Here is a 144179-nt window from a genome sequence, read left to right as displayed (position 1 = left end):
CAGAATGGACATCAGCATTGGCAGAGCTACATGTCAAACATGGCAGTCGTCCCAGCACCATTGTGGCTGTAGTGGGCCCTCTGACGACTAAGCTACAGTACACTGTTTATAAAACAAAACCAATGACATGTCTAGATGCTAGCAGATGTTTCCGAGCAGACAACGCAGGCATTAGGATATCTTGTTCTGTACTTAGATTTGAACGAAGTGTACTTAGTATGTCATAGGAAAGGCTTTCTAAAAACAAAAAGAATATACAGCATTACTTAGAATCATATTGTGAAAATAAAATATGTAAAAAGTAACAGGGCTAAGATGAAGTCTGCTAAAATGTGTAAAATGTAAAACTAAAAGGAAAACCAAAAGGGTCCATGAGGGCCTAGAAAAGCTCTGGTATCGGATTAAAATACACCTGTTTTAATACATATGTTCATGTAGGTTTGCAATGCAAATGTATAAAATATGCAGGAGAATGTTGCGGAATGTTGTATTCAATGGTATAGTAAGCTGCAGACAGGTCAAGGTGTGTTAAGATCCATAACAAGTCATTTTTTGATTGTGACATGGAGGTTTCTAAGCTGTGACCAACTAAAAAAAAAAGACTTTTAATAGAGGGTGAGCATGGCACACTTTTAGCACATCTGAAAAAGCGCTTTGCACAAGAGTGGAATTTCTTATTTTCCTTTGCAAGGAAATGTGGCAGTTAGTGAGTGAAGTAGTACCATAGAGTAGAGCGTGCAATGACTATGACACTCAGGGCCCTTTTCTGGTGAGAGGAATTTGTTCAGCTTCTGGGTGGAGTGTGCAGCTGTCACCGTCATCTCCGATCTTCTGAATTTTATGTATCAAGTATTTGGGTAGGTCATTGGTCTAGGTACTTCAGGTGGGGGAATTGTAGCTGCATGCATCTTAACATACATGGGGCCATATGTATCAAAAAAAGAGTTTTGCGATTCTCAAATTGCGATTTTTAGTGAATTGCAATTAGAGAATCGCAAAATGCAAGGTATGTAGGATTTGCAAAAAAAATTGCGAATCCTACATATTCCTTATTTGCGATTCACAAATTGAGATTCGCAAATAAGGAATACCTTCCCATTCATTCCTATGGGCTAGGAGGCCCATAGGAATGAATAGGAAGACATTCTCAATTTGCGATTACCAATTAGAGAATCGCAAAGTGAGAATGCAATTTCAAGGTCACAAGGGTGCCAAAAGGACACCCTGTTGCACCCCTGAATATGCATGTGTGCACATTTTGTGCACATACATGGCCTAAAGGAATGTATGTGCGACATATGGCACTTTAAAAAAATCCAAAAAGTGCTTTTTTAAAGAAAATCACAAATTACCACCAACTTGAAGTTGGTGGTAATTTGCAATTCCTTAAAGCCAAATAGCAAATGTCTGGTTCTTTCAGAATTGCATTTAAGGAATCGCAATTTGCAATTCCTTAATTGCATTTTCAAAACAGAGAATGTCAAATTTTGCGATTCTCTATTTTGCGATGGCCTTTTGGGATGATACATCCCAAAATGCTTTTTCCCATTCGCAAACGGGAAAAAGGCTTGATACATATGGCCCATGATTTTTAAAAGCTCCTTGGGCCATTTATAGCATTCTTAAGTTTGAGGCTGAAAAAGTTGCATATTGTATATTTTTCTTACTTTATGGTGGAATGTGAGTTCGGAGGGAGTGGGTTTTTTCTCCATCTTCGCTCTTGCAAGGGCCGTTGGTGCCACAAAAATATGATAGGGCGCTGATGCTACATAAATTAAAGCACACACTCATACATTAAAGAACTAAACACAAAAACATAATAAACTAAACATCCAAGAAACAAAAAGTAAAAGTTACTTACCTTAACCTGCAGCATGTCCTCGATGCTCTCCAGTCCCTGACTCCAGACTCCTCCGAGCGCGAGGAGACGTTACAGCCAACAACCTTATCCAATCACGGCCGGACTGACCGTAGCGCTGCAAAATCGGCCCTGTAACAAAATCAGCTGAAAACCGGCCCTGGCAAAGAGCTCGGCGGCACCCACAACCCCCCGGGGGGGTGGCGGCGGAGCACTTTGCCAGGGCCGGTTTTGGTTCCGAGTCCGGCCCTGTATCCAATACAGACCCTGCTCTAATACTGTGAAGATTGGCTGGAGCAGGCTGCCTTACCACTCCAAAAGGCACTGGAGCCTTGTGTCTGCTCTCTAACCCAGCTGTCTAAGACAACTGGGTTGGAGAGTTTGAAATGCGCATGTCCGTTTGTCCGTGGAGAAGTGTGGCTCAAATGGTTAGAGTGGCAGACCTTGATGCAGAGCTCAGGCCCGGGACCAGGGTTCGATTCCTGCCTCGGCGGGTCTCGGGCTCATAAATTCCTCTGACCTGATATTCTCGCCTCAGTGCCTATTCTAATCATGGGCCCCACGCTGCAACTCTGGGCAATAGCTTGCTTAATCTCCACAACGGCCCCCAACAGCGCTGGGGATGCCTGGTTTCACCATGGGGGTGTCCAGGAGTGGACACTTCACAAGGAAAGCCAGGAAGGGTTCCTCAGCGGTATGAGTACAAGCGCCGGGAGACCCTTGTTGGGTAGCTGTGCGCTATACAAGTACAAAAACATTTACATTTACATAGCACGGTAGCCGGCCAAACCGACATGTGCAATATATACTTAAGCAACCACTAATCATTACTGCCAATCAGCAGCATTGATGCCCTGGCCCCTCCTGCACTCTCCATTCGGCAGAAAGCTGGAAAAATAAAATCCTTCTAATGCCATTTTATTTTTCCAGCTTTCTGTGCCGCAGTGTGGGGAGGGGGGCGGTCCTCCGCTCCCTTGGAGGAAGCGCTGCTGCTCTCGTGCATGTCGGATCTTTCTCTGACTGTTAATGTCATTGCTGAACAACAAAGCTAACAATTTTGGGATAGCTGAGATATTTCTACTTACTTGGATGGTTCAAGATTATTTAATGTGGTAGATATTTTATCATTATATCGCTTGATGTGTTCAGTGGGCTCATTAGGGGGAGGTCTAGCCTGTGACAGAAAGTGGACCGTAGAGACTAATTTGTTCTGATCAATGCCCTTTACATCTCTGTCTGCTAATACCTTTTCTATCTCAACTCCACTGGGGTAAATCAAGTATTCAAGGTTGTGAAACAGGATGATGGAATGGTCTGACCAGTTGTTAAGTAAGGGAACAAGCATACTGATGCAGCCTGGTCTAGACATCACTAAGCAGAGGGTAGCACTCTTTTTTGTGGGTAGGGAAATTGCATTTTTATGTACGGTTGTTTTCTTTGAGGGCAAAGCGGAGTTGTTTAACTCCTTCCGTGCTCATGACGGCTCCCAGCCGTCATGAGTCACGGTATGCGTGTGCTCATGACGACTGGGAGTTGTCAGAACGTTGCCGCTCCGCCCACGCGGGGTTAATTCCCCACCTGTGCGGGCGAATTAATCAGTGGGTGGAGTTCTAACGTCTCTCGGCCATCATGAGCACACGCCCACTGTGATTTATGATGGCCGGGAGCCGTCATGAGCACCGCGGCACCATGCAGGACTACCCCCCACACCACAGCAGAATTAGCGCCGCGGCGAAGGGGTTAATGTGAGTCTCTGTCAATTTGTTCCAAGGGAGGGTGAAATCTCTGAGATAGATGTGCATTCAGTTTTATAGCAGCTGAGTTGCCATGAAGTCTGTAAACTGTTCTAAAGATGGGTTAATAGTTCCCCTCTGAACCTGTTTTATGAGTTCTTTCTAGGTGGATTATCTTGCATCTGGGTGACAGAAGGAGGTCAAGTAGAAGCATGGATGAGGGTGTGAACTATGTTTTTGTGAGTTCAAGCAAGTTAAAAGATTGTTGTCCAAAATCAAAGGGGAGATAGCTGCTCACTTGGCTATTGCAGACTTACAGTGTGTCAAGGCAGCTCAGATAGGCAATGTGCATTATGTTGTAATAGATATTAGGGAGTGGATACTAATCAAGTTATTAGTGCATTTTGATCTATGATTCAGTCTGTGATTTCTAGTTCTAGTAGTGGTGGGAATGGGGAGGGAGCTGGTGTGGTTTTGTTTCATGAGGATTAAAAATGAGGAAGGAGGAGAGATAATTGGAAGACTGGTGTGTGTGTGGTGCTTTCTTCATTGAAGTAACAGAGATTTCAACATGGATTTGATCACAGGGTGAGGTGCCCGCACTTGGGCGTGGAGGGTGAGCTGTAGCGGAGCAATAGATGTGTGATTTTTTGCATTAGATTAATAAGGAGAAATGTCCTTCAAACCAGAGGTTATGTTTCATATATGGTAAGTCTTTCTCATGCAGTCCAGGTGTGCTGCGCTCGGTGGTTGCAGAGTTTGCCTACATGTGATCCTGCAGCAGCAGTGGCCAGGTGGTTCTTGTGGCTCCTCCAAGCTGGGTAAGTTCTTTGGTTCTTCCCACTGGTAGTGGGGGGGCTGCGACGATCCTGATGCTGCTTCACAACTAGAGCCCGCCAAGGTCTCCCTGATGGGCTCGCTCCGATGACGATCCTGACCAATCTACTGTTGTGTTTGGTCCCGGGAACCTCATCTGACATATGGGGTCACTGTCCCTTCACTACACCTTGGTTATGTCCCATTCAGCACGACAGCACTTTTCACAGCATTCCCACATGACATCATGGGTCATGGACCTAATCCTGCAAGCGGGCATGACCCGTTTGGTGCAGGAATGATCGAGGCTCACTTCACAGTGGCCCTCCTCTGGCATACAGGAGTTGCCAACTTTCCCTACTCATTGTCAACGACCCAATTGATGCAGCAGTCGTCTCCTCTCACCTTGTTAAGGAAATCCACTCAGCAGGATTCTCCATTGGACCGCTCTTCCACCGACACTCTCACAGGGCACACTGGTATTGGGAAGCTGGGGGCGCTGGTGCTCCAGGCTCAAGGGCAGGTGGTCTTGGAATCTCTGAATGATGTCTCCTCACCCAGCTGAGAGATTAGAAGGCCTTGGCCCCAGTCCTAGTCACAGGCAGGAGTCTTTTAGAGCTTACCCTCCTCGCAAAGCCCGACTGGCTGCTTTACAGTTGACAATGTTTTGGGTCTCAATCTCCCGCACTGATAGTCAATTTACAGACACCAAATGTGATATTGGGCCCGATTCACAGAACTAACTTCAGACAAAATCCTAAATTTACTATCATTTTGGTATTCGCAGAAGGCACTTAGAGTCTGGGTCTTTGAAAGTTATGTTGGTGATCTGCTTTTCTTTGAAGTGTCCACTCCTCTGTGCCCTCTTCCTATAGAAAGCTGTCTGCCACAGCAGGAGTGACTCTAAATCTGATGGAGTCCTAACACAGGCCATGGGAGTTACTAGAGGTTCACACCTGGATATCAGCCACAGTGGTAATTGTATCAAAGGATGACCCTAGGGCCCCGGCCCTACTCTTTATGATTCTCTCTTCAGCCCCATCTCCTTCCTGAGATGTGAACCTCTCTCCAAATCAAAGAGCACCCTTTAAAGTGTACTGTATAGCCCGGCTCTCTCTTCCTCTAGTGTGTCCCACCCAGCTCACAGGAATGCAGCAATCTACAGTCTGTCTTGGGGTTCCTCTATCTCCCCTCCCCATATACCTCGATTCAGCCCTCGGTCTTCCAAAGTAGAAACCAGAGTCTTTCATGTATTGTATCCTTCACAGGCATACATACACCCGGGAAAATACATATAGCATGCACGCACTGCTCGGCACTACATTCTTCATGTATTTTACCTGTCACAGGCCCAAATACACCTAGCACATGCATATTTCATTTAATTTAATTCATTTAATGAATGAATGAATGATGTAAGTCTTATCATGCGCATACTTAGCCCAATGGGCGTCAAGGCGCCTAAAACAAATGACACAGCTAGCAGATCAACGAACAGTCCATCATTGATAAGCTTTGGTAAAGTACCAGGTCTTCAGGGCTTTTTTAAAAAGATCAATTGAGGGAAGTACTTTAACCTCAGTTGGAAGAGAGTTCCAAAGCTTAGGGGCCACTACAGAAAAGGCTCTTGCTCCCCATGTGGCTAGCCGTATACGCGGCACTACCAGTTGGGACAGCCCGGCAGATCGTAAGGATCTAGTTGGGGTATAATGTGAAAGCAGAGACCCAAGAGAGTCCTCCGGACCTGCTCTGAGCGCTCTGTATGTGAGACATAGAATCTTAAAAGAGACTCTATACTGGACAGGAAGCCAGTGAAGGTCTCTCCTGGCAGTCGTAGCAGAGGATGCTAAGGGAAGGGCCAGCACAAAACGTGCTGCCGCGTTCTGCACTATTTGCAGTTGATGAATAAGACCTTTGTTAGTCTCCGCATACAAAGAGTTGCAGTAATCAAGCCTTGATCCTACAAGAGCCACTACAATCTGCTTGCGGGCCTGAAGAGAGAGATAGTGACGGATCCTATTCAGGATCCTGATCACACCCCAACATGTGGCCACCGTCCTATTTACTTGGAGCTTCATGGAGAGTGAGGTGTCAAAAACCACACCGAGATTTCTGGCTGATTGGGAGGGAGTGGAGTGGAGTACATTTGTAGAGCGCTAATCACCAAAGGTCTCTAAGCGCTGTGTCATAGAGCGGGTGTCAGCATTCCGTAGTGCCACTGAAGCCTAACAAAGAACCTAATAGACCTAATCAAATGCCTCTAAAACATCATTGTCTTGAGCCTTTTCCTAAATGGAAACAGTCTATCTTCCTTGCGCATGTCGTCAGGTAGCTTATTCCACATCTGGGGGATGCAAACTGAAAAGGCTCTGCCACCAAAAGTTGCCATGCTGACACGAGGACAGGCTAGGAGACTAGCCTGTGGTGAGCGGAGCTGGCGGGCCGGTACATAAGGCTTCAAACGGTCCTTGATGTATTTAGGGGCTGCACCAAACAAGGATTTGTGTGCGATACACAAACCCTTGAAACTAATCCTTTGTTTAATAGGCAACCAATGCAGCTGCCGCAGCAAGGGAGTGGCATGTGCTCTGCGAGGCAGTTTGAAAATCAACCTGGCAGCGTCATTCATCACCACCTGCAGCTTCCTCAGGAGAGTGCCAGGCAGAACGATGTAAACTGCATTGCTGTAATCCAAACTAGATAGTATTAGAGCAGTCACCACCGACTGCATAGTGGTGGAGGACAACAAAATTGATAGTTTCTGGAGTTGGCGCAACAGCCCGATGCAGCTTCCCACAACAGCTGACACCTGAGTCTTCATAGTCAAGCCGGAGTCCAGTTTGATGCCCAGGCTTTTTACCACTGGCACTGGTGTTGGAGTAGTGCCAATCCCTTGGGGCCAGAAAAGACTGGACCAGGGAGAGGAGGCTGGGGAAAATACCAGAACTTCTGTCTTATCAGGGTTCACCTTTAAGGAATTGGAGGTCATCCAATTCAAGGTGAACCGAAGAATATTCTGGATGTTCCTCTGTGAGTCACCGGAGTTGTCGACACAGACAATTAGCTGGGTGTCATCGGCGTAGTTAAACACCTGGCAGTCTGCTTTTGCCAGGGCTTCAATCAAGGGTTGGAGATAAATGTTAATGAGCAGAGGTGACGGTGCCTAACCCTGCGGAACCCTGCAGCGAAGGCTGCTCTGCTTAGACATAAGATCTCATAATTGGACCTTCTGCCGGCGATCCTCCAAGAAAGAGGTAAACCACTGAAGGGCCATCCCAGTGACTCCCAGCCACCGCAGGCGAGCTAATAGCTGCCCGTTATTCACCGTATCAAAGGCGGCTGAGAGATCAAGTAGGATTAAGGCTGGGTGGGTCTTCTTGTCTGCTGCCAGTCGAAGATCATCCAGGACTGAGAGCATGACTAGCTCTGTACTGTTGTGTGCCCTGAACCAGCAGGTTATGTTGTTCAGTATATAGTGCAAGGGCTCTCAGGACATGCTGTTCAAGTACCCTATCCAGAAACGGTAGTTGAGAGATGGGGGCAATAGTTTTTCACGTTCCCTGTATCTGCCCCCACTTTTTTCAACAGTGGGAGGACTATCGCTTCCTTAAATTTCTGGGGCACAGTTCCTGAAATCAGAGATGAATTCAGGACAGACAACACTTCAGCCTCAACCAGGGAAATAATCATCTTGAACACCTTTGGAGGACACAAGTCCTCAGGTGACCCAGATTTCACTTTAGCTACTAAGCTGGCCAGGTCATGTGATTCAAGCATAGGAAGTTGAGATAAAGAGAAACCCAAGCAGTCAGGCGGCTCCTCTTCCGCCGAGAATGGACAGGGCGGGGATAGGCAAGGGGAAATGTGCGTATTATTGATAGCCGTGACGATGTCTTCGACTTTGGTTAGGCAGAAGCTCTGTATATTGTCACAGTCAGCTTGTTTAAAGGCATATTAATATACATGCAATGCACAGCACAGCACTGCATGATACCTGTATTGTACCAGTCACATAACACATACGCCCAGCACATGGATACTGCACATGCACTTTGCAGCACTTCACACCAACCGATGTAGGCCAGGGCTGAGTTAAGCTCCCAGCAGCGAAACCTAAAATGAGTGAGCCTGTAGGCCTCACTCCGGTGACACAAGGTAAAAAAGGACCTGTTCACTCCTATAGTGCAAACGCAGGACCCATGTTTGCCTACGATAACAAAAATCCATTAGGAATCCGGACATCATTACAGGTGCGTCATTTAGGGCAGGGGTACTCGTCCATCACCATGCGAGGGAATTGTCTGTCCCAACAGTGGCAGGGGTGGGATTGGGGGGAGATAGTTGCAAAACATAACTACAGTGTCGTAGGAATCTACCAGAAAAAAGATTAGGGAATCCTTTTCAGCAGCCACTGAAGACAGCAATCAACACCTGATGCATTTGTTCCCTCTGGTGCAACCTGAGACCTTCATCTGGTTCTCACCAGGCTGATGTGCAAGACGTTCATGACAGCAGCATCCTGCATATTGAAACTACTCTCACAGGTGATAGCATTTTCAGTGCCCATACCAGTGGCCATGCGCATAAGCGAGCTTCAAGCTTTTGCATCTCTGAGCCCTCCACAGCATTTCACAAGGACTTGGTGATTTTGAGGACTCATCATTCCTAATATCGTCAACTACACCTGCATGAACAAATCTATCATCTGACCTTCTCTCGGTTCCCCACACCTTCTCCTAAGGGTATAACTTTAAAGTAATCTATTCATTGCTCTTCTTTCTGGCGGGTACTAAGAACTACAGACAAACCGCCACGGGCAGTGATGCTGTCCAAGCAGCAGATAAGGCTGGATCCCATCCTACATTGCCAATTGCTACACTCAGCATGGGGCCCAATGTCCATCCAGTGCTAGGACAGACCCCACCAGGGAACGGGCAGTGTTGGTGGCATTCACTGGACATGTGCCGGACAGAGGCATGCACCGGGATGTTGCAGGAAGTGAACCATTTGCATTTTGCCCAACCCTTTTCGAAGGGTTTCCTCCTGGAGCAATACTAAATTTGACCAAGAAATTCTGCAAAACAACTTTACCTAGCCGTAAGTGGCCCAATGTTGCATTCTTTTTCCTCCTCCCTTTCTTCTTCTTCTTCTTCTTCTTCTTATTATTATTATTATCATATTATTATTATTATTATTGTTATATGATGATGATGATGATTATTATTATTATATTATTATTATTTTATATTATTATTATTATTCATATCAATATTATTATTGTGGTTGTTGATAACTAACATAATTATACTTTGTATATTTTATTATATAACATAAAAAATATTAGTAATAAACAATAATATTACCAACAGCAATAATAATTATAAATGCTTAAGAAAGGTAACGGGATATCTTTTGGCCCTGATGCTGACCCTTGCTGTTTTTACCTTTTGGACAGAAACGTTTCACTCTCTGTTGCTAGCTTCCATCCCATGTCTCTGCATTTGACTAATACAAATGCCAATGTTACTATATTGAAAAAGGTGGGAAAAAATACATTTTCAATGCACTAATAATAATAATAACATAATATATCCTGCTCCACCCCCAATGATTGTCCATCGTGGTTTGAAGTCACTCTCCATCACTCCTCCTCTGCTCCCCAAGAGGATGCTCCTTCCTTCTTTAAACATTTGTTTTCTCCCCTGTGCCAGGTCCCTTTGCTGGTCCTTTCTTTACGGACCGCTTCAGACCCCAGAGCCAGGGGAGTCCCAGAATAAGGGAAAAGGAAATACTCGACCGCTGGACCAGGGCATCACGACTACTTGTCTCCTAAGTCAGCTCCTTCGCCCATGGAGATGAGCGGCAGGTTTTATAACTAGTCGATGCGAATGTTCTGAGACGGTAAGACTATGATTATATTGTCAACACCATGAAAAAACACCAATTGGTCCCTGTCAAGATGAAAGGACCACCCACGGTTTGTGCTGCGTCTTTATGAAACGCTGCGCAGAGACTTCAATCATATAAAGATGTTACTTTTCATCTTCTAGCTGCTTGAACAGCATCGGCCTCAGAAGGATGAATGAATGAATGAATAAAAATGACACCAATACATTACTGATTGGAGAGAAAGCTGAAGTCTTAAAACGACTAGGAAACAGACACATGTTTATTTTTTTACTGAGCATGGTCAGGCTGCCCTATAGGTCAATCTGGCAGTGCCCGGATGTCTGGTCTCCAGGACCAGTGTATGAGCTATTTTTTATTCAAGTCATGTCAAATAGTTTATTGTATATGATTACTTAAAATTGTTACAATTTACACTTTAAAATATCTTAAATCTAATCTCCAACTAAGTGCCACTTATTGGCAACGCAATCGGCAATGTTTAAAATCTGAATAACTTTAGTAAAGCGAATACAATGTTGGCTAACAGTTTAAAACATCTGCGAAAGTTCTATTATTCAAGCTTTCCAAAGAGCTCAAGTGACAGAAATTGTCCCAAAAAATAAATTGGCTAAATCCTGTTTGAGATAACATGTCCCTATAAAATGCAAAACCTTACAATAAGCTTTGGTCAACTACCATTGTTTCTATATTATTTCAGCTATCTGGTGGATTAGGCTTTTAGTCCACTTGCCACTTGGCTAGTGAAGGGGTGCCTTACTTGAAAAGCCCCTGCCGTCCCTGTTCATACTTTTTTGGTGTCCTCTAGATCGGCTTGCCTTAAAAGTTTCCTTACTTTTGCCAGATATTTTACACCCCGGCAAGCCAGGATTATAGAGTAACCTTCCAACCAACGTGTCACGGCTTGCCTGCATGTATGAATGTTCAATTAGTTAAAAATTGGTTTTAAAAACCCCTTCCTTAAATCCTTGATTGCAGGGCAAGCACACAGTAAGTGAGTTAACGTTTCTTTACAAAAAACGCATAGTCGACAGTGCGCTGCTTGTTGGTTGCTTTTCCAGGACGGTGGTAGGTCTTTCGAGTCATGCATGCCCAAACGGTAATTGGTAAAACGCTTTTCTAACTCAACGCTAAAATTAGTTACTAAGTAGGCCTGAGGCTTTGTTGATATGTAATCACAGTCCACCCATGCCTGCGTTTGAGGTTGTTATTTTATCTTCTAAGAAAGACTTCTTCTTTGCTATCCTATTTACTAATTTGCCAAAAACTGCCCGGTCTACCAGGCTGTCCCATGTTGATTGTATGTCAAGTTCCGCCAATGATTTTCTCAGATGGGCTCCCCATGAATGTGGAATGTCTTTGTCCATCTGGGTTTTAATTTCTTTCCAACATAGATTGTCCAATGACCCCTGCTCAGTTACACTAAATTTGTAACATAGTTTCACGAAGCCGCTCATGCTCCAAAATTTCTGATTCTGAAGGCCGAATTCCAGCCTAACCTGAGCTGGGATGGCAGACCTTGGTAAATTAAAAACAGCTTTATAAACCTTTATTTGAAGGGCCTATGACAATGTTGGAAGAATTTGTGCTGCCGTCACTTTTAAAAGATGTGCATAGTTTGGGCAACCTAATTTTTTATTCAGCAATCTATATGCAAAAATTAACGAGTGAGATTTTGCTTTTAAATCCATTGTGTGTTGAGCCTCGCCCCAGTTTTAAGCCGAGATATTTGTAGGCCGCTTGTTTTTCTATTATTGCCTCTTTTACAAACCATTTGAACTTGTTTTTTTTAGCGTCCAAAAGACATACAACCTTTGTTTTATCCATATTTATTTCCGAGCTGTCTTGGTCCAGATAGGTTACTAAGTTGTTAATCGCTCTTTGTAGCCCATTTGGGGCTTTGGCTCAGCACCACAATATCGTCTGCATACTGTAAGAAGGGTATTGGGTCTTTGGATAAGTTTGGCGGGTGGCAATCGGCTGCTTGCATGTATTTAATAATGTCTGCCATAAATAAATTGAATACGCTAGGGCTAGGACGCAGCCTTGTTTTAGGCCTTGCTGTGTGTAAATATTGGCGGAGTCCTTCGCCTAATTCCACTCTTGCCCAGGTTTCACTGTGCAGGGCTATTATTGCATCCAGTAATTTACTCGGCAACCCCCATGCTCTTAATTTTTCCCAGAGGTGATTTCTGCTTACTTTGTCGAATGCTGCTTTCAAGTCGACAAAACATACAAACAACCGTGTTTTCTTTTTTGTTGCTTCATCAATCAAAAGTGCCAGCATAGCCAGGTTTGTTAAGGTGCCCATCCCTGGTCTACAACCTGTTTGAAACATGTGAATTATACTTATTTCGTTCATTCAGTCTTGGAGGTGGAGTAGTAGGCATGGTCCGTATAGTTTGGCCTCAACATCAATCAATGATATTAATCTGTAGTGTTCAGGTTTATTGTGGTCTCCCTGTTTAAATATTGGATGGATGATGTTCCGTTTCCAAGATTTGGGAACGTTATTCTGTCTATAGATCTGATTAAAAAATGGCGCAGGGTAATCAGCCCAAAAGTCCGGAGCATGTTTAAATAGTGCATTGGGCAGTCCATTCGGGCCTGCTGCCCCTCCATTTTTAATCCTTTTTTTTTTTTTTAAACAGATTTTATTTGTCAGTGGTCACATATAATGCAGGGCTCCGAAGCCTGGAGAGTCTGCAGACATCAATATCTCAACAGTACAATCCCAGACTTTTTGTTTATCAAAACAACCAACACCCCCCACCCCCACCCCACCCTCCATATATGCCAATGCTGCCACCCAGTTACATATATTCTGTACGTTGCATGCCAAGCCTATCAAAACATTCCCTGCTCTCCATCTAGGAGCCACTTTGTCAAACATCTGGTAGGTCAGTCCGCTCAGGCGGCGGGTCCAGGTCTAGACCGCGATAGTCCGCCCATCGCTTCCATATCTTAATATGCTTACAGGGGCATCCCCTGGCCACACATACAGGCTGCTCAAGTCCCATACAGAAGTCCATCCCACTCTTCCAAGCAGACAACGGCGGGGCCTGGGGCGCCTTTCACGCCTTAACAATGTCTCTCTTCGCCAGCGTTAGGCCAAGTACCAGCAAGTGTCGCTTATATTTATTACCCCCTATCCCCTCCATCATGTTTGAAAGGGCCAATTTCGGCGTGCGCGGGAGCACCCCTGCCAGAACCTCGGACAAACAAATGAACACTCCACTCCAGAATCTTTGCAGAGCCGAACACTCCCATACAGTATGGAGAAGCGTGCCCTCCCCCACGCCACATCGGAGGCACTTGGGAGAACTAATCATGCCCGCCCACCAGAGGCGCATCCGGGTAAAGTATGTGCGGTGCGAGTATTTGAATTGAATAAGTCGCAAGCGCGTGGATATGGCCGCTCACCTCGGGCTAGCCAGGGCCTCAGCCCAGTCCTCCTACTCCAGGTCCCCCACTTCCCCGCCCCCTGCTGCCCTGAGTCTGTGTAGGTCAGTGGAACAGTGGTGTACCAACGTCTGATATATACGTGAGATTTTTTTGTCCGGGAGATCACCCATGAACACCTTGGCCTCTATCGGGCTGAATTCGGTAAGGGTCTCTACGTCCGTCAGGTAAGGCTGCAGCGCGTGACTGAACTGGAGATATTTAAAAAATTGGGATCGTGGCATCCCGTACTCATCCTGCATATTCTGAAAGAACTTCAGGGTACAGCCCCTCATGACATTGCCCAGCGAGGAGATCCCTATCGCATCCCAACCTCCAAAGCCCCGCAGGGCCTCCAGATCGGGAAACCGACCATTGCGCCACAAGGGAGTCTCCCGGGTCAGCACATTCCACCACCCCATCCTACTCAGAGCACGCCTCCAGTCATAGAAAACCGCCTGTGTGGCGGACGGGTGGCCTCGCCGAAGCGGTGCAGAGTATAACAGGGTGTGGACGGACACGGTGCCCATCAGATGTCGCTCTACGGCGTAAGCCGGGTCACCCCGGTCACCATACCACCATTCGTTGAGTACCAACAAATGTGCTGCCTGATAATACGAAAGGATGTCGGACGTAGCAAGCCCCCCCGAGTAAGTAGACAGAAAACATGTACGTAGAGCCACCCGTGCAATCCCCCCCTCCCAGAGGAACCCACCCAGTGCAGAGTTGACCTGCCGGAACCAATGGGGCGGAATCTGAAAGGGATGGTTCTGTAGCTGGTACAGTAGGCGGGGAAGCGCCACCCTTTTGAAGATCGCCGATCTGCCATAGATCGTCAAGGGCATGCGGGACCAGATCTTCAGGTCTTCACGCGTGCGATCCCACACTGCAGTGAGGTTGCGCTCTCGGGAGGCAGCCGCCTCCTCCGACAGGCAGACCCCCAGATACTTAAACCCTCCGGTCACCAACTGCAGCCCGGAGGCCCATGTGCCCACCCCTTTCTGTCCACCCAGCACCCACAGCGTCGACTTGGCCGGATTCATGTACAAACCGGAGGTTACACCGAAGATCTCAAGGATACGAAGCAAGCGTGGCCCGAGCGATCTAGATCAGTAATAAAGAATAAGACATCGTCCGCATATAACGCGATTTTGTCAGTGAGACCCGGTGCCCACCGGAAACCCTTGAGCTGGGCATCTATAGGAACCCACGCTGCCAAGGGCTCCATGGCCAGCGCAAAGAGATATGGGGAAAGGGGGCATCCCTGCCGAGTGCCCCTCCGGACCGGGAAGGAGCGCGATATTGCTCCCCCCACTCGTACCGACGCCGTGAGGTCCGTGTACAATATCCGTAGGAGGGACATGAATTGTGGACCAAAGTTCAGGCGCTGCAGGAAGGCGAATAGATATACCCAACTCAGGGAATCAAACGCCCTGTCCATATCAGCTAAAAACAGCGCCGCCTGCTCCCCAAGTCTCCCGCAGGCCGAGATCGCAACGTATGCGCGTCTTATATTGTGACGAGTCGCCCTCCGCGGCATAAATCCCGCCTGATCAGGGTGGACTAAACTGGTAATGTGGGGCTTCAACCTGTTGGCTAGGGCCTTGGCAAAAACATATTAAGTAGGGATAAGTAGGGATATAGGGTGGTAGGATGCATGCTGTTCGGGGGGTCGACCTGGCTTCAAAAGGACCACCACCTCTGCATGTCTCTTGAAAAACTCGGGCGGAAAGCCGTTAGGACCGGGAGCCTTACCGCAGCTCAATTTCCCCAAGGCTGATCCCAGCTCATCATCAGACAGCAGCCTGTCCAGCAGCTCTCTCACGTCGTCTGTAACCGACCGTGGGGGTAAGTCGTCGACAAACCGTTGCAATACATCCTTCGCCAGACACTCTCTAGACGCATACAACTCCCCATAGTATGCGGCGAAGCTTTCGGCAATAACCAAGGGCTCAGTAACAGGAAACCCCTCTGAATCAACCAACTGGGGCAATGGTTGGGCATGCAGCGTGCCCTGGCACAGACGGTGTAGCAGCTGCATTTTACTTGATCTATCTCCCCACTGGTACACCCGGCTATGAGTGGCCAGCCAAGCCTGCCTAGCCTCTTCCATCAGAACCGCAGTGTACTGCTGCTGCACCAGAGCCAGCTGCCGTCTGGCCGGTCCGCCGCCTACCTCCCGACCCCTCCGCTCCAGCGCCTCTATGGCCGCCTCCCGCAGCACTAGATCACTTCGCCGCTCCCTACGCACCGCTGCACACCAAGAAATGTCGACACCCCGTATCGTGGGCTTCATCGCTTCCCAAAGGGCGGCCGCAGAATCCACGGAGCCTACATTGAAGGCAAAGTAATCATTTATTTCTTTAGATAAATGCTCCCTGTACTCCTCTTTCAGGAAGTGCCACCCCGACATCCGCCACCTGAAGGGCTGTCCGCCGGGACCTATGTGAAATGTGAGGGCAATCGGTGAGTGGTCAGAGAGGACTCTTGGCAGAACTGCAGCCGACACTATCCTATGTGTCAGTCCCCTGGGCATGAAGAGATAGTCAAGTCTGGAGAGCGAGTCATGCACCGTCGAGTAATACATGTATTCCCTACGCAGGCCGTGCATGTGTTTCCATGTGTCGGTCCAGTCCAGTCCTGTCGCCATGGTGTGCAGTTTCGTGGGAGGGCCCCCCGCCCCATAAGTCGTATCACCCGCAACCTATCGCAGCTCAGGTCCATCACATCATTCCAGTCCCCCCAATCACAGCTAAGGCATCGGGTATGTCCCCCCAAAGAGCGATGAGCCGCTCCACAAGAGACCACTGCAGGGGCGGCGGAGCGTAAACGCTGCCCAGGTTTACCCTGTTGACCCCTATTCTACACTGGACAATCACATATCTCCCCTGAGTGTCGGCCCACAGTCTGTCGTGTGTGTAGGAGACCCTACGGTAAATGAGTATTGCTACCCCTCTTGACCCCCTGGTGAACCCGGAGTGGTATACCTGGTGGAACCCATACCGTTGCCGACATAGCGCCTTTGTGCCTAGCATGTGGGTCTCCTGGAGTAGAAGAACATCCGCCCCGGCCCTCTTGGCATACTGAAGCACTGCTCCCCATTTCACCTTGTCTAGCACCCCACGCACATTCCAGCTAACGATGCGTAAGGAGCCAGGGTCTACCCGTCCCGTTCCTCCAGTATCAGACATGGCGAACCAACTCTAAATATTCGAACAGTGTTTCTACGACTCAGCACACAGAAAATAAGGCATATAGGCAGCATCAAGATAACCACAAAAAGACCCCAGAACCCCACCCTGCTGTGCAACCCCCTCCCACTACCCCCCACCCTGCACCTCCCGAACATGGGAGCACCTGTAGCGGCCAGAGTGTAGTCAGGACCCCAACGAACGGGGTAACAAAGACCACCCCTTCCAATCGATCCCCAAACAGTACCCCATAACCCTAGGGCATCACTCCCTCCCGCCCAGTCCTGCAAGGCAAGGCCCCCAGCCCGAAGGAACTGGCCCACCTAGACATCTACCCAAAACAGAATGCAAGTCAAACCAAGAGTCTCCAGCTTCACTTCACTGCTGTTTGCTGCGGGACTGGAAGATGACTCTCAGCCGGGCCGGGTACAGCAGGGTGTACTGGAGCTTGAGGCCTCGGAGACGCGCCTTAGCAGCCAGGAAGGATTGTGGCTGCTGTTGCACTAGGCATGTATAGTCCAGAAAGATAAGAATGTTCGCGTTGTCGCACGTTAGGGAGGCCTTAATCCGCGCCTGGTGTAGGATAGTGTCCCGGTCTGAGTAATTGAGGAATTTGGCGATGAAGGGCCTCGGGCGCGCCCCTGGGGGGGCTTCTGGGTCAGGGCCCTGTGGGCCCGCTCCACCACAAAGCAGCGAGACAACACCTGTGGGGGAAGGCAGCCCTCCAGCCACTGGGTCAGGAAACGTTACATACTGTCTCCCTCGCAGTCCGCTGGAAAACCCAAGAAGCGGAGGTTGTTCCGCCGGGCCCACCCTTCAGCATCCTCGACACGCAGGGCCAGGCCCTTCTACACGCGTTCCATGTCCGCCATCTTCTTCTTCAGGCTAGACACATCGTCTTCCACCTCCGAAATGCGAGTCTCTGCAACCGTGATGCGTTCAACTGCGTTCCTCAAGTCCTGGCGGAGCAACATCACGTCCGAGCCCACCGCGCCGATTTTAGCATCGAGCATGTTCCTGGACTGGGTGATGGCCGCCAGGAGGGCAGCATTATCAGGCGACTGGCCCTGCGACCCCGCGGCCTGTCCAGCTTCAGTAAACATGTCCATAGGCCCTTGCTTATTCTGACCTCCACCGGTGCGGTCCCGCGTCATCTCAGCAGTCCTGAGCACAGTCTCCGATGAGTGAAATCAGCGGCCGCCCCCCACGCCGTGAACAGCAGGACGATGTGGCAGCAAAAGGCCCCAGTACGCCGCCGCCACTTTCTTTCCGCAGGCGCCCCTGCACACCAGACGAGGGCCCCTCAGATCTCTGCCGCCCCCTGTGACCCGATCCGGCCACCGGCCCTCCCGATTGTCCTGTATTGCGGCCGCCCAGAGATCTCAGTCAGAGAGGGGGGAAGGAGATGAGGGAGGTGGGGGGGCCCCCTGCCGCACTCTCCACCCCACGCAGGACTTCACCGGGTCACCATGCTCCCAAGGCCAGCGTCGACAGCCTCAGCAGCTTCAGATCACTCCCGCGCAGCCGAGCCAGCCGCAGCGCCACATCCAGGGCCGCGACGAAGAATGAAGGGGGGTAGGGGGAGAAGAGGGGGTCTCCCGTGCAGTTCCCGGCTGTCACCATCCCCGAGGCAGTCAATGCCGGGCCCAGAAGCGGCGCCGTCCGTCCCTTCAGGGTGTCAGGCGTGTAACACAAAATGGCGGCCGCACTCCCAATGGCAGATCCTGCGGCCCGGTCGCGGAGGGGGGGGGGTGTTACATCCACTCGTCAAGGCGCCGACTCCGTTTGCGTTGCGTAGGTGCCGGCCGCACCACCATGGCAGCGCAGGTCTATGGGCGTCTCGGCCCGTCCGCTCACCAGAGGCCCGGGCTCGCTCTCTGTTCGCGTCGCGGCAGGCCCCTCTCAGCCGCAGGTTGTGTTCGCATCGTACAAGCACCGGAGCAAAGCCTCTGCCGGCACCGGAGGATCGCCAGAAGACAGGTGACCTCAACATTGCCCAGCTTTGCCACGTAGATGTCCGAGGGCAGGATAATACGGCAGGATTTCTGCTGGGCTGGTCGGAGCTCTCACCTCACACGACCGCCATGCTCGGTGGCCAAGCCACCCACCCGTTTTTAATCTTTTTAATATTCCTCTCTATTGCTTTATATCGATGAGATCATTTGAATCATTGTAGCTTACTGCTTGTCCCAAGTCTTTATATTCTGGTGTATGCAGTCTGGTGCATTCTTCTACTTCGGGTCTTAGATCTTGTAGGGATTCTGAGGGGACTGTTGCCATAGCGTACTTGTCGTTCCTCGCACTGCTGTACCTATTATGTACGTGCTTTATCCAAATTTGTTCGCCGATTCCTGCCTCTTGTTGTAATTTTCTACCCTTTGTCATGTTATTTATGATGACCCAGAATTCCCTACTGTTTGGCAATGTACTTGCCCACAATAGTTTTGTCCAGATTTTTTCTTTATATTCTGTCTTAGCTTCCTTCAGCATCTTCTTGTATTTCTTCTGTAATTCCTTTAGTTTGTCCTTGTCTGTTTTTTAACCCATTTTGACCGCCATGGCTTGATTTTGCGCCACTCTTACCATCCTTCTCTTTTTATCTCGTAGAGAAAGGTTAAACCATGGATCCTTTCTGATGTCTATTCTTTTTGTGTTTCTGTTAATGGCTGGAAAGTTCCGTGTAAGGAATAGGCTCAGATCTTCCCAATTTTTTATTCGATTTTCTTCTGTTGGGGTCCCTGTTTGAGTCATGTGTCCTTTGAGAGTGCCTATTGTGGTCATCATGTTTAATCCTCGCCGTCTTAATTTCCACAGGTTAAACTTTTCTACGCGTTGTCCCAGCGTGTTTATTTTTTGCACCCGGGCAAAGTTTATATTAAGGTTTGTGAAATGCGGGAAGTGGTCACTTTCTATGCATGGGCTGACTTGGAATGAGTCTATTCTTGGGACAAGATTACTGCTAATGATGGTAAAATCTATTGTAGATTGTCTTTTTCCCTTTGAATATGTTGTGGCTGCTTGCCTGTCCTCTATAGTGTTACCATTCAGATTGACAGGCCGTAGCTTTCTAACTCTCGCGTTATTATTTGGTATCCCCAGTCCTCCTGCCTCTTTCTTTTATTCTGTTTTATTAGTTTACTATTAAAGTCTCCTGAGATGATCAAGGGGCAGAATTTGGTGATTTTTGCAGAGCAATGATCAGATTCATTAGAATTGTGAATTGTTCCTTCTGTTTTTTTTTTGCAGGGTGAACATATACGTTGACTAGGATTAGTTGATAGTCTAATTGGTTCAAATGTCACTTTTCTGTAAATTTTATAACTTGCAACCAGTTTGCCCCAGCATCTAATTCTTCTGTTTGCCAAACATGTTTTTGTAATATGTATGTTGATAAGCCTCCCCTCGGGTGACCAAATCTTGCAAATCTTTCTGCTAGAATGTGATGTTCTATGTAACCTGCTATTTGTACCGGGTTGATGTTCCACGTTTCTCGAAGTAGTATTATATCTTGTTGTTCGAAGAAGGACAGGGTTTTATGGTCAGAGGACAGAACTAGTTTTGACTGAGCACAGAACCTCTCTGCCACTAGAGAACAAAGAGAACTGGAATATAAATAATGAGGGCCAGACCCTAGAACTTTAGAATACTTCTAGACTCCAGAAGAATCCCAGCCAAGAGCTGGGAAAACTGAAGGAGAAGTACTGCCCATTTACTGTGTGCTGTCAGACTGCAGTGGCGGTTTCTGCAGAGGATAAAGACTTCGTTGTGTATCCTGCTGGAAGAAGATCTCTTAGGGCTTGAAGCAGAGCTTGCCTCCTATACTGAAGTCCCAGGGATACAAAGACTTCACCACCAGCTCCCCTGAATTGTTCCTGCTGTTGGGAGCTCAAAAAGAGACTCAACTAAGAGAAGTGAGATGCATCCGCCCCCATTTCCGACGCATCGCCGAATCACGTGCACCGATCTCCGATGTCTAAGAACACCTCACCGATTCCTTCTGTGCGGCTGGTGCAGAGACAGATTATGAAATCAAAAATATTGAGTTGCACAAATATCGAGTTGCAAATATCGTGGGTCAGAAATATCGACAGCAAGAATATTGTGATCGAGAATATAGAATTAAGGTAAGTATCCCTGTGAATAAGGGGGTTGTAATACCAAGAAAATTAATAAAATATGTTAAAAAAAAGTAAGTAATATCGATTTTAAAAATATTGAAGTGTTAATACCCTTTGCAAAAACATAGTTGTTGAAAATATTGTTTGTTTATTAATGTTATGTATTTTAGTATATATTTTATATGTATGTGTTGTATATTTTTTGTATAGGAATTGTTTGTATTTTTAATATGTGTTAAATTTGTAGTAGTTATTAATTAATTTTTTTAATTTGACTTTTGCGATATTACTTCCGTATCGGGTTGTGGGTTTATAGGGGAATAGGGTGGAAAGCATTTAAAAATTTTTTACATTTATTAATTTTTTTTATTTGGAATTGGCTCTTTTAGTTCCGGGTGGGTAGTAATTTTATTATATTACATATTATATTACATTTACTGATTATTTTTTATTTATTAATATTTGTTTATTTGAGATGTTATAATGTTAAATGTGTAAAGAAATGTATTATTAATTAATTAATAATTGCTTATTAATGTAAATTATTAATTGATCATTAATTATGGTAATTATGTAATTGACTTTAGGTGCGTGTTGTGGTGTTTATAGGTGTTGAGGGTGGGAAGTAATTATTTTTAATTGATAGTTTAATAATTTGCTGTTAATTAATTTAAATTAATTAATTGCTAATTAATTATGCTAACTGTGTATTCATTTTAGGTGTGTGTTTTGGTGTGTGTAGAAGTAAAGGGTCAGAAGTAATTTGTATTTAATGAATTAATTAATATATAGTTGTTAATTGATGTTAATTATTTGTATTGTATTTTGGGTAATTCTTTTTTTCTGTTTGTTGTTTTTACTTTTAACCGGTTGACCGCGGCACAAATTCGGCCGCGGTGCGGGTGATCTATGACTGGGCGTGGTTAGGATTGACCCCGGCCGTCCGATGCAAGCAAAGGGTTAAAGGGGTAAAGGGTGGGTATTAAATGCATTTTAATTACTTTATTATTAGTTGTTTATAGTAATAGTTTTCAATTTATAAATACGTTTGAATTGTGTTTTATTATTTTAGAGTTTAATTTAGGTGTATTGTGCGGATATCATAGTGTTAAAGTGTGTGTAGTCATTTAATGTTTATTCGATTATTTGATGAATTATATTTTTTGAATTGAATATCAATTGTGTTAATTTTGTTAAAAAAAAATTATTCAAAATGTTGAAGTTTTTTGTTATTGGTGTGGTGTTAAAGGTTAGGAAATACAATAAATATATTTATGTATTAATTAATGTATTTGTTTGTAAATATATTCATGTTTAAAAGATTGTTTTAAATACATCTATTTATTATTTTATATTATATATTATTTGTAGTTTTTTTATATGTAATTAATATTATAATTCTTTTTATATATTCAATATATTTGATTTTTCATTTCCAAATAATGTTTCTTTATTTTGTTGATTTTTTCTAATCTTGAATCTTTTTTATTTTTGTTTTAACTGTTTGAGTGTGAATAATGTTTGTCTCTTCGCTATCCAACACTTTCCCTAATGTTGCACTCACTGGAGTTGGATTAGTTATTTTGACCTCTTCTCTATCCAGCACTTTCCCTACTGTTGCACTCACTGGAGTGGGAAAAGTAAATTTTACCCCTCCGCTATCCAACACTTTCCATACTGATGCACTCACTGGATTGAGAATAGTAATTTTTACCCCTCAGCTATCCAACACTTTCCCTACTGTTGCACTCACTGAGTGGGAATAATAATTTTTTCCCCTCCACTATCAAACACTTTTCCTACTGTTGCACTCTTTGGAGTGGGAATAGTAATTTTAACCCCTGCACTATGCAACACTTTCATTACTTTTGCCCTCTTTGGAGTGGGAATAGTAATTTTTACCCCTCCGCTATCCAACACTTTCCCTACTGTTGCATTCTTTGAAGTGGGAATAGTCATTTTTCCCCCTCCGCTATCCAACACTTTTCCTGCTGTTGCACTCTTTGGAGTGGGAATAGTAATTTTGACCCCTGCACTATGCAACACTTTCATTACTTTTGCCCTCTTTGGAGTGGGAATAGTAATTTTTACCCCTCCGCTATCCAACACTTTCCCTACTGTTGCATTCTTTGAAGTGGGAATAGTCATTTTTCCCCCTCCGCTATCCAACACTTTTCCTACTGTTGCACTAGTTGGAGTGGGAATAGTAATTTTTACTCCTCTGCTATCCAACACTTTCCCTACTGTTGCATTCTTTGGACTGGGAATAGTAATTTTTCCCCTCCGTTATCTAACACTTTGCCTACTGTTGCTCTCACTGGAGTTGAAATAGTAAATTTAATTATTTTGCTATCCAACACTTTCCCTACTGTTGCACTGATTGTATTGGGAAATGAAAGTTTAAATATTTTTTAATAGTTTAAGGTTTTAATTTATTATGGAATGTTTTTTTATATTTTAAATATTGATATATTTATATTTTATTTGTATATAGTTTTAAAGATTTAAAATAAATTAAAGATAATACTTTATTAATTATTTTAAATTAAATATATATATATGTACAAATTATGTTTGTGTGTCTATCTATTTTTATTACATTTATTTGTAACATTTTGTTAAAATGTATATTCAATTTAATTTATTTTGTTAAAATTAATATTCATATTTAAAATATTTAATATATATTATTTTATTTTATATATATATATATATATATAAATCGATATTTTTTACATCTCTGTTTTTACATCGATATTTGTGATTTAACATTTCTGTACGTCCCTGTGTAGGTATGGGAGTACATATTTCTGTAGTTTATATATTTTTTCTGATATTTTTAACATCGATATTTCTTTCATCAATATTATCATCGATATTCTATCAGTGAACCGCACCGGGGCACCAAGTCTGCAAGGTCACTGGGGCCGCAGTAAGAAACTAATGCATCACCTCCCTGCACAGTAAGGAACCTCGCTTCACCTCCCATACAGGGTAAGAAAGAACCGACGCATCACCTCCCTTGGAGTAAGGAACCGATGCATCACCTTCCCTGGGCGTAAGGAACCAACACATCACCTTGCCTGGATGTAAAGAACTGACACATCAACTTCCCTGCAGCTGTTTTTGTTTATGATTTTGACGCATCCAAGGTATTTTGTTTTGAAAGTGGTGCATCTATAGTTTGTTATGGACAGAACCGTATTTTCCATCTAAAAGTCATATTTGGATTATTGTATGTTGGATGTTTGTCATTTTGGTCTTGTTTCGTTTAGATAAAGATTACTTATTTTGCTAAACTGGTGTGGTGTCCATTTGTAGTGTTTTCACTGTATTACTGTATGTGTGCACACATGTTTTACACACTGCCTCTGAGATGATCCTGTCTTACAAGACAATTTATGATAATTAGGGGGTGTTGAAAGGTACAGACCCCTTAGTCCTCTACCCTCCATTCCGGGTTATTGGTATGGGGCGAATTTGACTCACTAAGAAACACAGGGCAGTAGTGGGGGGTGGTAACCCCAGAGAGACACTTGTACCTCCAGATATTTTAGCAATGCCATTATAGCTAACAATAAATCTACAAAGCTGCTGATACAGACAAAATTGAATGATTCAGAAAGAACAGTCTCAAACAACTGCTTCAACAGACATTATCCTGTCGGCTGTCAAGCCATCCCATTCCTCACTTGAATCTAAGTGGAAATTGCTACAGATGTCACCTCCCTACGTCAGCGCCTGAAGACCCTCACGGGTGAAGCAGCCGTGCTCTACAAATCCTGATTGATTGATGTAAAGTTGTGGATTGAGTCAACACAGTAGAAGGCCATATTTCAGAAACATAATTTCCTGGGAACCACGGAAAAATGCCTGGTAAACACGACCTGACCATTTGATGAGAGAGTGAGAGACATGCAAGGATGTGCGCATCACAACAATCTTTGAATCATTGGGACCCATAAGGGAGTGGAGGGCTCAAACCTGGAAGAATTCAGGCAACAGTGGATGCAATCCTGGATGCTTGAAAAGGCACTAACAATACATTATACAATCGATAAAGCTCACCCAGACCTGTCTTCAAGGCCCCTCCCCTGGTGCACCCCCACGAACCTTCACGATGAAACTTCTCAACTGCATGGATTGACACAACATCCTGAATGCATCCAGGACTTAAAAAATATGTGTTCTATGAAACAATAAAATGAATGGGCTTCTTTGACTATACCAGGTGAATTCAGAAATTGTGGACATTTTTTACTGGTTTGAAAAAATATCTTAGAATAATAAACTTAGATTACATATTGCTGCACCCACCAACATCAAAATCACTCTTTCAGGGTAAGACTCAATTTTTCATAATCCCGGATCAATGAGGAAATGGGCAGAGGAGTAAAAAGAATTATGTATATGAAACTCACACTTGGAACATGCAGAGTAGAAAACTACACAGAGAGGGCTCCCTAAATGGGAGGCAAGGAGAAATAGGATGAGAAAGAAATATCAAACTGTGGATAAAACAGAATGACATGCGACCACCCTAAAAATGAATGATCGGCAAGCGAGCAAGAAGAACGAACAAACAATTTCAGTCAATCACTAATAACCAGAACAACCAAAGATCATGGCTCATAAGAATCCTTGACATAGACCAGTTAGGGAGGAGGAAGAAATTGAATATGCATTACAGTAACTCTTTAGATCTAATTAAGATGTGAGTACCATGGAGATATTTTGGTTACAGATCTTTCTGGGGTAGAAATGCAGGAAGGGGTTGTGGGGAGGGATGTTTGTATTTCTAATTGGTTTGTGAAAACATGTTTAGAGCTGTTGGAACTGACAGAGTATGTCTGCCTAAGAGATCTCATAACACACAACACTGTGTATAGTCCTGGAATGTGATTGGGCTTTTGGAAAAGTTCTGGAGGATGGCAGTACTTCAATGTGCCACATCCCAGACATGTTGATATCAATCATTAAAAGAAGTGTACTGCAAACAATATAGGTGAAGTGGGTGCTAAGGAAATGATACGTCCTACAGGATCAAATGGTATAATACTCATTAAAGAAAAATTAAGGCCTAAGAAAGTTCACCAGTCACCAAAAAAAAGCACACATGAACTGACAAGAAGAGTCCCTTTTTGAAACACAGGATTGCTGTAAAGGTTTCATCAAAACATATCACAATCATTGGATAGAGATAAGGGCACAACTTACATGTTAAAAACGAGATGTGTAAAGAAGGTCAGAGGTAACAATATTCACTGAGGGCAGGTGACACAGAGTAACCACCTGCAGTGAGACAAAAAAGAAATGAGTGAGGGTCCACAGATGCTCATTAAACACATGAGAGAGTACAATGCACCAAATATTGTGGGTGCAGTTTAACAGTGTGTCTAAAATAAGAAAATGTTTGAAAAACTATGTGCCTTATTTATGGGGCCCATACGCCGGCGTTCTGTCACTTTTTGTGACACTGCGGTGGCGTGAAAAATCAGCCAGACTGCGCCATATTTACAAAGTGATGCATCTAGGTAGATGCCTCTCTTTGTAAGCCCCAGCGCTACATTATACATGTCAGGTATAATGTATGCAGGGTGGGTGTTCCGGCACAGAAAAGGCTTTCTGAAGTGTTGCCGTGACATCTATGATATTTTACTGCAACACTTCTATGGCCTCACTGTGTCAAATCCTTACGCCTACCTGAAGAAGGCATAACGGGTGATGCAGACCATTTCACATGGAGCTTACCCCATGTGAAATGACACATTGCTGGAGTTGTGCTGTTTCCAGACACACTCCAGCAATGCACCATTTTTGCACTGACAGATACATTAGGATTCCTGATGTGTCTGTCCATCCTTGCGACATGGAGCACCATACAGTAAACACAACTCACCCATGACGTCGCAAGAAGGGCGCACTGAAAAGTGTTGCATCCCTGTTTTACCGTAGCGATGCAACACTTTTCATAAATGAGGCCCAATATTGGTCACAAAAATTAATTAATCAGCCAAGAGTACATTTACTGGTAAAAGCAATTACAAACTAAAATGTAGTAGTTAAAAACGGTCTTAATACTTGATTTAGACAATATAGAACAAAGAATATACTGTCAAAAAAACTGCAAGCTCCCCTAGAACCATTTAGAGGAAGGTGTGCTAGTTCAAATAGAAAATTACAATGGGGCTAATATGCAAAGGTAAATTCAGTTCTAAATGTAAGTCTATAACTGAATTCACCTTTCTTACATCTTCCATAAATTCTCAAAGAAATTCCTGGCAGGTGTAAACCCATTTAGGGGTGCAGAGATTTACACCCAGCCATAGACTTAAATTTCTTCACCCACTCAAATGACTCCTCCTACGACTGAATTTACGAGTGTAAAGTTAGTCTTAGTAACTTTCCATCTGTTGGTAGAGATGTCCACCACTAGGAAATAGCTCTCCCCATAGGAAAGCATAGAGAAAAAAAAATTGTCATAAATATTTTTACATAAACTATAAATATAATATGTCTAAAATAATGAAAGTAAACCTTGAATGAATAAAATAAAAAGTAACAACACATTACTTTCTTAAATCAAATTTGTATTAAATAATATTAAAACATAATTCCAATATTCTAATGTATAAATATATTAATGTATAAACAATAATTTAAACATGATATTACCTACCCTCACTAAAACTTTTTTAAATAAATGAAAAATGTATTTTCTTAAATAAATGTACTATTAAATAAACACATTATGAATAATTCTCTATTTACATTAAATACATATTTAGTCTAAATGTATAATAAATTAAATGAATTTATCAATAATTCCTTTGTGGTGTTATTCTCATTCCCTGCCTACACTGATTTATATGGGAGTGTGCTGCAGTATCAGTAGTTGCCCATGGATGGTGCTTGACTTACTTCAGGGCTGGGCTAGAATATAATTAAGGCTGTATTGACACTATTAGGGCTTAGTAAATTTAGAAGTCTTTTTTTGTTAGTTGCAGTGATCTTACGGTTTTGTGGGTAGGTGTTTTGTAATAGGTTGTCCCTACCTAAACCCCTCCTTAGTTTTCCGTTAACTTCGTCAATTTGGTAGAAATTATTCACCATTTTCGTACCACTAACCTTGTTCCTCCCACATTTACTGCAAAATGTTATTGATTCTTTTTATGTATTAATATATGTAATAAAAAAAGAGCATTTTAAACTTATTTTGTACAATATAAAAAATAGTAGTAAACATGGGAGGAACCATAGTAGTGGTGCAAAAATGGAGAATAAATGGGAACGGTTAAAGGAAAATTAGGGACAGGATTAGGGAGGAACAAGCTCCACCACTGTGGCCGAAATATCCATGCAGAAGAGATAGGAGAGGCAGAGGTGGAGATTTTCACCTGTAGGTTTGTGAATTGCATTATGTAGCAAGTAAATAGTACTATTAGAGTAATACTTTACAAACTCCAAAATGCAATTTGTAAATCATGCCATACAAGTTTGGATTTGCTATATAGATTTACTACTTGAAAGAAAGTACTATTGACAGCAAAAATATTGCTACTGGGTGGACCCACACATATGTTATGTCTTTTTTAAAATCAACGACTGCCAATAAAATGACACATTAAGACTTGATTCGTCGTTTTGAGATTGTAAATGTGATGTTCCCTCATTAGCAATAGTGCAGCTATCTCCCCATCTCATTGGCAGCTTTCCTTCTTCCACGATGGTCCGATGTAGGTCCTGAGCTGTTCTGATTCTGAAATGGCTTAACAGTGGTGCATTTTCAAATTGTTATTGTTTGTGTTGAATAATCCTGGCTATCGTCGTAATTGTTGTGTGGCCTATGTAAAGTGGGTTACAAGGCAATTTGACTGAGTAGATGATTTTTGTGGTACTGCAATTGGTGGAAGTGGTCAGCTCATTACTATAATTGCCAAAATTAAAGGTTTTAGTGTTGGTGACTGGTTCACACATAATGGGGTCGATTCCGATCCGGTAAAATGCGCTCCGAATCGTCGTACGGAGCGTTTTTTCCCCGTACGAATCGTACCCGTAAACGTCCCGTACGTACGACGAAGTACCAGGAGCCGAACTCCGTACGAGTCGTACAGGACTCCGTACGACTCAAATCTCCGTACGAGTCTCACTCGGAACCCGCTGTACACGACATCACTACTGTTCGTGGCTGGTTTTTACGACCCAGCAAGTACGATTCGTGTCGGGTACGCACCGTACGACCCTTTTCCTACGGGAGCCGAAAACAGTCGTAAACGCAGAGTTCACGCCGAAACAGGTACGGAACGCCCCCCCCCGGGTACGGCACGTACCCCGCATGATCACAGGGGTACGCGCCGTACCCCTGTGATCATGCGGGGTACGTGCCGTACACCCAGCGTACATGGGGTACGCACCGTACCCCATGTACGGTGGGTGTACGGCACGTACCCCATGTACGCTGGGTGTACGGCACGTACCCCGCATGATCACAGGGGTACGGCGCGTACCCCTGCGATCATGGGGGGTACGCGCCGTACGGTGTGTAGGTGATCGTGCGCTTTTCCGTACGAATCGACGTGTACCGTACGAATCGCGACCGGGTCGGACGATCGGGATAGGAATCGTCCGGTCGTACGGCGTCCGTACGAGTCGTACGGAAACGGCTCCGGATACGAATCGTACGGACGGGGATTTTACCGGATCGGAATCGACACCAATATGTGAACTGCATATGTTAAGTCCCTCCAGGATAGGTAAACCCTGTAGACCTATTAAACTCTTGTATGAATGCTTGCAGAACATGATTTCTGATATTTTTATTTCATTTGACTGAGAAAAGAATTGTCTCAAAATTGATCTTGGGAACTGATACTGCGTGCCGATTCCATCGAATATTTGTTCAATTATGCCACCTAGGGGATTGTAGGTTGTCACACGTACAAGTTGTGTATCATAGGTTTTGTGAATTCCGTGTGTCAGCAAATTTTCTCAGGGGTAGAACCATGTAAGTATGGGCGTAAAATTCGCGATACGCGATCCGCGCAAATTTGCCCAAAAATCCGCAATTCGCGAGTTGGCGGATTTTTCTTTCTTGGTCGTGCTTCAAAAATACAATCTCACGCGCACGGCATTGACTTACCATGATTCTGCGATGATTTGTCGTTCCTGTTCGCGTGCGCTGCGAGATTTTGGTAGCTGGCCGATCGCGAACACGTCATTGCGACCCGAAACAGGAAATTGCGAATGCGAACACGTCATTGCAACCCAAAACAGGACAAAGGCATCGCAAGAAGGCTGGTTAAGTGGAAACAACATGTTCGCACCATTGCGACCGCATGCGCAAGTTCTCGTTCCCTAACTAGTAAAAAAATCTTGCGAACTCGCAAAAAAAAAAATGTGCAAGCTCGCGGAATTTGGCAGATTTTTACGAATCGCGATTACGAATTCACGCAAATTCACGTATCGCAAATTCGCAAATTCCGCCCATGCTTAGAACCATGTCCGTTTACAACCCCTTTTCATAGACTCCATGGGTACCCTCATTCATGGATTTCCATAGGTTATCAGTTTTGAGAAAGTAGTCTCCTTTTATCCTGCAATCATGGCATAGCCTTAAAATTGCCCTCAAAGATAATTGTCACAGAGGTGAACAGAGATAATAGATATTGCATTGTAACAGGGAACTATGTTCTGGAGATGTTTGGAATTGAATTGTGCATAATTGTGTACCACTTGTTCTGATTTCTGTGTTGGGATAATGGCTTTTTTAGAGTAATGTAGTCTGAAGTAAATTAAAAGGTTAGATTCAGGCTATTGAAGACATTCAGCAAGACTCTTCTATTAGAAATTAACTAACTGCTTCAAATACTACACAGTAGACACAAGAGATAAGATTGGACATTTCTTCTCTGATATCACTTATGTGCCATGTAGTGTTCTGTGAGGATTCATTCTTTACCTGTGGTTCTCATCCTATACATTGAACCTCTAGGAGATTTAATATCAGAACTGAACATTGCTTTTGTATCTCACACTTACCTTCCTGAATCTCTCTCCAGTCTAAAATCACAACTGACGTGCATACAGCAATGGATCACACAAAGACTTCTGAAATTCAACCTCGGAGAGAGAACATTTCCCCTTATAACTTCCTGTCGAAATGCAACCACTGCTCATAGATGAACTCAACCATTAAACCATGCAATGCCACCCCAAACCTTATCAAACCCCCAGGCTTCTTAGTCCATTAAAAAAGTAGTCTCAAAAACTACAAAAAAACAATGTCAATGCCATTTAGATCCCACCAACACAAAATAAAAAAACTCAAACACATTCTCTTGTCAAGAACTAAAAACAACAGGCAAAACGTATGTGCTCTCCTTACTGATCCCTAAAAGCTAATCAAAATAACTTAACTTTGATGTATTTTGTAATATAAAAGGTGACCAGCTTGCGGAAAAGCAATGAAAGGATTAATCTGTAATTAATAACCTGTAATGTCAATGAAAAACATAATGCTTCCTACTGTCCCTTTAAAAATATCCCCATCCTGCTTTTAGTTTGGAACTTTAGGAAAATATTTCACCTCAACGGCTTGACAGAGAGGGAAAGGAGAAGCTACATGAGACTGGAGAAAAGACTTGTGTACTGAAACTTTTTTCACATACTCCATTATAAAAAATATTAACCGCCTTAACCATATAAAATATTTATTGTTATAAATATTAGAGGTGGGCGGAATTTGCGTAGTCGCACTATGCAAAACTCCGTGAAACGGTACAAAAATCTCTGCGAGCACGCAAAAGTTCAGTGAACATGCGGAATTGCTTTTTTCGCCCGCTCGCGATGCTCTTTTCCTGTTCGCGAACGCTGTTTGCGTGCTCGGGGAGAAATATCTTGCAAACGCGCATTTTGAAACCGCAAACAAGAAAAAACATCTGCGAAGCCGCGGATCGCAGAATTTTTGCCAATTCCGCGTTCTCCGAGGGAACGTGAAATTAGCCGAATTTCGCAAAATCCACGAGCGGAACGGAATTTACCGCCCAGGCCTAATAAATATTCTTCAAACAATTTTTTGTGTCCTACTACTAAAATTGGAAAGATCTCAGGTGTGAAAATGTGAAAAAGATACGGTCAAGATAAGGGTGTAAGAAGAAAAGGGTCTTCCAAGTTGGCCGTGGAACAGAAAGCTGTATTCTACCACAAACTGCCTTGGTGTATTTATTTTCATCTGGCATATGCAGAGATTAAATATAGTGATATGTATGGCTCTCAAAGAGTGCCTCTATCATTTATTTCAGAGTCTGAAAGTCATAGCGCCTTGCTATGACATCACAAAACTGGTTACCCACTGTTGTGATGTTATAAAGCCCATCCAGGCCAGGTGACAGCGCTCTCAGAGCCTGTCAGTGCAGCGCTGCCGGTCTGTGTTGCCTGAAAGCAGAACGCACAGCTGCAGGAGGAGGAAGTAAAGCAAGGAAGGTAGTGGGTTTTGGTTAAGGATAGCAGGTTAGATATTTATTTTCTAAATTTGCGTCAGGGAGAAGAGGGTATGCTGTGTATGGATGTATGATGGTACAACGCGGTACATAACACCGCAGTAACATCACAGCGCAGCTTTTACAACGCAAGTCGTTACCACGACTTGCGCTGTAGGGTGCTGGACTTAGGAATAGTATAATTTACTATTCCAACTCCAGCCTACGTACAGTAGGGAAGGTGTTGGAATAGTAAATCACACTATTCCTTAGTCTAGAGCGCCCTCCAGCGCAAGTCGTGGTAACGACTTGCGTTCTAAAATCCGCGTTGTAATGGTACTGCGGTGTTATGACCGCGTCGTAATGGTTGTTTACCATTGTATAGTTCTCCCATTATCCTCTGCTCATGCACAATATCTGAAGACAGGGGCATTTGATTTTGGGGGCATACGTAATGTAAAATTATAGAGGAGTAAAAAGTGAATTACGGGGATGTTTTCACCTCGGAGTTCGGAGTGACATCATAAGCAACTCGAGCTTCGCTCTTGTTGTCTATTTAACATCACTCAGAAACCCTCACTAAAAAACATTCTCATAATTCACTGTTACACAGCTATAGCTCTATATATTTTCAAGTTTTCTGTTTGCTCTTCAACCTGTTCAGATACTTTTTGCAATCCGCTGTAAATCGAGCAGCGTATTGATCTGCCTGAAGTTCCTTCCAGGCATAACCTTGCTCAGGCGTTAGATGCTGATTATCTCAAAATCATATTCAACGTCTTATCTTTCTTGGGACTCCATTACAGACAGGACAGCCTTCTCTGAAATATTTAAAGCAAATACAATCTGCCCGGAGCATAAATTCGATTTATGGAGCAGCCCTGAAATGTGGTTCTTTTACTTCTTTTAACTTTTTATTTTGAACATACTATATTACTTGATGTGTTTAACTGTTTTCTCTGGATGTATGACATTACAACGCATGCTTTTACATCGCATGCTTTTACAACGCGGTTTTTACAACGCATGCCATTACAACGCATAGTGCTTTGGGGCGCTGGATAGTGAATAGTTTAATTTACTATTCCAACTCCAGTCCCCGTGGATAGTAGGGAAGGTGTTGGACAGTAAATTAAACCTATTCCCTATCCTAGAGTGCCCCCCAGCGCAATGCGTTGTAATGGTTTGCGTTGTAAAAGTTGCGTCGTAAAGGCACTGCGTGGTAAAAGTGGCGTTGTAAAGGATGTTTCCTGTTTTCTCTGTAGGACTATACACAAACACACACACACACATACACAAACACATACACACATCCCCCTTTAAATGATGACACTGTTTGCAGGCAATGTGCATCGACACTCATGTTTAGGGACCAGGACACATTTTTCATCATCAGACTTGAACTCAGGAAGAGAAAAGCAGAAGAGGGTGAAAGGAGGAATAGAAAGATGGGAAACAGTGACAAAGGGAGAACGCAGGGATGAAAAGAACTGAACTATTATGCTGGACGCCGTGAATTCGGAGCACCCTCCTCGAGTGAATCGCTACTTTTAGGTGACCTGATATGGGACTCTGAACTTGGGATTATTTCTGATAGCCCATTGCAACTTTCATGGTTTGGGGGTCTCCTGCAAAAACCATATTTGTTCTGGCTTTGACGCGTTTGGATGAAATACTTATATTGGCCCTACTTTTCACATTTCACACCGATATCGACCTACTACATAATTTGCCCTGAAGAAGTCTGTGTTTGACTACACACTAAGACGAAACGTGTTGGCTAGGACCTGTGTTGAAGTGTTTTAAAGAAATAAAGAACATAAAGACTACTATTGATGTGAACTGTGCTTATTACTTTGGGCAATTATTGCTCAGGATATTACTCTTTTGTTTGTGCTTATATGTGTGGACTTTGTCTGCATATTTGGTAAAGGTGGATGGCCATTATCTATATCCTTGGAGCATCTTGATATAGCCAGTATTACTATACACAACACAGCGCAACGGTTACCCAGCCATCCTTGCTTTGTTGTGTTTATTATTTTATCTTATTTTGCATTCATAGAAAGTGAACTGTCAACCCAGTGGGGGTGTCCCAGCACTAAACAACTATCCAAATTTGGGGCATCAAAAATAATTCCCTGTTCAAAGGTAGTTTTCAGCAGTTTCCTCTACTGATCATGGTCAGTGACCCTTTTAGGCGCAAGAGGTAGCATGTTGAATACTTGGCAGCAAAGATGCACAAGGTAGGACCACCACACCTATCATCCTTTCTTAATAGAGGGTACAGCCATGTTGGCTCCCGCTGGCGAACTAAGGGGCCCATTACGATGTCGGGCGGATTGCCCCCGCCAGGCTGGTGGTAGCCACCGCCAGCCTGGCGGGGGCAATCCACCCGACATCGTTGCACTAAAGACCCCCACCATATTAGGATGGCGGGGGGACCTCGGCGGACGGAAAGACCGTCCGCCGCTTTTCTGCCCCGGTCGCCGTGCGGCCGGGGGGCGGAAAAGGAATAATATGGTGGCGGTGTCTATCAGACACCGCCAGCTATATTAGGATGCCCTTCCTGACATGCTTTTCCGTGGCAGCAATGCCGCCACGGAAAGGCATGCGGAGACTCCCTGCAGGGGCCCGTTGCGGGCGCCCTGGGAGTCCGGGGGTGAGGGGTGCACATGGGGGGTACCTATGGTACCCCCCCGCATTTCAAAGTGCAACATGGCAGGCACCGCGCGGTGCCTGTCATGTTGTGCTTTGAAATGCACAACGTGCATTTTTACCATTGCGGTGGGTGGCGCTTTCCGCACCGCCCGCCGCAATGGTAAAAATACAGGATGCGCCCGCCTGTGTGGCGGGCGCATCCTAATGCTCAAGGCGGGACCAACGCTCCTATGGCGGGCGGTCCCGTTTTGCACAAGGATGCCGGGCGGCCAAAGTCCGCCCGCCATCCTAATGACCCCCTAAGTCATCTGGTTGGTCTGTGCCTTATACATTTTTTCTTGCATATTAGATGGTCGTGGATTAAAAAAGCCCTCTGAGCTACTGCTCAAAGGTTTAAAGATATGTTTTTTTCTCCCCAGGCAGCCAGTGGGGTTGCTGTCTAAGAAATCATGCTCTGCCAAGATTGAAAATCAGGCGAACAGCCACATTCTGGACAATATTCAATTTAGATATAAAATATTTGGCACCACCCAAGTAGAGACTATTACAGAGATTTAATTAAGCATTGATCAGGGCATGGAGAAGAGGAGATGTGGCCTGATGGCCAGAGCTGCCGACTTTGGAAAAGGGGAACCGAGATTCAAGTCCTGGAGTCAGCACAACGTCCTTCCTGTGATCCTGGGCAAATCCCTTCATCTCCCACTGCCTACGACAAAAAATAAGTCTTACCTTGTGTAATGTAATCTGGCATTCATATTAAGCACTCTAATACACCTGGGACAGATTGTGATACATAAAGCTATAAAATATTAAATAAGGGACTGCAGGTTTCCTATTGTGCACCATAAGAAAAGGGATTATTTTCTTACATTTTTTTTTAATAGAGGAAACAGTTTGTGAAGGTCTTGTTGACTTGAGTAGAAAACAACAGTCCCTCTTTAAGAAGAGCTCCAAGTTCTCTAGCAAACTTTTTGGATTCAGTGGGTCCAATGTCAGCTGGCCACCAATTATTAGTCCAGATGGAACTATAATACCCCAGAATAAATCCTTCAGTCTTATCCGTGTTAAGCTTTAGGGCATTCTTACCCATCAAGGTTGCTACTGCTAAAAGACATTTTTTAACAGCAATTTTATTAGATTGAGCTGAGCTATCAAAAGCGAGATAAAAATACAATAAAGGGTAGAATGTTGGAAGAAAAAGGCATAAGGTGGAATCAAAAGTAAGGAGCCTTTGTGTTCATCCACCCTGGAATTGCACCCCGTTCCTGCACGGTGTGGCATGCAAGAGGACAGCATGTTGGCTGCACCACTGGAGGACCGCCAAAGTCGTAATAAGGCCCTACAAGTTTTATATACACAATCAGCTATACATACTCACATATAATTTTAGATGTATAAAATAAAATAAAATCACTTAAAAGACACAATAATCCAAACTAAAAACCTATTTATTCATAATTAATCATCAACATACAAAATATGTTGAACACTATCTCTAAATAATATATTTTGATTAATATTTAATAATATTCCTAAACTGTGAAACATAATAACTTCATAATCCAAAATTGAATAACTATTTATAGATAATGTATTTGTATTAATATTTATTGATATTTCTAAATGTTGAAGCATAACATAATAAAAGCATAATCCAACAATGAAAATCATTGAATAATTAAACACATTTTCAAATAATATATTAGAAATATTGTATATTTCATTCAAATTAATACATATGTAAATATATATTCCCCACAAGTTAACTTATTCTAATAAGAGAAATAATAAAAATGCCATTATTAAAATGTTGTTTCATAAATAAAAAAATGATAACACATAAATATACAAATGCATTTTAATTTATACATAATAAATTATACATATTTATTTGAATTTCCTAATTTGATTCTACATATTTTCAAATATTTTTTAAATAGATCACAAAATAAAATTAAACACATTTTCTAATAATTTGTTCAAATCAAAGATACTTTATTCGGTTTTTAGAGTACGAAACCATAACAGTGCATTTTTAAAAATACAATTTAAAACAACATGATGATATTTACACTCCTTAAAAGAAATAACTGTTGAAATAAAAACGATTAGTATCTTATCTATAAAATAGTTGGACAGGATTACATAGTTATACAATACGAAGTTGGATCATTACATACAAAACAGATTTAAGCAATTTGGACAAAAATTCATTTCATAGTGTTTGGTTCATGAGTACTGTTCCAAATTTGACCTGTGCTTAATACAACATTTTACAAATTTGACAATGTTCTTTGCAATACACTCCACCTCTAGATATTGGATCACGAGGAACGCCGGGTGGCATTGCCGCAAACCCAAGATTTTCATTATTGGTTTTACCCACTGCTTCCTCGGTTCATGGTAGAATTTGCAAAACAGAACCACATGCATCGTGGACTGACTAGACATTTCATCACAAGGACACCGTGGTAACAGGTGGGACCAATCGTTAATTGTGGGAAAGGTTAACAATCAGTGAAATGTATTCAATCCCAGTCGGGTAAGCATCAATCTATCATAGCTACTCAGACTAAATGTGAGGTATGGCTGAATGGTCAGGGAGATTTGTACTTGGAGTATCTGTTGGACTGAACTTTTTGTTGCCTCTATTGACAGACGCAATTCCTCCATATGTGACATACACAGTTTCTTTAGCTTTTTCCTTGGGATCTCCTGGATCAAAAGGGGCATGTTTTAATATCTTGCCAAGCCCATATCACACAGAATTTTTTTGACGTATGCGATCCAGCCTTTCCTGTCCACATATTCAAGTGAAAGGCAATCGTTCAGGAGGTCTCTGTTAAAAGCCAAATTTGGTGAGGACCATATTCGGTGCCACAAAAGGATTGGTTGAATTTTTACCAGGTCAGTGATGTATGGAAGACCCAGTTCCATGTGACAACTGAAAGTCGATGTGCCTCTTGGGACCGCTAAAAGGAACTTAAGAAAACTGTTTCCCACCTTTTGAAGGGAGTCAACGTTTCAATAGCCCCACACCCCTGCACCATACATCACAGTGCTTACACATTTAGCTTGGTATATTTGTATCATCTCTGTGGGCGGTCTTTTGCCAAGCCTGTGTGCAAAGTTAACTAGCGCAGTTGTAGCCCTTATAAACAGTAGTTATTTGGCTTCTATTGCCTGCCTCCACGAGCATTTATTATCAATTAAAATTCCGAGGTATGGGTAGGTGCCAGTATTTTCTAGCTTGCGTTGTTCTATGAAGACACTCCTCTTTTTGTTATGTCTTGTCTCAGATGACATAACAAAAGTTTTTTTGATGTTAATCCTTAGGTCAAGATTTGCCATATAGCTATGATACCTGACTAGAGCACGCTGAAGTTCTAGGGGGGTGCGTGCTATAATCACAGCATCATCGGCGTATAATAGAGCGGGGACCGGGCGATTTTTCACACGGGGTAAGTCCTGGCTCCCTTTCAACATGGCTTGTTCCAGACCGTTGGTGTAAAGTGAAAAGAGGAAGGGAGCCAGGACACAGCCCTGTCTGACCCCTCTCCTCACTCCAAAGGATGTCGTGAGTTCTCCACTTATGCCAAAACAGACTCTAGCCGTGGCGTTCGTGTACATTTCTCGCAGGAAATTTAGCACTAGAAGCTCAATTCCCAACTCTCCTAGAATGGCCCATAGTTTTGCATGGTCCACGCAGTCAAAGGCTGCTGTTAGGTCAACGTAGGCCATGAAAAAGTTTCCCCCTTCGCATTCTTATACTTCCCCATCAATAAAATCAAGTTCAGAGCTTATTCAGTAGTGCCCAAACCCTCCCTGAACCCGAATTGAAGATCAGACAGGATGTTATTGTCCTCTGACCATTGATGTAAACGTTCAAGAATGATGCGTCCCGCTATCTTTCCTAATGAATCTAACAAAGAGATAGAACGATAACAGGACGGGCTTTGGTGGTCTTCTTTTTTAAATAGCGGAACCAGGATTGATTTGGACCATGAATCGATAAGGCCTACTGAACATGAAGCTTCCAGCACCCTTGTTAGAATCGGGATCCAGAGTTCCATGTTAAATTTAAATAAGTCTACTGGGACCACGTCGGGGCCTGATGCCTTGCCCCCTTTACTAGCTTTCAGGGCGCGCTCGACCTCGAGCGGTTGGATGTTCAAGACAATAGGGAAGGTTGGGGGGTTTACACGTGGGCTTAGTCCATCCCCTAGAGTTAAGGAGCCTGCCTCCTTGTCATTTGTCCCAAATATCTGCGAGAAATGTTCTACCCATAGGTGTTCATCTATGGCTATTTCTACCCTTGGGAAATCACTGCTCTCCGATTGAAAAGGAGTTCTTATGATTTTCCGAAAAGCTGCACTATCTTTCTCTTTGCAACTTTTATGTAATTCTTCCCATGCCTCCTTTTTTAATTCTGCTTTCCTTAATTTTATGGCCTTATTATATTCTTTTCTGAGGAGTGCTACTTCTTTTTGATCCCTAACTGATTTTGTCAGGGATGATTTTAAATCAGAATAGGCTTTAGTGCATGCCCTATTAAACCATCCTTTAAGTTTTCCTTTCTTTCTCTGTTGGACGGTAAGAGCACCTTTTACCTCTCGTGTGATGGCCTCAAAGCTGGCTAGGATTTCCTGGTTCGAGGAGGAAGCATCTAAACAGGCCTCTATTGATTTGAGGGACTTTTTTATCACTTCTGTAGTAATCTGGAGGGGATTAACTTTTTCCCATTTTAGCGTGCATCCGTTCAGCCTGTCTAATGTCAGGTCTTTTTGTCCTAGTGTCCTAGCCCTCATGGTCCCGCTAAATTTGTTGGAGAGTAGTAATTCTACACTGTTTGGGTAGTGGTCACTCATGGCGTTAATATGAGTTTTAAAATACAAGATCCAACGTTCCGTGATATAAATATAAAATCAATAATTGTACTTGCTCCTCTGTCAATAAAGGTCTGGTTCAGTGGTGCCGGTGGGGTCACTAGCTCATTTGCAAGAACAAGTTCCAGGACAGTAGTGTATCATTTAAACAACTTCCACTTACTGTATGTGGGAAGTGAGTTATAGTATTCCCAGCCTCGTCTATTAGACCACAAGTAAGATTCTCATTGTTCCCACAAGGTGTTAGATTAAAGTCTCCGCCCCAAATTATGGTTACCTTTTTAGAGTTCTTATAACTAAGGTCCATTAGGATGGAGCACATCTCCTTTAGGATGGTAATCAACTGGGCTCCTTGGATATTATTGTAAAAGTTAACCAGTACTTAAGTCTCAGATTTATTGATGCCGAAGGTGATTACTTGGAAATTCGGTTCCAGTTTAAGAGGGACTATGTCTTTAAATTCTATAAGATTTGAAATGAAAGTGGTCAAGCCCCCTTTAGCTCTCCGTGCTGTCGATGGAATTGCAGGCGAAAAGTATGTCTTATAGCCCTGCAGGTGCATGGCGGTAACGGCCCAGGTCTTCTGTAGGCAAAGAACATTAAACCTTCCAGTAAATCTGAGCCATTAATCGTTATCTAGTTTGGAGCGCAGCCCCGCTTCATTCCAAAATAGAATGTCTACCCTGGAACCCCCACCGAGCTGGGGTGGGCCTTTTTTCAGAGGGCCCCCTTTATCAACATAGTTGGTTACATCACCCACGGTATTATTTTCTATAGGAACCTTATTGTTAAGTAAAGGGACATTGCACGTCCTTAAAAAATCGTGATTAGGCGAGGGTAGGTATTCGCTATCGGTTATCGCGATGTGGGAACAAATCTCAGCATTAGGACGGAGTTCCCTAGTGTAGTGTATTTTTCGGTAAGTTATGCCGCTCGTGAGTTAGAGATTTAGATTTAGCCAGTCAATCTATTTCTTCCAGTCCCGACAGCACATCAAATCTATTGTAGGTCTGGATGGTATTCCAATGGCCTTGATAGGAATCTACTTTATTAGTATTAAAGTTATTCACTGCTCTATTGCTGGGTGGATAAAAAAAACAAGTGGTAGAACATTGATCCCACTTTCTGACAGTGACCTGTTACTTCCTTCCCAGAGCAAACTCCTAACAAGTACCGGTGATTTGAATGTCAGAACAATACAGTCTCTGGAAGTGTTTTCCTGTGTGTTCCCACCCATTGTACCCTTCTGACCATTTTAAAATCGGCAACCCAGTTCCCAACCAGTGTAGTGTTTTATTCCTTAGCATATCCCATGTTTCTTTTTCTAGAGGGGCCTTTTTGGGCACATTTGCCAGGATAAATACGTAGGGAGTTGCGTCATGTGGCAGGTCGAGGTGTTCGTCTATTGGATATTTTTGCTGTAAGTGGAATATATCATGGGGTGGGAGTGGTTGGTTAGCCTGTGGGTAGTGGGGTAGGGTGTTAATCCTGGTTATACTTCTCCTGCCTATGGCCTCTCTATACCCTGTCCTTAGCTCAGTTTTACTTTGAGAGTTTCTCGTCCCTATTTGTGGGTGGGATGTTTTACCGGTTTCCATTGGTCTGTGTGAATTATTGGGGAGGTTCGGTGAATCAGTCTCTCTTGGTCTAATGTCAGCTCAGCAAAATTGCCCTGTTTGTATCCTATTGCCTCTGTTCTCGGAGCACACCTCATTTGATGGCAGGGGTTTATCTAGATTAGAATTACTTGCTAGGAGTTTTTCAATGTTAGTTAGTCTAGCACTTAGTTGGTCTAGCGTTATTCTTTACATGGAGATCCATTCTCTCAACAAGGGTTGTTAGATTTTTCAAATCGGTTTTATGGAATTCAGTTCTTTTATTAGTATCTTCTTTCCCCTTATGTGAGCCTTTTCTTGTGCCTGTTCTTTTCTTCCCTTGATGATCTTGTCTCGTCCCTACAGGGTTGAGAGGCTTAGGGTGCTTATTCCCCACATCACTAATGGGCTGTTCACCGCCTTCCTTTCCCGGGTTCTTTTGCTTTTTCTGAGGGGGTTGTAAGACTGATTCAGAGTCACTTGATAGAATCTCCCCGGAGAAATTCTGAATACAGCCATTTACAAGTGGATTTAACTTTGTGCTACAGCCCGATAGTTCTAAGATTTCGGGATGTTCAAGTACAGGCCCTGGGGATGGAGTCCCTGCCTCGAGTGATTCAACTACGGACGATATCTGCTTGTCTAATGCCCCCATAGCACCTGTGATGTAACTCAATAGGGTTTGGTGTGTGTTACTTGCCCGTGTTTTCCCTCCCGTTTTGGGGCTTGTCAGCTTTCTTTCACCCATGTTCAACTTGAGTGTCAAATCAATCAGTTACTTTAAGGGGTCAAGGGGGGATAGGGAGAAAGAAACAGACTGTTACAATTAGGTCTTATACTTCTGGAAACCCTAATACTGTTTGTTCGTTGCTTATTAATTTGGAAAATGTACAATTTAATTAACAATAGCAATGTGAATGGATTAAAGTCTTACTGTCATTATGTCCAATGTTCCAGTGCAAAACCAAGAGAAAGAGCCCAGCCCAGCCTCATCCAGGCACAGACGGGCAAGGACGGGCCCGCCCTTGGCCCAGGCGAGCCCGAGCGCGTCCCGCGCCACATGGTTCCCAGCTGATTATATAGGCTGGCGTTAGGTCTCTCGCGAGACCGCACTGCCTCCTGGGGGATGTAGTGCCCCGGCAGTCGGCGGTCCGTGGGATCTGCGAGGTGTCTGGTGGAAGGTGAAAGGCATGCCCCGGTCTCTCGGGCAGGATAACAGCAGCAAAGGTGGTGGTAAGAGTGTCCAAGAATCACGGACAGCGCGTCCCGCGCCGCGGGGGCTCCCAGCTGATTATGTAGGCTGGATCTAGGTCTCACGGCCCCTCCCGCGAGACCGCACTGCCTCCTGGGGGATGTAGTGCCCCGGCAGTCGGCAGTCCGCGGGAGCTACGAGGCGTCTGGCGGAAGGTGAAAGGCTTGCCCCGGTCTCTCAGGCAGGATAACAGCAGCAAAGGTGGCGGTAAGAGTGTCCCAGAATCACGAACAGCACGTCCCGCGCCGCGGGGCTCCCTGCTGATTATGTAGGCTGGTGCTAGGTCTCGCGGCCCCTCTCGTGAGACCGCACTGCCTCCTGGGGGATGTAGTGCCCCGGCAGTCGGCAGTCCGTGGGAGCTGCGAGGCGTCTGGCGGAAGGTGAAAGGCTTGCCCCGGTCTCTCAGGCAGGATAACAGCCGCAAAGGTGGCTGTAAGAGTGTCGCAGAATCACGAACAGCACGTCCCCAATAATTTGTTAACTTCTGCATTATATTTTTCAAAGAAAATAATTCCATAAAAATATTTTCAACTTTCCCAAAAATGTCATAAAAACATTAACTTAAAAAATATTTCATAAAACTAAATTAACATAATATTGGCATTATGAAATTTAAATTGCCAAATTTGTAATATTTCTGAGAGTTCTATATTTAAAATATTTATTTAAAAATTTACTAAAAAACAATGTTTCTAAATTTAATATGATTTACCAATTTACAAAAAGTAATTATGAAATATTACTTATGCAAATTAATAATGTAACAACATTAATGTATACATTTGTAAATATTACCTTGCATCCCATTAAAATAATTAACATTACATTCAAATAAAAATAATAACTTTTTAGCAATCTCCCTACCCTAAAAACCCAACAACCCACCTAAAGCAAAAAAAATATATATACACATTATATTTACACATTAATACAACTAAGGTCCTGATTAGGATGTTGTGCGGAAAGGCTCCCACCGACAGTCGTATTCTCCTAGACCGTGTCAGAACCCATCTTCCAGATTTCATCGGAAACAATACTGACTGACCGATAACAATGGTTGCGGTCAGACGGGTAACCGTTCGGTCAATCCGAATCAGTTCTGGCTGGCAATCAGAGAATCCGAGTCTGGCGGAGGCTATTCATACAGCTCTTCTTCCTGAGGCCTCCGGTTGGGGGCCAGAGGGGTACCTAAGGGAACACCCTGTTAGACCATGCACTGTGTGGCAGGCACCATGGGGTACCTGTTACTGGGTGCATACTTTTCTGCAGACATCCCTTTTCCCCATAGGAGCCTGTGTTGTCGGTGGAACACAGGCTCCCAGAATTCAATGAGAGTCCTTCCGAACGGTGTTCGGAAGCATCGTAATCGGGTGGTCAGAACCACTGATCGCGGCTCCGTTGGAACCGAATCAGACAAGGAGTCGGGCGGAAAGTTTCCAGCCGACATCGTAATGAGTCCATATACATACAACTTTCGAAAATTTCACAATTAATAAATTATCTTACTGAACACACAAATGAAAATGGTAGTAAACACATAAATTCAAAGACAATACAATAAAATACATCTAAAAAGAACAATATTAGATACAACAAAATTTTTTACAAAAATATTTTTTACAACAATATTAAAAACAACGTTTAACCCCTTGCATGCTTGTGACGGAACCGTTCCGTCACAAGCCTCGGGTGAGCTGTGCTTGTGACGGAACGGTTCCGTCGCGGCCCGCTCGCCGCGCCTGCGTGGCACGAATTCCGCGCCTGCGCTGAGCGTTCTATTGGGCGGGCGGGGCCGTGACGGAACCGTTCCGTCACAAGCACAGCTCACCCGAGGCTCGTGATGGAGCGGTTCCGTAACGAGCACGGGAGCGCTGCGCGGCCGCCCCGCCCCCTTAGCACTGCGGTGGAATAGCCGCCGCAGTGAAGGGGTTAAAACAATATTCTTGCCTTCGAGATTCCTGTCCACGATATTTTTGACATCCCAATATTCATGACACAATATTTTTGTATCACAAAATGTTTTATTTGATATTTTCTCGAAACACCAGCCATTTGGTGCCTGCTGCTAGTGTCTTGGGTCAAACAACTCTGAATTGGTCTGCTGTTGGGATTTGAGTTTTCCTCCCAGACAATGAGACAAAAGGGTACTAGGTGTTGGCAGGATGGGCAATTCCGTCAGGATGGCTGGGGTGGAGCAGTTCCCTGCCCCACTTACATTTCAAAGTTTCTTGCCTCCAACACATGGAAAGGAACCTGACAATAGCCTTTTGTCACCTCAGAGGTCTTGGAGCCCTGGCAGAAAAATTAAAGACCTTTCCAGAACCAGATGTGGAGGAAGTATAGGGAATTCTCCCACTTCAAAGGCTGGCACCAGGTATACATAGTGGACCCACAAAACCTCTTTGAGTACACTCCTGGACCTGTGGACACAACTGATGGACTGCCTTGTTCCCCAGAGTACTCTCCTGCTGCTTGAAGCCTGCCTTGTTCTCCAGAGGTCTGCCCTGCTGTTACCAGAAGAGTGCCTGTTGATTGACGCCTGCCTTGTTCCCCAGCGGACTACCCTGCTGCTTGAGACCTGCCTTGATCTCTGAAAAGGAAATCTGGGGCTGCTCCCTTTGTCCCAAGCTAACCTGAGTGACTCCAAGGGTCAGTTGTATGGCTTCTTGTTCTGAGCTACAGGGACACAACATACTTCAGGCACCTGCCTGCAACTGCCCAGCAGACCTGCTGCAACTGGACATGCAACTGGACCTGTTTGAGCCCTGCTGACCTCTGCTAAAGTGACTCCCTGTTACCCAAGAGGTGCCTACCGAGGTCTTGAACCCTTGGCTAACATCAGACTGCACTCCTCGTGAAGAAAAGTAGAAATTTTGAAGTTTTGGGTCTTTGCGATAGTCAACAGCTGCATTTGTGCCAAGATTCTGCCGCCTGAGATGACCACCAATGGAACCTGACTCTTTACGCTACAGCAACTGTCAGCGCCAAACAGCAATGTGAGATCTGCCCTTTACGCTATATCAATGACAACCCGCTGTGACCGCCAATGTGAAGCTCCATCAACAACCGTCCATGACACCAGGACTACAGGGATGACAATCATCAATGCTCTCCCTGCTCCTCGTGGCCTCCTCCCCCACAACCTGGACTGTTTGTGCCGGACTTTGAGAAGGTAACTGTTTTCAGTGGGACTAACCTGTCCCCTGTATTTGGCCCAAGCCCCATCACAGTCCATCTGATTTGAGACTTTCACCTAGTCTAGCACAACCAGATGACCGCGAATGGTGCTTTGTGCTTTTAGGCACTATACTTACCTGAACCATTAAAAATACATATCTCTGGTTCTACTCCCCGGGTGTCTAGTTTTCAGAAATGTCTGGGTTTAGTAGGTTTCCTTACACGGCCGCCGAGCCCAGGACCAAAAATGCAGGTGGCCCCCTTACAAAACTAGGTCATTTTAAGATTGATAATTTTTGATGCCTCCATTTTTTTTTTTTTTACTTTATTTTTATTGCAAAGTTAGACATTGTACATCCTTCTGTTCTGGGTTACCCGCTAGTGCAAACAGAGAAAGACTTCGCTTTCAATACAACACCATCATATCACAGCCATTTAGCTCACAACCCGGAGGTCGGGCGGCGTTAGTAACCAATGTTGCAATTAGCGTTCGTGCGGGGAACCCTAATCTCTGCCTTTCGGAACGTCTAGCATCTGCTTTTTATAATTCCCTGTCCTCCAACTCTTCTAGGCAACCCAACCCATGCACTAAGTGGTATGTATGTTCAGGTACTGTCATTATGGTGCCCCGGCCTAGCGTCATACCCCTATCCCTCTTCTGTGAGCCTCATGTAGTGCCCGGCTTTTCAGCCACACCTCATAGGGAGTCGCCAGCCTAAGTTCTCCAACGTATTAACCACCCATGGGGTTCTAATAAGTCAATTCTTTCTGCAATAACAAAAGGTACCTTCAATGTCCCAACTAAACCCACCCCCCTCGAACTGCAGTTAGTGTGGGCATTCTCTCCGTCTCTTAACATCTCAAAGGGAGAAACCTGTAGGATCGCAATTATTCTTCTGTATCTCACATGGAACAACGCACATTACTCTCTCGGTTTAGTCTCCCGCTGGGGATAGGTTGTCACTTAACACTCTCACTAGTTCTGCCCATGCTCGCGCTGCTTCTAGACTCCTCTCATTAGCTGTACGGGCTGCCTGGCGCAATCTGATCGTGCTCTCACTATGGGCCCACTTATGGAGTTCGTTCGCCCACCGCTTACTAGAAGGACCTTCCTTCGACTTCCAGTGCCAGGTGATTTTCCTCTGGGCCAAAATGAGGCCCAGGTCGATGAATTTACTGGTTATCTTGGTCGTCTTGGTGTGAGGAAACCAAAGCAACAAACAAGTCGCCATAGTATATTCCACTTGCCTCTCCGTAACTTCATTAAGAAGCGTCCCTACCTCGGTCCAATAGGACCCCAGTTTCGGACATTCCCACATCATGTGGTCTAGTTCTACATCAGGCGCTAGGCATCTAGGACACGCTGCTTCCTGCACGTGGTAATATATCCTGACCTTTCCCGGAGTTAGGTAAGCTCTATGTATTAAAAAGAAGTGTACCTGCTGAAACCGTGCATTCCTGCATCCTTTCCAGGTCCTCGTCATGATGCGACCCCAGGTTATGTCCGGAATGGGCTTCCCTATGCTCGCTTCCCACTTCTGTTTGAGAATTGTCAGGGGTTCGAGCCCTTCATTCAGCATTCGTGTGTACAGGCAGGTGACCGCCTTAACCGTTCCCTCCGCCATTACCACATATTGGCAAGCCATCGTGGTCTGCAGTTCTGATTGCCCCGTCCTCCTGATGAAGCAAAGCTTTGCATATTTTGCGGCTTGCCGAAATCAAGAACCTTGTTTATGTGTAATAAGGTAACAAATGTATGTTTTACTAACCTTTATTTTGTTTAGGCAAAGTTCCCGAAGCTTGCCTATGTGTATTTCTAATGAATTAATCCGTGTCCCTAAAAAAAATGGCCGCCGCTTGTATTTTAGTTACTGCGCATGCGTCAGCCACACTCACGTGTCCTGACGCGTCTGCAGAAGTGGAGGGAAAGTTATGCGCATGCGTAATTCATAGCTGTGCTTATCATGTGGTACTGCTCGTGCCACTGCTCTTGTGTCCGTGTCAATGTAGCTAACATTTTATGCAATAAGTTTATTTCTTGATGATGATTTAAAAGTACAAACCCTGTGATGTGTTTTCGTAATGACATTATTATGTATTAATTTGTTTTCGCTTACTTTTCATGTACTGCGGGAAATGGGGGTCTGAGTGAGAGGAGAGCCATATTGGAGGTCCCTTCTGCGCCTGTGCGACATTCGGCAGCACGAGGGACCTTGGCTGATGGAACATAGCCAGTTGGCAGTGATGGGCGAGATGCTCCTGAGAAAGTCACCTCTGCCCTGCAAGAACAGCGAATGTGGCTCCTTATATGATACATTGTAATGTTGCGCTACTGTTTGCCGTGTAACTTCTCATGGGAACCCCAAACCTGCTAGGCGGTACCCAAATATGTTAATGAAGGCTTCAATTCGTGTATTGTGATTGGTGTGTTACCCAAACCCTACCTTAGGACCAATCGAAATTGAGGAATTCTGACACTTTGCAACATTGGGGGGTGGTACACTGTCCCCAAACTGTATATCTACCCTGGGTTCACCTAGTGAACCGTCCGACTTGTCTGGTTTAGCTGACCTGTCACTGACCCAACGCACTCAATAGGTGACTGAAGATACAGAGCGCTGCGGAGCACTCTGTCTGAATTTGACCATAGACTAAGGTTCTACTGAACCTTAAAGTGCTGGCAAAGGCACTTAGCTGGGAGTTCGCTGACCCAATCGGGGTCTTGATCGATAGCTGCAGAGCGGGTGGAGCGCAGGCGTTGCTTCCGAACTGTGGGTTCCGGTCCTGTCCTGAAGAGGGTCCTGTCCTGAGGGTTTGCTGTCCTGTCCTGAGGGTCCTGTCCTGATTCCTATTCCGAGGGTATCCTGTCCTATCCTGGGTGTCCATTCTGCACCTGCTGTCCTTTGAGGGGTATCCTTCCTTGAGGGTTTCCTGACCTTAACTGACCCGTGGCCAGGGTTTGGTTTCCACACTTTTCTAGGTAAATATTGCTCTGAACCTCTTGAAATTCTTGCACCTTCTGAATTTCTAACTTTGCTTTAATAAAGTTCAACATTGCATATGTTATATTTTCCATGCCTTTCTGCAACTATTGAAAGTCATTTATATTTTTCCATAAAGTTTATTCTTATGTCTTCTCATTTGTTAGAAATTATATTTTGCATAGCAGTGTGTCATTTCCTGATATGGTCTAGAACTTCGTTGCCTAGGTTGTTCAAAGGCCCCTTCACCTTAAGTGAAGCGTGTTATTCATTATAAACTCTCCTATAGTCACTCACACTTAGGTATCCCTGTCTAGATAATACTGACTTGCATAGTATCTTTTCTCGTTACATTTTATTTAGTACCTTGATGATTACTCTGTCATTATTTCTTTCTGCCTATGTGATTTACGTTATCTTGGTTATTGATTGCCTTGTTTTATTGTACCTCATGCAAGAAAATATTGAATTTAGATAAACATTTTAAAACTTCCAGTTGTCCGTGGTCATTTAAACAGTATTTGAATGTTATTGTTTGGGTTTGTATTTTGCTGCCTTTCTTTTACAGCTAGCTCCCTGATTCATTGTGGTCATTAGGCACCCGCATCGGTGGATGGTAAGTCGGGTGCACCGAAATTTGGTAGCAGGGAACACACACACACTCAACCTGGTAGAGCTCGTGAAGTCACCCGATCGATGTATATGGTGATTTGGAAAGTATATGGGCCCTGAAGCCGGAAACGGCGAAAACTATTGGCCGGGTGGCCTCGCGCGCTCTATCAGTTTTCTGGTAGCTAGAGGATGGTTAGGGACTAGTTGAGAGTAAGGCAGGGATTAGTTGGACTAGTTAAGTCGGAAGCTGCTATTATATTAATGCTGCTATAAGAGTGGCTGTTCTAAGAGACCTGATCAATCTCTTGTGAATATGCACGAATAATATCTTGTAAAAATAATTCATGAATTTTTGTATTGCCATTATTCTTGTTCTTATATTGTTATATGTACTAATCCATGCAATTGTCAATCGTCTAGTTGTGTGTTGTCCGAACTCCCCGGGGAATTGAAAGGGCAAGTGGTGAATAGAATCCATTGTCCTGAGGTCACAGGTTCGAGGAAAGTTAGGTGCAGGTTAGGATAACCGGGAAGCACTAACTAGGGTTTTCTGAATACATGTGTGAATAAATGACAGTAACGGGGTTCATTGGCAAAATTCCCATAGTGGCGTAACCTAGTAAGGGTCACATCGGAAGAGTAGCAGGTTCCTCGGAGCTAGCGTGAAAGCAGAGGGGTCCGCTGAGAAACCTTAAACTCGGAATATATCCCGGAAAGAAGTGGATGAGTTTAGGGGAATAACAGGTTCACCGATGCTAGAGTGAAGGGTAGGCGGAAGAGATCTGCCCGCAGCGCGTGAAAAGTAAATGGAAGTAGTTTACTTGCAGTAAAAGAATTCTTTCTCTGTCTAGACACTTGAGCACTGTGGCGAATGTGTATTTGTTGTAAAATAACCAAGCACTGAGCACTTTAAAAGAAAGAAAGTTTCCGTTACCTTGTGAAGGGAGGGAGTCAGTCGCGAAGCGTCTCTGACGTCACTCTGTGCCGCGCTGGGATTGGTAGAAGCAGCGGGCGGGTAGCGGAGCTGAAATTGTAAAGGAGGGGTGAGCGCCGGAGCGTGGGAACTGTCTCACGAAGGGGCCGCGCACCCATTGGCGGAGCTTATTTTGTGTCGCGCACCCATTGGTTGCACGAATTTTCTGAAGCGCGTTCTGATTGGAGGTAGTTTGTAAACAAAGTTAGCGCAGAAGTCGTATGTGGCACTCGCGGACTACAGAGACTCGACCTGATCCAAGGCATCTAGGGTTTGAAAGGGATCAGTGGAAGGCTAATAGATACGATATTATGTACGGAACCAAGAGAAAAATGTCCCTTGTAAGTAAGGTGAAAAATTATTTTAAAACGGACAAACCGATTAAATCTAGGGAAGGTGTTCTTGTCCCAGCACCCAATACTCCCGCCTCATTCATGATGTTTGACCGAGGGTACAATACCTGTGTGTGGCTGGAGAATTGGGTGAAGTACACAAAAGATGACGGAGTATTGGCTTTTCCGTTAGATGGTACTTTCAATGGTAGGATCTTATTTAATTTAAGAACCCGAATGAATGAACTGCATCCCAGACCGAGACTAACGCAGTATGAGGCATTAGAGGAATGGGAGATTGAGGCTTTTGAAAGAGAAAGACCCCGAATGGACAAGGGTTTGACCAAGTGGTACCCCAGGCAGAAACAGGAATCCAGGGATAAAAGGATGAAACAGTGGAGGCAGAGCATGATTGTTGAGGGTCTGTTTCCCATGATGCCTGCATGTCATAACATTGGAGCGGGTGAGAAAAGTACTGAAAAATGTAAGCATTGGGGGGCCCTGGGGGATTCAGATGATGAACTAATAGATGACATCTGTACCAGAAGTCCGCCACCTTACAATGAGGGAACCCGACCTTCCAGTGTAGGAGATGTTCCCCGACGCCACTTCCTAAAAGAAGAAGACAGGTCCCTGGGACTGGGAGGGGGTGGTCAAGTATTGCCCTATCCTGAAAAACCCGAACTGACGGAAACAAGGGATATATATCCCAAAGTGCCCGCAAGTCAGGAAGAAAAATATTCACGTACGAAAACCTTTTTTCCCAGACCCTTGTATGAAAGCGAAGAGAAACCCTCGAATTCAGGACTGCCTTTTGTTCAACCTCCATATGGGGAAGAGCGCAGGTCCTTTAATACTGGAACTTTATTCCCGAAACCAAATTATGGGGGAGGACCAAGTGAAACGCATCCTACTGCCCCGAGTTTTACTCCTCCGTTGACCCCACAGATATTACATGACACAACTTTAAGAAGGGTACTAGTGGAAAAGGAGCAAGAGGCTCTAGCTAGACAAAGGACAGAAATAATTCAGAAAATTTCCCAGTTAAATACCAGTCCTGAGGCATTGACTATTCCAGTAACTATTGGACCGGTGGTCCCGTTATACGGAAATGGTCAGGGAAATCCGATTACTCCAGTTATGACCCCAGTCATGGCAACCCCGAGACAGGAACCGATCATCATAGATGATCAGTCCAGTGAGTGCGAGTCTGAAGTTGCGTTCTTGGAATTGCCAAACAAACAGACTGGAAAGGGAATACAGCAGAGGCATAACCCTTTTAATACAAAAGAAATTAAATTAGAGACAGCAACAGGTACTAGGAATGTCTCTCTGGTAACTCCGGATGAAATTGAGAGTTGGAGTCGTGAATTAGAGAAGCAGACTCCGCAAACAAAACCTTTAGACCTCTACAAGCTGAGGGTCGAAATAGAAGAATTAATGGCAGGAAATGTGGGGTTGGATCGATTGAATACCTACTCTGAAGAAGAATTGTCGTTCATATGTAAAAGCTTTACAAGGAACACCAGAGTGCTCCATGAAAAACTGACCGAAACAGCAGTTAGTATGGGGGTAGATATCTCAAAATCCAAGCCCTTACAGAAACCGTACAGAGCAGACTTCTCAGACAAAGATATAGAACACCTGAATGTGGCAGGGAAGAAGTTGCAGATTAAAGAATTAATGGGGGTACTGCAGAAATGGGGAGATGTGGAAAAATGGAGAAGCAGGTGGGCGAAAAAGAGGGAAGAGGTTCGCTCCCGACAAGTGACTCCCGAGTTTGCTTTAAGAGAGGTAGAAAAACCTGAGCAGTTATGCCCCATGCGCGAAGTTCCAGGAGGGAAATATGTGCATGTCCCCTGGTCTAGGCAGGATATTGTGTCCTTCACGAACGATTTTCCAAAATTACGAGAGAAACCAGTTGACTGGTACAGGCAGGTGGAGAGGTTCGTGAAGGTACAGAAATGTCTGTGGAAAGACCTGGATGGGTTTTTCGACATTGTGGTTCCAGTAGATTTATGGACCCAGTGTAAAATAAACATAGACTGGCCGAGTGAGGAGTACCCCAGAAACAAGGAAACTGGAGAGCCATCAAAGGATGTCATGCGAAAATATGAGCAGGTAATTCAGCATTTGAAAGAAAAGGTGCCCGCAAAGGAAACTGATTGGACAAAAATAGATAGAACAACACAGGAAAGGGACGAGACAGTGCACTCCTTCTATGAGAGGTTATTGCAGGTATTTAAAACATACAGTGGTATTGACAACATCGACCTGAAGGATATGACGCACTTTATTTACAGGTTTGTAAATGGTTTAAGACCTGAAATTTGTCAGTGGATAAAAGATAATAAAATCTGTTGGCATACTAAGAAAATGGATGAGGTCCTGCGGTACGCTAAGTACTGCGAGGACGAGATGGCAGAAAAGAAAAAGGCCCTTAAGGAGAAGGTTATGTGGGCTCAGGTGAAGCTCGCAGAACAACAGGAAAAACAATTGAGTAACATGGTTAAAAATGCTGAGAACAAAGGTCCTGGGGGAGGGGGTGGAGGAAAGCCCCGGCCCAAATTTAGCAGGGAAGAGGCTATGAAAAAATTTCCCTGCCATCAGTGCGGCGAAATTGGACACTGGCGAAACGAGTGTCCCCAATTAGTCGATGTTAATGAGAAAACTCCTGATTTAACTCCACAGACGCAGAACGAAAGACCAAGAAAGACTCAACCCCAGGTAAAAACAGTTCAGGTGCCTCGAGCACCCAAGCAGGTATACAGGGGAAGACAGGCAGAAAATGAAGAGATAGAGGTTTGGGAAAGCGGGGAGAACAGAAATACAGCAACTTCGCAGTATCTGCTGAATGATACCTTCCTTTGTAATGATCAGGACTGACGGGGCCTGAGAGGGGAGGACGAGGAGTGCGTACTTGGCGCTTCCTTGCCGGTAGACCAGTCTGGACCATATATTGAAGGAAAGGTTGACGGAAATGATGTCACCTTTCTGTTGGACACTGGCGCTACCCGTTCTACTGTAAGAACAGTGGACGTTCCAAACCTACCCCTCTCGGGAGAAAATATCCAAGTAGTGGGTGTATCTAATCAATTGATTAGTACTCCTGTTACCGAACCAATGGAGATTTCAATTGGAAATTTTAAACAGATGCATAGATTTGTCGTCTGTGACACCAGTCCAGTGAATCTACTGGGACGTGATTTGCTGTGCAAAATGAACTGTACCATCTTTTGCACACCAAAAGGTGTTGAAATACAGACCCCAGATGAAGACGGCATTTATAAATTATTGTTGCTTAGACCTGACTCAGAAATTAAAAGATTGACCCTGCAGGACTTGCCCCAAGAACTCCAGGAAGCCGTAAAGCCAGAAGTGTGGGATTTCACTGGAAAAGATGTGGGTTTGATGAAAGATGTGGACCCCATACAAATAGCCATCAAGGACAATGCAGTATATCCTAACACTAGGCCCTACCGAATGAATGCTGAAGTGAAAGCAGGTGTCACTCTGGAAATACAAAAATTATTGGAAGGAAACATCATACAGGAAGTGATGAGCAGCCCATGCAACTCACCGATTATGGGCATCAAAAAGCCTAGTGGCAAGTATAGGGTAGTGCAGGACCTGAGAAAGGTTAACAAAATTGTAGTTCCTTGCTGCCCTATTGTCCCAAACCCTGCAGTGATATTGTACCAGATTCCTTGGGATGCTGAATGGTTCACTGTGATTGATTTGTGTCATGCATTCTTTTCGATACCCCTGCACCCCGACAGCAAATTTCTTTTCTCATTTGCCTTCGAGGGTCACGTGTATTGTTGGAACAGGGTCCCTCAAGGGTATACAGAGAGCCCCTCTATCTTTAATCAGATCTTGAAAAAAATGTCTAGAGACTTTGATCTTACCTGGGAACTCTGTGTTAGTGCAGTACATAGACGACCTTCTACTGGCGTCTAAAAGTCACCGGGACTGTGTAGTTGACACCATTGCCCTCCTAAATCATCTGTGTGAGAAAGGGCATAAAGTAGCCCCTGACAAACTACAGTTCTGTGCGAAATCTGTAAAATATCTGGGACACCAAATAGAAAAGGGTGTCAGAAAAGTCACATCAGAAAGAGTGAGAATAATTCAAAAAATGCAGTTGCCCCGTACTCAAAAAGATGTCAGAATGTTCCTGGGTGTATTAGGGTACTGCAGGCAGTGGATTCTGGGATTTGCAGCCTTAGCCAGGCCCTTGATAAAAATGACCACGAGAGGAATGCCAGATGTTGTACAGTGGGACGATGAAAGTCTAATGGCTTTCACAAGATTGAAGAACTGTCTGTGTACCGCCCCTGCGTTGGGAATGCCAGATTATTCCAAAGAGTTTGCCCTTTTCTGTGACACTCGCGATAATTGCGCATTGTCTGTCCTGACTCAAGAACATGGCACGACCAGAAGGCCTGTGGCTTATTTCTCTGCCACACTGGACCCAGTAGCTGCTGGGTTACCAGGCTGTCTGAAAGCAGTAGCTGCTACCTGTGCAAGTTTGGAACAGAGTGAGTCCATTGTCATGGGACATCCTGTGACCGTGTATGTTTCACATGGAGTGGTAATTCTATTGACCAGAACTAAAACACAGTATCTCACCCCTAGTCGGCTGACTAAATACGAGAGGATTCTTGTGGGTGCAGCAAATGTAAGCATTGTTAGGTGCGGTATTCTGAACCCTGCCACCTTACTCCCCGACCCCTTGGAAATGGAAGGTGGGGATGATGATGAACATGATTGTATTGACCTGACAGAGTTCAGTACTAAGCCACGCCCAGACATAAAAGAAGTACCATTGCCTGAGCATGATAAAGAACTATTTGTGGATGGTTCCTGTCTAAGACATGAATTAGGAGGCTTGAGTGCTGCTTATGCAGTAGTGTCTTTCACAAAAATTGAACAAGCAGGTTACCTATATAACATCAAGTCTGCACAAGTAGCCGAATTGATAGCCATGATAATGGCTTGCAAAATTTGGAAGGACTTACGCATAACAGTGTATACTGACAGTCAGTACTGTTATGGCGTTGTGCATGACTTTGGCCAATTATGGCTACAGAGGGAATTCATGACTTCCTCAGGTACTCCCATTCGGAATGCAAAAGTTGTTCATGACCTTTTAGAGGCCATCCAGTTGCCCAAAGAACTGGCAGTGGTAAAATGTACCGCTCATCAAAGGAGCATGGACAGAGTATCACTGGGAAACGATTATGCTGATCGAGTGGCTCAATGGTGTGCCAAAGATCGGTATATTGTAAATCCAAAACGAGGGGGGCCAGGAACCAGCTGCCAGCTTCAGGTGTTTGAGGAAGTGCCTACATGGGATGAGGTGAGAGAGTGGCAGGAGTCGGCTCCTTGGCAAGAAAGAGAGAAATGGAAGGAGGATGGGTGTAGACCGAGACGTGTGGATGGTGTGATTTTGGGCCCAACTGGTATGCCTGTGTTACCCCGACACTTGCTTGGCACAATGGCAAGATTAATACATGAAGGATCACACATTGGTAGGGATGCCATGATTCTGGTATTTCAACAGACTTGGTACAGTAAAAAGTTCAGGAAAGTAGCAGAGTCCCTTTGCCAGAGGTGCCTGTCATGTCAACAGATGAACCCAGGCAAGAGGACAATGGTTGAACTGAGCAAGATTGGGAGATCAGGGGGTCCCTTTATAAAGATACAGGTTGATTTCATCACCATGCCCCGTTGTGAAGGGAAACGATATGTCCTTGTCATTGTTTGCGTATTTTCAAAATGGGTAGAAGCTTACCCTACTCCTCAAAGTGACGCACTGACAGTAGCGAAGTGTTTACTAAAAGAACTGATACCTAGGTTCGGAATACCATGCATTATTGAATCAGATAAGGGTGGACATTTCCAGAATGACATACTGGCTGAACTCTGTAAGGCCTTCGGAATAAGGCAGAAACTCCATTGTGCATACCACCCAGAGGCTTCTGGAATAGTGGAACAAGTAAATGGAACTATCAAAAACAGACTAGCAAAGCTGACAGATGCTACTGGCATGACCTGGGTGAAGGCCCTGCCCCTGGTCCTGATGGGACTGAGAAGTGTTCCAGACCGCAAGACAGGCCTAAGTCCCCATGAAATCATTATGGGAAGAGTGATGAGACAAGCATGGGTGCCAGGAAGCAAACTGTTGAGTATTACTGATGATTTGGTGCTTGAATACTGCAGGAGATTGGGTGACCAAGTGCGTTCTATCTCTCGCCAGATTGGAGACGACGGCATCCTCAATCCAACGACTCCTCTCCACAGCTTGGTTCCAGGAGATTGGGTCAAAATAAAGAAGCACACTCGATCAAGCTGTCTGGCACCAAGGTGGGGAAAGAAACGCCAAGTAATCCTGGTGACAACCACTGCAGTGAAGGTCGCAGGTGTTCCTCAGTGGATCCACGCTGGACACACCCAGAAGGTATTGCCAGACAGAGGATTTGAAGAAGAAGGGCAACCAGCAGAGGACCCTGAAGGAGCCAGACCAGAAGCAACTGACAACGAGCAGCCCAGCACCAGTCAGGTTGCAGGAACAGCAGACGTTGGCCCAGGAGTAGTTGACTACGAACTGCCAAGAATCCAGCCTGCTGAAGAGGTCCAGGAAACTGAACCAGGAGTAGCTGAAGACGAGCTGCCAAGCATATGGCCAGAAGAATGGATACCGATGATTGATCTGACTGAAGATCCTATCAGAACAAGAGAACGACTTAGTGAAGGTAGAGAGTGGACTAGTCAGGAAAAGCAAGGCACAGGCGAAGAACCTCAGCCGCTTGAGATTCAAATCAAAACTGAGGAAGGAGAAGGTCAGACAGGGACAGAGCAGGTATTTGATACACCACCGCGCACACCTGATGCAGATAAGGGAGAGACTAGAAAAAGAGTGATAGTTCGAGCAGAAGAAAATCAAGAGATCGAAGTGCTTGAACAGGATCAGAGAGGGTTAGAAGAACGGGTTCAGGAAACAGAAACAGAAATAAAGACAATCGAAAGCCAAAAACAAATTATTCCTGAACAAGGCCAGATTAGCAACCAGGCAGAAGAATTTGATGCTAGCCCTGGAACTAGCCAGATAAGGGAAGTAGGAGAAGAAAGTGGAGAAGAATTACCACAAGATAGAGAGAACAAAAAGATAAGAAAAGAAAGTGAAGTCCAAGTACCAACTAAGAGACTAAAGAAAAGAAACAACCTTGAGCCTAGGTTTGTAAAAAGACTGAGACTAAGGATAAAGACAGTGGAAGAAAAACGTGCAGAGGCAAGAAGAAGTGCTCGAATAGCAGAGCAAGAAGAAGACTCTTCCAAAAGAAGGAGTGAGCGAATAAAAAGACAAAACAAAAAGTACAAGTCTCCTGAATGGACACTGGTTTTGGAAGAACTTGAAGATCTTGATATAACTGACGTGAGCGACGGGGAGCCTGTCCCAGAGTACTCAGCTGAAGAGGAAGACGAACCACCGTGAATTTGCACAAAGTAAGCTAGTTGTGTAAAAAGCCAAAAAGAGGGGTGAGAACACTCCTTCTGAGCCAAAATGTCTGATTCAACAGTGAATGGTAGACCTAGTTGCAGCCGTTTTAAGACGTGTTGCAAGGTGTGTATATGTAGTGTAGTAGTACTGATAGTTATCTGGATAGGATTAACAATTTTCATTCCCTTTGCTGTAAGTAAAGATACTAACATTGTCCCTACTGAAACTGTAAATACTGACAGTGAGGAGTTGACAACACAGAGTGTAGAAAGACATGAGAGAGCATTGAGACAAACTAAACGAGACTTAGAAGCATCAGATGAGGGAGGACTACATTATCATGGAATGAAGAACAGGACACATTTAAATGTTTTCGCAAACTTATTAATACACTATGTAGAGACTATGGAAATTGAAGATTGCTATGTCTGCATGAAGCTACCTACTTCGGTGGCTGAAGGCGTGACATACCATCATCTGCCATTGACATATGGAATTTCCTGTAGCATTTTAGCTAGTTTATTTTACAAAAGGGGACCGTTACAGTATTATTACTCTAACAATGACGTGATCTTTTCTGAACTTCCTATACGTGGGAACTTGAATCCTGTACATACCAAAACTGACACCATAAGATATATGGGAGACTACTTTCTGACTATAGGGAACATTGACATAGCAGACGCACACAGAGATAACTTGACTTGTTCTTTGCGTGAGCAGGAAAAGATGTTCCTGAACATGGCAGAGAAAAGGAGAATTAAAATTCAGAAGAAGGCTAATGACGAAAGTCAGAAAAAGCCAAAGTGGGCAGAAAACATGGAAGGCACCTCATCTGGTGGAGCGGGTCCTGCTCTGTTGCTGGATTTTGAAAAGAAAGGCAAGCTATGTCTTCACCGCGAGAAGACTAGCTATTATAATAATGTTTTCATTGGTTCCAGTGAATGCGAACATAATTACAAGGTAATTGGAGGTTGGGGTTTCAAAAATGGGTCAGAGCCTGTGTTTCCTGGAATTTATTACATTTGTGGGGACAAGGCTTATTTCAAATTGCCGGATCACTGGTATGGGAGCTGCTACTTTGGCATTGTTTTCCCGAAAATATACCATGTGAATGGAAAAGCTGGAAGCAATGAAGATACTAATGGCTTAGTGCGTAGTAAAAGAGAAAGTATAGGTGAAATTATGGGTAGTATTTTCAGTGCACTGATACCTGGAGTGGGAGTGGTTCTGAACACTCACAGAATTTGCAAATTGTCTACTATAGTAGATGTGCTGTCTACTGAAACAGCTCATGGATTTCTGCTGGTCAATACCGAAATGGTTGCGATCAGATCAATGGTTTTACAAAATCGACTTGCTCTTGACACCTTATTAGCGAAAGAGGGCGGAGTCTGCCGGATGTTGAAGGCGCAACATTGTTGCACTTATATTCCGGATAAAAGTGTGCAGATCAAAAGATATGTGAAAAACATTACTAATTTGGCAAAGGAACTCAAACCACTCGAGGTTGATAGTGCCTGGAAGAGACTGGTAGATGGTCTCTCAAATGTAGGCCATTGGCTTGCTAGCATAGGTAAAAGCTTATTATTCAAAATTCTGATGCCAATTGGTATTATAGGTCTTATTATACTTTCCATTTTCTTATGCTGTAAATACCGCAAGCGCACCAAAAAGCACGAGGTAAATGCAAGAGGAGTGAAACGAAGTGTGGATGAGATTGAATTAGAGGAAGTGAATGATCAGATATACAAAAAGGTGAAGACTTCTCACCCTACTAAAACTGAAAGAGAAAAATTAGAACGGTTGCTGGAAGAAATAGAACTTTATAAAGTGTGAAAGAAAGTTGGCATCTGGTTCCATTATAATTTGTGATGATAGTAGATATCATCAAAGAGGGGATTGATGAAGCAAAGCTTTGCATATTTTGCGGCTTGCCGAAATCAAGAACCTCGTTTATGTGTAATAAGGTAACAAATGTATGTTTTACTAACCTTTATTTTGTTTAGGCAAAGTTCCCGAAGCTTGCCTATGTGTATTTCTAATGAATTAATCCGTGTCCCTAAAAAAAATGGCCGCCGCTTGTATTTTAGTTACTGCGCATGCGTCAGCCACACTCACGTGTCCTGACGCGTCTGCAGAAGTGGAGGGAAAGTTATGCGCATGCGTAATTCATAGCTGTGCTTATCATGTGGTACTGCTCGTGCCACTGCTCTTGTGTCCGTGTCAATGTAGCTAACATTTTATGCAATAAGTTTATTTCTTGATGATGATTTAAAAGTACAAACCCTGTGATGTGTTTTCGTAATGACATTATTATGTATTAATTTGTTTTCGCTTACTTTTCATGTACTGCGGGAAATGGGGGTCTGAGTGAGAGGAGAGCCATATTGGAGGTCCCTTCTGCGCCTGTGCGACATTCGGCAGCACGAGGGACCTTGGCTGATGGAACATAGCCAGTTGGCAGTGATGGGCGAGATGCTCCTGAGAAAGTCACCTCTGCCCTGCAAGAACAGCGAATGTGGCTCCTTATATGATACATTGTAATGTTGCGCTACTGTTTGCCGTGTAACTTCTCATGGGAACCCCAAACCTGCTAGGCGGTACCCAAATATGTTAATGAAGGCTTCAATTCGTGTATTGTGATTGGTGTGTTACCCAAACCCTACCTTAGGACCAATCGAAATTGAGGAATTCTGACACTTTGCAACATTGGGGGGTGGTACACTGTCCCCAAACTGTATATCTACCCTGGGTTCACCTAGTGAACCGTCCGACTTGTCTGGTTTAGCTGACCTGTCACTGACCCAACGCACTCAATAGGTGACTGAAGATACAGAGCGCTGCGGAGCACTCTGTCTGAATTTGACCATAGACTAAGGTTCTACTGAACCTTAAAGTGCTGGCAAAGGCACTTAGCTGGGAGTTCGCTGACCCAATCGGGGTCTTGATCGATAGCTGCAGAGCGGGTGGAGCGCAGGCGTTGCTTCCGAACTGTGGGTTCCGGTCCTGTCCTGAAGAGGGTCCTGTCCTGAGGGTTTGCTGTCCTGTCCTGAGGGTCCTGTCCTGATTCCTATTCCGAGGGTATCCTGTCCTATCCTGGGTGTCCATTCTGCACCTGCTGTCCTTTGAGGGGTATCCTTCCTTGAGGGTTTCCTGACCTTAACTGACCCGTGGCCAGGGTTTGGTTTCCACACTTTTCTAGGTAAATATTGCTCTGAACCTCTTGAAATTCTTGCACCTTCTGAATTTCTAACTTTGCTTTAATAAAGTTCAACATTGCATATGTTATATTTTCCATGCCTTTCTGCAACTATTGAAAGTCATTTATATTTTTCCATAAAGTTTATTCTTATGTCTTCTCATTTGTTAGAAATTATATTTTGCATAGCAGTGTGTCATTTCCTGATATGGTCTAGAACTTCGTTGCCTAGGTTGTTCAAAGGCCCCTTCACCTTAAGTGAAGCGTGTTATTCATTATAAACTCTCCTATAGTCACTCACACTTAGGTATCCCTGTCTAGATAATACTGACTTGCATAGTATCTTTTCTCGTTACATTTTATTTAGTACCTTGATGATTACTCTGTCATTATTTCTTTCTGCCTATGTGATTTACGTTATCTTGGTTATTGATTGCCTTGTTTTATTGTACCTCATGCAAGAAAATATTGAATTTAGATAAACATTTTAAAACTTCCAGTTGTCCGTGGTCATTTAAACAGTATTTGAATGTTATTGTTTGGGTTTGTATTTTGCTGCCTTTCTTTTACAGCTAGCTCCCTGATTCATTGTGGTCATTAGGCACCCGCATCGGTGGATGGTAAGTCGGGTGCACCGAAATTTGGTAGCAGGGAACACACACACACTCAACCTGGTAGAGCTCGTGAAGTCACCCGATCGATGTATATGGTGATTTGGAAAGTATATGGGCCCTGAAGCCGGAAACGGCGAAAACTATTGGCCGGGTGGCCTCGCGCGCTCTATCAGTTTTCTGGTAGCTAGAGGATGGTTAGGGACTAGTTGAGAGTAAGGCAGGGATTAGTTGGACTAGTTAAGTCGGAAGCTGCTATTATATTAATGCTGCTATAAGAGTGGCTGTTCTAAGAGACCTGATCAATCTCTTGTGAATATGCACGAATAATATCTTGTAAAAATAATTCATGAATTTTTGTATTGCCATTATTCTTGTTCTTATATTGTTATATGTACTAATCCATGCAATTGTCAATCGTCTAGTTGTGTGTTGTCCGAACTCCCCGGGGAATTGAAAGGGCAAGTGGTGAATAGAATCCATTGTCCTGAGGTCACAGGTTCGAGGAAAGTTAGGTGCAGGTTAGGATAACCGGGAAGCACTAACTAGGGTTTTCTGAATACATGTGTGAATAAATGACAGTAACGGGGTTCATTGGCAAAATTCCCATAGTGGCGTAACCTAGTAAGGGTCACATCGGAAGAGTAGCAGGTTCCTCGGAGCTAGCGTGAAAGCAGAGGGGTCCGCTGAGAAACCTTAAACTCGGAATATATCCCGGAAAGAAGTGGATGAGTTTAGGGGAATAACAGGTTCACCGATGCTAGAGTGAAGGGTAGGCGGAAGAGATCTGCCCGCAGCGCGTGAAAAGTAAATGGAAGTAGTTTACTTGCAGTAAAAGAATTCTTTCTCTGTCTAGACACTTGAGCACTGTGGCGAATGTGTATTTGTTGTAAAATAACCAAGCACTGAGCACTTTAAAAGAAAGAAAGTTTCCGTTACCTTGTGAAGGGAGGGAGTCAGTCGCGAAGCGTCTCTGATGTCACTCTGTGCCGCGCTGGGATTGGTAGAAGCAGCGGGCGGGTAGCGGAGCTGAAATTGTAAAGGAGGGGTGAGCGCCGGAGCGTGGGAACTGTCTCACGAAGGGGCCGCGCACCCATTGGCGGAGCTTATTTTGTGTCGCGCACCCATTGGTTGCACGAATTTTCTGAAGCGCGTTCTGATTGGAGGTAGTTTGTAAACAAAGTTAGCGCAGAAGTCGTATGTGGCACTCGCGGACTACAGAGACTCGACCTGATCCAAGGCATCTAGGGTTTGAAAGGGATCAGTGGAAGGCTAATAGATACGATATTATGTACGGAACCAAGAGAAAAATGTCCCTTGTAAGTAAGGTGAAAAATTATTTTAAAACGGACAAACCGATTAAATCTAGGGAAGGTGTTCTTGTCCCAGCACCCAATACTCCCGCCTCATTCATGATGTTTGACCGAGGGTACAATACCTGTGTGTGGCTGGAGAATTGGGTGAAGTACACAAAAGATGACGGAGTATTGGCTTTTCCGTTAGATGGTACTTTCAATGGTAGGATCTTATTTAATTTAAGAACCCGAATGAATGAACTGCATCCCAGACCGAGACTAACGCAGTATGAGGCATTAGAGGAATGGGAGATTGAGGCTTTTGAAAGAGAAAGACCCCGAATGGACAAGGGTTTGACCAAGTGGTACCCCAGGCAGAAACAGGAATCCAGGGATAAAAGGATGAAACAGTGGAGGCAGAGCATGATTGTTGAGGGTCTGTTTCCCATGATGCCTGCATGTCATAACATTGGAGCGGGTGAGAAAAGTACTGAAAAATGTAAGCATTGGGGGGCCCTGGGGGATTCAGATGATGAACTAATAGATGACATCTGTACCAGAAGTCCGCCACCTTACAATGAGGGAACCCGACCTTCCAGTGTAGGAGATGTTCCCCGACGCCACTTCCTAAAAGAAGAAGACAGGTCCCTGGGACTGGGAGGGGGTGGTCAAGTATTGCCCTATCCTGAAAAACCCGAACTGACGGAAACAAGGGATATATATCCCAAAGTGCCCGCAAGTCAGGAAGAAAAATATTCACGTACGAAAACCTTTTTTCCCAGACCCTTGTATGAAAGCGAAGAGAAACCCTCGAATTCAGGACTGCCTTTTGTTCAACCTCCATATGGGGAAGAGCGCAGGTCCTTTAATACTGGAACTTTATTCCCGAAACCAAATTATGGGGGAGGACCAAGTGAAACGCATCCTACTGCCCCGAGTTTTACTCCTCCGTTGACCCCACAGATATTACATGACACAACTTTAAGAAGGGTACTAGTGGAAAAGGAGCAAGAGGCTCTAGCTAGACAAAGGACAGAAATAATTCAGAAAATTTCCCAGTTAAATACCAGTCCTGAGGCATTGACTATTCCAGTAACTATTGGACCGGTGGTCCCGTTATACGGAAATGGTCAGGGAAATCCGATTACTCCAGTTATGACCCCAGTCATGGCAACCCCGAGACAGGAACCGATCATCATAGATGATCAGTCCAGTGAGTGCGAGTCTGAAGTTGCGTTCTTGGAATTGCCAAACAAACAGACTGGAAAGGGAATACAGCAGAGGCATAACCCTTTTAATACAAAAGAAATTAAATTAGAGACAGCAACAGGTACTAGGAATGTCTCTCTGGTAACTCCGGATGAAATTGAGAGTTGGAGTCGTGAATTAGAGAAGCAGACTCCGCAAACAAAACCTTTAGACCTCTACAAGCTGAGGGTCGAAATAGAAGAATTAATGGCAGGAAATGTGGGGTTGGATCGATTGAATACCTACTCTGAAGAAGAATTGTCGTTCATATGTAAAAGCTTTACAAGGAACACCAGAGTGCTCCATGAAAAACTGACCGAAACAGCAGTTAGTATGGGGGTAGATATCTCAAAATCCAAGCCCTTACAGAAACCGTACAGAGCAGACTTCTCAGACAAAGATATAGAACACCTGAATGTGGCAGGGAAGAAGTTGCAGATTAAAGAATTAATGGGGGTACTGCAGAAATGGGGAGATGTGGAAAAATGGAGAAGCAGGTGGGCGAAAAAGAGGGAAGAGGTTCGCTCCCGACAAGTGACTCCCGAGTTTGCTTTAAGAGAGGTAGAAAAACCTGAGCAGTTATGCCCCATGCGCGAAGTTCCAGGAGGGAAATATGTGCATGTCCCCTGGTCTAGGCAGGATATTGTGTCCTTCACGAACGATTTTCCAAAATTACGAGAGAAACCAGTTGACTGGTACAGGCAGGTGGAGAGGTTCGTGAAGGTACAGAAATGTCTGTGGAAAGACCTGGATGGGTTTTTCGACATTGTGGTTCCAGTAGATTTATGGACCCAGTGTAAAATAAACATAGACTGGCCGAGTGAGGAGTACCCCAGAAACAAGGAAACTGGAGAGCCATCAAAGGATGTCATGCGAAAATATGAGCAGGTAATTCAGCATTTGAAAGAAAAGGTGCCCGCAAAGGAAACTGATTGGACAAAAATAGATAGAACAACACAGGAAAGGGACGAGACAGTGCACTCCTTCTATGAGAGGTTATTGCAGGTATTTAAAACATACAGTGGTATTGACAACATCGACCTGAAGGATATGACGCACTTTATTTACAGGTTTGTAAATGGTTTAAGACCTGAAATTTGTCAGTGGATAAAAGATAATAAAATCTGTTGGCATACTAAGAAAATGGATGAGGTCCTGCGGTACGCTAAGTACTGCGAGGACGAGATGGCAGAAAAGAAAAAGGCCCTTAAGGAGAAGGTTATGTGGGCTCAGGTGAAGCTCGCAGAACAACAGGAAAAACAATTGAGTAACATGGTTAAAAATGCTGAGAACAAAGGTCCTGGGGGAGGGGGTGGAGGAAAGCCCCGGCCCAAATTTAGCAGGGAAGAGGCTATGAAAAAATTTCCCTGCCATCAGTGCGGCGAAATTGGACACTGGCGAAACGAGTGTCCCCAATTAGTCGATGTTAATGAGAAAACTCCTGATTTAACTCCACAGACGCAGAACGAAAGACCAAGAAAGACTCAACCCCAGGTAAAAACAGTTCAGGTGCCTCGAGCACCCAAGCAGGTATACAGGGGAAGACAGGCAGAAAATGAAGAGATAGAGGTTTGGGAAAGCGGGGAGAACAGAAATACAGCAACTTCGCAGTATCTGCTGAATGATACCTTCCTTTGTAATGATCAGGACTGACGGGGCCTGAGAGGGGAGGACGAGGAGTGCGTACTTGGCGCTTCCTTGCCGGTAGACCAGTCTGGACCATATATTGAAGGAAAGGTTGACGGAAATGATGTCACCTTTCTGTTGGACACTGGCGCTACCCGTTCTACTGTAAGAACAGTGGACGTTCCAAACCTACCCCTCTCGGGAGAAAATATCCAAGTAGTGGGTGTATCTAATCAATTGATTAGTACTCCTGTTACCGAACCAATGGAGATTTCAATTGGAAATTTTAAACAGATGCATAGATTTGTCGTCTGTGACACCAGTCCAGTGAATCTACTGGGACGTGATTTGCTGTGCAAAATGAACTGTACCATCTTTTGCACACCAAAAGGTGTTGAAATACAGACCCCAGATGAAGACGGCATTTATAAATTATTGTTGCTTAGACCTGACTCAGAAATTAAAAGATTGACCCTGCAGGACTTGCCCCAAGAACTCCAGGAAGCCGTAAAGCCAGAAGTGTGGGATTTCACTGGAAAAGATGTGGGTTTGATGAAAGATGTGGACCCCATACAAATAGCCATCAAGGACAATGCAGTATATCCTAACACTAGGCCCTACCGAATGAATGCTGAAGTGAAAGCAGGTGTCACTCTGGAAATACAAAAATTATTGGAAGGAAACATCATACAGGAAGTGATGAGCAGCCCATGCAACTCACCGATTATGGGCATCAAAAAGCCTAGTGGCAAGTATAGGGTAGTGCAGGACCTGAGAAAGGTTAACAAAATTGTAGTTCCTTGCTGCCCTATTGTCCCAAACCCTGCAGTGATATTGTACCAGATTCCTTGGGATGCTGAATGGTTCACTGTGATTGATTTGTGTCATGCATTCTTTTCGATACCCCTGCACCCCGACAGCAAATTTCTTTTCTCATTTGCCTTCGAGGGTCACGTGTATTGTTGGAACAGGGTCCCTCAAGGGTATACAGAGAGCCCCTCTATCTTTAATCAGATCTTGAAAAAAATGTCTAGAGACTTTGATCTTACCTGGGAACTCTGTGTTAGTGCAGTACATAGACGACCTTCTACTGGCGTCTAAAAGTCACCGGGACTGTGTAGTTGACACCATTGCCCTCCTAAATCATCTGTGTGAGAAAGGGCATAAAGTAGCCCCTGACAAACTACAGTTCTGTGCGAAATCTGTAAAATATCTGGGACACCAAATAGAAAAGGGTGTCAGAAAAGTCACATCAGAAAGAGTGAGAATAATTCAAAAAATGCAGTTGCCCCGTACTCAAAAAGATGTCAGAATGTTCCTGGGTGTATTAGGGTACTGCAGGCAGTGGATTCTGGGATTTGCAGCCTTAGCCAGGCCCTTGATAAAAATGACCACGAGAGGAATGCCAGATGTTGTACAGTGGGACGATGAAAGTCTAATGGCTTTCACAAGATTGAAGAACTGTCTGTGTACCGCCCCTGCGTTGGGAATGCCAGATTATTCCAAAGAGTTTGCCCTTTTCTGTGACACTCGCGATAATTGCGCATTGTCTGTCCTGACTCAAGAACATGGCACGACCAGAAGGCCTGTGGCTTATTTCTCTGCCACACTGGACCCAGTAGCTGCTGGGTTACCAGGCTGTCTGAAAGCAGTAGCTGCTACCTGTGCAAGTTTGGAACAGAGTGAGTCCATTGTCATGGGACATCCTGTGACCGTGTATGTTTCACATGGAGTGGTAATTCTATTGACCAGAACTAAAACACAGTATCTCACCCCTAGTCGGCTGACTAAATACGAGAGGATTCTTGTGGGTGCAGCAAATGTAAGCATTGTTAGGTGCGGTATTCTGAACCCTGCCACCTTACTCCCCGACCCCTTGGAAATGGAAGGTGGGGATGATGATGAACATGATTGTATTGACCTGACAGAGTTCAGTACTAAGCCACGCCCAGACATAAAAGAAGTACCATTGCCTGAGCATGATAAAGAACTATTTGTGGATGGTTCCTGTCTAAGACATGAATTAGGAGGCTTGAGTGCTGCTTATGCAGTAGTGTCTTTCACAAAAATTGAACAAGCAGGTTACCTATATAACATCAAGTCTGCACAAGTAGCCGAATTGATAGCCATGATAATGGCTTGCAAAATTGGGAAGGACTTACGCATAACAGTGTATACTGACAGTCAGTACTGTTATGGCGTTGTGCATGACTTTGGCCAATTATGGCTACAGAGGGAATTCATGACTTCCTCAGGTACTCCCATTCGGAATGCAAAAGTTGTTCATGACCTTTTAGAGGCCATCCAGTTGCCCAAAGAACTGGCAGTGGTAAAATGTACCGCTCATCAAAGGAGCATGGACAGAGTATCACTGGGAAACGATTATGCTGATCGAGTGGCTCAATGGTGTGCCAAAGATCGGTATATTGTAAATCCAAAACGAGGGGGGCCAGGAACCAGCTGCCAGCTTCAGGTGTTTGAGGAAGTGCCTACATGGGATGAGGTGAGAGAGTGGCAGGAGTCGGCTCCTTGGCAAGAAAGAGAGAAATGGAAGGAGGATGGGTGTAGACCGAGACGTGTGGATGGTGTGATTTTGGGCCCAACTGGTATGCCTGTGTTACCCCGACACTTGCTTGGCACAATGGCAAGATTAATACATGAAGGATCACACATTGGTAGGGATGCCATGATTCTGGTATTTCAACAGACTTGGTACAGTAAAAAGTTCAGGAAAGTAGCAGAGTCCCTTTGCCAGAGGTGCCTGTCATGTCAACAGATGAACCCAGGCAAGAGGACAATGGTTGAACTGAGCAAGATTGGGAGATCAGGGGGTCCCTTTATAAAGATACAGGTTGATTTCATCACCATGCCCCGTTGTGAAGGGAAACGATATGTCCTTGTCATTGTTTGCGTATTTTCAAAATGGGTAGAAGCTTACCCTACTCCTCAAAGTGACGCACTGACAGTAGCGAAGTGTTTACTAAAAGAACTGATACCTAGGTTCGGAATACCATGCATTATTGAATCAGATAAGGGTGGACATTTCCAGAATGACATACTGGCTGAACTCTGTAAGGCCTTCGGAATAAGGCAGAAACTCCATTGTGCATACCACCCAGAGGCTTCTGGAATAGTGGAACAAGTAAATGGAACTATCAAAAACAGACTAGCAAAGCTGACAGATGCTACTGGCATGACCTGGGTGAAGGCCCTGCCCCTGGTCCTGATGGGACTGAGAAGTGTTCCAGACCGCAAGACAGGCCTAAGTCCCCATGAAATCATTATGGGAAGAGTGATGAGACAAGCATGGGTGCCAGGAAGCAAACTGTTGAGTATTACTGATGATTTGGTGCTTGAATACTGCAGGAGATTGGGTGACCAAGTGCGTTCTATCTCTCGCCAGATTGGAGACGACGGCATCCTCAATCCAACGACTCCTCTCCACAGCTTGGTTCCAGGAGATTGGGTCAAAATAAAGAAGCACACTCGATCAAGCTGTCTGGCACCAAGGTGGGGAAAGAAACGCCAAGTAATCCTGGTGACAACCACTGCAGTGAAGGTCGCAGGTGTTCCTCAGTGGATCCACGCTGGACACACCCAGAAGGTATTGCCAGACAGAGGATTTGAAGAAGAAGGGCAACCAGCAGAGGACCCTGAAGGAGCCAGACCAGAAGCAACTGACAACGAGCAGCCCAGCACCAGTCAGGTTGCAGGAACAGCAGACGTTGGCCCAGGAGTAGTTGACTACGAACTGCCAAGAATCCAGCCTGCTGAAGAGGTCCAGGAAACTGAACCAGGAGTAGCTGAAGACGAGCTGCCAAGCATATGGCCAGAAGAATGGATACCGATGATTGATCTGACTGAAGATCCTATCAGAACAAGAGAACGACTTAGTGAAGGTAGAGAGTGGACTAGTCAGGAAAAGCAAGGCACAGGCGAAGAACCTCAGCCGCTTGAGATTCAAATCAAAACTGAGGAAGGAGAAGGTCAGACAGGGACAGAGCAGGTATTTGATACACCACCGCGCACACCTGATGCAGATAAGGGAGAGACTAGAAAAAGAGTGATAGTTCGAGCAGAAGAAAATCAAGAGATCGAAGTGCTTGAACAGGATCAGAGAGGGTTAGAAGAACGGGTTCAGGAAACAGAAACAGAAATAAAGACAATCGAAAGCCAAAAACAAATTATTCCTGAACAAGGCCAGATTAGCAACCAGGCAGAAGAATTTGATGCTAGCCCTGGAACTAGCCAGATAAGGGAAGTAGGAGAAGAAAGTGGAGAAGAATTACCACAAGATAGAGAGAACAAAAAGATAAGAAAAGAAAGTGAAGTCCAAGTACCAACTAAGAGACTAAAGAAAAGAAACAACCTTGAGCCTAGGTTTGTAAAAAGACTGAGACTAAGGATAAAGACAGTGGAAGAAAAACGTGCAGAGGCAAGAAGAAGTGCTCGAATAGCAGAGCAAGAAGAAGACTCTTCCAAAAGAAGGAGTGAGCGAATAAAAAGACAAAACAAAAAGTACAAGTCTCCTGAATGGACACTGGTTTTGGAAGAACTTGAAGATCTTGATATAACTGACGTGAGCGACGGGGAGCCTGTCCCAGAGTACTCAGCTGAAGAGGAAGACGAACCACCGTGAATTTGCACAAAGTAAGCTAGTTGTGTAAAAAGCCAAAAAGAGGGGTGAGAACACTCCTTCTGAGCCAAAATGTCTGATTCAACAGTGAATGGTAGACCTAGTTGCAGCCGTTTTAAGACGTGTTGCAAGGTGTGTATATGTAGTGTAGTAGTACTGATAGTTATCTGGATAGGATTAACAATTTTCATTCCCTTTGCTGTAAGTAAAGATACTAACATTGTCCCTACTGAAACTGTAAATACTGACAGTGAGGAGTTGACAACACAGAGTGTAGAAAGACATGAGAGAGCATTGAGACAAACTAAACGAGACTTAGAAGCATCAGATGAGGGAGGACTACATTATCATGGAATGAAGAACAGGACACATTTAAATGTTTTCGCAAACTTATTAATACACTATGTAGAGACTATGGAAATTGAAGATTGCTATGTCTGCATGAAGCTACCTACTTCGGTGGCTGAAGGCGTGACATACCATCATCTGCCATTGACATATGGAATTTCCTGTAGCATTTTAGCTAGTTTATTTTACAAAAGGGGACCGTTACAGTATTATTACTCTAACAATGACGTGATCTTTTCTGAACTTCCTATACGTGGGAACTTGAATCCTGTACATACCAAAACTGACACCATAAGATATATGGGAGACTACTTTCTGACTATAGGGAACATTGACATAGCAGACGCACACAGAGATAACTTGACTTGTTCTTTGCGTGAGCAGGAAAAGATGTTCCTGAACATGGCAGAGAAAAGGAGAATTAAAATTCAGAAGAAGGCTAATGACGAAAGTCAGAAAAAGCCAAAGTGGGCAGAAAACATGGAAGGCACCTCATCTGGTGGAGCGGGTCCTGCTCTGTTGCTGGATTTTGAAAAGAAAGGCAAGCTATGTCTTCACCGCGAGAAGACTAGCTATTATAATAATGTTTTCATTGGTTCCAGTGAATGCGAACATAATTACAAGGTAATTGGAGGTTGGGGTTTCAAAAATGGGTCAGAGCCTGTGTTTCCTGGAATTTATTACATTTGTGGGGACAAGGCTTATTTCAAATTGCCGGATCACTGGTATGGGAGCTGCTACTTTGGCATTGTTTTCCCGAAAATATACCATGTGAATGGAAAAGCTGGAAGCAATGAAGATACTAATGGCTTAGTGCGTAGTAAAAGAGAAAGTATAGGTGAAATTATGGGTAGTATTTTCAGTGCACTGATACCTGGAGTGGGAGTGGTTCTGAACACTCACAGAATTTGCAAATTGTCTACTATAGTAGATGTGCTGTCTACTGAAACAGCTCATGGATTTCTGCTGGTCAATACCGAAATGGTTGCGATCAGATCAATGGTTTTACAAAATCGACTTGCTCTTGACACCTTATTAGCGAAAGAGGGCGGAGTCTGCCGGATGTTGAAGGCGCAACATTGTTGCACTTATATTCCGGATAAAAGTGTGCAGATCAAAAGATATGTGAAAAACATTACTAATTTGGCAAAGGAACTCAAACCACTCGAGGTTGATAGTGCCTGGAAGAGACTGGTAGATGGTCTCTCAAATGTAGGTCATTGGCTTGCTAGCATAGGTAAAAGCTTATTATTCAAAATTCTGATGCCAATTGGTATTATAGGTCTTATTATACTTTCCATTTTCTTATGCTGTAAATACCGCAAGCGCACCAAAAAGCACGAGGTAAATGCAAGAGGAGTGAAACGAAGTGTGGATGAGATTGAATTAGAGGAAGTGAATGATCAGATATACAAAAAGGTGAAGACTTCTCACCCTACTAAAACTGAAAGAGAAAAATTAGAACGGTTGCTGGAAGAAATAGAACTTTATAAAGTGTGAAAGAAAGTTGGCATCTGGTTCCATTATAATTTGTGATGATAGTAGATATCATCAAAGAGGGGATTGATGAAGCAAAGCTTTGCATATTTTGCGGCTTGCCGAAATCAAGAACCTCGTTTATGTGTAATAAGGTAACAAATGTATGTTTTACTAACCTTTATTTTGTTTAGGCAAAGTTCCCGAAGCTTGCCTATGTGTATTTCTAATGAATTAATCCGTGTCCCTAAAAAAAATGGCCGCCGCTTGTATTTTAGTTACTGCGCATGCGTCAGCCACACTCACGTGTCCTGACGCGTCTGCAGAAGTGGAGGGAAAGTTATGCGCATGCGTAATTCATAGCTGTGCTTATCATGTGGTACTGCTCGTGCCACTGCTCTTGTGTCCGTGTCAATGTAGCTAACATTTTATGCAATAAGTTTATTTCTTGATGATGATTTAAAAGTACAAACCCTGTGATGTGTTTTCGTAATGACATTATTATGTATTAATTTGTTTTCGCTTACTTTTCATGTACTGCGGGAAATGGGGGTCTGAGTGAGAGGAGAGCCATATTGGAGGTCCCTTCTGCGCCTGTGCGACATTCGGCAGCACGAGGGACCTTGGCTGATGGAACATAGCCAGTTGGCAGTGATGGGCGAGATGCTCCTGAGAAAGTCACCTCTGCCCTGCAAGAACAGCGAATGTGGCTCCTTATATGATACATTGTAATGTTGCGCTACTGTTTGCCGTGTAACTTCTCATGGGAACCCCAAACCTGCTAGGCGGTACCCAAATATGTTAATGAAGGCTTCAATTCGTGTATTGTGATTGGTGTGTTACCCAAACCCTACCTTAGGACCAATCGAAATTGAGGAATTCTGACACTTTGCAACATTGGGGGGTGGTACACTGTCCCCAAACTGTATATCTACCCTGGGTTCACCTAGTGAACCGTCCGACTTGTCTGGTTTAGCTGACCTGTCACTGACCCAACGCACTCAATAGGTGACTGAAGATACAGAGCGCTGCGGAGCACTCTGTCTGAATTTGACCATAGACTAAGGTTCTACTGAACCTTAAAGTGCTGGCAAAGGCACTTAGCTGGGAGTTCGCTGACCCAATCGGGGTCTTGATCGATAGCTGCAGAGCGGGTGGAGCGCAGGCGTTGCTTCCGAACTGTGGGTTCCGGTCCTGTCCTGAAGAGGGTCCTGTCCTGAGGGTTTGCTGTCCTGTCCTGAGGGTCCTGTCCTGATTCCTATTCCGAGGGTATCCTGTCCTATCCTGGGTGTCCATTCTGCACCTGCTGTCCTTTGAGGGGTATCCTTCCTTGAGGGTTTCCTGACCTTAACTGACCCGTGGCCAGGGTTTGGTTTCCACACTTTTCTAGGTAAATATTGCTCTGAACCTCTTGAAATTCTTGCACCTTCTGAATTTCTAACTTTGCTTTAATAAAGTTCAACATTGCATATGTTATATTTTCCATGCCTTTCTGCAACTATTGAAAGTCATTTATATTTTTCCATAAAGTTTATTCTTATGTCTTCTCATTTGTTAGAAATTATATTTTGCATAGCAGTGTGTCATTTCCTGATATGGTCTAGAACTTCGTTGCCTAGGTTGTTCAAAGGCCCCTTCACCTTAAGTGAAGCGTGTTATTCATTATAAACTCTCCTATAGTCACTCACACTTAGGTATCCCTGTCTAGATAATACTGACTTGCATAGTATCTTTTCTCGTTACATTTTATTTAGTACCTTGATGATTACTCTGTCATTATTTCTTTCTGCCTATGTGATTTACGTTATCTTGGTTATTGATTGCCTTGTTTTATTGTACCTCATGCAAGAAAATATTGAATTTAGATAAACATTTTAAAACTTCCAGTTGTCCGTGGTCATTTAAACAGTATTTGAATGTTATTGTTTGGGTTTGTATTTTGCTGCCTTTCTTTTACAGCTAGCTCCCTGATTCATTGTGGTCATTAGGCACCCGCATCGGTGGATGGTAAGTCGGGTGCACCGAAATTTGGTAGCAGGGAACACACACACACTCAACCTGGTAGAGCTCGTGAAGTCACCCGATCGATGTATATGGTGATTTGGAAAGTATATGGGCCCTGAAGCCGGAAACGGCGAAAACTATTGGCCGGGTGGCCTCGCGCGCTCTATCACTCCAATGTTTCCGTATCGCAGTGGTAACAGCCATGTGCAAAAGGAAACCCCGTCAGGAAGGTCAAATTGATCTTGCAGCGCCCTAAAGGGCAACAACTCGCCGTCGGCATATAAGTCGCCCACCATTTGTAACCCCAGCTCCTCCCATTCCAGTAGCCGGGACCAGTTCCCTCCGTGTGGCAATGCAGTTAGCATGCCGAGAGGGATTTCGGGTGCATATGGGTGCACCACCCTCGCCCTCTTTTGACTTTTATTCCAGCACAACCTCAGGGTCTTTTCTTCCATGGTTAAATCCCAGACTACTAGGTGCTGTTGCATAACTATATAAGAGAGGACATGCCTCTGTATCCCCGATCCGCGAGCTTCTTCTGGACCCCTAAATTCCCGTGCTACATTCTGTGTAAGAATCTGCAGCTGCGCCGCCAGATAATAAAGTTCGAAGTTAGGGACTGCTAGTCCCCCCTCCAGTTTCGGCCTTAACAGCGTATCCAGTGCCACCCGTCTCCGTCCTGTCCCCCATCAAAAATCAATGGTAAGTGTCCGCAGTTCCGGAAAATATCGAGGGGGCACCCATAGCAGGAGTGTACGGAAGTAATAAAGCAGACGTGGCAAGGCCACCATCTTGAGCAGTGCAACTCTCCCTAACACCGAGAGGGGCAGTGTCGCCCAGAACGCCATATTGCCCCTCAGTGCCCTTATGCAGCGCCCTACATTTCCTTCCAACATATCTTCCGCCTTGTGAAATATCCGAACACCCAGGTAGGTGAAGCATGAGCGCTCCCACACCAAACCAGTGGCTAGTTGCGGCTGGGGCGCATCTGCCCTTAAAGGGAAGACGCACGTTTTACTTCAGTTCACACAAAGTCCCGATAGTCTCCAAAAGTCCGATAGCATGCTCACTGCACCTTTCAGGGCGACCGTCGTGTCCACTAGGAACAGCAGCAAATCATCCGCATACAACGATATGTAATGCGGCAGTCCACCGCAAACCAGGCCGTCATATGCTGTCCCCGACCTGACGCAGACCGCCAAAGGTTCTATCGCTAACGCGAACAACAGTGGCGAGAGCGAACACCCCTGTCTCGTGCCTCTCTGCACCGGATATTCCGGCAATATGGCCGAGCCCAGACGCACCCAAGCAGCCGCGGAGGAGTACAAGACCTTCGTCCAGCGTCTAAATCGCTTGCCTAATCCGAATTTTCCCAAAACCATGTCCAGATATTCCCATTCGAGGCTGTCAAACGCCTTTTCTATATCCACTGATAACACAGCTGGCGTCGCCTCATCCCCAAGGTCAGTACTCAATACTCTTATAAGGCGCCGGACATTATGCGAGGTGTTCCTAGTTGGTATAAACCCCGCCTGATCCTCAAGAACCAATGCAGTCATGTGGGGCAGTAATCTTGTAGCTAAAATGCGACTTAGTATTTTGTAGTACACCGTTAGCATAGACAGCGGCCTATAGGAGGTCACATCCTCACCCTCCCACCCAGGCTTCAACAAGGGGACGACCAGCGCCACTCTCATGGATTCAGGTAGGTTGCCCAGCTCCATCGCCTAATTATAGACCTCCTGCAGTTGGGGCGCCAGGGAATCAATGTACGTCATATAAAATTCTATGGGGAGACCATTTACCCCCGGGGTCTTGTTTCTGGCCATATGCTTGATTGCTCCCCTGATCTCAGCTATAGTGACAGCCTGACCCAAGTTTTTTGCGTCCTCCTCCTCTAGCTGCGGTAGCGCAATCCCCGTCAGATAATGCTCAATATCTGGCGTATCCGCCTCTAAATGACTCTGGTATAGGGTTGTATAGTACCTTAGGAAGCGCGAGATAATCTTAGTCTGAGAATAGACCATATTCCCCGATTCCGATCGGACACTCAGGACCAGGGAACCCCCTGTTCTTGGGTTCGCCTTTCTCGCCAGGAGCGTGCCTACCTTAATCCCCTCTGCATGAACCTTTGCCCTATTCTGCTTATAATCATAACTACGCAGCCTTTCTGTCTCAGTGGCCATGAGCTCCCTAGCTGCCAGAAGCCGATCCTGCAACTCCCTCTGTTCCGGTCTCAGCTTCTCAACCTCCCTCAGCGCCTCCTCCGCTTTCCTGACATCATTTAACACCACTGTCCTTTCCCCCATATATTTACTGATGCATAACCCTCTTATCACCACTTTAAATGCATTCCATTCCATTCCTCTAGCAGAGGTCGAGTTCTTATTTATAGTAAAAAACTGTTCAATACCCCCTTGGATATCATCTCTAAAGGCCTGATCTTCTAGTGTGTCTGGGTTTAATCGCCAGGTGGGAACCTCTGCCCTCGCCCGCTGCCATGTAAAGGATACCAACTGTGGGTTATGATCTGAGATTGTCCTCGCCAAATACTCTGAGTGTGTCGCCAAGGGCGCCAGTGTTTGGGTGCATAAGATGGTGTCAATTCTAACATGTAGCTCGTGAAGAGCAGAAAAGAAGGAATAATCCCTATCTTCAGGGTGTTGCACTCTCCATATGTCAGTCAGCCCCCATCCGCTCTGCCATTCTGCTCTCTTCTTCGCTATCTTACGGACCTGGGAGTCCCCCAACGGGGGGTGTGACCTATCCAGCGCTACATCTGTAAGTGAGTTAAAGTCTCCACCCAAAATCACCTGGCCAGACAGGAGATGTGCTAATTTCCCAGAAATGACGTCAAAAAATCGGGGTTGGTCCGTGTTCGGTGCATATATGCTACATAGTACCACCTCTCTGTCATACAATCTCCCCGCTACGGCTACATACCTACCCTCAGGATCTATCATGGTATTCGCTGCCTGGAACGGAATCCCCGCCCGCACCCATACTAACACTCCCCTGGCGAACGCAGAGTAAGTAGTGCCAAACACCTGACCTCTCCACCTCCTCTGTAGCGCAACACATTCTTGCTTGGTGAGATGGGTCTCCTGTAGCAACGCTATCTGTACTCCCCTCCTTAGCAAATATGCATGTACCTTGTGACACTTTGACATAGTATGTAATCCACGCACGTTCCATGTAATACATTTAAACTCAGGTAATGGTCCCATTGCAGCCTCCCCAGTCTACTTCCTCCTTTATGGTCCGTGTGCCCACACCAGCGCTGCCAAACCCCAAACTCAAAACACCCCGCAAAACTTCCTGACCCTCCCCCCCAGAACAGGTCCCAATAACACATTATCAGTCCCCATCCAAACTACCCTAACAAATCACACAGTACTATCCTGCAGTAGCCACTACAGGCTGCCTTAAGGGCAATGGGGTTGTGGTCCGGCCCCAACAGGTGTCAGCTCCTGCGCCAGCCCCCACCCCTCAACATCCCGCAATAATAAGGCACAGTAATAAAGTTCACAGTTGTTACCAGGCCCCTCAATGTCTCCATTTTCAGTTCTTTAAGGTGAGTGTGCTACGTGGTACGTAGATACATCCCCGTAAGGTGGGCACACTTAAGAGGTTCAGATAAACTGACTCAAATAAAGTTCAATGAGGTAAAGTTAATGAAAAGTCAATACGAAGGATTCATCATAAAGTTTTGTTTAGTGATTTCACAAAATCTTATGTTCAAGCGTTACATCACGCTAAACGAGTGAATACAATCCAACGATATTTTCAAGGCATGCTCCAATGCATTTCGGACTAACAGTAGTCCTTTATCAAGGAGCGCTGTGGAAGGATACAAAAAATGCAACTTAGATCAACAATAAATACCAATGCAAAAGCATAGTGCAAGAAAGCGTCTCAGCTTGCAGTGACCGAAACCAGTGTGTGTCTGACATGCGTTAGCGGGTGAAGGAATGTGTAAAGCAACCCCAATGTGTGCATTAAAAGAGGTAATCAAGGCGGGGTCATGCGTTTGTCTAATACGCGAAGGTGCGTGTGAAACTACAGTCTGTGAGCATGCTTTTGAATGTGGGTGATGAGGAAAATTCAAAAACGGTGAACCGACTAAGTGATCCAAAAATCAAATGATGAATCCTTCGTATTGACTTTTCATTAACTTTACCTCATTGAACTTTATTTGAGTCAGTTTATCTGAACCTCTTAAGTGTGCCCACCTTACGGGGATGTATCTACGTACCACGTAGCACACTCACCTTAAAGTATTAGTGGACGCATTCGGCCAGTTGCGTCGCTCGTAGGAGCACCTTTACCAACTCCCAACCAACTACCAATTTTCTCATTCACCACACATTCAACTTGACGCTGTGCGCCTAAGCCTCATTTTCTGATTTTGTACATATCCATTTTCAGTTCGTCATCCCTGAGATTTAATCAGCGAGAAGCAACCTACAAATCATCAGCCGATCTAGGCGTCACCTCCGGGCCTTTGGTGCTTTCATCGTCTGACAGTTCTGAGCCAGAGCGTCTCCGGTCTCCTTCAGATTCTGTCCCCTTGGCCGAGTCCTCTTGCTGTGAACCAGTTATCATCGCTGTAGCCTCCAGAGCTCCTTGCTTATCAGCTGCCATCTGCGCACGCTGCAACTCCCTTTGTTGTCTATTTTTCTTGCGGAGGCACTGTGATTGGCGCGTCCGTGGCGGCTTGGGCATCCCTCCTTCACCCATAGTCCTACGATCCGTGCCTGCCCTGTACCTTTCAAGCCATGACCAAGCTTCCTCCGGCGTCTGGAAAAACTGCGTCGACCCATCCAGAATCACCCTCAATTTAGCTGGGAACAGCAACGAATATTGTATGCCTTCATCCCTAAGCTCTTTCTTAACAGACAAGTATGAGGCCCTACGCCTTTGTAACTCCTGGGTGTAATCCGGGAAGATCGTCACAGCGCTATTGTCTACTTGGAAAGGACCTGTCGCGCGTGCATTTTGGATTAATAGGTCCCTATCCTTATAATGGAGTACTCTGGCCACCACAGGGCGGGAAGGGCGGCCCGGCGCAGGCGGCTTGGCTGGGACCCTATGTGCTCTCTCGAGTGTAAAGAAAGGAGAGAGACCCGTTGGGGCAACGGTAGTCCTAAACCAGTTTTCCATATAAGCCACCATGTCTGTCCCCTCAATTTTTTCGGGCAGGCCCACAACCCGGACGTTGTTGCGCCTATTGCGACTTTCTTTGTCTTCAGCCTTCTTTTCCAGGGTCTCTAGTTGCCTCAGTGCATCTTCCAATTTACGTTCTACCGTGACTACCGCTGGTTTGAGGTCCTGAAGGATCAATTCGTAGTCCTTGACCCTATCCGCTAATTTAGAATGATCTGCTCTTAAAAGCCCCAGTCCCGTCGCAACTTGAGTTATGTCCTGATGGAGGGACTCCTTTGTTGCCGTTATTGCGTCTAGGATTTGATCAAAACGTTTGTTTAACCTCTGTTCCGATGGGCCCCCGCGGGGTCAACGTCCCACTCCTTTTTACCTTTGCACTTCATGCCTTATTAACACGTAGCCCTCTTCTTCGTCACCCGACCTCGACTAGCGCAACAAGCCCTTGTCGACTACTCTCAAAGTGAAGAGCTGGGCCTGGACCTGCGCAGCCCACTGGGGATCCACAGTATTCAGGGTAATGCTCTATAGCTTCCACTCCTCGCACTGTTCATAGAAGCGGCCACCACCTCTCCTCTTAATACTCTGGAGCCTCCACCCACGTAGATCCCAGTATATCTTTGTGATATCCCGGTTCCGGTGCCTCTCCTTCAACTACCGTCCGCTGCAACCGTCACTCCACTTCTAGGCCAGCTCCTTCGGCCCTCCCGAGAAGGACCCCCGATCTCCGCGCCGGCACACACTGAGTCTCTCCGATCAGAGCTGCTACCTCACCCCCGGTTTGTGAGCACGACGGACCCAAGCTGGTCACAGGCCGTTCCTCTCTGCACTCCAGTGCCCCTGCCCCTGTCTGTGCTCCATTGTGGGTTTGCTCCTTATTGCTCGCCGCTGCCGCTCCTAGGCTTCATCGTGGGAGCACGTCGCCCGCAGCACCTCCGCCAGCTCTCCACAGCCCCCGGCTGCCCAGCGCCACGAGCCTGCTCCCGCCCCCACCTCCGCAGCGCCAAGAACAGGCCCGCCGCACCGCACTCACCGGCGGCCCCAGGAAGGGAGCCTTAACCACCACAGCTCCAGTCGTCCTGCACCGGGGCACCCCTGTATTCGCTCCGCCGTCCTGATCCATCTCGGCCTCCGAACGTCCGTCTCCAGGCCTCCGTGGGTATACCGCGCTACCGGTGCCCTCACGGTGCTACAGGGGCTCCTCCATCCTCATGTCCGTCCCCGTTCCTCCGCTTTTGTGGGACAGCACCGCAGACCAGTCAGTGCCCGTTTCCCAGACCGCTCCGTGCCTCTTTGCACCTTCAGATTAGGGCCAGTACACCGATGCCGTCACTGCCGTGGGCGCCATTTTGGTTGCATCAGCCTCTCAGCAGCCCCCCTTCCAGGGCGATTTACAGCCTGCCTCTGCCCGTAACAGCCTCCTAAGTTCGTGTGGGGCGGTAATATGCCAACCGCACCCTTTCTACAGTCCTTCCGTAGGAGCGCGCCCCAGCACCCCGGTGCAGAGGGGTCACGGACTAGCTCCCCCGGACGGGTCCGGACGCCATCTTACATCCGCTCCTCCTGATGCGCCCACGGAGACAAAACCACAGCTCAGGGGTGCCCGGAGACACGAAACCGCATCCCGGTGGGCAGAAAGGTCTCTGAGCACGTTCCGACGTCCGTTTCTGTCGTTATCACCGTTACCCAGGCAGTCTTTCAGGATAATCGGCGGGATCAGGGACGGAGCTCTCCGCTCACGCTGCCTCCGCCATCGGCGCCCAAACCACGCCCATTCTAATTTTTGATGCCTCCATAATACGTTTTTTGCCCTTCCTTGTCACGGGCACTCGGCCCACCCACACAAGCGAGGTAGCATTTTTAACAGAAGAATTGGGGAAACACTGGGTGGTAGGAAATTTGTGGTTTCTTCCTGATTCTGGAAGAATATGGCACAGTAATGCAAGGAAAATGTGTGACTTTGGTCACATTTTGAGGTTTGCATTGCATTGTGGGTAAGAAAACTTGTTTGGATCCATGAGAGGGACACCACCCTGTACTCCCCTGGGTTTATAGTTTACAAAAATAACTAGAATCAGTGATTTTCCCTAGAGACAATGTACACCTTGGCAGAGGAAGACAAAAAAGGCAAATATTATTTCCCATCTATCTATTTCTCAAGTACACACACTTTCTGGTTGAATTTAGTATGAGGATGAGTGAAAGGCTCAAAATTAATATTTTTTTAACAAGAGATTTCACAAAAGTGAAATACACTGTTGATAACTGAAAGCTGAACCAATGACTCACATCTCGTAAGCTGTAAATCCGCGACCTAGCATCAACCTCTTTAAAGGTCATTCACATACCTTTCATACGTGACACGCACAAGACCATTCACACCACCAGCCGTGGGCCCAGCGCATTACAACATTCACATCAACAGAGGATGTAGAGACAATTCACACCCTGGCAGAGACAGACAGAAAAGACAAATATTACTTCACACTAATCTATTCCTCAAGTAGACATGCATACTGGTTGGATCTAGCACAAGCGTAACATTTTATTAACAAGAGATTTCCCAAAAATGAAATGCATTGTTAATAATGGAAAGGTCGGAAACCTGAAGTAATGACTCACTGCTCATAAGCTGTAAAACCACGACAAGGCACCAACCTCTTTATAGGCTATTCACACACCTTTCATATGTGACACATACAAGACCATCCACACTGCCAGCCGCGGGCCCAGCACATTACAACACTCACATCAACAGACAGTGCCATTCAAGGGCCCACCACTTTCATATATCCACATGAGGGACACAGAAATGATGCAGGCTGGTGTTTAACTGAGTGTTTGCACTGGATAACAGGGTGTGTAGAGACCAGCAGCAAGTCATTACTCACACACCGCCAGCCAAGCGACAGCCCATGCATATCGCCAGCCAAGCACCAGTCCACACACAGCGCCAGCCAAGCACCAGTCTACATACATCACCAGGCAAGCGTCAGCCCATGCACACCGCCAGCCAACTGCCAGTCCACACACATTGCCAGCCAAGTGCCAGCCCACACACAACACCAACCAAGCACCAGCCTCGCACACCAACAGCTAAATGCCAGTCCACACACACCACAGCCAAGATCCAGTCCACACATACCGCCAGCCAAATGGCAGTCTACACAAACAGCCAGGCAAGCACCAGTCAGTCCATGCACTCCGCCAGCCAAACACCAGTCCACATATGTCGCCAGCCAAGCACCAGTCCACGCACTGAGCCATCAAATTTTTTATACAAAAAAGAAAACACAAACCGATTGTCAATAGAAACACAAAACTATAACTACAAGCACAGCAGTTCTAACTAACTACATCACACTACTGCCAACCATGACATCTGACCCAAAAATATAAAAGTATACAGACCAGTCAGTTTACTTTTATGCTCCTGTTTGCAATCAAAAACTGCGTTCTGTGTGGTACAATTGAAACTAAGGTGAGCACAAACAGCCCAGGATTAGAATGACAATCAGGGCAGTACAAACGACTCTCCTTCCGGATACCACTTTGGGCACAGACTCTACATTTCTTAGCTGGAATTTTTTTTTACAGTGGGAGGAATGTGATCAGGAAAGTGGTGATCTTTCAATCTAGCAACATCCTCCACTACTGCTTCTCTTGGAACACATTCGCCTGTTCTACTACAACAAGGCTGCATATCAGAGACTGCTGAAACTGAACACGTCATGTTTGACTCTGGAGAACAATCCTTAAATACAACAAAAGCATTGAAGCTTGCTAAATGGAATAAATGGATAGCCAAACATACACCTTACGAACTGCAGTGTAAGGTTCCAACTTCTGTTCTACTCGATCTACATCACCCATGTGCTTATTGTAGCCTAAAATGCACACAGGTTTGCGCACTTCAGCAACATGACCCCAACTAGTCACAGGTGAAGTACTTTCATCATGGATGATAGTCCGCATCTACACATCTCTCCTGTCAGAAAATTTCAGAGTTAGAAGTTCATCGCTACGCAAGGTACTGCACTGTCCCTTCTGAAGTGTTTTTTACAAACAAGCTATTTTGGGTAACCTTCATGGTTAGAGCGGAATTTGTCACAAGCAACAGTGTCCACTTTGAACAATTACTTGAACAATGGCACACCAGTGTAAAAGGTATCTACGTATAAATGGTAACATTTGTTAAAAAGTCCTCTACCAAGTTCCCACACATGTTTTTCTGTAACTCCAAAAGTGGACGGACAACCAGGGGGGGTTACGCTGGAATTCCTACTGGTGTAGACCCTGAAATTATAGACCTATCCAGTACTGCTGTCAGAAAGCATCCTGATTTAATAACATGCCCTCTTGCTAGGAATGTACTTCCTAAAAACAATCTTCCCTTGAACAGGACGAAAGACTCGTCCACAGCTATTTCTTTCCCTGGCACATAGATCTCTGAAAACTGATCTACCAAGTGTTCTAGGGCAGCCTAACCTTAAAAAGATAGTCATAATCTTGTGGCAACGCTAAATCATTATCAACAAGATGCAACATACGAAGAAGAAGAAAATACCAATTATGACTCATGGTTACAGGAAATATAGCCGTTGCCACCAAAGGATTAGTAGAGCAATATGAAGACAGCGATAGCTTCCTTATCAGGCCCATCAAAAAAGTTAAACCCAAGAACTTCTTTAGCTCATCCAGATTTGTGGGAGTCCACTGGGTATCTTTATAGTGGGGTTTAAGTCTGGCACTGTTGTCCCTCAAAAACTGTTCAGCATACAAATTAGACTGCTCAACAATGGCACCCAAAAATACATCGTCCCTAAACAACAGAAAAAAATGCATAGGCAAACAATTTTCACACTTTACTCTGTACACTGTAACACCACCAAAGGCAGGCAACACTGGATGCACCATGTTTGGGTCAACCCAGAGTCCAGCACTTTCAATAGGAAGCCTTCCAGCCCCAGGCTGCAATCCAGATGCCTCTTGCTGCACTATTGGCACACCAGTGTCTTCGTCTCAAAGCAGCACTTCAACAGCACTGATATTGGCTTCATCATCAGATGATTCCTCTCAGACAGAAAATTCACTGCCAGAATACAGGCCTTCCTCCTCTGCCTCAGATGCAGAGTCAGCATCCTAATCTTGGTCAGAAGAAGGCTCGAAAAACATACCAACAACCTGCTGAGCAGTCATCCTGCAGCTAGCCATAATTCGTACTTAGAAAAGTAACTTGACAAACAAGTTAACAATACCCAACACTGTGTAAAAAAAAGTAATAAAGTGTAGATTTAGAAAACAACAAAAAAATGACTGGCATATAGCAGTTGAAAGGTAAAGTCAATCAGTACAAAGCACACAAAGACCTATATGCTATAAAACAATACTACTCACTTGTCAGAGAGCGCTCACCAGCACTTACTCTGTACAGACACAACAAGCACCAACGATATCTCACTAGAAAAGAAAACAAAAGAAAATTACATACAAGGCAACACAATACACATTGTCCACAAATATATGGAACATTTTACACACATTCAAACAGAAGCTAAATAGACTGCTATTATTACAGCATTAAAAAAACACATTCATGCAGGCCACTGATATCCATTTGGAGTAAACAGTATAAAAAAACTTTTCTTACCAAACACTTGCAACTACACAGCTCTACCAGTGTTGAAACTGCATGTACAAGTGACACCAAAGTAAACCAAAAGCTTTGCACTTAAATAAAAAGGAGAAAAAAAACATCACAACAACAAATGATGATAAAACATGCAGATCATTAGCCAAACTATATTTCACACACAAACGTTCCCTGATGGTCTAGTGGCATCTGCCCTCCTTGCTGGTATATGGGCCCAAAAATATATGGCCAATCTGCCCCTATGGGGGGCAGAAATGGGCAAAATATCCTCCCCCACAAAGGCAGCGACTCTTGCCTAAGGGCCCACTCCCCAAAATATGTTGAGTCATATACAATAAAATCCCTGGCGGTCTAGTGGCTTCTGCCCCCCTTGGGGGCAGATGGGCCTAAAAATATATGACTGATCTGCCCCCAAGGGAAGCAGAAATGGCCAAAACATTCACTTCCGAAAGGGAGATACCCTTGTCCAAGGTGGCCACTCCCAAAAACATTTTGAGCCATCCATACTAATATAATAAAGATAGAGCCCAAACCTCTGAGGTGGGTAATCTCAGTAACCACAGCACCAATCACAACACCCAATACAGCTTTGGAAAGGGCAGAAGGACATAGGCTATGCAGACGCCCACCATATACATTTAAAAGGTAAAAGAACCGTGCCAGCAAAGTAGTCCCTTGTGGGCGTGTCTGCGTTGTGCTGTGGGCATGTGCTGGGGCATGACAAACGCTGGGGGGCGTGTGGTACATTCCGCCCTTCATGCTATGTCTCATATCGTGTGCTGTGGGCGTATGCTGGGGGCGCGGCATTACGAAAACGTGTGGTGCGTTCTACCCTTCATGCCATGTCTCATATCCTGTGCTGGGGGCGTGGGCGTGTGCGGGGCGCGGCATTATGAAGAAAAAAAGCGAGCGTACATTCCAGCTCCGGGTGTGCTTGCCCCGCGCTCCCAGTGCCGTGCACCTGCTTTACTGTATGTAGGTCAGGCATGGCGCTATTCCCAAGGGCCGGAAGGAGCGCAAACAGGGGCCATTGTGCAGGAAATCTAATCTCCCCTTATCGTCCGGTGACGCCTGATGCGCACACTGGAGATTTGCCACTTCTGTTGCGCACAGGCCTCGTGCGACGCACATCCGGAAACAAGGCCCGCCTCCACGGAAATAGCAAGAAAGGGCCTATCCCTCCCCCGGTAAGTACATTGCTGGCACGGCGGGCCACATCTCCAGCAACATTCTCATATTGTTTCACCACCCATTTGAAAAATGCACAGGTCTCTCTAATTGATGGCCAGCACCGAGATACACTTTTAGACACACCTCCCGCCAGACGTTCTATGGAGGGTGCTCACATATTAGGATTTAGGCATTTGTTATGGTCATTTTTATTGGGCAATATTTCGTGTTCTGGGGGCATGGCCAATGGGCGCGACAATCGGCCGGCAGCAATTCATAACCAGACAACGTCGGGACGGGCTGCTAGTATACAATAAAATGCCTGGTGATCTATTGGTTTCTACCCTTCTTGGGGGCAGATTGGCCTCAAAATATATGGCCAATCCGCCCATAAGGGGGGCAGAAATGGCCAAAACATGCACCCCCAAAAGGGGAGTGACAAAAGTCTTAGACTTTAGAGACAACGATCTTGCCAACTTGAGGCCAGCTGGAATGAAGTTGCAGATTAGAAAATTAATAACAGTGATCAAGAATTGGGACAAGAGAGCGATGTGGGAAGACAGATGGTAAAAAAAGAAGGAAACATAATGAGTTAGAAGGCAGACATCTTTCATTGTAATCAATAGGAGAGTTGGGGAAAAACAGATGCTCCCAATGACAGAAGTACCTGCAGAAGGATATGTGCATGTACCAAGGACTGGGGCAGATTATTGTCATTACAAACAAATTTACGAAATTGAGAGAAAATCCAGTGGAATGGCACAGACAGATTGAAAGGTCTGTGCAGATTCTGAAGTTTTTGTGAATTTATTTGAATATCTTGTTTGACATTACAGTTCTGACTGATTTGTCGTCAGAGTGTAAAATTTCTATGGATTGGCCTGAAACAGAACCAGAGAGGGACACAAGGACTGGCACTCCATCTCCTGTGCTATTGAGGAAACACCAGCAAGTGATTACTATACCGAAATCTAAAGTTTCCCCAGAAGATCCGTAGAAAATAGACAGAACATCACAAGAAATTAAAGAATCAGTTCATGCATACTATGATAGATTGATACAGGTTTTCCGACAGTATAGTGGAACAGAAAATGTGGCAGAAAAATATTTGGGACAGTTTGTCTATAGATCTGTGATGGGTTTGAGACCTGAGGTTTCGACAAGGATTCAGACACGTTTATTGTGCTGGCAGAATAAACCGATTGATTACATTCTATGTTATGCAAGATTTTGTGAGCATGAGATTGAATCAAAGCACAAGAAGCTGAAGGATAAATTTATGATTGCTCAGATTAAAGCAGTACAGAAAGGACAGAATTCTTTTGGCAATGCAATGCCAGTATGGTGAGGATTTAATTTGACTCCTGTAATCCAGGGTGTTACAGCAGAATTTCCAGCAGGAAGGTAGAGGACGTGGCATGCAAACATATTCCAGATCAGGTGTTGATGTGTTGGCTTTGAAGAAAACATTTCCGTAAAATGAGGGCATTGGAAACGAGAGTTTTTTTCGTGAAATTAGGGCATTGGAAACAAGAGTGTAAATTAAACAATCCTGGGAATCAGTTACAGAATGGAGGGCAAAGACAGAGAATTCAAAATCCAAATACATCTGAGTCAGTGCAGATACCTCAAGACCCGATGCCACTGCAAAATGGTCAGGTACAAAGATTTCACATGAATCAGAATCAGCAAATTAATAGAAATTCAACCCACAATGTAGACGTTTCACAACAGGACTTGATTCAATTAGATGATTTGACTCAGACCTGTTAGCATGACAGCTGTGTGCTAGGCGCATCCTTAGAGGTGGACCACAGTGGCCTCTATGTGGATAGTAAAGTAAATTTGAGTCGTCTCATTCCTTGTCGACACTGGTGCTACCTGCTCTACTGTAAGAAGGTTCCCATCCTACCCCTCTCGGGAGAAAATATCCAAGTTGTAGGAGTCACAAATAAAACATTGTCCACCCTCATTTGTTAGAATAGAGCCTTTTGAAGATTTGTACTCAATTGTGGTGTGTGATTCAAGTCCAGTGAATCTACTTGGACGAGGTCTCTTGTGTAAGCTGAACTATTCCATCTATTGAACTCCAATGGGAATAGAATTTTACACGCATGATGAGGATATTGCTTTTTAACAAAAGACTGAGATGGGAATGTTTCCTCTCTTAACTGTAGAGGACTTGCCCATTGAACTGAGAGACACTGTTTTACCTCATGTTTGGGATTTTACAGGCAAAGATATCAGACTTATCAAAGGTATTGAACCAGTCCAAGCTACTGTCAAGCCAAATGCGGAATACCCGAGAACTCCATAATACAATTTGACTCCATAAACAGTTGCCGGATTTACTCCTATGATTGGTTAAATCATTAAGCAAAGAATCCTAAAGGAAATCATGGGAAGCCCATGTAAATTTCCCATTATGGGCTTGCAGAAGCCAAATGGCAAGTATCACATTGTGCAGGATTTGCGTAAATTGAATGCCATTGTTGTTCCCTGTTGTCCTGTGGCACCGAATCGAGCTGTGATTTTATTTCAGATTCCATGAGAGGCCAAATGCTATTTAGTCATTGACTTGTGCCAGGCCTTCTTTTCAATTCCATTGTGTGAGAATAGCCACATTTTATTCACTTTGCGGTTCGACAGTCATGTTTTGGAATGGTGCTGTGTCCCACAAGGGTATACTGAAAGTCCTTCAATATTTTATTAGATCTTTAAAAAAAATCTTGAGTCCTTGGTAATGCCAAATCATTCAATACGTGTACAGTATACCGATGACATGCTTGAGGCATCAAATAAGAAGTAAGCTTGCAAAACTGATGCGATTACATTATCATCAGGCTGAAAATGAACATAAAGTGTCCCCGGCTAAGATACAGTTTTGCCATACTGAAGTACTGTACTTAGTACATCACATTGAGAAAAGAGCAAGAAATGTGTTGCAGGAAAGAATCTCAGCGATTCTTAAAATGAGGCCTCAAGCCACACAAAAAGAAGTCAGCATGCTCTTAGGAATGGTGGCTATTGCAAACATTGGATTCCATATTTTTCTTTGACAGCAATACCTCTGCAGAGGCTGACGCTCAAAGACTTGTCCGATCCGGTACCTGGGATGGCAGTTGTATGACAGCCTTCATTTAAGCTGCGAGAAAGCCTTTGTAGGGCACCAACTCTAGGAATGCCTGAGTGTTATATGTTATTTTGTAGTGAGAAGGAAGGTTGTGCTCTTTCAGTACTGACACAGATGGGTGCACAGACATAATATCGACTCCAAAATATCGTTTGGACAGAATATCGAGGAAAAAATATCGTTTGGACAAAATATCGACTGGACAGAATATCGACAGCCAAAATATCGTTTTTAAGGTAAGTGCAGTAATATCGACTGTAAATAATATAGAAAGTGAAAATATGTAAGTATATACTATAGATAGTAAAATAAATTGTTTTTATTTTTAGGGTTCAGGGTCAGTTTTGGGTTTTTGGGTAAAGGGGTATTTTTAGGGTTCAGAGTCAGTTTTGGGTTTTTGGGTAAAGGGGTATTTTTAGGGTTCAGGGTCAGTTTTCAGTTTTTGGGTAAAGGGGTATTTTTAGGGTTCAGGGTCAGTTTTCAGTTTTTGGGTAAAGGGGTATTTTTAGGGTTCAGGGTCAGTTTTCAGTTTTTGGGTAAAGGGGTATTTTTAGGGTTCAGGGTCAGTTTTCAGTTTTTGGGTAAAGGGGTATTTTTAGGGTTCAGAGTCAGTTTTCAGTTTTTGGGTAAAGGGGTATTTTTAGGGTTCAGGGTCAGTTTTCAGTTTTTGGGTATTATTTTATTATATTTTATTACTATATATATATGTTTAATAAATATGAAATAAAAAAATATTTATTTAACTTTCATTAATTATTTAATTATTATAAGTTAATTTAAGTAATTTTAAGTATATTTTAGTAATTAATTATTAATATTAATTTAATTTAACACTGTTTTTAGTAAATACGATATTTTTTACAACTATATTTTTGTAAACGATATTTTGTACTCGATATTTTTGTACTTACCTGTTTGTACATACAAACTCGATATTTTTGCTGTAGATATTTTTTCCTCGATATTTTGGGTAGTCGATATTTTGGTAGTCGATATTCTTTCAGTGATCCACACAGATGCACGGAAGTAACCATAGACCTGTGACATATTTTTCAGCCACTCTTGACCCTGTTGCTGCCGCATTGTCTGGATGTTTGCAAGTGGTTGCAGTGACATATGTGAGTCTTGAGCAGTGTGAAAGCATTGTTATGACACATCATTTGACTGTGTTTGTACCTTACTCAGTGAAGATACTGTGGACCGGTACTGAACAAGGTACCTATCTAATAGCCATCTGACTAAATACAAACAAATTATTTTTGTGCTGGACCCTTCGACTCTATTGCCTTTGCCTGGAAATAAAACTGTAACTGATGAAGTTGAACATGAATGTTTGGATGTGACTGAGTTGTGTACCAAATCCTGTCTCTATATAAGTGATGAGCCATTGCCTGAATCTGATAATGTATTGTTTGTTGATGGTTCCTCTTTGCGAGACATTGAAGGAAATCTGAACACTGCCTATGCTGTTTGCACAGTACTGGCGATGTAGAAGCAGTATGTCTGCAAGGAGTGTACATGGCTCACGTTTCTGACCTGATTGCTCTTACAAGAGCTTGTAGTGTTTTAGAACAGCTCAAAGTAATCCTTTTTATGTACAGTTAGTACAGCTACGGAGTTTTACATAACTCTGGGTAGTTGTGGTCACAGCATGGGTTTATGACTTCCTCCGGATCGCCTATAGGAAATGGAGAAAGTATGCAGGACCTTTTTTTTACAATTGCCAACTCAAATTTCAGTGGTGTGTGGCCCACAGACAAAACACTGATTATGAGACAGACGGAAATTGGTATGCCGACAAAATAGCTATATTTTGTGCCAATAATTCTCATACCTTTAATGGGAATTTAATGAAGGAAACATCGCGTCACAGATTGTAGATTGTTGTTAAGTTCAGTAGCTACTTGGGAAGAGGTGAAGAACCTCCAAGAAGAGGTGACAGAAGCTGAACGCAAAGTTGGGTGTGTGCTGGTTGCACCACGAGGGAGGATGAAATGAGGGTTTACACTGATAGCAGCCCTGTGTTGCCGGATAGTCTATTGTCACCTATGGCAAAACACTTTCATGGTCCTGCACATGTAGGGAGAGATGCAATGATTCGCCTCTTTCGACAGGTGTGGTACAATCCTAGATTCAGAATGATTACAGAAAACATTTGTCATTGTTGTATCATATATGTCAGCAACAGAATGCTGGAAAGAGAATTCCTGTTATGTTCTGTGTTTGTGTCTACCAAGGCGAAACCATAATTTAATTGCAGGATTAGAATGTGATCTGCAGTCTTGTATTTCATAACATGCCACTTTTGCACTTACCATGTAAAGACACTAATTATTTCTGTGTATTTTTTTAAAATTCTCTGATTTAGGAGTATTGTATTTCTAAAAGCAGTTAACAGTTGAATTATGCCTCAGATGCAATGTCATTATGAGTGGTCTGATAACTTGAATAACTTTGAGACATATTATATATCGATGAAATAATTAACCTCATTGGACATACAGTACATGTTAGCGCGACCCAGGACATCCCTGAACCTTAGCCGTTCTGACCAGATGAATGCTTTTCTTCATGCTGAGGCCTGTTCGTATATAGATGTAGCCCAATCATATATGTGAACACTTCACTGTACCCCTGCAGAGCTATAAAATACCCAAAGATTACACTAAAAGCAGGTAGGATTCATGACATACCTACCACATTGGGTGGTGCTTAGGCGCCACTATGCTTGTGCCTGAGTGACCAGTCAAATGCTGCAAGGGTTCATAAAAGAAATAAAATGCAGACACAGGTCCTAATAGGGCAAAGGGAGCCCCCGAGGAAGGCTGTATTAGATGCACTCAAGTATTGATGGTATCAATATATGGTCATCAAAAGTTTCACATTTTTAGCAAAATGAACGATTCAAAGACAGTAATTTGGAGGAATCATTTCAGAGTCACTTTTTTAAAGCTAATGCAAGCTGCACTTTACTTCATTAATGGTTATGTGCACTGTTTGATCCCTTATTGCAGGACTTTCTACAGGGACAATCTGGGACAAATTGTCATATCATATCAAATCACATCACATATCATCTCATATCATATCAATAATCATTTCATCATGACATTCCTTAATTATCTTCTCTAGCTATATGCAGTTCAAAGATTATTTGGCTCATTGCTACCAGTGGCCTAGATCGGACTTCCTGTAAGGCATCTTTGGTTAATGTTTAATTTGCCCATTATATTATTGTTTGGTCGTGTATATAATACACTATGATACAAAACAACAATAGGAGAGGCAGGGAGATATAAGGAACTCTCTCTTAGTCCCCGGTTTAATACGAATAAACAACAAAAGAGAGGTTTTTATAAGTTTCTATAAAGCCACAGAAAGGAGCACTGTACTGGGGAATCACACACCCAATTTGGGAATCACACACCCAATTTGGGTGGTTTAGAAAGCCCTCACACACCGACCTGGTCAGTGTCATGCTTCATCATCGGGCCCCACAAAAGAGGCCGAGTGCCTCTTTTGTGTGCTACGACGCCAGGAGACTGCGGAGCTGGTTGTGTGGAAAGGGCGTGCAGTGAGTTATATAATTAACAGGTGCCTAGAGGGTATCAAAAAATTAATTTTAATGTGTGATCCCTAAGACACGGATACAAAATAAATATGTGTCTGAATAAGTTGCCAAAGGTAATGGATTGGTTTAATTCAGAGTTCTAATTAAGTCAGTCAACATGTTTCTGCCTTTAAATGGTTTTCATTTACCTAGGCATTTGTCAGGACTAGTTAAACCCCGGCGGTATGGACTCTCTAATCATCCACCCTGACCTGGGGACGTGAAAGTGAAAAAATCAAAAAAGTGATAAAGTGCATAAAAAAGTGTGGAAGAGCAAATGGCTCATTCCAAAAAACACTCCAGATTCAGGAGAATATCTGCACCTGTGAATAGAAAAGTACAGACTAACACAAAGGAGACATACATACAATTAATCATTTGTATAGGTCATAGCGTTTGTCCAAGGTGCTCCATGGTTGTGGCATAGATAGTGATCTCAGTTAGATACTAAAGTTAACACCATCCATATAGCCCTACAGGGATATTACCACTAACTCTGGGTTGGTGACATGGAGAATCTTGTGCCTATAACAAAGTAGTGAGGCTAGAAGGGGTTAAAAACATAGTAAAACACTCCATCGGAGGGATCAATGGACCAAAGGTCTGTGAACCCACCGCAAAAGTCAAGGGTATTAAGAACATCTCACTTTATAGAATGGCGCTAATTGCACCATGGATCTCGGGAGGGGGGTTGAAGCGTACCTGGCACATCCTGAAAATGAAGAACGAAGGTTATTTTACACGCGATCAGATTGTACTTAGCTCGATCGTGTAGAAGTTGGTACTGTGAGAAGGAACCGCACTCACGCCCTCAACGCTATCAGCCCGCTTCTGCAACCTAGCATACCCTCTGGACCGGACCCCGACGATGGGGAGCGGGGACGGTCACGGATTAATAAGTGTTTTCTCACTAGGAACCGCTCTTCCGGGTGGGCGTGCCCGACGCCAGAGAGAGGCTTGGGGCGCGCCGGCCCTGGTGGAATGGGCGTGATATGCCTCAGAACGAGGCTTGGTTTTGGATGTTATATGTTGCCATAGTAGCGCAGTTTCCCCGGCGGTATGCCAGGAGGGTCCCTTTAGTTAGCTAGCACCGCAGTGCAAAGTGCATTGTAAACATTAAGACCAGGACTTGTTGCACAGATGGTAGAGTGACAGTATTCGCATTCCTCTGGTTTGGAGGAGCACCGATCAATGAGCGGTGGGTTGTCAGATGTCCACTGTCCGCATCTAACGTTGTGACAGCGTGGATGCCTACAGGCAGTGAGTATTTTTGTCAACAGTTGTTGGAATGCAAGAAATTGATGACTATTAACTAAGGAAGGTTAGAGTTGTTGTGCTGATGCAACTTGGAGTTTAACAGGAGTGGGAAGATACTGATCGATCTAAAACATTTAATATTTTACAACCTGTTAAAACAATACCACGGACAGAGAGACAATTTAGAGTGACAGTTTTTTCATTATCGTCAGAATTACCCCAGGACAGTATTCCATGGGATGTCATCATTTAAACCTGCCGTATTGGTACCTAGACGGTACACCCAGCGCTGCTCTTTCTCAAAGAGTCTCCTGGAGATGTTCATTGTACCAGTGACTGATTCAATGATTGTCCATCTCATGTCATTGGTAGTATGGTTGCGGTCCAAGAAATGGCGACTCAGTTTAGTTGTTGCCTTTTTGCACCGGATGTTGCTTCGGTGCTCGCAGATACGCTGTTTCACCTTGCGTGTGGTCATTCCAACATATTGCAAACCGCAAGGGCAAGTGATTAAATACACCACATTCGTAGAGTTACAGTTAGTGTGTGTGACCTGGGTCCAGATTTTTCCTTGCTCCAACAAAAGTGTTTTTGAGGCCTCCGTAAGGTGACACACACTGCAATCCGAACACGGGTAATGACCGGTTACTTTTGGTAAGCCCCAAGCAGCTGTTACTGTCGGGAATTCCAGTGGAGTTTTTTCTTTGGGCCGAGTATGGACTAAGGCATCCTTCAGACTGCGGCCCTTTTTGAAAGAAAATGACATGAGATGGACAATCATTGAGTCAGTCACTGGTACAATGAACATCTCCAGGAGACCCTTTGAGAAAGAGCAGCGCTGGGTGTACCGTCTAGGTACCAATACGGCAGGTTTAAATGATGACATCCCATGGAATACTGTCCTGGGGTAATTCCGATGATAATGAAATAAACTGTCACTCTAAATTGTCTCTCTGTCCGTGGTATTGTTTTAACAGGTTGTAAAATATTAAATGTTTTAGATCGATCAGTATCTTCCCACTCCTGTTAAACTCCAAGTTGCATCAGCACAACAACTCTAACCTTCCTTAGTTAATAGTGATCAATTTCTCGCATTCCAACAACTGTTGACAAAAATACTCACTGCCTGCAGGCATCCACGCTGTCACAACGTTAGATGCGGACAGTGGACATCTGACAACCCACCGCTCATTGATCGGTGCTCCTCCAAACCAGAGGAATGCCAATACTGTCGCTCTACCATCTGTGCAACAAGTCCTGGTCTTAATGTTTCCCTTTATTGTTTACCCTTTACATTAACAGTTTGGACTCTGCACTTAGTGATTCGTGCAAAGATATCCCACGTGTTGGGCAACGCCTGATCCCGGCATTACTCTACGCGGATGATGCCGCTCTTCTAGCACAAACTGCAGTGGGCCTACAATCACTTTTAAATTCCTTTGCGGCCTTCATGAAATCACTGGACCTTAGTGTTAATTTCTCCAATCCCATATAACGAAAATTGGCCCGAAGACCACAAGGGGTAAAACCTTTTATTGCAAGGGGAAAGTATTGTCTAAGGTTTCCACCTTCCAGTATTTAGGGATTACATTTGACGATCAAGGCTCTTGGTTTCCCCAAATCTTACCAAAAAGCAATGCCTTGGCGAGATCGACTTCTGCTGTTTTGGGATTTGCACGTAATTTAGGAGCAAGACCCATGCAAGCCCTTTTGAAAATATACGGTGCGAAATGCTTTTCCCACGCAATGTATGGTGCTGATATTTGGGGAATTAGGAATGTGAAAGCAATCCAGGCGGTGGAGGACAAGTTTCTTAGAAAAATTGTATGTGTCCCACAATCTACAGCTGGCTATATCGTTCATCAAGAGTGTGGTGCTAGTTTTCTGGAGGATCAAATTACCATGGCACCCCTTTTAAAATGGATTTCGACCTAGCTGAACCCAGAACTGGGGCTAAATCAGGAAATCTTTAAAGATTGTTTAGCCCTTGACCATGGGAATTGTATCCCGTGGCTCAGATATGTCTATAACATGACAGTGTTTTTGCGTCGACCTGAGTTATACAATTCGCCCGAGAAACTGTCGAAGGTGGACATTAAATGGGTTAAGGATTCTTATCTTTTAATGGCCGCTACAGCCAGAGAGGATAGGGAGCTGGTTAAGTCGACGGTAAGAGCCCATCAATTGCGGAAAACTACCCCGACCATCGAACCCTATCTGGTTATTGTTACAAACCCCAATCATCGTTTTTTACTGACCAGATTTAGGTTGAACCAAGTTCATTCGCTGTTCGCAGAGTTACCTGGTTGGAAGATTGTGGAAAAACTGGGGGTTTGTTCATGCAATGACGTTTGTTCATGCAATGACTCCTCCACTCAGGATACAATGCATTTTTTTTCTTTTCTGCAAGCACCTGACCGTCATCAGGAAGCGCTTCATCCTCCCAATCCTAGATAATAAAGGCTTTCTTCAGGCGAAGCCTGCACTTCTATATCTCCAACTGTTATCAAATGTGTGGGAAATTTTTAATGTTGCTAGCTTCCTCACCGCGGCCGTAGGAATTATGAGAAATGTAGGTTACATTTAATTGGCCCAAATGCACTTTAACTGAATTAAATGAATGTCTTCAACGTCTCAGTTTAGTAATAAGGTTTTATGAAATTTGCCTAACGTGATTTTGAATATATTGCACTGTGTCTTAAATGTTATGTAAATTGTTACCATTTTTAATCTGTAATTCACGATTTTACAATTTTTTGGTATAACATGATAGCATGCTTTTATGGTTTTAAAACAAACCGAATAAAGTACTTTGACTGACTGACAATGATGTTATTGAATGTGTCATGAGTGATGTAGAATGTTAGGTCATAGGCAGTGCATGATTCCCCTGGGTCCAAAATAAAAACAAAATCCAGCCCAAAGGACCCACATTGACCCTGCATGGCAGCTCGTGGTCGTGCGGGATTCATGAAAAAGGAAGGAAATTGTAGTGCACCATATTTCTCTCAATTAATCCTGTGGTAGGTAGGAGCCAGGGGTCGGCGCATCGGTCTTTCCTTAAACAGTGATGTCATTTGAGATTTCATGAGGGATGTAATCAATGCTGTCATTAAACATGTCATGTCATGAGTAATGGAATATTTGAGGTGATAAGAAGCGCCTAAACAAAAGGTCTTTATGTACATGTATGTTAGAGTGGGCAATAACTTGTATACTAAGTGTATGTCATTTGTAAAGTATCATAGACACTTTGCGATGCAAAATATTCGTGGGAGCAATGCTGCACCATACCTAATGTCAGATTCCCCAGCAAGCATGTCACGAAAACCTGGGACACTGTAACCACCCTTGCTCACCCTCTAATCCGCACCCAGCATCACCACAGATACACCCCCTGGATACAAGAATTAATATGACCGCACCAACAGACCCAGTGGAAGTGTTGCCATCATCCACAAAGACTCCCTCGACTGCATCAGCCTGGACGACCACACCGATCATGGAACACCTCAACTTCCAGGTCAAACCCAATGCCAAAACCACCTTCAGAGGAACTCTTGATACAGACAGCCAGGCCTCTGTGCCAGCTTCTGTAACGCTATCCTGGACTTCATCGCTCCACTACATATCCTTGTGAGTCCTTGACTTCCACCTCGTAGACCCCATCGATTACAACACCACCTCTCCTATCCAAGACTTGAGAATCATTAGCTTTGCTCAACTGGTTACGACCCCATCTGGAACTAAACCAGACCACTCCAGTGGACTCTCTCGAACTCGACATCCAGAACTTCTCAACTCTACAACAGACAACATCGCCCCTCGGAAGAACACTCCCAGTGGAAGAACTACTAAGTAAGCCAGACGGTTCACCCCCGAACTGATGATCCTCAAACACCACTGCAAGAAACTGGAAAGACTCTGGTGCTACGACAATAACCTGCAAATCGTTACTTGTTCAAGACCACCCTCAACAGTTACATCCACCGGTTCAAAGAAACCAAGAAAGAAGCATCACGACCCGCATAGAAGCAAACACCAACCACACCAATGTGCTCTTCAACATTGTTCAAGAGTTTGCCTGTCCCTCCACCACTCAGAACACCATCCACCCTTCCCAAGCCCTTTGCGACACACTGAAATACTTATTTCACTGCAGGATCACTAACATCTACAGCAACTTCAACCCCGAGCCCACCAACATCTCCCAACCCTATGGCTCTAGCAATGACAGCCTCAACAGAATCACTGAATGGAAGCAACTCTCATTGGAAGAAAACATCTCTATCCACTCTGGATCCTCCTTGAACCCCTGCCTGCACCACATCTACAACCTCGGAATTGAAGCCGGTGGATTAACCCTCGCTGGACTCCTCCATCTCCACAGTCACCTTATCCAATGCCTGGAAGCTAGCCAAGACCAAAATTCTCCTCAAGAAACCCTCAGCCAGCCCCAATAAACTCAAGAATTGCCAACCTATCTTGCTCCTCCCCTTCCCCGCCGAAGTCTTGGGGAAGGCCATCAACCACCAGCTCACAAACTTTCTGGAGGAATGCAACCTGCTCGACCCCCCCCCTGCCAGGATTTCGATCAAACCGCAGTACCAAGACCGCCCTAATCCTCCTTCTCCTTTTATGTCTCCCACTGGCATAGGCATCCACTGCAGGATTGTATGACAGTGAGGGGACAGATCAAGTGAATGCCCTCTGTAGGGATGGTAATGATATCTAATTAAGAGCTCTGAAATTATATTCCACCACTTTTGTCCCTGAAGGAACACACTTCCTTGTGGTTGATATCCGAAACAGGACTAGGGAATGATCCGACCAGGGTTATAGGGAATGGAGGATCTGTGTCCAATTTCATGTTGCAAAAGATTTGGTTTAATATATGACTCATCTTATATGTGGGCTCCTTAATGAAGTGCATTAGCTTACAAGCTGACATTGTTTTCAGCAGGGCAGCCACCTGAGGTCCAATGGCTTATCCATATGTAAGTTCAGGTCCCCCAATATCAGAAGGTTTTCATATTTAAGAGCTAGTGATGTAATGCATTCATGGAGGGACCTAATAAAATTACTAGATGTGCCAGGTGATCTATACAGCAGCATCCCTGCGATGCAATGCTGAGATGACAAAGTGCAGCAGAAGCACAGGCATTCAGCACCTGCCGCTACATCTAATGAGATAGAAGCACACTCGATCTCTTCTTTGAAAATGACAGCGACACCACCACCTTTCCCCCCTCGCGATCCTTCCTAATGATTTTATAGTTCGCCGGGATAGCAGATGCTAGAGTAGAATTAGAGGTGTCCAACAGCCATGTTCAGTAAGAAACAGGAAGTCCTGATTCTCATCTACTATAAGATTGTGTATTTGTGCCTCATGTTTTTGCAGGGAGGAGGTATTAAGCAGTATTGCTTTAAACTGCTTTCCCTGACCTACAGCATTGCCTTTTTCCTTGCCAAAGGCTACCCCTTATGTATGCCATCCTCGTTAGTGATCGTAGACCATTTGCAGTGTGCACAGTGTGAAAAGATTCCACAAACATTTTGGACCGCAGTACAGCTACACGTAACGGCGGAGCGTAACTTAAGCAAAGCATCATGCCCATACTGTATAATAAGCGTTCTACCTGAGGCTCTTCGGTCAGCATGACCGGCACCGGCCGCCTCCGGGATGCTGATGGGCACAGATGGGCTTGCCTTTGGCGCTCCTTCGGAGTGCCAGCGGGTCACCCGCTGTGCACCTCCGCAGCGTCTCCATTTTATGCATCAAAGGACTAGAGCACCCACCTCCCAAAATGGTGGCGCTCTATGTCCACAACATGAGGCAAAACTCCCAAGAGCCCGCTCCCACTTCCTGGTTAGCCGCATTAGTGCGGAAAGTTTCTAGTAAAGTGAAAAGTGCGTGTGCGTGAGGCATATAAAACTTCTCCTGATCCAGACTGACTCGCACGGATGTGAACAGTGTTTAGCGTGAGTAACTTGTATTTAATTAATTTATATAAAAGTGTTAATTGATGTCAATTATTTGATATTTATTTTGGGTACTTGTTTATTTTTGCGTGTGTTGCTTTTAAAGGGGTAATGGTTGGGTATTAAATACATTTTAATTATGTCATTATTAGTTCTTAATAGTAATAGTTTTAATTTTAAAATAAGTTGTAATTGTGTTTTATAATTTTATAGTTTAATTTAGGTGTGTGTTGTGGATATTACAGTGTTACATTTTGTGTAGTCAATGAATGTTTTATTAATTATTAATTATGTTATTTATTGAATTATTTTAATAAAATTTTTTGAAGTGTTTTGTTATTGGTGTGGTGTTATAGGGTAGGAAATAAAATAAATACATTTATGCTTTAATTAATGTTTTTGTTTGTAATTATTTTGCAGTTTAAAATAATAATAATTTTTTGTAAATGTGTTTAATATTTTAGTTTTTTATAATATTTAGGTTTTTGTTATATGTAGTTAATATTATAATATGTATTATTTGTGTATGTTTAATATATGTATATTTTTTAAATATTGTTTATTTATTTTTATTATTTTATTTAATTTGTAATATTTTATTAAGTGAGTGTGAATAGTATTTTTTTTCTATGCTATCCAACACTTTCCCTACTGTTGCACTCTCTGGAGTGGGAATAGTAATTTTTACCCCTCCACTATCCAACACTTTCCCTACTGTTACACATCCAGGAGTGGGAAAACATTGTTTTACCCCCCTCGCCCCCCCCCCGCTATCCAACACTTATCCTACTGTTGCATTCAGTGGAGTGGGAATACTACATTTGTACCCCTCTGCTATCCAACATTTTCCCTACTGTTGCACTCACTGGAGTGAGAATACATTTTTTACCCCTCCGCTATCCAACACTTAGCCTTATGTTGCATTCAGTGGTGTGGGAATACTACATTTTTACCTCTCTGCTTTCCATCATTTTCCCTACTGTTGCAGTCCTTGGAGTGGGAATAGTAATTTTTGCCCCATCACTATCCAACACTTTCCGTACTGTTGCTCTCACTCGAGTGGGGATAGTAAATGTTACCCCTCCGCAATTCAACACATTCCCTACTGTTGCACTCACTGGAGTGGGAACAGTAATTTTTACCTTTCCTCTATGTTATGTTATGTTATGTTATGTTATCTGTACTTGTAAAGCACACTGCTACCTGTCCTGGCGCTGAGTACTGGTGACCTGGGGAGCATCAGCTAATTAGTGGGAGAAGAACCCTTGCAACAGGAAACAAGGTTTGGCGCATTTCTGAGATGGAACGGTAGTTTATTCCAAGCCTTGGAGGCACAATGGAGAAAGCTCAACCTGCCCAGTTCGTTTTCTTAATGGTGGAGGTTTTGACTAGTTTGGATCCAGAAAACCACAGGATTCTGCTTGGAACATACCATGTAAGTCTGTTTTTAAGAAACTCCAGTCCAATCCCGTTATCAGCCTTGAAGATGACACAAAGTGCCTTGAAGCGTGATCTAAGTGGGACTGGGAGACAATGCAGTTTCTTAAGTTCCCCTTTGATCGAAGCTAACCTAGGGGTTCCCGTCAGCATTCTCGTTGCCGCGTTCTGCACCATTTGCAACTTGTTCATGTATTGTTTCTGAACATTAAGATAGAGGCTGTTGCAATAGTCCAGACAAGACAAAATGAGAGCAGTGACGACCGTCCTTAGGTTATCAGCTGAAAGGAAGAACTTAATTCTTTGGATAATTCTGAGAACCATGAACATGCTGAAGTTACCTGATTCACTTGGTCCCCCATGGAGAGTTTGTTATCCCCCATGACTCCCAAGTTCTTAGCTTTCCTTGAGAGTGTAGGGCACGATCCCAGGTCCTCCAGCCACCAGTTCGGGGTCCAGCCTCGGCGATTATTGCCAGATTGTAGCACCTCAGTTTTAGCTGAGTTAAGTTTTAAACAATTGGATGACATCCCGTGAGGAAATAGAGCTCATGCAGTTGTAGAACCTCACCCCCGCCTCCTTTTCCACTCCCTCCGTCAGCGATAGCATAATTTGTGTGTCGTCAGCATAGGAGGTAAGCTGGAAACCAAACGACCGAATGACACTGGCCAGGGGTACCACGTAATGTTAAAAAGCATTACGTGGTACCTGCTGAGCCCTGTGGCACCCCACAAGGTAGTGAGAAGGGTTCTGACGTGTTGCCATCTAAATCCACCGTCTGAACTCTGTCCGACAAGAAGGAGTGTAGCAGATTCCATGCTGAGTCATTCACCCCAATGTAAAAGAGCCTATTCAGCAGAACCTTGTGGTGGACCGTATCAAAGGCTGCGGATAGGTCTAGGAGGATTAAGATGTCATTTCCTCCCCTATCCACAGCTTCTCTGATTTCCTTGGTTGATTTTATTAAAGCCAGTTCCGTACTGTGAAAAGCTCTAAACCGATATTGCGATGGGTCCAGGGAGTTATTGCCAGAGATAAAGTTACTGTAAAAAGGCAGGCAGATATCGATCGATAACTTTTAAGTATTGCCCGGCGTTAGCCGCCTCATATACCACTCGAAAAGATCAAACAAAGAGGCAGGCGCTGGAGACTGGAAGGCAGGAAACAGAGTTTTATTCCGACGGAGCAGAACACATCAAATCAGACAACGGGGTATCTTCTCGAGGTGCTCTAACCGCATTTCTGAGGCCTGGCCTCTTATACACAGGTTTATGGCTTTATTGCATACAGTACATCTGTGGTATTGCTTTGAAGTACAGAAAGACATCCTCGGAATCCCCGGTTCAGGCCCGTTCCCACACGCATCTACAGTAGAAGTCCCCACCCCAATCTCAGCGTGATGGCTATCGCGCAGCTGGACATTCCGCTGGGAACAGGAATGAGAGCGATCGGTCGGACCTTGGGGTGTGAAGGCATTGATTAATCCCCGCTGCTTTGATGTGGGGTGAGTTCCTGCTGTAGGGGGCAATAAACTGCATCCGTAGGGCCAGGTGGTGGCCTGGGATCGGGTCTGACAATCGGGCACAAAGGAAAGGGGGTTTCATCAAAGGATGTGTGATCACAAAAGGGATGGGGGGGGTGTCGTTAGCCGAACACAGGATGTGGCTCCGAGGCAAAGCCGCGCTGAAGGGGTGGTTTATGGCCCAGGCAGGAGAGATCGGGGGTTACCAGAGCGCGGGGGATGCTTGCGAGGCCAGAGAGTGGAGGGAGAGAGGCCTTGGCATTCAAAATGGCTGCTGCTTACGCGCACGTACGGATCTAAAATGGGACAAGATGGCGCCGATAATGTTTACGCCACAATCTAGATTTTAACAGTACTTATTTAGATATTCATTTCTTTTTCCAATAATTTGGCAGGTAATGGAAGACTAGAGATAGGACGATAGTTATTCACGTCTTTGGGGTCAAGGGATTGCTCTATCCAACACATATCCTACTGTTGCACTCAGTAGAGTGGGAATAGTAATTTTTACTGCTTCGCTAACCAATACTTTCCTTACTATTGCTCTTAATGGAGTGGGAATTGTAATTTTTACCCCTCCGCTATCCAACACTTTCCCTACTGTTGCACTCACTGGAATGGGAATAGTAATTTTTTCCTCTCCGCTATCCAATATTTTCTCAGTGTAGTGGTAATAGTAATTTTTACCCCTCACTATCTAACACTTTCCCTACTGTTGCACTCTTTGGAGTGGGAATAGTAATTTTTGCTCTCTGTTATCCAACACATTCCCTTCTGTTGCACTCTCTGGAGTGGGAATAGTAATTTTTACCCCAATGAAATCCAACACTTTCCCTACTGTTGCACTCACTGTAGTGGGAATACATTTTTTTACCCCTCTGCTATCCTCCAACACTTAGCCTAATGTTGCATTCAGTGGAGTGGGAATACTAAATTTGTACCACTCCGCTTTCCATCATTTTTCCTACTGTTGCAGTCTTTGGAGTGGGAACAGTAATTTTTGCCCCATCACTATCCAACACTTTCCGTACTGTTGCTCCCACTCGAGTGGGGATAGTAAATTTTACCCCTCCGCTATTCAACACATTCCCTACTGTTGCACTCAGTGGAGTGGGAATAGTAATTTTTACCGCTTCGCTAACCAATACTTTCCTTACTGTTGCTCTTACTGGAGTGGGAATTGTAATTTTTATTAGGGGTGAGCGGAATTTGCAAATTATCGCGGAATTGCTCAAAATCTACGCAAGCTGGACATTCCGCTGGGAACAGGAATGAGAGCGATCGGTCGGACCTTGGGGTGTGAAGGCATTGATTAATCCCCGCTGCTTTGATGTGGGGTGAGTTCCTGCTGTAGGGGGCAATAAACTGCATCCGTAGGGCCAGGTGGTGGCCTGGGATCGGGTCTGACAATCGGGCACAGAGGAAAGGGGGTTTCATCAAAGGATGTGTGATCACAAAAGGGATGGGGGGGGTGTCGTTAGCCGAACACAGGATGTGGCTCCGAGGCAAAGCCGCGCTGAAGGGGTGGTTTATGGCCCAGGCAGGAGAGATCGGGGGTTACCAGAGCGCGGGGGATGCTTGCGAGGCCAGAGAGTGGAGGGAGAGAGGCCATGGCATTCAAAATGGCTGCTGCTTACGCGCACGTACGGATCTAAAATGGGACAAGATGGCGCCGATAATGTTTACGCCACAATCTAGATTTTAACAGTACTTATTTAGATATTCATTTCTTTTTCCAATAATTTGGCAGGTAATGGAAGACTAGAGATAGGACGATAGTTATTCACGTCTTTGGGGTCAAGGGATTGCTCTATCCAACACATATCCTACTGTTGCACTCAGTAGAGTGGGAATAGTAATTTTTACTGCTTCGCTAACCAATACTTTCCTTACTATTGCTCTTAATGGAGTGGGAATTGTAATTTTTACCCCTCCGCTATCCAACACTTTCCCTACTGTTGCACTCACTGGAATGGGAATAGTAATTTTTTCCTCTCCGCTATCCAATATTTTCTCAGTGTAGTGGTAATAGTAATTTTTACCCCTCGCTATCTAACACTTTCCCTACTGTTGCACTCTTTGGAGTGGGAATAGTAATTTTTGCTCTCTGTTATCCAACACATTCCCTTCTGTTGCACTCTCTGGAGTGGGAATAGTAATTTTTACCCCAATGAAATCCAACACTTTCCCTACTGTTGCACTCACTGTAGTGGGAATACATTTTTTTACCCCTCTGCTATCCTCCAACACTTAGCCTAATGTTGCATTCAGTGGAGTGGGAATACTAAATTTGTACCACTCCGCTTTCCATAATTTTTCCTACTGTTGCAGTCTTTGGAGTGGGAACAGTAATTTTTGCCCCATCACTATCCAACACTTTCCGTACTGTTGCTCCCACTCGAGTGGGGATAGTAAATTTTACCCCTCCGCTATTCAACACATTCCCTACTGTTGCACTCAGTGGAGTGGGAATAGTAATTTTTACCGCTTCGCTAACCAATACTTTCCTTACTGTTGCTCTTACTGGAGTGGGAATTGTAATTTTTATTAGGGGTGAGCGGAATTTGCAAATTATCGCGGAATTGCTCAAAATCTACGCAAGCAAGCAAAACTTTCGCGAAGATGCGGAGATGGCTTTTCCTGCCCATTCGAGATGTGTTTTTGCGTGCTCGCTGGGAAATTTATCTCCAACTTGCCCATGCAGTCGCTAATGGGCGCAGCCATCTTGCTCGCAATGCTTATTTCCTGTTCTGGGTTGAATGACGTGTTCGCAATCGCAAACTCGCGCGGTATAGCGCAACCGGCTACCAACAATCCAACATCTCGTGGCGCACGCGAATGGATAGGAAAACTCATCGGCGAACGCTTGGACCTGGTAAGATGCCACAGCGCGTGGGAGAACACATTCATAAAGCGCGAACAAAAAAATACTTCAGTTTTGCAACAGATTGCGAAATTTTTGACATTTTCACGCTCTCCGCGGAACGCAAAAATGTCAAAATATCGCAAATTCCACGATCAGAACGAAATTTATAACCCAGGCCTAATTTTTACCCCTCAGCCATTCAACACTTTCCCTGCTGTTGCACTCACTGGAATGGGAATAGTAATTGTTTCCTCTCCGCAATCCAATATTTTCCTTAATGTTTTTCTCAGTGGAGTGGTAATAGTAATTTTTACCCCTCCGCTATCTAACACTTTCCCAACTGTTGCACTCTTTTGGAGTGGGAAAAGTAATTTCTACTCCTCCTCTATCTAATACTTTCCCTAGTGTTGCACTCACTGGAGTTGGAATAATAAATTACATTTTTCTTGCTATTAAACACTTTCCCTACTGTTGCACTTATTGTATTGCGCAATTTAAGCTTAAATAATTTTTCATAGATTCTTGTTTTAATTTATTGTATGATTTTTTTTATATATTTTACATTATTTATATATATATATATATATATATATTGTAGTTTTATGTAATTTTAAAGTTTTTAAATAAATGTAAGATAATAGTTTATTAAATATTTTAAAGTTAATATATGTATGTATAAATTATATTGTTTGTACTTATTTTGTTAATGAAGTTTATTTGTTATATTTTGTCAAAATGTATATTACATTTAATTTATTTTGGTAAAATAATATTTATAGTTAATATATTAACTAGATTTTTTTACATCTATATTTTTTCAATCAATATTTTTTATTCAATATTTTTGTACTTACCTTTTTAAGTGTCAGAGTCGATATTTTTGTTCTCTATATTTTTTATCGATGTTTTTTATGTTGATATTTTGTATATCGATGTTATGTCAGTGAACCAATTAGACCACCATTCTCACTAAATATAAGTATCACAAAACAATCTGACTTAATAGATGTATGAAATGTCAAACTCTTTCTTGAACATCTTTAAGAGTAACGACAGGTAAAAGACATTTTTTACGATCCCCATACCCAACAAATAATAAAAAAGAAAGGGGGCAGCACCTCAAGAACTGCAAATACATTGTTTAGCAAACCAAAGTGAACACTGACTTCTTGCAACTCTTCAGTAAGACATATATGTAGCAGCTCAGCATGGCTGCAGACACCTATATCAGAAAAGCACCTTTTACTAGACAAATGCATGTGCTGTCGCTGCAAGCCATTTTGTTTACATACAGTGAGTTTACAGCCCACCTATAGCTTATCATTGGTTAGCTTCAGCGGTGCTCTTGTTTCCTTCATCCCCGTTTGTTACGGCATGCATGCGTCATGTCTTCTTGTGTTTGGCCCTCCACCGGAGCATGAACCAAACATTTGTGTCCTTTCACTGTTCAGGTTTTTGTAGCTACTTTTATTTGGGTTCAAGAACTCCATATTTATGCTTGTGTTTTCTGTCTGTCTCCCGTACCCCTATCCAAGTAGCTTCTTACCTCCCACTCACCCCCTTCCATGTTCCTTCTTTCCCCTCCTAACCCCATCCAACAATGAAAGTAAATCAGCTCATCTGTGACAGGGACTTGGTCCATCGTTGTGATACAGAATACGCATATCCTGGTACTGTACAGTGTGACTGTGATTCAGCGTGCCTTCCAAATAAAGAACACTGTAACATTATTTCTTGTCCCCCAAATATAATTTAATGAGTAAAACATTGTTTCTGCTTAATTCTTTTACTTTATCCAAAATGCAGTGCTCACCACTGCAGTGCCTCTGTGAAACATTAACAAAACCAATGAGAGTGGCTTCTCTTCAGAGATTAAGGACCCTGTAGAATTTGAACTGAGGCTCTGACATAGGCCTATGACTGCTTCTTCTAGGCCACTTTACTCTACTCTGCACCATTCCACTCTACGCCACTGCACACTATACCACCCCACTCTATGCCATTGCACTCTACGCATTCAATGCACTCTAGGCCTATGCATTCAACACAACAGCACTCTAACCCACTTTACATTACTCTGCAACACTGCAATCAATCAATCAATCAATCATGCCATTTGTATAGCGCTCTCTACCCCACTGCACTCTCAGCCACTCCATTTGACACCACTCTACTCTGCACCACTCTACACAATGCAACTACACTCTATGCCACTATATACTCCACATTGCACCACTCCACTCTATGCCCTTGCACGCTATGCCACTCAACTCTGCACCACTCCATTCGACGTGACTGCCCTCCATAGCACTCTACTCTACACCACTGCACTCTACACCTTTGCACATTACACCACTGCACTCTATGCCACTCTACTCTGCACCACTCTACTCAATGCTACTGCACTCAATGTCACTCTCTCCTGAGCCACTACACTCTTGTCTACTCTGTACAACTTCACTCTACACCACTCTCCTCTATTTTGCACCACTTTTCTCCACACTACTCTAATCTACTCTGTACCACTTCACTCTATGCCACTCTACTCTACACCACTGCAGTCTACTGTACTCTGCACCACTGCACTCTACAGCATTGCATTCTATGCCACTACACTCTACACCACTCTATTCTACTCTGCACCACTCTTCTCTACGCCATTGCACTCTGCACCACTCTTATGCCACTGCACTCTAAACTACTCTACTCTACACCACTGCACTCTACTCTGCACCACTACACTGTGCCTCTGCACTCTAGACCACTGCAGTCTATGTCACTACACTCTAATCTGCACCACTCCAGTCTATGCCACTGCACTCTACCATGCAGCATTCCACTCTACACCACTCTACTCTATGTCACTCCACTCCATGCTAGTCTAGTCTACTCTGCATCACTCCTCTCTGCGACACTGCACTCTACGCCATTCTACTCTGAACCACTCAACTCTACAGCTCTCTACTGAAAGCATGGCTAATCACCTGTGATAGTATCCTTGCACTGGGATCCAAGCTGCTCGGGTGGCCTCAGTTGAATTGCCAGGTCTTCAGTCCTCTTCTGAACTCCTGAAGAGAGGGTGAAGTCCGTAGATGGAGGGGAAAGTTGTTATAAAACGTTTCGGCGAGGTGGGAGAAGGAGCATCCTCCACTATTTCTTTGGCGGATGTGGGTGTGTGTGAGCGAGGAGGATCGTAGGAGTCTATTGCGTTGGTGTAAATTCAGGCGGTGGTTGAGGTATGCTGGTCTTTGTTTGTGCAGGGCCTTGTAGGCATGAGTTAAAATCTTGAATTGGCATCTCTTGTGGATGGGGAGCCAGTGGAGTTGCTTCAGATGAGGAATAATGTGTGTCCATCTGTGGTGGTCGAGGTTGAGGCTGGCTGCTGAGTTCTGAGTGGTCTGCTTTCTTGTCAGGAGGTGTATGGTAATTCCTGAATAGCGTGTGTTGCCGTAGTCCAGGTGACTGATGACGAGGGCTTGAGTGATGCTGAGTCTGGTGGGGAATAGGAGTCATTTGAAGATATTTTGGAGCATGCGCAGCGTGAGGAAGCAGATGGCGGAAACTGCTTTGACCTGGTTCCTCATGGTGAGTTTGCTCTCCAGGACGATGATGAGGTTCTGGGTGTGGTGCATGGAGGTTAGAGAGGTCCTAGTCCTGCAGACCACCAGGAATCGTTCAAAGAGGAGGTGTTGTTTCCGCAGATCAGTACTTCAGTCTTTGAGAAGTTGTTTTACATCCAGTCTGCAAAGTTGGCAATGCACAGGTGTAAGTTGGTCCTCGTGGTGGAAGGGTCTTCGGATAGTGAGAGGATGAGCTGGGTGTCGTCTGCATAGAAGATGAAGTTCAGTCCATGGGCTTTGGCGATATTGGCAATGGGGGTCATGTAAGTGTTGAACAGTGAAAGGCTGAGGGATGAACCATGAGGGACATCGCAGATGATGTTCTTGGGTTCAGCTGTGAAAGGTAGAAGTGGGATTCTTTGTGTTCTACTGGTGAGGAAGGGTGTGATCCATTTGGGGGTGTTCTCTTGGATTCCGATCTGATGGAGTCTCTTGATCAGGGTGTGGTGGGACACAGTGTCAAAGGCCACTGAGGTTTCAGGGAGGATTAGAACAGCCGCTTCTCCTCGATCAAGGAGGATTCTGATGTCGTCAGTGGCTGCAATCAGGGTGGTTTTGGTGCTGTGGTTTGTGTGGAATTCGGATTGGGATGAGTCCAGATCGTTGTTTTCGAGGTATTCCATGAGTTGGCAGTAGATGGGGAATGGGAGCACGATGGGCAGTAGCTTTTGACTCTGTGCCACTACACTCTACACCACTCTAATATGTCACTCTACTTTATGCCACTCTTCTATGCACCACTCTACTCTGCGAGACTGCACTAGGCCACTGCACTCTGTGCCACTCTACTCTGCTACATTCTGCTCTAAGCCACTCTACACCAATGTACTCTACGCCAATGCACTCTTCGCCCCTTCACCCTTCACCACTGCACTTTCCATCACTCTACTTTGCACCACTCTACTCAATGCCACTGTAGTCTACACCACTGCACTCGCCAACCTACACCACTGCACTTTACGACACTGCACTCTGCCACTCTAATCTGCACCACTGCTTTCTGCACAACTCTACTCTGCACCAATCTACTCTATGACACTGCACTCTTCTCTGCACCACTGCATGCCAATGCACTCTATTCCTCTCTACTCTGCACCACTGCACTGTGCCTCACTCTACTTTATACCACTCTACTCTACACCACTGCACTCTACGCCACTCTACTCTTCTCTATGAAACGGCACTCTACTCTGGCTGCCTCCCATGGTCCAGCCACCTGCTCCGCAGCTCGGACGGTGCCTGCTTGCAGTTTGCGTGCTGCTCCTTCCACTTCTCCCTCTACTGCGTCTTCTCTTCCTGCCTAAGTACAGACATATCTTGAGGCAACGAGATTCAGAGTGCACAGTCATGCCCTCTGCTGTCAATTACTGCAGATGGTGGCCCTCTGGCCATGGCTTGCTCCGCGTGCTTCAGCAGCAGGGGCCATGCTGTCTACAGGGCTGCTTTCTACTTACTCGCTCCTTTGTGTTCTTTCTGTCTTATTGCCCGTACCCTGCAGTTAACACCCTGCCTCCCTGAAACACTTTCCTGATGCACAGTGCTGCCAGCAGAGGTGTTTTCATATTTTAAACATAACTTTTCAGAGACTTTGTACGAATTCTGACTTCTGTGAGTGTTGTCACGTGGTGCTTTTAGCTGCCTGCGGATAATCAGTCTGTTTATTCCAAGAACTAGAATTTTTGGACGTAAATGGGGTTACCATCTTTCTTAGAAAAATGCTGCTATTCTGGAACAGCCAAGAGCTGGTAGGTGAAAAAAGAATTTGTGTAAAATTGTCAGGAGTCTGTTCTAGCATGGGAAATATCCCTCTTTTTGTATGCCATTATAACCATGTGAGTTCAAATTAACCCAGTACCTCAACTTTATTAGCCAGAAATCACTACCACAAATTATTTGTCTTATGTTTGACACTCTATTTAATTATTGGGGCTGAAAAGTACAAACCATGTTCTCACTACAGCTTCCAAATTCATGTGTAGGTGCGATGGAGCCCTTGCCCACCCCCAAACTTGTCATATAGTTTCGGAGACTTTTTTTTCCCAAGATTATAGGTGTCGCGCTTGTGGGTATTTTTAGGTAACGCCTTCGAAAAATGTGTGGAATTTTCCTCTCTGCAAATGACAATCACAAGAGATTTACACTGCACACTACTCAAGATGAGCAGCACTGCCTACACAAACAACCAACCAACCATGTATTACACCCATCAATCCACCAATCCAAGCCATATGTGTGTGTTTTTTAATATACTTCACACAGTGGCATAATGAAACTTGAGGGGGCCCCCCTGCAAAGCACATTGATGCCCCCCATGTGCCAGACCCAGTCATGAGCTTGCAGGCCCGTCTGTGCACAGTGCAGGAGGCAGCCGCGGCCGGTATTGGGAGTACCTGCAGGGCGGTGACGTGGGGAGGGGGAGGGGAAGGGTGGGGGGATAGTAATGCATGGATTACGGACTTTAACAGGTAAGTGAACATATAAATACCTAAAACGAATTTCGTTGCGTGCACTGCATCGCATTTGGTGATGCATTTGGTGATGCAGTGCATGCAATGAAATTCGTTTTATGTATTTATATGTTTACTTAGGCCAGGCAAAGCCCCCAACACTCCATGATGTCACCAAACATTCTAGTGGTGACATCATGCGAGTCACAGTGAAATCCCATGGACAGAAAAGAGGCAGGCTAAATATAACACTTACCTGTTAAAGTCTGTAATCCATACATTACTACCTCGCACCCTGCCCCTCCCACTCCCCACATCCCCGCCCTGCTGGTACTCCCACTACCGGCCGCGGCTGGCAGGAGGTTGTCCCCTGGAGCTCGGGGACTCCCCACACCGGACTAAGGGTGCTATTGTTACCCCACTGAGCTCAAATCCTAAACTGAACTTAAGGTGGTCTCATACTTGAAGGTTAATTAAAGAGAGACACTGTGTATTATTATGATTTGTGCAAGCTAACACAATGCTGGGATCTGACCTGTTTTCATGGTTGCATATAGTGGTACTGTAATACTGGATGAGTATCACTTTCTCTACCTTTACCCCCAAAGGAATATTATTTGTGTTCAATTGTTTATTGCCCTAAATGAGTACACTATGTTCAATACAAAATAAGGGCTAGATGTAGGTAAAAGCAGTTTTGCAAGTCCGTAATAGCGATTTTTAGGGAATCGCTATTAAGGACTCGCAAAATGCCATGTAGGTAGGAATCGCCGTATTTTTTTAGATTCCTTAATATTCCTTAATTGCGAATTGCAAATTGTGATTCGCAATCAAGGAATACCTTCCCAATCATTCCTATGGGACTAGAGGCCCGTAGGAATGAATGGGAATTGCGCACGCAATTTGCGAGTACCCAATAGGTACTCGCAAATTGCGCGCGCAATTTCAAGGGTGCAAGGGTTCCAGAGGGACACCCCTGAAATGTGCATGTGTGCACAAGTGGCACACATACATGCCCTAAGGCCATGAATGTATGCCACATGGCACTTTTAAAAAAGCAAACAAGTGCTTTTTTAAAGGACTTCCCAAATTACCACCACCTTGAAGTTGGTGGTAATTTGCGATTCCTTAAGGCCAAAACCGCACTTTCTTTTGTGCTTCTTATATTGCATTTAAGGAATCGCAATTTGCCATTTCCTAAATAAAATGGCAAAATTGGGTGTCGCAAATTTTGCGATTCCTTATTTTGCGAGGGGTTTTTTGTGTGCTACATTGCACACTGCTAATTTGCGATCGCAAATGCTGAAATTCTGCGAATTTCAGCATTTGCGATCGCAAATTGGCTTCCTATATCTAGCCCTTTGTCTCATGTTAATACAGTCTGACTCAGTATATGAATAGACCGTCAAAATGTCTTTCTTGCACAAACTTTAAGAGTAAGGGAAGATGGAAGACATGTATAATGACCCCCAGAACTTCCACTCCGTAAAGAGAGAGAAGGTCAGCCCCTGAATGACAGCGAATACCCTGATTTGCAAACCAAAAAGAACTCTTGACTTCTTGCTTGCAGGTCTACGATAAGTTACATGCACTACAGAACAGTATGGCTGCAGACACGTGGTACAGAAAATCACCTTCTTAAATGTTGTGTGCTCAGCTGTCATGTGTTAAAATTTCAAGAGATATGGGAAAAAATTAGAGCCAGTGGATCTGCACTATTTAGGCTCACCAGATTCCACTTGATATGCTGACAAAAAAAAGGCAGATTTCTCTATCTTCACTTTTCCATTCATCATTAAAAGTCACTGCAGAATTGGAGGCAAAAAACTAATGATAATGAAAGGGTGGAGAAATGAGGAGCACAGGCACTATAGTGACAGTCGGAGGGACTGCCACTGGAATGATTAGTGAGGTGTAACGATGATTTTGCAGTCAGAGCTTATAGTGTATCTTTTATGTTCAGTACCATGCAAAACAATGCTTGTTGTATAACATAGTTCTAGCATGACATGCCCTAGTCATAACGAGCCCGATTCACAGAATGAATTTAAGACTCAATCCTAAACTTACTACTATTTTGGTATTCACAGAATGCATTTACTACTTTTGGCATTCACAGAATGAACTTACTACTTTTGGTATTCACAGAAGTTAGGATTTTGTCTTAAGTCTGTCTTAAGTCTGTCTTAAGTTTGTCTTAAGTTTGTCTTAAGACAAACTTCAGACAAAATCCTAACTTCTGTGAATACCAAAAGTAGTAAATTCATTCTGGGAATGCCAAAAGTAGTAAGTGAATTCTGTGAATACCAAAATAGTAGTAATTTTAGGATTGAATCTTAAGTTCATTCTGTGAATCGGGCCCAACATTTTTGTAATTGAATGAATGCCTCGTGGAGCAGTTTCTCCTTAACAAGTTCAGAATGCAACTGCAATCAGATGCACTCTGATCTTCTCTGAGGAAGGATGCACTCCAGTGGTTTCTGCTACATATTTGGAATAAAGCTTTTCTCACAACCTTAAGGCATTACTCTTGAATTCATTGCCTCAGTGCCTACTTTACATTTAGCAAAGAGCACTTACTGGGCAGATTCCCTACACTTTTGGGCACTTTCACAAAGCGAAGCTTGACCATAACTTCATCACAGATGCTACCTTCTGACACCGCTTCTTGAATTTCTTCACTACTCCACAACTTCAGGCTTTTTTCTGCTCATCAGGAGAATCTTCATTCCCAGTTTTCGATGGTGCTCCGTTTCCTCCCCAAATCAGCCACAGCATGTTTCCTTTGCTTGCATCTTTCAAATAAAGCTGACCTCTGCCCCGTGTGACGTCATCACGCATTAGACATTTCGCGGCCTTCCTGAATTTGCAGGAGCTATATATTTGCATACATGGCCAGTTATTTCTATTCACTTCATTATGGCAGCCATTTTGGATTAGTTAATCTTCACTTTGTGGATTCCATCATAACTTTGTTCATGCCACACTTTACTGCTACAGTTTATCGTGTGAAACAGCAATCCTAACATATTTGCACAGCCTTAGTTTTAATCTCCTATTGGCAACACCAGTCCAAAGAGTTTCTCTACCTATTTGGAGTTTGTGGTGAGAGTTATATATTTTTTTAATTTTAACTTTTCAACAGCGGCTTTGGCTTCAAATCAGCAAGTTGTACAGTTAAGTCACTTTTCACCTTCTCCTGGGAAGCCAAAAACTCCTTAGAAATTCTGGTTTTGTTCCTTTGAAAATTACCTGGTGGCTATTGATGCTGAGGAATACTCTCCTAGAAGGAAACTTACAATTCTCTTTAACTTCTTAGGCAGTGAAGGTCAACACATTTATGATTATCTCCCGGGATCTATACCACCAGCAGGTGATGGGGATGGATGGAATGTATACACAGATGCCATACAAAGACTTAATAGGAGATTTTTAGCTCACCCAGGCATCAGCCTTCAAAGATTTAACTTCATGGAAGCACAGTAAGACACTGACGAATCTGTTGAGGAATGCATTTCTGCTTTAAGGAATTTAGCAGCAAACTGTAACTTTGGTTCTGCTTTGGATACTTATCTAAGAGATCAATTTGTTTATAGCTGCTATCATAAGGAAATTCAAGAACATATCTTGAGCTGTAGAGACCCATCACTATTAGAAGCAGAGGTCATTGATATGGCAAAAAGTATTGAGAGAGCCATCATGTCTTCAAAATGTATTTCAGTTGATAACTCTTCCTCTGAAATTCAATTCATGATGATTCTCAATTAATGCAGTATCGTTTAAAAACAAAATGTTTTAAATCCTTTCAAAGAAAACATATTGCTATATGTTTTAAATGTGAATCAAGGTCACATCAAGGTAACATCCCCAGCTTTAGGTAAAAGATGTGTGAGATGTAATAAGACTGGTCACTTCCAGTCTGTGTGTAGAGGTAAAAGTGTGGGTTCACTTTTTGGGGGGGCGTGGCCAACTGCCGAACATGGCGGCAGCTTCATTCGGGAGCTCCCCACGGCTTAGCGGCCCCTTAGTAAAATCCGATCACTCATCCGTAGAATCGCCTGCCCGAAGTAGCAGCGCCAACTCAGGAACCTGTGCGGCACTGCCCGATCCAATCCCGGTGAAAATTGGGGTCCGGGAACTGCTCCGTCCGGCACTACCGACTTGTGGCCTGCGTCTGCCTGGAGACACCGGCCTTGCGTACCGGAGGGGTCCCGGCGGAAGTGCGCCCTCTCCAGCCTCGGCGAGGTGAAAACCCCCCACCTTTCTCCCCCTCCCCGCGGAACTTCGGCGAGGGTCACTCCGACCCTGCGCATTGCACCTGCTAGCCCCCGGGAAGATGAGACACCCTGAACTGCCGGAGCGAGCGGCCTGAAGGTGAGAACTGCGGAGTGCAGAGGTCCGCGACCTGGAGGGTGCCCCCTCCCCCCCCCCCCTGCAACGCAATCGGACGCCATCTTGGGAGCGGGGCCGGCGCACACATCCTGAGCCCGGGCTGTTCACATTGGGGGCCCTAACATCCTCGTATGGGGGCGACTACAATCGAGACCCCACAGGTGATTAGTGGAGGTGGACCAAAAGATTGAGCCCCTGGATCCTGACACGAGTGCCCACAGTGGACGCTACCAGGAGGGGTTGGCACCTGGAGGCGTATTGAAGACGCTATACACGTTGGAGACACCCTGGAGCTACTGCTGTGGGGCATCAGCCTGCTCTGAGGGGGGGGACTGGACACCAATCGACGGGGGGCGCCTTCCCTGGAGATCAACGCCATCGGAACAGTTGAACTTAAAAATTGCTTGACCCTACAACATATAGACACTCAGTACAGGCGCGTTATTCTGACCACGTAGAGGGGCCGAGCTTCGAAACAAACTGGAGAGGTGCTCTCCAACCGGAGCCGTGCGGAGTGGCTAAACCGGGAATACTGTGCGGGACATTGTACTGGGCACAATAACTGCAGTCCGACCACTAGCTGAGGACCCTGTGTGAGGCGGTCTGGGATTCTGAAACCGGCTCGAACCGGCCTGACTGGATACCCCCTCCCCCCCCCGACTTGTTGAATTGTGGTGCCAGGGGTGCCACTGTGCACAGACCCCGCGACCCAAGCACACCACGCCATGGCGGGCAAGGGGACTAGGAGCGCCTCGACACAGGCTAAACTGGACAAATTTGCCTACTCGCAGCACGGGCACCACCAGGCTGGTGGGCGACACTCCGCGGGCTCTGCTCCGGACGCGGAGGGGACAAAAAAAGTGACTTTGGAGGATATAATGAAAACCCTCTCAGAGGTGCAAACAACAGTGGGTTCCATCTCCTCAGAAGTTACCCTGTTGCGGGCTGACTTCCAGAAAATGTCGGAAAGGGTGTCCCAGGTTGAGGTGGTAACAAAAGCGCTGGTAGAGGACACTTCGGACCTGCAAGTAGCAATGGAACGCATGGAAAAGGTCACTAAACAACTACAGGAGAAGCTCGACGACCAGGAGGGGCGCTCCAGGAGGAATAACGTACGCATCCTTGGCCTGCCAGAAACGGAGGGGAAGGGTGCAATGGATTTGTACGTCGAGGACCTCATCCAGAATAAACTGCGGCCGAAAGGCCTATCAAACTTTTTTTCAGTCGAAAGGGCACACCGAGTACCTGGCGGGACACCCTGTACTGGCCAGACTCTTTAATTTTAGGGACAGAGACGCAATCCTACAGGCGGCGAGGAGCTCACCACCTGTGAAAATCCAAAACTCGACTCTGGCTTTCTTTCCGGATTATACAGCGGAGGTGGCCAGGCGCCGGAAGTCCTTCACAGAGATCAAAAAGGCGCTGCGAGATAAAGGCCTGCCATACTCGATGCTGTTCCCCGCCAAATTGCGGATCGTGGCCGATGGAAAAACGTGGTTCTTTGACAACCCGGAGGTGGCACGGGACTGGCTTGACGGATGGCGACTGGTGGGGCAACCTCAGCGCCCACGCAGAGATCGACAGGAACACCACAGCGGCGGACCGGCGGAGCAGATGTCAGTTAATCCTTCACGCGGAGATGACGCTGCAGGACTGGAATCGGATTTGGAAAGAGACCCATTTGATTCGGGACAACCGGTCAAAATATGAGTAGTGCATTACCGACTCATCAACGTACTTGAATCTTGTAGAAACCTGGAGTTGGCGGAGCTGAGTAGGGTAGGCATTGGCCGGTGCCTGTAGGGGACTCACCAACCCCACGAGCAAGTAAGATAGTTGGGGACGGGATTGAGCACTCTGCCAAGTTGGGGATGCGGGCGGGGAACTGTCCGTGGTGCAGGGGAGCAGGGAGGGGGGGGAAGGGAGCCTAAGGTACTCTTGTTATTGTTCTCATTGTTCACGATTTTGGTTCTGGTCATCACTCACTTCACAAGTCATACTACCGCCCTAGATAGCGGCATACTCCTAGGCTACGTCACGAAAGACACCGACACGTTGCTCACGACACTATTACAACAACACCATGACCGTCCCACTTCAGACTGCACCCACTAGGGATGCCACGGTGGCGGTGGGAGTGCCCCATCTGCGCATATTAACTTGGAACGTCAGGGGCCTGGGGGACAAGATAAAAAGAGGCCTGGTCCTGCAGGCTATTAAACGTCAGAGCCCGGATGTGGTTCTACTCCAAGAAACACACCTTACGGGGACAACATGCAGAGCACTAGATAGGCGAGCATACAAAATGGCGACACATGCAGACTTCACCTCTGGATCTAGGGGAACGGGGATACTCATAAAAAAATCGTCACCCTTTCTTATTACACAGCATGTGGCGGACGACCAGGGGCGCTTCGCGGCGATACATGGCCAGTGGGAGGGCAAGCCGCTTAATGTAGTATCAGTGTACATCCCCCCGGCATTGCACTCAGTAGCATTACCTACACTGGGTAAATTCCTCCTGGACCTCCCTGCAGGAGACACGATCGTTGGGGGTGACCTGAATGCATTGATGGACCCTACACTGGACGCCTTTCCCGCTCGAGACCGCCCAAGAGGGTTTACACCACTCCCTGACTTTTTAGATGCATTGGGAATTGTAGATGTATGGCGGCACCTGCACCCCACAGCGACCCAATACACCTACTACTCGGCCGTACACAACAGCCTATCTCGCATAGACTACTTCTTGTTCCTGGGGGAGGGACTAGGTTCGGTAGACAGGATCGACATCCTGCCCAGAGGCATATCTGACCATTCACCGATCATACTCACCCTTACTACCAGAGAACAGAAAAGAGCTAGGGTCTACCCACTCTATCCTACTTACCTGAAAGTCCCAAAAATAAGAAAGAAACTAAAACTAGCCACGCAACACTACTTTGCCGAAAACGAGGGTACGGTGGCCTCGCCGTCGATTCTGTGGGAGGCCTACAAGACCGTCCTACGAGGGACTGCAATAGCAGCCATCACGGGGCATAAACGAGATTCCCAGAAAGAACTTACTGAACTGGAATTGGCGCTCCACGAAGCAAACACAGCACATATGGCAGACCCCTCCCCGACTACGTCACACACGTTGCAACTACGGCAACATCACTACCAGGCCCACCTCAGAGCGACGGTGCAGGGACACATCACAAACACTACGCATAGAATTTATGATGTGGGCGACAAGGCAGGGAAACTGCTGGCTTGGCTGGATAAGAGGGAAGGTGGCACGAGAGGAATTCAGAGACTGACTGCCGCTGACGGCCGAATACTAACTCACCCGGAAGACATTGTACACGCCTTAGCACGTCATTTTCAAACAATATACACCCCAGAGTATATAGTAACAGCACACATGGCGGCAGTATCGCTGGCAGATATTGTCATCCCCAGCATAGCACCAGAGGCTGCACGGGAGTTAGAGGAAGACCTTTCGGAAGAAGAGATCCAGTTAGCAGTACAATCGCTACAGTCAGGCAAAGCACTGGGACCAAATGGGCTGCCTGTGGAATGGTATAAGTCAGTGGCCTCGGAACTCAGTGAGCCATTACTGAACATGTATATGGAGAGTAGGGAGCGGACAGAATTACCACTAGATCAATGCACGGCCACAATAGTGGCTATACCTAAGCCGGGTAAACCCCCAGACGAATGCGCCTCGTATCGTCCGATATCATTGCTAAATGTGGAGGCCAAGGTGCTGGCAAAACTTCTGGCCACCCGTCTGATGCCGCACCTAAGCACCCTGATCCACCCCGACCAATCGAGCTTCATGCCCCATAGGAGTACGGCATTGAACCTCCGGAGGGTCCATGGGGTACTGGCTCGATCGCACCTCCTCGCAGAACAGGCGGTGATCCTCTCCCTTGATGCAAAAATGGCTTTTGATTTAGTGGAATGGGAATACCTCTTTGAGGTGCTTGCGCGTATGGGCTTTGGGTCGAAATACATTGCATGGATACGATTGCTCTACACCAAGCCGATGGCGCAGGTAGTGGCGAATGGCCACATCTCGCCGGTGTTCCCGTTGGGTAGAGGGACCAGACAGGGGTGTCCCTTGTCGCCCTTGCTCTTCGCGTTGGTGCTCAAACCTTTAGCAATCCTGATAAGAAACACACCCCTATTTAGGGGCATTGAGTGGGAGGAGGGATGGGAAGACAAGGTATCCCTATATGCTGACGACATGCTCATCTACAAGGTAGACCCCGACAACGGAATCCCAGCCCTACTAGACATTTGTAATACCCATGGGAAATCCTCTGGATATACCTTGAACTGGTCAAAATCGGTGGTATACACGTTGAGGGGTCCGGCACCGAGACTGCAGGGAAGCTGCCCACTGGCGGCACCGACGGCCTCCTTCAAATATTTGGGCATTGTTATTGCACATTCTGAAGCAGAATTTTTTGCGAACAACCTGAAGCCTCCAATAGATCGCTTACGCGCAGACGTAAAACATTGGGCGACCCTGCCCCTCACCCTCCTGGGGAGGGCAGCCTTATTTAAGATGATGTCCCTCCCCATATTTTTATACATACTAGAAAACACCCCACATCCTGTCCCTTCACGATACTTCAAACAGATTGCGGCACTGGTCTCCAACCTGCTCTGGAGCAATGGTCCAGCACGAATAGCATATGACAAATTGGTGAAAAGTTGGTATGAAGGGGGGATAGCACTTCCCAACATTCAGCTGTACTACTGGGCAGCTCAACTTAAGGTAATTAACCAGTGGATCCACACTCCGAGAGATGACCCAGCATACAGGGCGGATTGGGCACAATTAGGGACAGAATGCATGCTATCGGTATTGTATAATAAATCACAACTCAATACTCTGCACGGTCCGACACGTCACACAGCGACCCTCTGGCATGTAGCGCAGGCACGAATGGGCTGGAAAGGTAGACTCACCAAAATGACACCTTTATGGGACACGAAGTCACTGGGCAACCTTAGGGCGTGCAAGGGGTTTGCGCAGTGGGACCTGATAGGAATCTCTACAGTGGGGGACCTCTGGGAAAGAGACACAGTAATACCCTTCCCGCAACTCCAGCAGCAGTATGACCTCAGACCCACTGAAACATTTCGATATATACAGATCAGACACGCACTACTCCAGGCAATCCCACCGGGCACCGATTTGCCGGAATCCTCGCCACTTGATGACAGACTACTGACAGACTTCATGCAGCAGAGCGCCACTTCCCTTACTTACAAAAAACTGGTCAACAACTTACCAGACCCCACGCTGAAACTCAAGGAACGATGGGAGGGGGACATTGGTATGTTGGATGAGTCAGAGTGGAATGAAGCCTTGGCCTCCCCGAGAGAGGTGGGCATCTCGGCAAAATTTAGGCTGGTGCAACTAAAAATACTACACCGCATTTATTACACCAGAACACTACTCCACAAAATACATAGAGCGCCCAGTCCCTTCTGCCTGAGGGGTTACGGGGAGGAGGGTACATTGCTCCATACACTGTGGGACTGCCCACAGATACAGGAATTCTGGAGACAAATAATGCGCACAGTTTCCCAAACACTTAAGATTTCCACTACACCAGAACCACGCAAGTGCCTTTTGAACGTCTGGGACCCCAATGACCTAGACAGATATGGATTAATCTGGGCCACACTAGCCATGACAGTGGCTAAACATGATATTGCACAAAAATGGGGGGCTCCGGACCTACCCACGGCACACAGGTGGGCTAAAAACATGGATGTCCTGATGGTCACGGAGATAACTGTGTATGCCCTTCGAACAGCCCCCCGTAAATGGAATAAGGTGTGGACAGCATGGAATGTTTATAGGGGTGAGATATGCGAACCCCTACCAGAGGGAGACGATCTAGACTCCGAGGAAGAGGAGGAGTGATAGCCAGGGCTGGAGGGGTATGTTTACTAGTGCTAACAGTGGCGACGTGTTGGAATAACCTGCCTGGACAAAGGAACTGGGACGAGATGGACTGCTGAAGGGTGGAGGAATATACAACATACGCCGAGAGATGACCCAAGTTAGGGGGGGTGGGGAGGGGGGGAGACTTTCTTTTAGAGTTATATGAGAGTTTCCCATGTTGGGTATTTTAGAACGGGAGAAAACTGCTAACTGCTAGCTACTTATATAAGGATGTACGGAGGAAAGTACACTAGACTTAGAGAGGAGGTACGAGATTAGAATGCAGCATACAAACTACAGATTAAGTGTTCGGAAATGTATTGTATATATCTATGTGTACCAACTTATTAGTAATATGATGACTGTATACTATGCCTTTATGTCAATAAAAAGTTTTTTTTTAAAAATAAAAAAAAAGTGTGGGTTCAGGTTAGCACCGTAGAAACTCATGATCGTAATGAGTCAAAATCTACTGAACACGGTGTATGTTTACAAAATGATTATCGGAGATTGATTTTAACTGCTGATGCTGATGTTTCTGACCTTCATTCTCAGAAAGCCAAAGATCCATTTTGTCAAGTCATCCTGGGTGATCTTGAGCTTGACAAGAAGGCAGACTCAGGAGCTCCTGTGACAATAATCTATGATCAGTTACTCACAAAACACTGGGCTTCACATGTCACTCTTGAGCAAACTTCTTCAATCAAGTCTATACGACCAACCACACACTGTCTAGAAAAAAAGTGTAGTGGGCAGGAACTAAATCCACAAATATTGTTCTATCAGGTAAAATGAATAAGTAAATCATCTATCCTTCAAACCCAGTGAGAGAAATAAACGCCTGTTACAAATGATAAATGACATATATTATTATATTGTTTGTCTTAAGCAACAACATAAGCTCCTGCAACGTCTATCCTCCTATAGGAGCCTTATTCATGTAATACGGACCACAGTGTACTGGCCACAGTTTCAGTGCTATTTGTAAGTATTGTCTACATATAAGGAAGGATAATAGCCTCCTCCTGTTTGGAAGTCAAAATTAAAATTAATATATCACGACTCTACTATAACAATGTAGATAAGACATACCAGTTATTTATAGAGAAACTATCATTAGTAAATTGAGTTATAATCCCTCAGATTTGTTTTTCCCTGCCCCCCACAACCACCCCCCCCGTCCGTTACACCCCCGCAACCTCTGGCCTTGCGACAGTCTCTCCACATCCTCGGGACATGCAACAGTCTCACTATATCTGGTGACCTCGTATCCCACTGCCCCTTTTGAAAGGTGAAAATTCGCAAGGAAATGAATAGAATAAATAATCGAATCATCTACACATTTTTATGATGAATGTAATTATAGAAGGTTTCAAATGACTGCTGAACTAAAATTATTAATATTATGAATTTATTTATATATTGTGTCATATTTTCATTAAGTAACTGTATTTTTTCTTGTATTTTTCTTGTATGGTCTTTCTTATTCTTTAGAAATTCTCGTGGCAACTCCAGAAGAAGGCGCTGGTCGCCGAAACGCGCGTAGAGAATTATTGTGCCACTTATTCGCTATTTTGATGAATTCTTGTGTTAATTATGTGCTAATTTCTTAATCTCTTTTGTATATAATGTATAACCATCTCCATGTGTTATGCACCACATATGAATTTTAATTTTGTAATTCTGTGATTAATTTGTATGACTTAAAAATTGTATTATGTTATTGACTGTCGTATTTTTTAATTCAACATTAAAACACTGATTTTATAATATATTGTAGCCATTTGTCCTTCTACATTAAGTTGTGTTTAAAATATTAGTTGCCTAGGTTGTTTTTTGTCACATGATATCCTTTCCCTGACCTAGGAACTATAGTATCTATGTCTTCAGGGGGTCCTTGTTAAATATACGTCACTCTTGAGCAAACTGACATGCTAGGTTTCTTCTTTGAGAATATAACTTATTTAGGAAGAAATGTGTACACCAAAGAATATGTAGCCATTAAAAGTAAGAACATTGTGGGTTGGCAAGATTTGGCCAAAATGGGTCTTAAATTGGCACCTAGTTCTGATAATCCTGTGCAACTGAATGATGTAAGTGTATCTTTGGTATCAGAATGTGAAGATAAAGCAGAATGTGAAGATGAAGATGTTCAAAAAGTTATAACTGAATTCCAGATGTGTTTGGTAGTAGCTTAGGGAAAATAGCCAAATTTAAACATTTGATTAAAATGAAACCAAATGCTATTTATGTTTCCCATAAACCTAGATCAATACAATTGAGTGTGAGAGAAGATCTAAAATTACTTGACAAATTGATATGTGAGTTTATCATTCAGTCTACTGACTCGTCAGGATGGGTCAGACCCATGGTGGTAGTTCGAAAAAGGTATGAAGACATTTGTTAGTGTGCGGATTGACGCACACTAAACAAAACTATTTTAGTGGTTTGCCACCCCCTATCTAAAATCCAGGATTTGCTAGTCGGTATTAGTGGTTCTAATTTTTTCACTCTGTTACACTTACGTTCAGCTTACCACCAGATCCCTCTGTCACCCCTTTCCAAAGATTTAACCACTTCTGTACTCCTTTTGGAGAATGTACATTTTTGAGATTACCTTTTGGATTAACCTCAGTGGCCAGTGTATTTGAGAAGTTCATGGACCACATACTGGAGGGAATTGATAGCATACAAGCATATCAAGATGACATGTTGATCTTTTCTAAGACCAGAACAGAACACATGAACATTCCTAAAAATGTGTTGAGCATATTTAAAGATATTGGTGTCACTTTAAGAAAAGAGAAATGCAAGTTTTTTCACAGCATGTCTTGACTACATAGGTCATACCATTTATGCTTTGGGTATTAAACCCACATTATTCCTGACATAAGCTATTTCACAAGTTCCCAAACCCAAGATAAGGTCACTTTAAAGTCATTTCTAGGCATGAGTGAAGATTACTCAAGATTCATCGCAGGATAGGCCCATATTGTTCAACCATTACGTGCTTTACTTAAAAAGAATTCCTTTTTTTCTGGAATCAAGAAGCTGACAATGCATTTTGTGAGATTAAAACATGTATGTATTGATGCTCTGGCACTGTCCTCATTTTCTCCTGGTCAAAGGTGTTTCATATAATTTGATGCCAGGCAGCATGGGTTAGGTGTTATGTTATATCAATGGGTTGGTGGCAAAGAACACAGTATAGGGTTTTCTTCTAGATCTCTAAGTGACGCAGAAACCCATTACAGCACCATAGAAAGGGAGCCTCTTGCTTGTTCACGGGCGGTAGAGAAATTCAAAATCTTCATATGGGGTACCTCTTTGACATCTATACTGATCATAAACCTTTATTACATCTCCTAAATTGCAATGGTAGAGTAAAAGCTTTGGCGAGGTTATTTTGCATTCTGTCTTGCTTACATGAATACAAAGTTGTTATAAAGTACATTTCAGGTGGTCATAATGTTAGAGCAGACTGTCTCTCCAGAATACCACTAAACCACAATACTCCAGATACTAAATTAGATGATATTGAATACATTTTTGTTTCTGAAGCTTTTCTTTCCTAGGAGGACTGGCTTGATGCTTATGAAAAAGACAATGTACTTCAATCTGCCAAAAACATGGTGGCAACTGGTTAGTCACAAGAACGTTCATCTTCCTGCACCTCTGAAATCATTTGCTGAAATCTCAGAGGAACTATCTACAGTGAAGAACATACTTATGCGGGGTGACCTGTACATTCCCCCCTCCCCCCGTTTCATTTGTTTCAAAAACTTTCAGGCAGCTCATGAGGGCCATTTAGGAATTAGGGGTACCTGTAAAAAATTGAAAGAACATTTTGGGTGGCCTGCATTGGACAAAGATGTGTCTCAGTGGATAAATAATTGCCTAACTTGCCTTGTTGACTGACAAACATTGGAAAATGGTTAAACCACCTTCCCATACTGTGCCAATTCCTAAAGAAGCTTGGTTAAAACTGGCCCTTGACTTTGCTGGCCCCTTTGAATTATTACCCAGTGACAAGAAGTATATCATGGTGTTGATAGACTTTTTCGAAATGGGTAGAATTTGAATTCACCACTACTCCAAACACCATGTCTGTAATTATTTTTTTGTGTAGGATATTTAATTCAGAAGGTTTCCCCAAAGAATTGGCTACAGACAATGCCACACATTTCACATCTTGCAAAATAAAGGATTTTCTTTTACGGCATGATATACACATCTCAAGGTAGCATTGTATTCTCCTTCCTCCGATGGCCTTGTTGAAAGGATGAATAGATTTGTGAAGGAGTGAATAAAATCTGCCCTAGCTTGCAACTTACTTGTTAAAGATTTATAAACAAAAAACATCTGATCACATCAATCAATCAATCAGGGAATTGTAAGCGTACTACTCACCCGTGAGGGTCTCAAAGCGCTGGGGGGGAGGGGGTTGTCAGCAGGCCTGTTTAGCTGAAGAGCCAGATCTTGAGAGTCTTCCTGAAGGTGTTCAGGGAGGGGGCGCGTTTGATGTCTGCCCGAGCTCGTTCCAGGTCTTGGCCGCGATGTAAGAAAAGGATCTTCCGGCTGATTTGGCTCTTATGGATGCGAGGGGTTTCGGCCAGTGCGAGGTTGGCTGATCTGAGGTTTCTTTACGGGTGCGTGGAGGGCAGGCGTGCAAGGCCCATTGGACTCAAAGGGCTTCAGCCCCCCCTGTCGTGTGTGGCAGCCCGGGATGAGACAGCTTCCCGGGCACACACACAGCCGCACCCGAGTACTTCACAGGTCTTTTAAAGACCTTTTGCTTGTTAATGAGGCTTTGATGTCCCCCCCGCTTAGAGCCCCTGCAGCTCCACTCTGCCTTTTGCGTGAAGAATCAGCCCCCCCGAAATTTTTCATAGCCCCCCGAAATTTGACTCTAGTTGCGCCTCTGGTGGAGGGTGATTCTGTTGTTGAGGTATTTCGGTCCGGTGTTGTGTAGGCTTGGGTGAGGATTTTGAAAGTGATTCTTTTCGCCACATGGACCCATGGAGGACTGCAGATGTTGGCTGATGTGCTCTTGTCAAGGGATGCCGAGGACGAGTCTGGCAGCGGTATTTTGTACCGTCTGGAGGTTGCGGAGTTGCATACGTAACTACTACACATTCAACTACTGATATTTCACCTTTTAGACTACTTAGAAGAGAAATCCCAAATGTAATATGTGTCCAGATTGGTTATAGGAGTTAAAAAAACAGAATGCCCCATGTTTTGCTTGCACTGATAAACAGAAAATGAGAAAGAATGTGTTAATACAACAAAATATACAAAAACAACACTTTGACTCAAAATACACAAACGTGAAACATGATATTATAGATGGTAATTGTGTCATGGTTAAGAAACCCAACAGAGTAAAGGTGCATCAAAGTTTTCCTTACCAGTACAAGTGTTGAAAACTGCTAAAGGATCCCTCTTTTTTGATAAGATTGGGTGGTGGAATAGAAGAGTGGTTGTTAAGATGTCACCTGAGCGGGCAGCGAAGAATCTATCAGCTGAGAATTTAACTGAAGATGATACAGATAATTGCACTAACTTCTTGTTGGGTTCACTGTGTGACGATGAAGGAGTCTCTGGTACATCCAATGAGTCTACTTCTCACATGGCATGTGTTATGTTATGTTATGCTAGATTTATACTGCGCACGGATACTCGGAAGTGTCCCGGCGCAAATGCCAAAAAAGAAGAGGCGGTGGGGCACAGGCCGGGGCTAGGAGGTGTGTACATACTCCGCTTGCAAGTCAACACCATGAAGAACTTTGTAACAAAATGTTTCTTTGCAGCAAAATACTTTGAGTATAGAAGCATGCTCTGGAACTTCTAGATCTTCATGCAAATGTTCTTTGCCTGCTAAGTTTAGACATTTTTATGTGTACTAAGTTTTCTTTAAAAGAAGGGGGAAGATGTCATGATGCTTTTGCAATCATGGCTTAATGTGTTTCTTTTATTTTCATTTCCATGCAAAAAAATGCTTGTTGTATAACCTAGTTCTTGGTTGGCGTGGGCTAGTCATAACATGTTTGTAAATGAATTTATGGGTCAAGGTGCAGTTTCTTCTTAACAAGCAACTGCAATCACATGCACTCTGATCTTCGCTGAGGAAGGACGCACTCCTGCAGTTTCCACTACATATTTGGAATAAAGATTTCCTCTCAACCGTAAAGCATTACTCTTGAATTAATTACCTCAGTGCCTACTTTACATGGGGTCTAATTTTGTTAGGGATGAGGTATGCATTGGGTGACATCTCAATATAACAGTGGTGAGAACTTGGACCATAACACTGTGCAAAGACTAGAGGAAGACCAGTTTTGCTGCATGGATAAGAGTGTACAGATCAAACAGATTTTGAACGAGTTCATACAACATAAAGATATTTTTTTACCAATACTAAAATGAAATGGAAGATACGGATTATTATAAAATTGGAAAACCTAGACAACTCCTTCTTATAAACATTTGGTTATTACTCCTCCGATGCAAAACTATCTGTAATCTGTGACCATCCCGAGGTGTTCTCAGACGTTTGGCATGGAGTACTAGACACAAACAAAAATAATATTTCGGGCTAATCCCATTTAACAGAGAAAATTATGTTATATAGCTGTCCAAACTCTTGAATTTATTTAAAAAGTGTTGTGCATTATTTTATCTTTACCATATAACTTTACAATTGCGCGACCATCAAGTTGCACCCTGCCTGGTATGTTTATGTGAAGGCAGAGTAAAAATTAGGAAACCTAGCAAAGATTGGTATTTGCTCCCATACGAAAAATGAATTTAAAAGAGCAATATAAGACAAATCAATTCAAAATAACTTCAAAACGCTGTGTGCCCCATTCCCCCCCCCGTGACTATTACAACAATAAGATACAGCAAGTGCATGCTCCAGTAGGATAGGATATGGGGTTATATAGCGCTCGAATGCCATGGCGTCTTGGCGCTGATGTAAGTGGAAATGGTGCGATCTACGTTATCTGATTATATTGAGACATACAGCCATGTCTTCAATTCCTTCCTAAAGAGTAGTCTATTAGATTGAAACCGAATAGATGTAGCCAGTTCGTTCCATAGCTTTGCAGCACAGTGCGAAAAGGTCCGCCCCCCCATCTTACTCTCCTGATTCTGCCAATCTGTAGGAGGCCTAACTAATACAGTGACTATTACAACAATAAGAGAGAGCACGTGCATGTTCTTTCTAATACTATTGTAAAGCTTTTAAAACAAGTTCGAAGTTCGAACTCCAGGCCCTCCCAAACCTCAAAACATAAACACGCGGCCGTTATTTTCCCTAAGAATGTGTGACAATGCCCCATGGGCTCAGATGGAGTTGAGAAGGATTCACGTGCAACAGGGTGTTTTCTGAACAGAGAGGGAGATTTTCTTTTTGGGTAGCTGCACTCTCTTCTCAAGCTGTTCTCCGACGCCTTCGCCGCTTGCTCCGGTGCCTGCGGAGCGCGTGCAGCTGCTTCCTCCTCACTTTCCCCCCAAGTCTTCTCTTCCTGCTGACGTACAGCCACGTCCGGTGGCCGCGAGCTGCAGCGCGCGCAGGCGCGCCTTTATGATGTCAATTACTGGGACGGAGGCCCGCCTTCCGGCCCTGGCTCGCGCCGCGTGCTCCAGCAGCAGGTGTCATGCTGTCCGCAGGGCTGTTTCCTCTGTACTGACACCTTTGTGTGCTTTGCCTTTTTCTTTCTTCCCGTACCCAGTTAGGTTACACCCTGCATCCCTCAAACACGTCGCTGATGCTCTTTGCAGCAGCTGAGGCCTTTTCAGTTTTTAAACCTCACCTTTCGCAGGCTACTACGAATTCTTACTTCTGGGAGCAAACGTCTGTGGCTTTCCCTCTAATTATTACATTATTGTGTAAAAAGCATGCTACTAACAGCTCACACTTGCTCGGATTGTCATCTATTTCATGTCACTACATTTCCCCTTTTTCTAGTCCCCTTGCACAGCTGGTCTTGGTGTTTTTCAAACCAAATTCCACACCATAAGCAGACAAAAAAGAGGAGGGTTTCACGATTTTCACTTTTCCAATAGTCAGTAACAATCACCTGATTTGGAGGCAGGAAACTAATGATAAGGACAAGGCTGGAAGTGAACACAGACACTGCAGTGATGGTTGGAGGGCTGCCCCTGGAATGGTGAGATTCTCCTTTTTTATGGCTGGGGTATGCATTGGGTGATGTCTGGACATGGCAGTGGTGAGAACGTGGGCCGTAACACCGTGCAAGCATTAGAGATAGAGCAGATTTTAAGCCACTTAATGATAGATTTTTTTTTTACACCAAGTCTGAATTGAAATGAAGTAAACAGATTGTTCTATAATTGCAAAACATGTACAACTCGCTTTTATAAACATTTTATTACTTCCCTGATGCAGGGTCAGCTTCTCTCCTGAGTAATCTAAGATGTTAAGCATAGAATGGTACATAAAAAAAAGACTATTTCTGACTCTCTATTTTATTTTGGAGTTTCACTTTTCTCTTTATAAGTATGAGGATGCAAGCCCCAGTATGTTTAGTTCTTCTGAGTGCCCGCTTAACCAAATTGTGTGATCTCCTGCAAATAATTTATTTGACAGATTCTCGTTTTTCTTTAGCATGGCATATGAAAACACCTTCAAATATGTGAGTTCAGAATACCAGCTGAACACAAATCTATTGTGTTTAATTTCTTATACATTGCTCTAGCTATAAGAATCTGGCCACATACAGGGGAAAACTGTTTTGCCTCATATTTCACCAATGGCACAATCGCCTGGATGGGTGTGGGGACAGAATGGTTGTGGGCTCATGCTTAAAAACTATCAAGTAATTTTTACTAAGTAATTTTTAGTGCAGTGCTATAATGTGAAGTTTTGTGATGTAGGCATCACTGCCCAACTCCAGACTATCCAAAACACAGCAGCCAGACCCATGCTTAACCTCCACACACATACACACATTACCCCTCACCTCAGGAAACTCCACTGGCTACTGCTGCAGCGGACAAGTTTACTACATTTCTTCTGACTGCTCACAATAAACCTAATAACTCGCAAGAAACCTGATATCACTAGGCTAATTTTCTAACACCTCAAAATGTCTTGACTTCGGTCCTCCGACTGATCTTTTTTGTTGTGCTGATAGGGGCGAGAATACTCAGAATACGCAAACAATTATCCTATAAGGACCTGGAATAGATAATTACACCCATGACCTTAGCCTTTTTAAGTCTATTACAAAACCTTCTTTAGACACACACATAGAAATCCTTGAGATAGTAAATATGACCAAAAGAATGAGACAGCATCGATGAAGATAATTTAGGAAAAACATTTATCTAATGCTTCTAATTGCATAGACAGAAAAAAGTAATACATTTTAAGATCAGATTTAATGACAATTTGTTAGCAAGTAATCACATTGTTTAGCACATATCATTTTCAGCAGCATGATTCAGCCTATAGAGATCAGGAGAGAAACGTACAGATACAGTTATTAATCATACAGACCAAAGCACAGCAGTTCACTTAAGGTCTGTCAGGTAATTCAGTTCATGTTCAAGCTACAGGACTGCATGTCACCGAAGGAGTCAAAAGTAACCTCTCAGCCAGAAGGTTATTTCCCGCACACCTTTACCAGCCGGCAAAGCACAGAATTTGAGGTCACACTTTAAATAAAGTTTGCTTAGAGTTCGCATTAGAGTCTATTCTACCAATAGTGAGTGGAAAGGGACATAGACGAATAACAGGGATCAAGAGTCAATCTGACAGCATGTCAGACAGAAAAGATGGATGAGCCAGCCCCTGTCTCACCCCCCAGATAGGGCAATTATATTGCAAATGTTAGCACCCCTTAACGTATCAATTCCATCAGTCCATTGGGTTTCATTGGTCACTCTCTGTGGGCTGTCATGGGGTGATCAGTGAATCATACAATTCCGAATTAATTAAAAAAAACTTTTTGCAAGACTCATTATAAATTAATTATGTTCCATTTAGTTAGTATTTCTTCACTTCCACTGAAGTAGGAGGTACTTGTATTTGTCCATAGTCCGTTCCCAGGTGCCATTCCCCGCGTTTAGAACAATATTTGCTACAGTTCTATTGAATATGCTTCTAGTGAGAAGTGAGACCATTGTTGGCCAGAACAGAAAAGAAACGTTACCCAAAGTTCTCATAGGGCTTAGGTGACTGCTTCACATGATTTTACATTAGCGTGAGGAAAAGAAAGCTCTGAGGCCTACATGAAAAAATAGCTGAATCACTTTCATCGTAATATTATTAAAGATCATACATTTGCAATTGTATCTAGTTTTCTTCATTAATTTCAGTTATAATTGTCTCATAAATTACATGTCAGCATTAAGCAGTACTAAAAAATTTCCTCGTCATTATTTTGGCACATTATCACGCAAGCATAATTTTCAACGTGACACTTTACAATGCATGCATTATTTTTTTATATGCGTTACAAAAGAAAGCTTTTTCAACATTTCACTAAGAGCATTATGCATATATGCATTCATTTAAAAAACATTTGAATATTAGTATTCACAAAAACGCTCTGTATGATTTTATTTTTAAATCTCTTATAGCACGTAGATGCATCAACATAAATTTCTTGTTTTTCTCACTTTGTTTAAATTTTCAGATCATCATTGTCTAAAACTCTACATGCTTTTACGCTGTAGTATTTGAACTCATGTTTTTGATTATAATATGTTAACATGTCTCATCCAGTAAAAGTGTTGTAAATGATCTTGCAGATAGGAATTGGTAAAGGTAGATGCCAGGTAACATCCACGCTCCATCACTACCAGTCGCTAAAAGATGCCAGTTCAAGCGGCTCACACATGCCGAAGATCTCCAACCACCAATCGGAGGGTTAAAATATGTTCCTCCCATTAAACCAACAGTATGGAACACTATTGTTAATTTCCATTTACTTTGAGGTGATCAAATACACCATATGTTTAACAGTATTTAATGAAAATAAAAGGTTGTCAATGTTTGTCATTTGATTTGATAAATAATATTGCACGCACGTCTTTGTGATTGATGCTGTTATGTGTACATACTTGCCTTATCAATTATATGTAACAGTTTTTTGTCCACCGATGAAGCAGAAGAATATCAGATTATACACACAATCCCTTTCCTTCTCTTGCTTTGGGGGTCAGAGTGTTACATGAGTATTTGACACATGGCAAAGTCAGTGAACATCTTTTACGATGTATAAAATACAACAGCAGTCGTAAGTTGACGATCAGAGAAATAAAGGTTAGACGTTTTCTCTTTGGAAAAAAAAATCTTTAAAGATTGATGGTATAAGGGGTACCCTTAGACACATTCTATGTATTGATCCCAAACCCTTAGGTCCTAAATCGGATCACTCTCCACTAAGACAAATACACCCACGCCTACATGGCACTACACAATGAAGGCCCGGCGTACCTCAACAATTGAATGAATTTCCACCAACCTACCTATCAAGAAACTCCGCTCCGAATCCCTCCCCCCAGCAGCCACCCGACGCATTCACCAGACGAACAGCGCAGACCACTCCTTCTCATACCTGGCAGCCAAGGCCTGGAACAACCCCTTCACCTCAGAGCGTCACCTTTGCCCCAGCAGTTCAGGAAGAACCTCAGGACCTGGATGTTTGACCAATAGAACTACAGGCAGCATGAGCAGGGTCCCCCAGCACCCCGAGACCCTCATGGGTGAAGCAGCACGTATTACAAATCCTGATTGATTGATTGATGTATTAATGTCAAAGCTTACAAATGTTAAAGAAATACACTTTTGTGATTTGTAAAGCAACTTCATCATTTTTTACATGATGTTTATTGTATGATTCACTTGGCAAACATTTTTAAGGCTTGGTAACTTGATAGCTCACCCACCTCTAATGCCTGGTATGTTTATCTCAAGGCAGAATAAAAAACTAGTGGGCCAGATTCACAGAACTAACTTAAGACAAAATCCTAAACTTACTACCATTTTGGTATTCACAGAAGGCACTTACTCATTTCGGTATTCACAGAAGTTAGGAGTCCTAACTTTACTACTCCTAAACTGAGAAAAATCCTAACTTTAAGACTTTCGGTACTCACAGAAGGCATTTAGGAGTCCTAAAGTTAGGACTCCTAACTTCTGTGAATACCGAAATGAGTAAGTGCCTTCTGTGAATACCGAAATGAGTAAGTGCCTTCTGTAAATACCAAAATGGTAGTAAGTTTAGGATTTTCTTTTTAAGTTAGTTCTGTGAATCGGGCCCATGGAAACTGAGCAAAGGTCGGTATTTTCTCATTTCTGAAAATTAAATTTAAATGAGCAATAAAAGACAAATCATTTCACAATAATTTTCCAGTGAGTATTAAACCATCCAGAGAGTGAATATGCATGTTAAAGTAGACTAGCAAGGCTTTTACACAAGCACAAACTCCTGGTCCTCCCTAAATCTCAAAACATAAACACGTGGCCATTACTTTAGTCTGAGAAAGTGTAACAAGCCGGGCCGGACTGGCTAGAGGGCGTTTTGGAATGCTGCTGAGCTGGGGGCTGATTTTGTTGATGGGGAACTGCGTGTGCTGAACGAAATTCGTTTTGCTTTGTTTATTTCAAAGCACACACAGGTCTCCATCAACGAAATCAGCCCTCACCGCAGTGAAATCAGCCCCCAGCTCAGCAGTATTCCAAAACACCCGCTAGTCAGTCCAGCCCTGGTAATAAGACCTTTTGGGCTCAGATAGACAAAAAAAGGTTCATACGCAGCACAAGCAGGGGAGTGTTTTCTGAACAATGCCAAAGGTCTTCTCTGGGGTGGCTGTACCATGTGCTCCTGGGGTTTAGACTGGTCTTCTACGGTTGTACCACCCGCTCCATAGCTCAGACGCTTCCTGCTGGTGGTGTGCATGCTGCTACTTCCGCCTCTCTCTCCCCTCGTCTTCTCTTCCTGCTGACGTACCACCGCATTTAGCGGCTATGAGATGAAGCGCGTGCAGGCATACCCCTTGTTGTCAATTACTGCGGACGGAGGCCTTCCGGCTGTGGCTCGCGCCGCGTGCTCCAGCTGCAGGGGTCATGCTGTCCACAGGGCTGCTTCCTCTTTACTGACTCCTTTGTGTTCTTTGCTTTTTTTTCTTCCCATACCCCTTAGGTTACATCCTGATGCGCTGTTATCAGTAGAGGCTTTTTCAGTTTTTAAACTTCACTGTTCACAGGCTAGTACAAATTCTGACTTCTGCAAGTCTTGTGAAGTTGTACTGTTTGCTGCCTGTGGACAATGAGGCCCATTTCTAAGTGAATTTTCAGACATAAGTGGGGTTGCCAACTTTCTTAAAAAAAGTTACTTATATTTTGAAATACTAGAACTATCAAGATCTAGTAGGTGTAAAATGATTAGAGTAAAAATGTCAGGGTACTTTTGTAACATGGCAGATATCAGCCTTTTTTGCTATAATTATCATTTTAAATTGAACTTAACCAGCGGTTCTTAACTTGTGGTCCGGGGACCCTTAGGGATCCACAACATTTGCTGTAGGTGTCAACGACTGCTTAGTAAATTTAGTAATATTAACAGATTAATAAAGGGTATATAAATAAAGAAGCAAAATATAAAATTGGAAAATTCAAAACGTTCTGTAAATGTGAAGGAATCTGAAAATTAAATTGATATCCTCAGAGTGACTGCTGAAAGCAGTGCAAATGTATAAAACAGAATATAACATGGATGATTAGTGTGCTCATTTGATTTTAGAAAAACTCCAACCTTCCCATTAAAATTAAAATGTGGATTTTTTACATATTTGCGACTTAAAATGTTTCAACGTTTGTATATGTGTTTGATGAATGCTCGTAGCTGTAAGTTTGTATATTGTTTTGCATTTCAAATCGTCAAAATTGTTTAGGCCAGGGTCACCTGATTCCAATAATAATTTTATTAATGACTCTGTGGGGGGTCCCTGGGCAGTTTGCTGGCGGACGGGAAGTCCATCTGCCACGGGTCCGACACAGGCACGGGTAATGATTGCCTGTCGGACCCAACCCGCATCCACAAAATGGTGGCGGTGATGAGCAGGCACCGTCCGCCAGATTAGGATGCTGCATCGATTCCCAACCAGCCTGTGTATGGCAGATGTACTTTGGGGTCTCGTTGAGGGCCCCCTTTTGCAGGAGCATTTTAGTTGTGCACATGGGGGGCACCATTTCCCTGCACCATGTGACAGGCACCGTGTGGTGCCTGCCACGTAGTGCAGGGAAATGCACAACATGCATTTTTACCATTGCGACGGGTGCTGCAGCCAGAAGCACCCGCCCCAATGGTAAACATTCACAATGCGATGGCCACAGTGGCGATCACATTGTAATTGCACTTGCGGGATTGCCGACATATAGGCGGCCGGTCCTGATCCCCGTGACGACCAGCATCGTAATGGGGTCCTAAATTATTTAAAATAGTTAAAATATAAATAAATATAACTTAATGTTGAAAAATCTAAAATATAATATATTCATTACTTAACTATTTAATAGTTTAACAACATTTTTTGACTCTATAAATTAATGTAAGATTAAATTTTATTAAAATATAATTACATTACTTTTAATTAATTCTGGAAATAATTTTTAATCATTATTAATGCAAAATCATTTTTATTTGTTTTACTTTAAGGGGTAAATCTTTTTTATTCAAATTTTGAAAAATACTTTTTATTCAATATATTTAAACTATTTAAAGACTTAATTCAAAATGAACTAGTGCTGTTGCAATTTTTACTTTGTTCTACTTTTAAAATAAATATAAAAAAACGAATTTGCATTAATATTTAACCTAAAATATTTTTCCAAATAACAAGCATCCTGGGACCGGTTTCTGGGTAACACCCTCATCAGCCAGGCTAGCTTGAATCCAGTTTCCGGTTCATGGAAGACCTGGCTTGGCAGTTCGGGCTGGAATGTTCCCATGAGGCACAGGGTCAAGACTGATTTGCATATATCTGGGACTGAACTGAGGTGGCGAAGTGAGCTAAAGAATGATGATGGATTCAAACCAGATCTGTGACTGAGGGTGAGTGTCTGAAAAGTTTCAGCACTCCGTCCATCATCTCCTTGTGTTTGCTTTGTTCGCCCTAAGTTGGCAGGGTATGCCCATACATGGGTCCCTTGATCACTTTGCCACTGGATAAAAGCTAGCCTGGCTGATGAAGGGTGTTACCCAAAAACCGGTCCCAAGATGCTTGTGAAGTTGTACTGTTTGCTGCCTGTGGACAATCAGGCCCAATTCTAAGTGAATTTTCAGACATAAGTGGTGTTGCCAACTTTCTTAAAAAAATGGTACTTATATTTTGAAATACTGGAGTAATCAAGATCTAGTAGGTGTAAAATGATTTGAGAAAAGATGTCAGGGTATGTACTTTTGTAACATGGCAGAAAGCAGCCTTTTTTGATATATTTATCATTTTGAAATGAGCTAGACCAGCGTCTCTTAACCTGTGGTCCGGATCCCTTGGGGATCCACAACATTTACTGTGGACGTCTATGACTGCTTAGTAAATTTAGTAATATTAACAGATTAATAAAGGGTATATAAATAAAGAAGCAAAATGTAAAATTGGAAAATTCAAAACGTTCTGCAAATGTGAAGGAATCTGAAAATTATATTGATATCCTCAGTGACTGCTGAAATAGAATAGAATATGGATGATTAGTGAGCTCATTTGATTTTAGGAAAATTCCAACCTTCCCATTAAAACTAAAAACTAGATTTTTTTTCATATTTGTGACTTAAATTAAATGTTTCAACATTTGTATATTTGTTTGATGAATGTTTGTTTCTGTAAGTTTGTGTATTGTTTTGTATTTCCAATCATCAAAATTGTTTAGGGCAGGGTCACCTGATTCCAATAATGACACAGTGGGTTCCCAGATTTTAATAATAACTCTGTGGGGGTCCCTAGGTTGGCTGATTTGAAGTATGTAAAGAACAGACCCTTTGCAAAGTATATGTTAGTTTTACAGGAAAATATTAACGCATTTCCGTATTAATCTGCACTTCCAGATGCCCTGCTACGTTTAGCACTATTAAAATTCCGGATAGCATTAAACGTGTGTTATGTGAGAGCTGAGAAATTTGAAGTCTTATTAGACCGAGAGAATAATTGCACATGTGGATTGCCTTCCCAAAACTTCAATGTTCATGCTTTAATTGATTGCCGTCATTTTAATAGGCTTCGCTGCTTGATTTTAAAACCTCTTTTTAAAAGGTATAACATAAATTGCCGTAATGATGCACTTGCACTTTTGTTGAAATTGGAATCTTTTGATGTGGCATGTGCACTGGCAAGATTTCCTAAAATATGTTTGGATTACTGTCCAAATGTGTTAGGTGGTAGGGGTTGGAGATTTTAGTTCAAATACTGATGATTTGGTATTTATATGGTTGTATAGAATGTTATCTGCTTTTAAATATATGTTAAAAAGACTGTGTCTAAACATTAATAAAGTATGAACGGTAAGGGTTCCTGGATTTATTAATGACTCTGTGGGGGGTCCCTGGGCGGTTTGCTGGCGGACGGGAAGTCCATCCGCCACATCCACAAAATGGTGGCGGTGCTGAGCAGGCACCGTCCGCCAGATTAGGATGCTGCATCCCCACCAGCCTGTGTACTTTGGGGGCCCGTTGAGGGCCCCCCTATTGCAGGAGCATTTTAGTTGTGCACATGTGGGGCACCATTTCCCTGCACCATTAGACAGGCACCGTGTGGTGCCTGCCACGTAGTGCAGGGAAATGCACAACATGCATTTTTACCATTGCGACGGGTGCTGCAGCCAGCAGCACCCGCCGCAATGGTAAACATTCACAATGCGACGGGCACAGTGGCGGTCACATTGTAATTGCACTTGCGGGACTGCCGCCATATAGGCGGCCGGTCCCGATCCCTGTGACGACCAGCATTGTAATGGGGTCCTAAATTATTTAAAATAGGTCAAATATAAATAAATATAACTTAATGTTGAAAAATCTAAAATAAAACATATTTATTACTTAATTATTTAATAGTTTAACATTTTTTGACTCTATAAATTAATGTAAGATTAACTTTTATTAAAATATAATTACATGACTTTTCATTAATTCTGGAAATAATTTTTAATCATTATTAATGCTAAATCATATATATTTTTTTTTTTTGGGTTAAAACTTTTATTGAGCAACAAAACTATGTTTACAGAAATGGGCCTACAACCGCACGGGCTGGCCGCTAAAAATCAGAGCATAATGTGGTATAAAACAGTGGTCTCCACCCCGGCGGTCTGGCACGGACCGGATACAAAATGCCGCCCATAATATGGAACAGGATAGGACAATTTTCTTATTTTAGATCACAACCAAAAGTAACAAACACCGAAAACAAGGCGAAGGAGTAACACACAGAGTCAGCCCTAGAGGGGGGGAAACCCACTAATCAGGAATACAAAGTTACAATCAGTAGGATGAGTCCAGGCGGGGGGACAGCGGGGAGGTCAATCAAGCCAAAGGACAGTATACGAACTTTCAGGAACGCCAACCTAGGGTGACAAGGGAACATCAGGGGTCTCCACCAGGGGAGGAGTACAAATATCTCCGCGATAGGCGTTCCACTGACACCAGATCTTCGTCCATGCCCTAGGTCTGCCCCTAGCTGTGTACACAGTCTTTTCGCGGAACATAGACCAGTCCATGTTTTCTTCCCACACCGACACAGTGGGGGGCCTGTGCGAGCCCCAAAGTTGTGCTATGTCCCGCTTCGCAACCATATACCCCAGGGTCGCCCATCTGGTCTGGGCCGCCGTATAGTCGGTGGGTTCCCACACGTTCAACAAGCATCTCCGGGCCTCCGGCACCAAGGCAATTCCAGTCACCTCAGCCATCACCGCAAGCACCTCAGTCCAATAAGCGTCCACCCTCGGACACTCCCAAATAATGTGAATAAACGTAGCACTCATCCCACACCCACGCTTGCATAGTCCATCCGGGGAAAAACCCATCGCAACCAAACGAGGACCAGTGACATACACCCGGTGGAAGATCTTGAGCTGAACCAGACGGAGACGGGCCGGAATGGCGACCTCTTTCGGAGAAGATAGAGCCGACTGCCAATCCTCGTCATCCAATTCCAGCCCGTCTCCGACCCATGCCTCTCTAAGTCGAACAAGCAAGTCTGTGCGATTGTTAATCAGCTTCTTATAGATCAAGGAGATAGTGCTATCAGGGAGATGACCATCCAGGACACGATCCTCAAGGGGGGAGGACTCGGGGATGGCGGCACCAGAAGTCAGAACAGAAGTAAGGGCGTGACGGACCTGTAGATATCTAAAAAATTCCCTATCATTCAGGTCATAGTCATTGCGAAGGGCCTCGAAGGACTTCACCGCTCCATTCCCCCACACGTCACCCACTCTACAGATTCCAATCATGTCCCAGCGGTCAAACCCCTTCGTTGTCCAAAGACATCCCAGACGCTCAGATGCATAAAGCGGAGTCGCCAGCGTAACTCGATCATCCCATCCCATGCTCACATTCGCAGCGCGCCACACACTAACCGCAATCCTAGTCGGTCCCGTAAGGTGAAGCCCAGCCGACCTAGAGTAAAGCACTCTATTAAAGTCTCCACCCGGCAGTTGGAGCCTGTCCATTTCAAAAGCTGGATCTGGACCCGGGGAGTACATCGAGTGGTTAATGGCAGACAGCTGAGTAGCCCAATAATATCTCCTAATATCAGGAAGTGCCATGCCCCCGTCATACCAAGGGATGGTGAGCTTCGCAAGGGCAATACGTGGACGCCCGTCCCAAATCAGCTGTCTCTGTAAACTCTCGACCTCCTGGAAATAAGTAGTAGGGATATCATCATAGGAATTCTGGAGTGCGTAAAGGAATCACGGTAAGGACATCATCTTGAAAAGGGCGGCCCTGCCCAGCGGCGATAAGGGTAATTTACGCCAGCGAGCCACGTCCAGCCTCAATCTATGAAGCGGGGGAAGGAGATTACGTTCAAACCGGAGCGACGAATCCAGCGTAATAAAAATCCCCAAATACTTGAAACCTGACTGAACAACCTGGATGGGAAATCTACTCGGCAACGGGGGCAGATCACCCGAGATAACATAGACACAGGATTTAGCCCAGTTTATAATCAAACCAGAATTCTTGCCGAACGAGGTGAGAACGTCAAAAAGGACATTTAAAGATTTACGCGGGGAAGTAAGGTAAAGAAGAATGTCGTCCGCGTAAAGCGAGACACGATCCTCAAAATCCGGGGACCAACATATACCCTTGATAGACGGCTCCCATCGGATCCATGCAGCTAGTGGCTCCAATGCGAGAGCAAAAAGTAGTGGAGACAAGGGGCACCCCTGTCTGGTCCCTCTACCAAGGGAAAAGGGAGCCGACACTCGACCGTTAACCACGACCTGTGCCAGGGGGTCGGTATACAGCAGTTTTACCCATCCGATGAACTCCGGGCCAAAACCAAACTTATCAAGAGCCGCCCAAAGGTAGGGCCACTCTATCGTGTCGAAGGCCATCGAGGCGTCCAACGAAGCCAAAATGGCCGGCTCTGTCTGAAGCCCCGCCCTCGCGAGGGCTCCATGAAGGCGCCGCAGATTAAGAGCTGTGTTACGGTGCGGGATAAATCCGGATTGGTCCGGATGAATCAAGTCACTAATGACCGTTAGGAGACGAGTAGCCAGGATCTTGGCCAGAACCTTAGGCTCAACATTTAACAGGGAAATGGGTCTATACGACGCACAAAGGTCCCGGGGCTTACCATCTTTAGGAATTACCACAATCGTGGCCAGGCGCTGGTCATAAGGGAGAGCACCCTGATCACGGGACTCCCGAAACATTGCTCGAAGATAGGGCGCGATCTTATCAGGACGGAGTTTGTATAACTCAATTGGCAAACCGTTCGGGCCCAAAGCCTTGCCCGAACGGAGAGAGCGAATTGCAGTCGCTATTTCGTCCGTCGAGAAAGGGGCCTCCATAGAGACCCGCTCCAAATCGGAGAGGCAGGGCAAAGCTATGTTGCGCAGCAAGAGGCAAGAGTCGTCTTCATCCCTTTCCAAACGCGGGGAGTAAACCGCACGAAAATAGTCTGCAAAGCATTCCACTATTTCAACCGGGTCAGTCACTCTCACACCATTCAAAGTCTGAATCACAGGCACTACTCGATTCGCCCTCTCCTTCTTGTCCAACCAGGCAAGCAATTTACCCGCTTTGTCCCCAACATCATACAGACGGCCCTGTTGCTCTCTAAACATCATCTTGGCCGCATCTGTGACCAGGGACTTATAGTCAAATTGCTTCAGACCCAGGGCATGGAGTTTGTCACGAGTGACACCCGATTCAAGGTCAGCCTCCATCTCAAGTATTTCCATCTCAAGATCCACCACCTCCCGATTTCTCGCCTTCTTGGTTTCAGCAATGAGAGACAGGGCCTGCCCACGAATTACAGTCTTAAAGGCCTCCCATAGGGACACAGCAGAAGAGACAGACCCCTCGTTTTCCAGAAAGTAGTGATCCAGGGACTTAATCAATTGACCACAGGTCTCAGGGGAGCTCAGGTACCAAGGGTTGATAGGAGCCACCCGACCTGCCGCCTCCACCCCCACGTCAAAACAGAGCCAAAGCGGAGAATGGTCCGAGATGCCCCGGGGGAGGTGTCTAATCTCCCGGACAGCCGATGACTGTTCAGCTGGCATGAGGAAGTAATCTAATCTGGACAAACTCCCATGAGCCCCGGAGTGGAAAGTATACTGAAGCTGAGTGGGGTGCATAAGTCTCCAGCAGTCCACCAAACCAAAGGTATCCAAAAAGCCACCCAGCCATAATTGGGCCGAAGGAGTATCCCTAGGGGGGTAACGATCCCTCAGACCCGAGAGAACAGAATTAAAGTCACCAGCCATGAAAAGAGCACCATCAGGGAGTCCCAACAAAACTCGGCCCAAATCA

Source organism: Lissotriton helveticus, chromosome 8 (genome assembly GCF_964261635.1).
Source record: "Lissotriton helveticus chromosome 8, aLisHel1.1, whole genome shotgun sequence".
NCBI lineage: Eukaryota > Metazoa > Chordata > Amphibia > Caudata > Salamandridae > Lissotriton > Lissotriton helveticus.
The sequence above is the reverse complement of the archived record's forward strand: the minus strand, read 5'-3'. Positions refer to the sequence as shown.